A 144179-nucleotide genomic window follows, 5' to 3' on the forward strand; every position below is an offset into this window, starting at 1 on the left:
TATTTTAACCCATCAAGGTTGTAATACAAAATATGCAGATTTCCTGTATAGAAACAATGAGTAGAGACTTAGGCTTAAATTCTAGGTCACGAAGAAACAGATCAACAACAGAATTTCTTAGCCTTTGTTAAGCTTTTATTGTGTAAAAAGAGCACTTCTTAAGGAAAGAGAAAGTATCTTATTTGAACTGACTCTTCTTTCGTTCCCCTCCAGTGGAAAGAATGAGCTCGTTACTCATTGTGTATGTCCTGACACAATACTCTGCTCTTGAAAGACATAAGATCATTCACTCTGGTCAAGTGGCAAGTCAAGCAAGACAAAAAATAAAAGCACGAATTTCTTTTTCCTCTAACTCTTAATTGTCTTTAGAGAAAGGGTGGGTGATGCCAAACTTTTATATAAAACCAGAATAAAATGTGATTTTTATGTCTGTTTGAAATCCTGTCTTGTTCGTATGTTCTTTACTGGTTTTATGGGGATATCTTATTTCCTAGTTAGATTGCGAACTCCTTTTGGGCAGGGACTTTATCTCATAATTTTCAGGTATTCTCTCACAGCCTACACAATGAGTATTTGTTTATAGGCTGCTTTGCAAGGCTTTGGAAAGATGAGCTAAAAGTATCTAAAATTGTGTGACACAATTTATTCATAATAAAACAGTACCTTGAAGGAGACATTATAAACCCCATTAAATAATTCTGCAAGACAGGATTTATTTCAAAAATAATTAAATAAAGGCATGTTTAAAAGTTTTCATAGAGTGTAGTGAGTCTCACCTGAAAATAGGCCATTATACATTCTGCACATATCGTGTATCTATATATGTGTATGTGTGCATTCCCCACCATGGTGGAAAATCAATTTTAGTATCAGACATGACAAATAATCAAGAATAGAAACACAGCATTTTATAATAGTTTGATTCCTAGGTAAGAATATATTATTAAAACTTTTTATGGGGCCGGCCCTGTGGCCGAGTGGTTAAGTTTGTGCGCTCTGCTTCGGTGGCCCAGGGTTTCGCCAGTTCGGATCCTGGGCATGGACATGGCACCACTCATCAGACCATGCTGAGGAGGCATCCCACATGCCACAACTAGAAGGACACACAACTAAAAATATGCAACTATGTACTGGGGGGCTTTGGGGAGAAAAAGGGAAAAAGTAAAATCTTTAAAAAAAACTTTTTATTTTTCCTGCAAAAATAACTAAAATGGAAAATTGGCTATCAGTTATCTGTTCTTCCATAAAAGCCTGTCTTTAGCCATATCTCTAAAACTAAACAGGAACTTCAAGTTTTGTTAGCCTTCTCTTTCCAACTACAACCCTTTATATTCAGAGAACCCAAGAGCATCTATGTTTCTGAAATACACACCCACACACCCACACTTGCTTCTAGATAACCAGTGATTAAAAGATGTTTTAATATGTAGGGTTTTTCCTTAAGAAGTGTTTCCTTTAGATGCTTATATAAATTAATCATTATCTAAAGTTTTCATAATGATTTGCCTTAATGTCATTATCTTTTATGGACATTTAATAATGGATGAAGGTGTAGAATGCTCTGTTAAATACACAATAATTTAAAAAAACATTTTAATACATTTTTTGTGCTATTTTCAATGTGTCTACATCAGTCTTCATAATGAGTTATGAGTTAATTATGCATAAAATAGGTTGACTAGATTTTAACATCAAAATTCTAAAATAAAAAAATAGATTGTGATTCTTAAAATTACTACAGTTTAATATCATGAGTATTTCCAAACATATGGTTTTGTGGTCAGAATTTTTCTCTTTCTCTCTCTTTTTTTGTTTTTTGAGAAAGATTGAGCCCTGTAACATCTGCTGAAAATCCTCCCCCCCCCCTTTTTTTTTTGCTGAGGAAGATTGGCCCTGAGCTAACATCCTTGCCCACCTTCTTCTACTTTATATGTGGGATGCTTGCCACAGCACAGCCTGACAAGCGGTGTGTAGGTCCTCACCCAGGATCTGAACTGGCAAACCCCAGGCCACCAAAGCAGAGCGTGTGAACTTAACCGCTGTGCCACCAGGCCAGCCCCCAGAATTTTTTTTGAAAATGGGAATTTACGCAGCACACGGAAAAAAAAAAGTAGTAATAAAGCCAGTGATTTGCATAATCTAGTTTTGCCTGAACAGTCCATTCTTTGTCAATTAAACAGATTCATTTTTTTCTGTTATCTTAGAACTAATAATTATAATGATGTTAATATTTACTAGCCACTTATGTGCCAGGTGCTATGCTAGTTCATTGAATCCTTAAAAACACACTATGCAGTAGGTATTGATATAGCCATTTTACGGATGAAGAAACTGAGACTCAGGAAGGTTAAATAACTTGCCCAATGTCACGCAGCTAGTGAATGGCACAGCTGAAATTCGAATCTAGCTGCTCTAGCTTCATAGCCTATGCCCTTAGCTCTTACTCGTTACTCCAGAAAATACTTATTGAGCATATTCTGTGTGTCAGGCACCCTGCTAGATGCTAAGAATAAAGTAGTCAACTAGAAAATTCCTGATCTCAATGGAGCTTATCAGGAGAGACAAGCAACAAAAAATTGAAGACAAACCACTAAAATAATTACAGATTTGAGCGAAGTGCTACAGCACAAGTGTATACCCCCTGGGAACAGGGCATTGCTGAGTCAGAGGATTCTCCCTGACATCACGGGGTCATCTAGTTTATGCAGTAGCATCTCTTTGATGTTCTGCTATCGTGCACTGTCTCAGTTCTCAAGGAAGTTGAAGTAAGAGAACACAGAAAAGTCTTCGATTTGTCTTACTGACAAATCTACCAGCCATTAAGGAAACTAGAGGGAGATTTGCCTGGAGGGGTGATCCAGGTGCCATATCAGAAGCTTGCTGCAGCCTCAGGGGTCAAGCTACCCCTCAAAGTGGCCAGACTGGGTCTCAGACCCACTGGGTGGACAGGGTCAGACGTTTTTAGTTTGTACACTAGGACAGGTGGCTGTCAGTTGATGGAGACAACTTGATTACTATCTCATTTATGGCTTGTTTTATGATTTAATGTGGGCCTCATTTTGGAATAAGTTCCAATTGTATCTTGTGGCAAGAGTCTCACCTCTAAGAACATTGTCAATCAGACTCATGGCTCCATTTTAACTTGACTCTTTCCTCCCTTGAAGTACACACCTCACGATGTCAATGACACACAGGATTGCTTTTAATCATTTGACTTGAGCAGACGCCTTATACATATTACTGGATATTGTTCTGTACATAACGTCCTTTAGTAGCCTTAAAAATACCCATTACCAGCCAAGAAACCAAATCCTAAAGGTCTCCACATGTGCTCTAGACGTTAGTGCCTTTGTAACATTTCCGAAAACAAGTCAAAACAGTTGTACATAATTTTTCTTCTCTCAATTTTGCCCCACTTGGAAGATGTGTTAGTTTGCTAGGGCTGCCGTACCAAGTATCACAGACTGGGTGTCTTCAACAACGGTTTATTTTCTCACAGTCCTGGAGGCTAGAAGTCCAAGATCAAGGTGTGAGCAGGGTTGGTTTCTTCTGAGGTCTCTTTCCTTTGCTTGTAGATGGCTGTCATCTCCCTGTGTCTTCACATGGTCTTCCCTCTACGTGTGTGTGTGTATGTGTGTGTGTGTGTGTATGTCCTAATCTTCTCTTCTTATAAGCATACCAGTCATATTGGATTAGGGTCCACCCTAATAACCTCATTTTAACTTAATTACCTCTTTAAACACCCTATCTCCAAATATAGTCACATTTCAAGGCACTGGGATGTGGGACTTCAACATACAAATTTTGGAGGGGGCATAATACAGCCCATAATAGGAGAGTTTACAAGATATGTGAGCATTCCCTGTCCAGGCTATCACTGAGTTACAGAGTATAAGGGTTTATGGTAACTCCTCAACTCCTAATAGCTCCTAAGGTTGGCCTGAGGGCAACATTGGGATCTTCTCCTTACCCCTTTACAGAGGGCAGCTCCCTTTAGCACAGCGTTTGCTAGAGAGGCGTGTACACTACCAGACAGGAAGCTAGACAGTATAAATAACATTGAATCACATAGTGAAAGTGATTCAATTCCCTTGCAGTTCTTCTGAGGAAGTCCTTGGGCCGTCTGGGTCTGCCGGTAATATTTTTAACACTTGCTAATTCCTCCCTACCCACTCCCCCCCTTTTTTTCCTAAACAAACAGAAATCAGACCTCAGGCTCAAGCGTCTTTGGCAGGCAACAGCATCTAGCCCTAACTAAATACTATTTTTGTTGTGTGATTGTTTTCATTGAATTCATGAGGTCACTTACCATTTCCATTTGTGGTAAGTGATTCTGTTTTCCAATTAAAATCATGATATGTTTTTTACTTAACATAAAATATTTAAGTAAAAAAAATGTAAGTCATTTGAAAGAAAAATATTAATGACAGCACAGGTGGTGGGCAGATGTGGAAAAATCATGAAGGTGATCTACCAGGGATCTGAAGTCTTAGAAATGCTACTCTAACATGTAAGATAAGCAGAAATATTGGTCTTGCTGACTCGCGTTGTCCACTAAAGGACACTTCTTAGAACAATCGTCCTCTTAGCTCTACCCTGAGCCACCCCACTCAGTATTGTGGTCAATGCTTGCTTCTGGGGGCCTGGTCCACTCCCCAGAGTGACGTGCCTTCTCCACCGGAGCCTATGAGAAGACAGGGTGGGGCAGAGCTGTCTTCCCCTTTTGTTCTCCTGAAATTGCCACATCAAGTATCTAAACAAATCTCTACCTACAGGTCAGGGGGTCACTCTCCGGATCCTTTCCTTTTTACTTCAGTTCCAGCCTTGACATTAGTGAGGCCCTTATCTTAAACAGAAGTTTAGTACAGACATATGTAGACAAAGTAACATTTCTAACTTGAACCTGAAAACTCCCAGGAAATCCCAGCACATATCTGATTCCTAACTCTTTCCCCTTGCTTGCTCTTGCTCTTTGTCACGCTTTTGTTTCACAGCTTTTTGTTTCACGCTTGGAGTTTCATTTTTTACTTCCCTACTGGATTTCCGATTTAACGCTAACTTTAGGACTCAGATAGCTCAAATATGAGGCTAGGCTTAAGTTTGTGTTGGACATTCTGGCTTTGTAAAATGTTTTATCTGCAAGAGCAAAATATCTCTCCAGTCAAGATTGGTTAAATAATCTATTCTATAACTATATCATGGTTTTAGAAGAATTATTAATACATGGGGGAAATGCTCATGGTACGTTAAACAAAGAAAGCAGATTACAAAACTGCGTTTCTTGTAAAGTACTACTTTTTAAAAGCATTATATATACATGGTATAATTGATTCATATATAATTGGAAGACCATGCCATAATATTATCAATGGTTCTTTAGCTGGAAGGATTATGAGATTTTTAATTTTATTTTTATACTTTTCTACGTGTTCTTAATTTTCTATGTTTAATTTTTATTTTGTTTAAAATTTTAAAATAAATTATTAAATTTAAAATAGAGCTCATGTTAAAAAAAAAAAGTTATCCTATTCAAGTGCTTCCCAGATAAAGTCTCTACCATCAAAAATGATGACCATTGCTGGCCAGGGCTCTTTGAGAAATTTCTTTTGTCTTCTACTGAGAAAGAGAGAATAATGCTACCAATAATCCTGAACCATTCTGTACCGAAAGACATGGTCTTAGGTGAGATACAGGGTCAACAAAACAAAAGAAGTTTGGTTGGTTTCCTTACCACTAGGTTAGTGAAATATTTTTTTTCCCTGAAGAGATTAAAAACAATAATAGCGTTTATCACAGGATTTGTGAAACCAAAACAGCAAGTGAAAAGAAGCTGACTCCAGGATGAAATATCAAGAACCTGATACATTATTTTATTCCTTTACAACCATTTATTTTGGCTCCTCACATTATAAAGCTTTTTCTATGGCAAGGGTTCTCAATCTTTTTAACCCTGTCATCCATGAGATCCAACATGGCCCCCAAGAGTACCTAATTTTCAATAGGACAAGGAAGTGAGCCTCATACAGATGCAAATCAGAAGGAGGAGGGGATAAAAAAAACAGATGCAAGGTAATCTACATGATTATTTTTTAGGAGAAATGTAACTGCATTGAAAGTATATGTTTTTGAAGATTATTTAGGTGCCAAAATAATTGTGGAAAACCTGTGTTACATTTTGGTAGAAAATCTTCTGCCCTTCATACATGTTTATTTTGAGGTTTCCACTTTCTCTCCATTAAACTCAGTAGTATTTATTTTGCAGACTACAATTCATAGGCACTTTCCCATCCATCCTCCATTATTTACTTATATTTAATTTTCTAGATTCATACATTCTTATACATTATAATAGCATGTGGCCACAGAGGAAATAAAATATTCAGGCCAGCTGAATATTGATCACTTAGATTTAAATTGATTTCTATTTTGCTGACACACAAAAGTAGGAAAAAGAATATCTCCACAAAGGAGAAAGCTCTTAAACTGAGGGAAAATGTATTAAATTAACTCTATCCTTTTTTTGTGTGTGGAGGTTCATGTTTGAGATTTTAGAATGGAAAGCAATATTTGATAAGGTCCAAACAACTAATATGAGCCAATTTGTAGATTCTATTTCCAAAAATCTAAAACATTTTAATCCAACAAGACTTTGCTTTGGGGGCAGGACTCATAAATAAAATCTATCAATGAGTGAAATTTTGACCAAAGTAAATAGTATATCTGGATATGCTGTTATCTTTGACAATAGCCGCTGCTGATTCGAGGGGAGTGAGAGAAAAAAAAGTATGGAATAATTTTGTCTCGTTACCAGGTATCAGATTAAAGTATGTTATTTGATTTAAATGGATTTGAAGTTAATGAATTCAAGGAACTGCTATGAAGTTCCACCTTTTCATAGCAAAATGATAACATTAGGCACCCATACTCATGAGAACCAGGCTGGGTAGGGAGAAAGCTAATTGATTTAAGCAGAAACATGTTAGAAGAAAGGACAAGAAGAAAAGAAACCTGACCACGTGGGTAACATGACTCTCCCTAAGCTCTACTCTTAGAAGCGGTAAATTAACTGGTCGGATGAGAAGATAATTAGGTCCTTTGCAATGTATTTGTTATACCATTTAATACTTTTTAAATGGAAGCAAACTCAAGTCCTGGAATGTCTGATCAGTTTTCCTAAAACTTAAAAGCTTACTTTAATTAAAAAAAATCACCAGTGAACTTGACGGAAGACAGATATATGATAAATCTATTCAATTCCTCTGATTAAGTTTAGTTGTAAATTTTTCAAGATAGACAGTGTTGCGAATTTGGATATTTGAAATTTGAAGAAACTCTTGGGAATCTTACAGTATCTTATGGTTTTATTTTAGTCCTGTTAAGAAATAGGAGAAAGTCCTTGAAAACTTGTGGTTTCTACATCTAAAAAATTGAAGCATAAATGTTTGACAAAAGTCAAGCTTTGTCAAAGAAAGCTGCTAGACGAATTTAACAAAATAATATTCTAGCATTTTATTTTGAAGAAATGGATATGCCAAGAAAATTTTTAGTATTTTCATAAATTTACTTTATAATAGACGATATTGGTCAAATACATCACATTAGGATAAGTTTAGAGTCCATCTACTTGCTAAAATTCATTGTAGTTTTATCCATTCATTCAACAAATATTTATAGAATATTGTGTGCCAAACACTACTCTAGACCCCAGGGATAGAGAGTTGAACAAACAAGGTCCCTGTCTCACGGAACGTAATTAAGAGATTGTACTCCACTGGCAGTTATGCTGTTGACATAATGACTTAATTTAAACAAAGATTTGGGATGCACTGTATCAAAACAGTGTTAAAATTCCCAGCAAGAAAATAATAATAAACGAGTAATAAAACGTCTTTTTAACTTCACCCTGATGAATAGACATCACTTGAGTGTGTTCATATTCCTTGATAGAGATAACAGAAACCAGTTTGTTAATAAAAAATGCCTGGATGGTGGACAAAACTACAATATCCCATATCTTGGTACAACGCAAATTTAATTTTAATAAGAATTATTAGAACTGGCTGACAAATACATACTTTTAAAAACCTATTTAGAAAATACCTCTCATTGTATTTATGAGTATTGCTTTAAATTCTGCAGAAGTCTAGATTTTTAAATTTTTTTTCTTTCTTATTTTAAATACCCTTCTCCCTCCTTAATGGAGTGACCCTCTTTGCTTGACAGGCTTCTTGTGGCACTAACGAAAAATAGAAGCTTATTATTATATTTGTCTTCTTTTCCTTTTTTACCTTCAATTTTCCTCTTTCTCCTCTTAACACTTGTAGAATAATCCCATTTTTCAAGGTTAACCCACTCACTCTCCTCCCTGACATCCCAGCAAAATCATTTGTTTACAGTCATCTTAACCTTCAAGCCTTTCCTCCAAAGCATCACTGTAAATCTTTCCTTTTTCCTCTAGTCCAATAAATCATTTCTTCTCATATTGTTAAAAAGTTTCTGAAATCAAATAGATTACAAAGTCTTTCTTAATGTATCAAAGAATGGCTGGTACAGTCTGAACAAGACAATCTCACAGCTACATTTCTTGATGTGCACCAAATTATGTATTCACCTTTGTCCTCTACACATGTGAGCACTATATCTCTATCACTCAATATCACTGGTACAGACATATTTCTAAAATTGCTGTAAATTTAGCTTTTTTTTTTTTTAACAAGAACTTATGGAGCCGCTACTACAAATTTACTCAAGACACACTTCTAGGAACTAGGAATATGGTGATGAACAAAATAATATGCTCACTAACTTACTGAAATTTAGGTTTACTGATTTTTCGAAGATTATATATTACTGGTTAATGTTAGGCTAAGCCAGTCAATGCTGACATTGCAGATTCTTAGCCAAAAACTTTTTATTTTGTATCCAACTCTTATCTGGGACATTAATCATTTTTGTGATAAAAATCACTTTGTAACAATTTATAGGGTACACTAATATCCTGTTATTACACTCAACAATCCTAAGAATACTTTTCAGTTAAACATCCAATCATTTGTTCTTTTATTTGTGTGAGGAAGATTGGCCCTGAACTAACATCTGTTGCCAATCTTCCTTTTTTTATTTCCCCTCCCCAAAGCCCCAGTACATAGTTGGATAGCCTAGTTGTGGGTCACTGTAGTTCTTCTATGTGGGATGCCACCAAAGCATGGCTTGATGAGTAGTGTGTAGGTCCATGCCCAGGATCTGAACCCTGGGTTACTGAAGTGGAGCCTGCAAACTTCACCACTAGGCCACAGAGCTGGCCCCCATACAACCATTTAAATCTGGAGTAACCAGAATATCCAAGTCAACATTGCTAAGACCTTCATACACTATATCAAAATAGCAATGATTTCAATATGTAATTAGGATAATAACTTTAATTTTCTCCAACCCCGTGGAACGTTATGCAGAAATACACTTTACTTCCCCTTAGACATTATATTTCCCCTTTTCACTATTACAAACAGCTTTTAAAAGGAAGCTGGCTCAAGAATGTAAGTGAGGAGCTTATCAGAGTCCATCAGGTGACTCCTTAATTGGAGAGGAGGGTTGACATGGATGGGGTTTGGGTAGGGTAAAGGCTGAAGATGTAGTCCAAAACAAATTTCTTTGAAGTGGTGTGTTTTATCCTTAAAAATCAGGCAAAATGTCTATTTTATTCATTTGGTTTCCTGATTGTTTTAAGTTCTTACCGTTGACTAACATCGTTGCTCCAGAATATGATACAGGAGTTTCTACTCCAGTTTCCTGGCACAGTTTCCTGGTTTCAGGTCATACGCTTGAGAGGCGCTGGGGTAGCTTAACACAAGCACTCAGAAGACCTGAGCTCTCAGTGTTATCAAATTGTCCAAGGTATCCAACTTCAGATTTTCTCACCTGTTAAAACGTAGTAAAACCCCGCTTTACTCTCCAGAGTGTTAATGGAAAGATCAGGAGAGTTGATAGGACACTGCTGTTATTATTATTAAATAACTGGTTTGTTCAACATTCTGATCTCGAGTCAGAGTATAAATATGAAATGGTTCCATTTTTCTCCAGTTACTGATTTTAGCTGTGCTCCATTGAGTCTCCTGCTCCCATCCCTTAATGACAGCTTGGTCAGATCCCATAGCTTCCTGATCACTTTCAGCTACTAAAATATCAATCCAGCCCAATTTAATCAACTTTAAAATTCCACCTCATATCTGTTTGAAATCTTATCTCCTTCCATGCTCCCTGTTCCAGCAGAATTTTCACCTAAGGAATTTAGAGTGGGAAAGGAATGGGGTCAGCTTTTTCACTCCCTCTCCTCTCTTTCTTTTGGGACCTTTTCTCCTCAAAGAATTGGGATCAAAGATGGAGAAAGACTGAAAATATCCCTGACTTAGCAGATGAAGGTGTGGTCCTCTCTTGTCTGTTGCTCTTTCTCTGTTTGATATCCATCAGTCTCTGATGCCCTCTGAGTGGCTCCAACCTAAATGCTGAGTCTCTCCTGGGACACATGTGTGAATTATTTCTAGGGGCAATGTTGGTGGGAGCAGCATGGGGGTGCTTCCCAATGCAATATAGTCTTTTCTGGAGACAGGCCTAACTCAGCCACTTTTGACTCCTCCTGTTCAATTGCTTCTGAAACCTGATTAGTTCCCATCTCAGATACTTCACCCCAAAGCATCTCATTGCTGCACTCTCCTGACCTGGTGGCCTGTCCTCTTGGAGACCAAATGGCCCAATTGAAGTGACCTGCCACCAAATTCTTTTCATCCATGGGAATCTTACACATTTTTGCCACAACAAAATGTGGATGCAGGCTGCTAATCAATCTCTCTCTCTCTCTCTCACACACACACACACACATACAAGTCTCTTTTTCTCTCTTCTTCCTCCTCAGTTATCCACAGTGAGCTGCTGATCAGCAAGTCCATTCATCTCTGAGAGAGTTTCCTTTGGATCCACTCCCTTTTACTGGGCTTGGAGTGAGGATGGGAAGCACTTCCACGCTCCATAATGGGAAGGACCTTAGGTTTATCACTCACCACTCCTTGGCCCATCATCTTTGAATATAGCGTTGGGTGGGTGCTGGATTAAGATTGTGGGTAGCAAAGACACTATGGTCACCTCTTACAAAGCCCTCGAGAGGTGTTTGGACCTTAGTTGTTTTGCGTGCTCTTCAGAACGAGAGACATGACCCCTCTCTGTCATCCTTTGGATCATGAGTGACAACTCCAAGGCAACAGATAAAGTCCCTATTCAACCTCCTGTTGCCTGTTACACGTGGTAGAACCTGCTTGGAAATGTACACATTTACGCAAATAAAAAGTACTATGTTGGCAACACAAACACGTGCAATAATTCAGGAAGGACAGTTTTGTGATTTATGCAGCTGTCAAGGGATAATGGCTTTGTGATACCACTTGTGAAATTGTGCAGCTAAGCTTGCTAGCTCCTGGCTGGGGGAGCTGCTTGTGCTGTTGCTTAGGAAGGTGGGTAAGAAGTTGAGCCAGGCTTCTATCTTCTCTGAATCTGGGCCATTTGTTTAGAGTTTTTCTCTTCATTCCGGGGCGGGAAGAGGGGATGGCAGTAATTATTGCCTGTTGGTGTAATTTTTTGTTGCCGTTGTTCATTACGACACAGAGAGGGAGGGAATAGTTTTATACCCTTCAGGTGTACTTGTAATAGCAGCATTCACTAGAACCCTTGTGCCACAGATGTCTTTTTTTTTTTTAAAGATTTTATTTTTCCTTTTTCTGTCCAAAGCCCCCCGGTACACAGTTGTGTATTTTAAGTTGTGACTCCTTCTAGTTGTGCTATGTGGGATGCCACCTCAGTGACTCGCCTTGATGAGTGGTGCAATGTCCACGCCCGGGGTCTGAACCGGTGAAACCCTGGGCCGCCAAAGCGGAGCGTGTGAACCTAACCACTCACCCACGGGGCTGGCCCCTGCCAGAGATCTCTTGTAGTACAGAAGACTCTATGTTATCATTTAGTGGGGTCATGGGCCAAAACCCTCAAAACTTCCCTAGGCCAAAACCCTCAACCAGAAGCCCGGGGAATTTCCCCACTAGACAGCTGAGTAGGCTGGCATCAGCTCTTCCCCCACTATTGTCTTCAATGTTTCAAAAGGAAGCTTTTTAGAGGAAGAAAAATCAACACACGTCAGACATTGCATAATAGGTGAATCAAGGTCCCGCAACGTCATGTAGTGTTTCTTAACGTCACAGTGGTACGGTGGTAGGTCTTTCAGCATCTACCGTCTGTTCTATCCTCTACCCCTAAAATGAAGCCCTCTCGAAAGTCTGCTGCCTCTAGTACACAGGCACTCTATTGATGGCATAGTCTTTCCAAAGGAACACTGAGCAGCATTTTCTGCAGCCCTTTCCCACAGTTCCAGAAGCGTCTTCAGCTCTGTCTGTTCTCTATGGAGCAGGGGGCACTCTCCCACCCTCTACTCTATACATTGCCTCAGAGAGAGCCACCCACCGTGACACACACCATGACAGGGTGGCTCAAAGCTCATCCAGCCTAGAGTAACCCAGTGAAGCTTACGCCACAAAGGAAGGAGTGCAAGAAATGTTGCTCTTCTTTAGACTCTTAAATTCAGCCCCAAACTCCTTCTGCTGGGCGGAAGTTCAATCTCAGTCATCACTGGGGCTCCCTCCTCCACACACAAAGTGTTGTGCAGAGGGTGCTGGGGTTCTTACACCGAGTAAATATTTGGGGAGGCCTTGAAAATTTTTGCCCCTGCTGGTCACTGAGATGCTGTCCTACATCCAAGCCTTCACGGTCTCTTGAAGTCTAGTAAGTTTACTGATTTTGTGTCAAATTAGGGGCATAAGAACCTGTGTCAAGGATGACAAATTGGAGCCTAAAGTCTCACTTCCCTAGGGACTCCACAGGGCGAGTCCCTTTCTGTCCCCTCCTGAAGGTTCTGCCAGGGAGTGGAATGTGGGTCCCCACCACACTCTCCTTCATCCCTCTCCTTTCCCGTTTTAGGCAATCTCTTCTGCCTTCCTTCCTGCTCACTTTCCCTGCCCTTCTGGGATACTCATTATAATCACCTTAATGAATTTAGGCCAAAGGTAACTAACCCACAGCTGGCAGAAGTTTGGGTTTGGCTCCTGCAGTGTTTCTTTTCTTTTTTGTTTTTTAAACTGAAACTAGTTACAGCATTTAAAAATTGTATGAGTTCATGTAAAAATCTATAATTCTAGCTTTTTATGGAAATTTGGAAAATCTGGCTTTTACTGCATGGCAATAACCAACTGGGGCAGAGAAGGGCTGTCCCTTTCCACAGCCATGGAGCTCGGCTTCCGCTCAGGCCCAGCCCGGCCCACTTCACAGTGGCTCCTGGCTGACCTGGAGGAGTGTTTGACTTTGGGAGGCTCTGCTGTAGTCTTCCACAAAAGCCAGGGAGAGGGGCTGTTTGCGGGGATATCACCCCTAAAACACAAATTTAGGCCAAGGCAACGGGGTATAGAGCAGCTGGTTATTTTCGCAGAAGCAGAAAAGGAACAAATCACAAAATAATACCAGAATCTTTCCACAATAAAAATAAAAATAGCTACCACATTCAGAGATTTCATCCCAGCCTAGGCCCTTAAAAGATGCAACGCCATTTAATCCTCACAAAAACCACGTGAGATAAGGACTATTTACCCTGTTTTACCAAGAGGAAAACTGAGGTTCAGAGAAAAGGGACTTAGCTAAGTGACTAAGCTAAAAACACTGTGGAACTTGGAATGCAGGTATATTCTCACTACTGGGCGACATTGTCTCTCCTACCGTAGACATTAGTGGCCTTTATTCAAAGCATTAAAGACACCCAAATTAATTGTCAAGTTTAATGAAATCAGATCCTGGATTGGAAGTCACCTGATCTTGGCACTAAGTAGGTAATAGTTACTACGTCCACTCCCACCCCTCCTTCCAGAATGAGACTATTTTCTAAGCACCTCTTGAAGATCATGCTTTTTACAAATAGCAGTTATTCAATACCCATAATTTATTAGCCCTGGGAGCTTGCCTTAAATTTTACTGAGTGTGCATGTGTGAGTATGCGTGTGTGGTGGGGAGGGGACAGAAAAAGGGAAGGGGCTGAGGAAGTGGGATGCAACTCATGATCCCTCCTGTGGTGGGCCACAGATGTTGTTGAAAAGATCAAAAGTACAGAGGCGTACCACAAGTAAAGCGTTTTTCCCAAATATAAAATAGCTACAGAAAAAGAAAGGCTTAAAATGAGTCAAAGCACTGTGTTTTGTTCTTTTGTGTGTGTGTGTGTGTGTAAATTCATAGAAATAGAAAGCTACCTAATACAATAAGCTCTTAGGCTGACAAACTAATGAATTCAGAATCAAGTATATAATCAAACTCGTCAGTTTGAATTTGCATGTTTATAGTGTAATGAATCTTACATTGTCTAATAGACAAAAATTTTATATTTTATTAGCATTTACTTACGTATTTTGAAACAGTAATTGGTACTTTATAAACTTATAACAAAATTTTCTCTAATGAATTTAAGCTAAAATATGATGATTTATGCCAGAACTGAAGTTACTACTGTTTAGTATTGCATATGAAAGGAAATTAGATTATAGAATAACAGATAAGAAGGCTATAAATGCTGATAGAATTATAATTCCATTTCTAGATGGGAGAGATGGGAAATTTCATGTCATTAATTTTGTACAGTCTGAAAAATAACCATGCCCACTAAGCTGATGACTTTTCAGTAGCTGTGATGAGGTGGTTTTAGAAGTAATAGCGTTGTTTGGGCAGGGGAAATTCCAAGAAAAGGGAACTACGTGAAAATTTTACTACGTGAAAAAGTTTCTTAGTTAATTTTAATGATTTGTCAGATTTTTTTCTGACTTGAGATTATTCTCTGGCATTCAGTGGTGGTTTACAATCTAGATTTTCAGCCCTGCTTGGATATCCTAAAGCAAAACAGCAAGGTGTATTGATGGCAATTCCTGGGTCTTTTACAGTTACTACTTAAGGTCTGAGATTGTTCTCGTAAAAAGATAACAACTAAATAGCATTTACTACATTTAAGTCCTGAACTAAGGAATCATGTATACTAACATTGTATAGGAGAAACTGTAGCTCAAGGAGATAAAATGACTTGGGTAAGGTTACCCAGCATGTAAATGGCAGAGGTAGGTCTCAGACTCTGATCTCCTGGGGTCTTCTTTCCATTGGAGATTGGAGACACTCGGTCTCATTACTCTGACCTCCCTTTGTCCAGACTTTAAGGTTAAATAGCGTTTTACACCACTGATAACCCTGTATTTTGCTTGTTGTTGATTTGTTTGCTAATGTTCTTTGAGTACTGTCAATGTGGATGTATGTACATTAAATACAACATTAGTATTCCATCAACAAAATGTAGACTGTGGTAAACTCTACAGGATACACGACCAGTTTCTTCAAAGAAGAATTTCAAGAAAAAAAAAATAGAGAGTGAGTCCTTATAGGTTAAAAGAGACAGGAGACAGTCCAACCAAACACATTGTGTTTCGGAACTTGTTTGGATCCTGATTTGAACAAACCAACTGAAAAAATTATTAGACAATCAGGGAAATTTGAACAATGTATGTTTAATGGTATTAAGGAATTGTTATTGTTTTTCAGGTAAAATAATGTAATTATGGTGAAGTATCTAATATTTTAAGATATTTTAAAAAAATCTTTGTCTTTTAGAGGTATATATTGAAAGAGATGAATTGACATGATGCTAGGGATTTCCTTCAAATTAATGCAATAGATGAAGAATGATGTAGGGTCGGTGAGCCGAGGAGTCGAAAGAAAGATTTCTTGGACTCTCAAGATCTGGCAGTAGTGCTCTTTTATTTAGAGAATAGTGTGGACTAGGATGGGCACAGGACCCATGGGCAGTCAGGCTGCTGCGTGGGGACAGGGCCCACGGGTAGGAGGAGGTGCTGCTGCTGCCACTTCTGCTGCCATGGGGGCAGGACCCATGGGCAGTCAGAGCTGCTGCTGGCATGGGGAGCTGTTGCTGCCACAGGCGTGGGGACAGGACCCATGGGCAGGCAGAGGTGGTGCTTGGGGACAGGACCCATGGGCAGGCAGAGGTGGTGCTTGGGGACAGGACCCACAGGCAGTCAGAGCTGCTTCTGCTGCAAACACGGGTGGAGAGCAAGGCTAAATTTAAGGCTTAGGTATGTGAGCCATCTCTTTACAAGACAAAGGAAAGAATATGAAAAAAAGTTAAAATGGTATCAGTGCAGGTAGGGTCTGGCTATTGGGTGATCCCATGACTTTTAGATAAGAATCAAACTGGATTAAGTAAAGGTCAGAAGCCATCACCCTAAACCAGTTACATGAGATTGCCAGACAGTAACCAACTTAAATTCTTGCCTACCCCATTAAGAGTTTCTAGGGACAAGGTCATCTCCCTTCTTTCACAAATGCAAATGTCTCTCAAAGGGCAAGCAAATTCCAGTCCTCGGAGCCTGCTTCTCATCTGCAGTTTTTAAAATTAACGAGCCTAAAATCCTCATCAAAGAAGATTGGTTTTTAGTTGGTAATTGTTGATTATCTGGTTACCTGCGGGTTCATCATATTATTCTATCTATTTTTGAATCTGTTTACCATGTTCTACAAAAGATTGCATTGTTCGACGATGAACCCAAAGTAGATAATTACTTCGATTTGTATTGCATAATGTCTTATTTCAGGGAGGTCTCTGAAGGGACCTGAAACGGTCTTAGAAGGAACCTAGTCCAGTCTCCACATACTACTCCTTTTCTTTTGGGTACAAAGCAGGGGTGGGGCTAGGGGTGAGGGGTGGGGATTGTTCTTTCCTCCTCCCCCCCACCTACCCTGCTCAAGGTCCAGTTTCAAACTAGATAGCCTCCAAAAGATTCTTTGTCTTTCCTAAAATAAAGCCTGAAGTTTGGGGGGTAGGAGTGTAAAGGGAAAAATGTCAGTTGACGGCACTGAAATGCCCTGTTAAACTTTTGGTCTTGATTGTGCTAATTACTTTGTTATCAGGGTGTAGAAGAACCTATACCTTTAATTACCCTGTCCGCTTGACAGTGTTTCTACTTTAGTGAAATTTCTAAAGTGCAGGAAATTCTCAGAGACCTTACGTCACCGCCAACAGTTACAGTAATTACCGTATTGACCCTACTTGTTTTCAAAGCGTGGAAACTTGAGGTGCCGCGTGAGGGCAATTTAGGGAGTTCAGACTTAAGTCATTATTTTTATGTGATTTAATTTTTAAGCAGTGTGGACACCGGGACCAGAACGGAGCTAGTTTTTCTCTTTTTTAAATCTCTAGCGACAGGCTACTTCCAGGTTGCCTCTGGGGCACAAAGCAGAGACAGCACCCACACTCCTTAAAAGGGAACTTCAGGAAGCGTTTACTGCAGTAGTGCGCTTGCGCAGTTGCTCCCCAACAAATCGCCCGCCTTCCCCAGTCCGGCTAGCAGGGGGCGCTGTGAGGTAATGGACTAGTCTTCTCCCTACGGCTCTGGAACGTAGCGTAAAAGGGCAGCAGGCGAAGCGGGCTGAGCGGCGTTCTATCCTCGACTGCTCTGATCTCTATCACCCTTTGTCCTCCAGCCTCCCCGGGGCACTGGGCCTGCGGGCCTGGTTGCTAGGCAGAAGCGGGGCGCGGCGGCGGCCGCGGCGGCTGCCTGGGCGTTTGAAAAGCGGCTCCACAGGCGGCAAAAGGTCCTGAGGCGGCGGGCTCGCCTCTACCTCCGGCCGGGCCGAGTGGCCGAGCGGCTTTTGCCTTGAGTCGGGGCTGGTTAAGGGTGGGGGCTGGCGGCCCGGGGCCGGGGACTTGCAGGCTGCGGCGGCGGGCCCGGGCCTCAGAGCCGGGGCCGGGCAGTGGGAGCCCCCGGGAGCCGCGGGCTACCGCAACTCGCCCGGTTCGCTCTTCCCCCCAGCAGACCCCGCCTGCGGGCCGCCGGCCGCGACCATGGTCTCCAAGTCCGACCAGCTCCTCATTGTCGTGTCCATCCTAGAAGGTGAGCGGCCCGGGACTTGCTTTTGCAGCTGCTGCTTCCGGAGTTTTAACAGAGGAGTGTCGGACCGGGGCTTTGTTAACCTTAAGAACCCTGTCATCCTGCTTTTGCAGTCCCCAAAGACTTGTTCAGAGTTGAATGTAGTGAGATCTGTTAGGCAATTGATTTAAAAATCTCTCGGGGGAGTGTGAGAGCTATTAGGGATAGGTGGTATTTAGCGTGATAGCCGTAGCCCCAGAGAATATAGGAAAAAACGATTTCCATCAGAAGCAGCACGTCGATGACTTTTATATACGAGCTGGAAGTGTGCCTGGAAAGCACGTTCTGTTCAGTGGCCTCCGGGTAATACCATTTGTAAGAACTTCGCTTTGACTCCAATAAGTGTTTCCTGCAATTTCAGAAGTAGCGCGGAGGCCTTTCCCTTTACAAGTCCTGAGGGGGAATTTAGAAGACTGGGTGTCAAGAGGGTCTATTATACATGCCTTGAAGTTTGGTTGGTTGAATGAGTGACATCTCTTTGTTGGAGACTCATCGAGTGTCAGACACTGAGATGGGAATGTAAGAATAAAACAGCCCTGGTTCTAAAAGCTAACACATAATTCATCAGGGTGTGGAAGAGGGAATGTCCACCTCTGTCTGGGGGAGCTGGGGAAGGTTTCCCAGAGGAGGTGACATTTATTTAGGTCCTAAAAGATGATTAGGAATTTGTCAGGTCAAAAAAGGAAGGAAGGCATTCTAGGCAAAGGGAGGCACAAAAAGCACTTAAGGTGTGGAAAAGCAAGGTGTGTTCTGCGATTGCTTCAGTTCAGTGCGGTGGGAGAGCAGACTGCAGGAAAGTGGAGGGCACAGGAGGGGAGAGGTGAAGTGAGGGTAGATTGGGATTTACATGAAGCAGGAGGCATCTGAGTGGGCCAGAGGGATGAGTGGCTTTCCCCCCAGCCCCCATGGGAGGTATTTTGTGGAGCTTGGCACTGTTTGGGGGGTGGGAGGGAAGAGGACGTAAACCTGGTTTTTGAGTTTTGGAACAAAAGACTGACGAGAAGCCATAAAGTGTTGGGGCAGTTTTAACTGTTAGGTTACTGATTGTTTAAAGGCTTATGACTGAAATCCTCTTATAGTTTGGTTAATAATAGCTTTTGGACTTGGAGCTGTACCCCATGCTATGACGAAACAGAATTGTGAGGCAGGCACTTTCTCTTTGTAGCGTTCTGTCTCCTTGGAAAGATCAAAATAATGTGCAGGACACAATATGTTGGGATGTAATGTGATATTAAAAAATGATGTGATACGGGCTGTAAACCTAGGTATTGGGGTGGTGGGTGGGGAGATGGCTGAAGTGCCTTGAGTGGTAAGTAAGCGTTCGTTAGGTGAGGATAGAAGAAAGTCATCCCAGGCAGTTAGACAACACAGGCCAGTGTGGGAGTGAGCATGGTGGGTGGAACAGGGAAGAGGTCAGCAAGATGACCAGGGTCGAGGAAGGTGAATATTTTGGAATACTGTAGTAGGAAATAAGCTTGTATAGCTAGAACGCGTAGGCCTCGGAGGTTCTTGAAAGCCAAAGAGTTTAGATTTAATGTTCTAAAAAGTAAGGGGGCAGCGTACAGTGTTCTGAAGTAGGAGAGTGTCTTTTGCAAGTTTAGTTTAGGAGCAGCATGCAGGGAGGAGAAGCTGGAGTCAGGGATGTCAGTTAGGTGTTGCCACAAACATATCTAAAACTAGCGTGTGTCCTCCCTCCAGACTGTCCCTCCTCTTGTGTTTGCATTTCCATCCGCTGTAACCAGGCTGGTGCCTCAAGCCAAGAACCTGGGCCTCATCTGCTTCCTGGGTTCCCTCTCCATCCCCAGCTTCCAAATGGTTACCCAGTGTTGTCGATTTTATGTTTAAAACAATAGTAGGTGCTTCATGTAAACTTTTAAATGAATGAGTTTCCATTATGAGTGCCCTGCTTTGGGGCCCTCATTATCCACCTAATCTATTGTAATAATCATTTCAGGAGTCTGTTTTATAAATGTTTTCTTCTTTTCCAGAAAACATCTACTGTTTACATTATTGTCTGGGGATAATCTTTCTGAAATGCAAATCTAATTTTCTTAAAATCCTTTGGTGCCCTAAAGGATAATGTCTCTGTGCTTTGAATAGCATATATGGCCCTTTATGGTAGACCTCTTGCCTACCAGCCTCGTCTCCCCTCCTGCCATAGGTTCATGTGGTCCCAATCCTTCAGCTGTATTGAGCTGCTTGCAGTTTCTTGACTACATTTCTGGAAATGCTCTTTATTCAAAAGAAAATGATTAGGTTTTTACCATGAGCAAAATTCCAGCTATGTATTGGATTCGAAGGATGAAGAAGACAGGGTTCTGTTCTCAGGATATTCATTGTCTTAGGGACGAGCCGGGCACCTGTTTGTTCCACTACACATCCTCTGTTCTCAGGCTTATTGGAGGTTATAGTTATGATCATCTGACTGAAAATATAGGTTTTTTTGAAATATATGAAATTCATTTGGGGAACCTAGTGATCTTTTAGAGCAGCTGAAAATGAGGTCCAGAGAGAGGCGTCTGTGAGTGCTAATTGGGAGAGCCGTGCCATACCTGGTAAGACTCCTAAATAGGGGCTTTCAAGTAGAGCCTCAGGCTGAAACTCACAGGTTTGCAATCAAGGCCTTTCTGACCAGCTTCCTTCCTAACCCAGTAGCTTGTACCAGAGTGAGTAGCAGCAGGGATGTGTTTACTTAACAGTGGTTAAAACTCCCCTGAGCGAGATCCCCCTCACCAGACCTGTAAACAGGTTGACTGTCAGATTCTTAGTGCTTCTTCCTTAGTTCTTAAGCTTCCTGTTTTCAGTGTTTTAAGTTTGTTTCTTTCCACTAGACCCCCAGTGCCTCAAGGGCAAGTACTCTGTTTTCTTCTTTTTGTGTCCTGTAATCTGACATAATACTTGACTCTGAATATGCCTTCAGTAAACAGTGAACAGTCAGGCAGTACAAATGAAAAGTGATGTGTAGATAGAATATTTTAATATTTCTTGATAATATGCAACAATGTCCTTATGAATAGGATGAATGAATACATGAGTCTATTTCTCTTCTGTAATTTGCAAAGTATTCTTAACTGTGTTAACAGGAAAAGGAAGATGCAGGTAAATTTGTTCTTGCTAGCTTGATTATTTCCCAACTCTCCAAATGACTTAACTGTTCTATATTAAGTACTGGTATAATAATATCTAAAATTAGTGTAATCACATTTTAACTGTTTAATTCTAAATGTTATCGAGATCATTGCTGCTTGAAGTGTGAACCAAGGACAACAGCATTGACATTACCCCTGATCTTGATAGAAATGCAGACTCTCAGGCCCACCTTAGACCTGCTGAAGCAGAATCTACATTTTAAGAGTCCTCAGGTGATTGATGTAGACATTCATGTTTGAGAAGCACTAATTATAAATTATAGCTTTAAATTTGATCCATGTTTCTTATGAGTGTGTATATGAGTATGTGTTAGTGAAGTACTTTATGGAATATATGATAAGTCAACCACTCATAACATAATATCAATTTTTAAATCACATGCTAAATGATCATATTTGATATTTGTACACTTCTGATTAACCTGTATAGTTGTTTTTTTCCTTTTCCAGGTCGCCATTTCCCCAAACGTCCAAAGCATATGCTTGTAGTAGAAGCAAAGTTTGATGGAGAACAGTTGGCTACAGATCCTGTGGACCATACTGACCAGCCAGAATTTGCTACTGAGTTAGCCTGGGAAATTGACAGGAAGGCACTTCATCAGCATAGGTGATTGTTATTTTCAATATGTTCTGCTCTTTTTGGGCTATTATAAGTAAATACATTTGTATCTCTCATTAGATTATAATAATAATATTTGTTGAGTGGTTTTTTAATGTGCCAGGAAATTTTCAAAGTACTTTGCAACAATAATTCATTTAAACATCAGAACAACATTACGAAGGAGGTATTATTATTTCCCCACATTACAAATGAGAAAACTGAGGCCTATGAGGTTAAGTAACGTGCCCTAAGTCAGTCAGCTGGATAGTGGTAGGGCCCAGCCAGTCCAGCTCCAGAGCCTAAGCTTTTAACCACTGCATCTAGCTTTGTTTTTTGCTGATGTCTGAGAGAATAGATATTCTAGAAATGCTATAATGATGCCTACTTAATATTAAACATGTGTTGCAATTCATTGTAATTTCTTTTAATTCATTTATTGTATATTTTACCTGGCTTGCCAAGGATATGTAGAGATATACGTAGTAATTATATGAGAGACTCTTTCTAATTAATTTTACATTTGATTTTAGATATTTAAACATTTTATTAGTATATAAAACAGACAAAGTTATAGCCTCTTATTTATTTCATGAACTCTGATGATCAGAAGCAGGCAAGAAAACTGATACTTTTATTTAAAAAAAGGATTGAAAATCTATTTCCTTCTGGGAAACACATAGTCACTTCAATACTTGCTCTTTTTTAGTACTAAATCAAATAAAAATAAAAAGTTAAACAGAGCAAAGAGAAATTTATTTTCTTCTATTGCTAGATCAGTCCATGGATTTATTTGAGAGGGTATTAAATTCTTAGAGAACATCAAAATTTTTGTTTCCTCTCAATGGCTTCTGGAATATCTGCTTAGATAGGTGCTGATATGAGATATTAGTGCCTGCATTGGTGGTTGTGTTTACAGTTGTGTTAGTGCCAAGTGGTACCACTCTGAATGTTGTAGGCTAAGAAAATAATGCAGATAAATCGAATGTATAAATGATGATTCTGTGCCAGGGCAGGTTTCATAGTCATTCCATTAGATAGAAGTGGTGGCAAAATTGAATCAACTTACTGTTATGAGCCAGTCTAGTGGTTCCAGACTCAAGAGAACCCATGATAATGCAGTCAAGGTCATGCTTACAGAATATTGTCATGTATTACATTAAATTATTGTTAATTTAATTTTAATAGTTTATGGTATTTAATTCCTAAGTTTATTTCATTTTTTTAGTAACAAAGGTGTGAGCATATATGTGTATTTGTAGTTTTATGAGTGTGACACAGTATTAGAAAAACAATTTAAAGTCAACCTTGAATATTCGTGGTAATTTTTGACTTTAAAAGAGTTCTGTACATTACAGAAGCTTGAGAAACATTCACCTAGATTATAGCTTCTTAGATGAGAGAGACTAAGATTTTTGACTTGTTTTACTTAGTTGGTATGTAGATAAGTAGATGTAATTAATAGTTGATGCCAGTTGAAGAGTTTTTCAGGAAAAATAGACTAGTATAGGTTATCCTACAAAATTATCATTGTGTTGGTAGTAGTAGGCAGCTTTTTCAAGGCTAATAGAAAGTCAGTTCAATAGTAAGCAAAAGCTATTTTATTTATCACATAAATTGTTATGTTACAGGCTACAGCGTACTCCTATCAAACTCCAGTGTTTTGCCTTGGATCCTTTATCTTCAGCTAAGGAAACTATAGGTTACATTGTTCTAGACTTAAGAACTGCTCAAGAAACAAAGCAGGTACTGCCCTTTTGATGTTTTGTTACTGATTATGTTAGACAGTTGATTGTTTTCAAAAGGTATCAGATTGATGGAAAGGACATCGGATACTGGACCTGACAGATCATGGGTTTGAGCCAATATGACAGTTCTTATGTTTTAGTTTATGAATTTGATTTAGAAAGTCCTGCCTTTTTGGTCATTCCTTTGACCTAGAACTATCTTTCTCAAGGAAACTTCTCTCTGAGCTCAAATCCATGTTCAGGTTGCTGTTACTGCAAGCTTAACATGTGCAACTGCTTTCATAGGTAATCCTCTTCAGGCGTTCCTTGCTTCAGTGAATGGTCACCACTCTTCTTCCAGTTATGTAAACTAGAAATACAGAAGTCTGCCTCGACACCTCTCTTTTCAAGCCTCTATAACCACTCTTTCCAGTTGAATTTCCCCTCCTGAACCATCTACTGTTCTGCACTTTTGCTGCTGCCATCCCAGCCTAAGCTGCCATCATTTTTTACCGTGGCTATCAGAAGACATTCTAATTGATTTCCCTACTACCCGCTCTTTGCATTCCTTGTGTACTAGTCAGAGTAAGTGAACTTATTGAAACACACTTATGTGAACAGTACCCCATACAAACAAAGGAAAAAAAAAAGAATTCAAGGTTTTGATTCCTGTGTTAGTGCCTTTTGTTATTGAAAATGTTTCTTCTTATGTCTTTTTAAGTATCTTCTGATTTTTTGTATATTATTGACTTTAGAAATGTTTACTTTCAGTTTTTCTTAATGACTTTGCTTTGTCTCAACTTTCTTAAGAAAATAAAGTAAAAACATTCTTGTATTAAAGTTCTCTATTCTTGATTTGAATCTTAAATTAGAATTCTATGAAGAGAATGTATCTGTTACTAATGTTTTTGCTGCTGATAGCAGTGATATTTGCAAATGAGCCAGTCAGCCTGGCCCAAATTTGGAGTCATTCAAAAGAAACTGAAATTTTAGTTGCTTTGCAAGAGGACTCGTTTCTCCTCTGTCCTTGGGTACTCATCACCTCTCTGCCCCTACGTCCTGAAAAACCTTTTCTTCTTTGGTCTTAGACCCTCAACCAAGAGCCATGACTGCCCCTGACGTTTCTCTTAGCGGCCTCTCTGCTGCAACTTGCATGAGTCTGTAAGACACTTCTGGAGTCACAGAGAAGGCAGATCCTCTTAGGAGGGGGATAACTGAGAGGAGATCACACCTCTAAAGGCTCTCGGCCTTCCTTTTCCCTTGTCTCGTCCTTCAGGACAGTTCGTCATCATATTTGTGAGCAAAGTTAAGGAGAAATCTTTCCAAATTACATTAGTTTTAAGAAAACTAAATGTTGTCTTGCTTATTCCCTTCTGTTTGCCATCAGAAATATTTGAAGTTGGCCAGTAGAATATTTGAAGTTGGCAATAAATTGATTTTCTGTAAATAAACATTAGAGAAAAACCTAGCTTTATTTTTCTGAGTTACATAACAGAAAAATATATATTCAGAAAAATATATCATCTGTTACATATGAAAAATATATCATAAATTGTGCAGGTAGCTAAAAATCTTTTTTTCAGGCTTATACTTAAAATTAGAAGATATTTCTCATAAGAAATGCAGCAACAAACTATATTATGAATTTTTGCCTTTTAAAAAAACTTGGTTTGGATTTTTCTTTTAAACCTATGGCCTAGTTAAGCCTATTTTACTTATCAAACATAACTTGAATATAAAACAGCAGGTTTTTGGTTTGGGTCAGTATAGGTACCAGTTCCCTGCCTTTGTATAGCAGTGGTCAGAGTAAGAAGGCTGTTTCCAGGTGTTGAAATGGTGCCTCTGCAGTAATGATACATGTGGTCCTGGGCCAGGAGATTTTGCAAACTGCTTTGGGTACTAGAATTTCTGAGGTTACTTTGGGGGGGATATTCAGGTAATTTAGGATACTTCATTCTGTGAGAAAGCCTTTATATTTCAATATCAGTCAAATCTTGGTTCATAACCCAAAACTCTACCATTAGGCCTTTACTTTAATATTTTTATTAACACTAAACTTTTCTTTTCCTTATTTCACATAAACAGAACAAAACAAATGTGGCAGGCAGAAAAGGTATAACAGAAAAAGTGAAAAATTAGGGGTTAAGGCAGTGGAAAATTGTTAGTCTTTTATTGCTTAAGGGATGAAGTGAGATTAGGGACATAAGAATAAAGATGGAGAGAAATATATTGTGTTTTCTTCTCTTTAATATAGTACCTGTTGAAACATAGCAATAGAAGCAAGGAAGACAGTCTGAACTTCTGCTGAATTTTCTCAAGAGGAAATTCACTTAGCTTCTTAAGCAGGATTAATTTCTTTTGAGGGAAACGTGAAAAAAAATATTTTAAAAGAGAAGAAAGTACTCAGAAACTACAGGAAATATATTTAGAACCTTATAGAACATTCCCCACTGTGTATTTCTTATTAACTGTTAAGGTGTTTTGTTTTTTTTGTTTTGCTGTTATTCTCTAGGCACCAAAATGGTACCAGTTGCTGAGTAATAAATACTCCAAGTTCAAGTCTGAGATACAGATAAGCATTGCTTTGGAAACAGATACAAAAGCACCAGTGGATAGTTTTAAAGCAAAGGGAGCCCCTCCTCGAGATGGAAAAGGTTTGTGTGTCATCTCTGAGAATATTCTCTGAGAAGCCATATCTGGACTAGAGCTTTAGGAAGCTGGTGGGTTTATAAGGAGGTATATGCCGGGGTATAAACTGATCTTACTCCAGTGCATCTGGCAAATATGACATTGTTGCACACGCAACATTTGTTGCTCTTAGCTCTTGTTTACAAAACTAAGAAATAGGGAAAGATTTTATTTTCTTTATTTGATATATAACAGAACAAAGTAGAAATTTGTATTGTTTTTCAAATTTGCTGCTTAGGAAAATTTTCTTCTAGGGTGAGTGCAGGAAAACCAAAAATGATTATGATGTTCTCTCTTAACTGTAGTTTAACAAAACCTTCATATTTTTCTTTTTTTTTTAATTAATAAACTTTATTTTTTTGAACAGTTTTAGGTTCACAGCAAAATTGAGTGCAAAGTGCAGTGTTCCCACATACGCTTTTCCACCACACACACAACCTCTCCCACTGTCAACATCCCTCACCAGAGTGGAACGTTTGTTAAAATTGATGAACCTACATTGACACATCATTAGCACCCAAAGTCCGTAGTTTATATTAGGGTTCATTCTTGGTGTTGTACATTCTGTAGGTTTTAACTAATTTGTAATGACATATATCCATGATTGTATATCTACAGAATAATTTCACTGCTATAAAAGTCCTCTGCGCTCTGTTTGTTCATCCCTCCCTCCCCCTAACCATTGGCAACCACTGATCTTTTTACTGTCTCCATGGTTTTGTCTTTTCCAGGATGTCACGTTGTTGGAATCACACAGTATATAGCTTTTTCAGATTGGCTTCTTTCACTTAGTAATATCCACTTAAGGTTCTTCCATGTCTTTTCATGGCTACATAGCTCATTTCTTTTTAGCAGTGAATAATATTCCATTGTCTGGATGTACCACAGTTTATTTATCTATTCACCAAGGACATGCCAAGTTTTGGCAATTAGGAATAAAGCTGTTATAAACATCCCTGTGCATTTTTTTGTGTGGACATATTTTCGGTGTGTTTGGGTAAATACCAAGGAGCATGATTACTGGATCATATAGTAAGAATGTGTTTAGTTTTATTAGAAACTGCCAAACTGACTTCCAAAGTGGGTGTACCGTTTTGCATTCCCACCAGCAATAAATGAGAGTTCCTGTGGCTTTACTTCCTTGCTGGCATTTGATGTTGTCAGTGTTTGGGATTTTGGCCATTCTGAGAGATGTATAGTGGTATCTCGTTGTTTTAATTTGCAATTCCCTAATGATATATGATGTTAACATCTTTTCATATATGTTTACTTACTACCTGTATATCTTCTCTGGTGAGCTGTCTGTTCAGATCTTTTGCCCATTTTTTAATTGGTCAATTGTCTTGTTATTGTTCCATTTTAAAAGACTTGTTCATATATTTTGGATAACAGTCCTTTATCAGATGTGCCTTTTACAAATATTTTTTCTCAGTTTGTGACTTGTCTTCTCATTCTCTTGATGTTGTCTTTAGTAGAGAGGAACTTTTTAAAATTTTAATGAAGTCCAGCTCATCAATTCTTTTATGGATCATGCCTTTGGTATTGTATCTAACAAGTCGTCACCATACCCAGGGTCATCTGGGTTTCTCCTGTGTTATCTTCTAGCAGTTTTATAGGTTTGTGTTTTCCACTTAGGTCTATGATCCATTTTGAGTTACTTTTTGTGAAGGCTGTAAGGTCTGTGTCTATATTCTTGGTTTTTTTTTTTTTGGTGAGGAAGATTGGCCCTGGGCTAAGATCTGTCGCCAATCTTCCTCTTTTTGCTTGAGAGAGATTGTCACTGAGCTAACATCTGTGCCAGTCTTCCTCTATTTTGTATGTGGGAGGCCTCCACAGCACGGCTTGATGAGCAGTGTGTAGGTCTGCGCCCAGGAACCAAACCCGCAGACCTCAGGCCACTGAAGCAGAGCATGCGAACTTAACCACTATGCCACTGGGCCAGCCTCTAGATTCATTTTTTTTTTTTAACATGTGGATGTCCATTTGTTCCACCACCATTTGTTGAGAAGACTACCTTTGCTCCATTGTATTGTCTTTTCTCCTTTGTCAAAGAATGGTTGACTGTATATATGTGGGTCTATTTCTGGGCTCTCTATTCTGTTCCATTGATCTATGTGTCTCTTTTTTCACCAGTACTACACTGTCTTGATTACTGTATCTTTATAGTAAATCTTGAAGTTGAATAGTAACAGTCCTCCAACCTTGTTCTTCTTCTTCAATGTAGAGTTGGCTATCCTGGGTCTTTTGCTTCTCTGTGTAATCTTTAGAATCATTCTGTTGGTATCCACAGACTAGCTTGCTGGGCTTTTGATTGCATTGAATCTATAGATCAAGTTAGGAAGAACTGACATCTTGACATACTGAGTTGTCTAAGCCATGAGCAGGGAATATCTCTCCATTTATTTAGTTCTTCTTTGATTTTGTTCATCAGAGTTTTGTGGTTTTCCTCAAATAGATCTTATACATATTTTGTTAGATTTATTCCTAAGAATTTAACTGTTTTGGGTACTGATGTAAATGGTATTTTTTTTTTAAATTTCAAATTCTACTTGTTCATTACTGGTATTTAGGAAAGTGATTGGCTATTGTATATTAACCTTGTATCCTGCTACCTTGCAATAATCACATTATTAGTTTCAGGAGTTTTTTGGTTGAATTTTTCCATAGATGGATAGTCTACCATAGTTATGTCATCTGCAAACAGACAATTTTACATCTTCCTTCCCAAACTGCATGCCTTTCTTTCCTTTACTTTGTGTTACTGTGTAGCTAGGACTTCTAGTATGATATTGAAAAGCACTGGTGAAAGGAGACATCCTTGCCTTGTTCCTGATCTTAGTGAGAAAGCTGCTCACCATTAAGTGTGATGTTAGCTGTAAGTTTTTTGTAGATGTTTTTTATCAAGTTGAGGGAGTTGCTCTATTTCTTGTTTGCTGAGTTTTCGATCGTGAATGGGGGTTGGATTTTGTCAATGTTTTTTCGGCATCTATTGATATGATCATGTGATTTTTCTTCTTTAGCCTGTTGATGTGGTGGATTACATTAATGGATTTTCGAATGTTTAACCAGCCTTGCTCACCTGGGATAAATCTCATTTCATCATGCTGTATGGTTCTTTTTATACATTATTGGATTTGATTGGCTAGTGTTTTGTTGAGGATTTTTGTGTCTATGTTCATGAGAGATACTGATCTGTTGTTTTCCTCTCTTGTAGTGTTTTTGTCTGGTTTTCATATTAGGGTAATGCTGGCCTCATAGAACGAGTTAGGACGTTATTACCTCTGCTTCTATTCTGAAGAAGATTGTAGAGAATTGGTATAATTTCTTCCTTGAGTGTTTGGTAGAATTTACCAGTTAACCCAACTGGGTCGAGTATTTTCTGTTTTGTAAAGTTATTATTGATTCAATTTCATTAAATGATACAGGCCTATTCAGATGGTTTCTTCTTGTATGAGTTTTATGTGTCTTTCAAAGGAATTGGTCCGTTTCATCTAGGTTATCAAATTTGTGGGCATACAATTGTTCATAATATTCCTTTATTTTCCTTTTAATGTCCATGGGATCTGGAGCAATGTTCCCTCTTTCATTTCTGATAGTAGTAATTTGTGTCCTCTCTCTTTTTCTCTTAGTTAGGCTGGCTGGATGCTTGTTGATTTTATTCCTCTTTCCAGAGAGCCAGCTCTTGATTTCTTTGATTTTCTCCATTGATTTTCTGTTTTCAGTTTCACTGATCTCTGCTGTAGTTTTTATTTCTCTTCTCTGCTTGCTTTGAATTTAATTTGCCCCTATTTTTCTATTTTCCTGAAATGGAAGCTTAGATTATTGATTTCTTTTTTGCCTTTTAGTGTGCCTTGTAATTTTTTGTTGAAAGGTAGACATGATATACTGGATAAAAGGAAAATAGGCCTTTAGTAATATAGTGGTAAGGTGTGGGCGGAGGGGAAGCGTTTTTTAGTCCTATGATTAGGTCTCAGTCTTTCAGTGAGCTTGTGCCCCTGAACTGTTTGGATTGGTCTGATATTAGATTGATTATATTATATTTGATTAGGTTATACGTCTTTGGCAGGAATGTCACACAAGTGATGCTCTGTTCTTCTCATTGCATCTTACCAGGTGGTGTACAATTTTGATTTTTCTCATTACTGATGATGTTCACTTTGATTACTTGATTAAGGTGGTGTGTGTGTGTGTTCTCAGCTATAAACTTACTCTTGTTTTCCTTTATAATTAATAAATTTATTGTGAGGCAGAATTAGAAAAATGTGAAAACATTGATTCCTCGTTAAACCTTCAATTTATTCATTTATTTATATTATATAGGTATGGACCTATAGTTTTCTCTTTTTATTTAGTGGGTTACAACCTTGAGCTATCATTATTTGTCTCAGAGTTGGGCATTGGGAGCCTCTTCAAGCTTCTTTTGTTTCCTTTTGACTGTCTCTATAATTCTTTGAGCTTTTTCTTGTTTCCTTCTACAAAAAGATGGTTCAGGCTCATCTTATACTTTCCCTGTCTCGGCCCTGGATTCAGCCATTTCTTTAAGGAGCCCTGCTTCCTTTTAGTGAAAAATGATGTTTAGAAGTCAAGATCCAAGTGCTAGGTATGTCCATTGCTGTTCCTGCTTCCAGGCCCTTTCAGTGGAAAAAGTTAGGGAATTTGTGCATGTATGTATACATACACACAGATATGTGTACATTTACATGGATATATACACACACACACAGGTATATATACCTATACACCTTTATATTTCTGTTTGTCACTACATACATTGAACAGCATGCCTTCACATTGACACCTTCAATCCTTCCAATCCTACACCACAAGATTTATCCTAGTGTTCCTCCTTTCCATACTTGTGGCTACCTGACAGTGAGACAGCTGTCATAGTTATTATTTTGACTTCTAAGCTCTATTGACCTTACTATTTAATGGCTGCCTTATTAAAGTATTTGTCAGATACTGTGCTAAGTGCTTTACTTTCATTATTTAATTTGATCTTCTCATTAACACTATAAAAGCTTTGCAGAAGAAAAAATGGAGACTAAAGGAGACCATATAGTTTGGTCATACAACTAGTAAAAGGCAGAACGGGGATTGGAACCTTGGTCAGTGTGACTCTAGTGTCTGTACTTATAACTATTATAATATTTTAGTCAGTGCTGCAGTAAACATATTTCTTCAGGATTAACTGCAGGAAGGATTGCTTGTTTATAGAATATGCATATATAAAATTTTGATAAGCCCTGATTTATTACCCTCCAGAAAGTCTATACCTACCAACATGGAGAGTGCCCACTTTCCTGCGTTCTCCCTAATACTGAATGTGGTCTATTATTTTAGTTGTGTGTAGTTTTGATTTTTTCCTTAATTTGAAAAACCCTTGTCTCTCTACAGTTTCTTCATTCCAAAACCTATTTGATTATATCAGTTCCCTTCCCAAATTATTTCGTGATTTTCTCTTATTGTTAGAAAACTATCCGAATATTTTCAACATGGTGTTCAAGAAGGCCCTTTATGATATGCCCTCTGCCTCGCCTCGTTCTATCAGTCCTTGCTCTGTGATCCAGCACACCACACCTATTTCAGTTCCCTAACCACATGCTTTTTCTTTCTTCTGAGTCTTTGTACATATTTTTCCTTCTGCCTAGAACACTCTTTTTCACTCAGTCTTTTTCTCTTTTTAGCTGAATTTTGCTTGTTTTTCAGTTTCTAGTTTAGATTCACTTCTTTCAGGAAACCTGATGCCTTCTCTATGTGGTTTATTAAATTGAAGTTGTAAAAATGTTATCTTATTTCAAAACATGGCTTTTATGTGCAGAAAGAAAATGGTGATTATATAAAGTTTCTTTGGAGAATGTGTGAGATATTAACTGTATCCATGAAAACTGCCAAGCAAATTAAAAAGTATAACCAGCTTTCAAAATCTTATAACGGTTTATGGCAAACTGCAATGTAGTTTAATTGTATTTTTCTCTGTAAAGTACCTGCCAGCCTCTCTGGACTTGATCCCAAGGACGTTGTGGCAGTGCTGAATGAGGAGGAAGGCTACCATCAGATCGGACCAGCAGAGTATTGTACTGACTACTTCATTATGTCAGTGACCATAGCATTCGCCACCCAGCTGGAGCAGGTGAGACTTTCCCTCAGGTTAGTGATTCATGAAGAACCTGCAAACATTTTATTTTTTAAGTCTGCCTTTTAGGTATTAAAATAAGATTTGCAAGTGGACTTTTTTTACTTTTTAAAAATAATTTAGAAGAATGTTTTCTTTCATGTCAGAAAGCAGTTTTGCTTTAGGAAAATAATAAATTGGAATGATCTTGGTAGTAAGAGAGTAAATCTCTCAGGATTTAGAAGAAAGACCATCATTAATTGTACTAGGTGGCTTTGTAAGGACTGATATGAAGGGATTTTTTTCAAAGCATTGAGTAATTTACTTTTAGGAGAAATATGCAGTGTTGGGAACACTTTGTTTCAGTCATACCTTAATAGCTGTCAGATCTAGGATTAGATTTTACCTTATTTACAAACTGACAGCTTAGCCTGTTACTGTTTCTTGCATGCAGCCAGAAGACGGAAGATTCTTGGGTCAGGGACAAAGGACTGTGTAACTCTCAGCACAGCAAGAAACATGAATATCAGTATATTTCCTTCAGTTTCCCTTATCCCAAGTCCCATGGGGGTGACACAGAGGGGCCCGGGTGGTTGCCCGACACATGTTGGGTTTGTGTCAAGCTGAGGAACACACAACTTGGGGAATACACCACTTATATTGTAATAAGTCTTGATCTTTGTCTGGAAAGACATGTTACCTTATCTCTTAGGCTTACCAGGTGCATTAACAAGCCTGGAAATGGCCTGGGTGAGAGTGGTTAGGGCCTCACAGTCTTGGCACACTCAGCAAGAATGTGAGGGATGCTCAGGGCCCATGGCAGATTGCCTTTTCCCAAGAATGGCTCAACACAAAATTAGCTGTTATTTCATTGTCCTTTTCAGGATCAAGTCCAGTTTTCTCGATATTATGTTGGTCTATAGCAACTAAAATTAATTAATATTTTCAAAAATAGGGAATATGACTTGTGACTCTAAAATTTTTATCAGACTATCCACTTTCTTAGGGGTACAAAATTCCCACATAGTCTACATTCACAAGTGAAATATGAGTTAGTGCCCACATATTTGTTTGACTGCTAAGACTTAAGTAAAGATTTTTCTCAGGAAATATGTTTCACTTTGTTACACTAAATTCATGCCCACTATAAAAATCACTTTTTATGTATGTATTCTTTGAGGTTTACTCTTTCTCTCTTAATTTGGTACTGTCATTTCCTCGTTGACACTTTATATATGTGCTTTTGTCTTTTTCCATCAATTTCCTTACTTCTGTCCATAAAGCTCTGCTAGTGGATTGCTTTACTTAATACACCACTCTAGTTGGGGGGAAAGGCAGATGTCCACTGTCTTTTCATTAACCACATCAGAACACACATTAGATAATGAGTCTACTGTATTTTTACTGTTATTAAATATCTGCAAAGCATTTTAAATTGCCACTCTATTTTTAGTATTTTTCAACTCCGTAAGGAGGCATAATTGTTAATATTTATAAATCACTTACTGTATTACGTTCTGTGAAACAGGCATTATACTAACTACTTTGCATATGTTGCATTTAATCTTACACAACTTCAGGGGATTGTTATTTGCATTTTTGAGATGAGGAAACTGAGTCTTAGGAAGGTTTTACAGCTAGTAAATAGCCTACGTATTTCTGGCCATATGCCACTTTCCACATTCTGTTGTCTCCATATTATGCTCTCTTGCCTTTTATGGGGTTTTGGAGTAAGGTGGATTTCAGCTGGATTCTCATTCTCACTACTTACTGGCTCCTTTAGCTTAGGCAACTTACTAAACCTTTCTGAGACTGGAATTTTCTCAGTTGTGTAGTGGTGATACTACCAGTTTTGCAAATGTGCATGGGGAATGAAATAATACTAAGAAAGGGCCTAGCATGTAGTTTATATGTGCAAAGCTATATTTGTATGTATGGTAAAAGCTTGTTGTGGGATATTGACTTATTGAATTCACAACTAAAACTAATACAGTTCTTGGTAATACTAGCTGACTTACTGGGACAAATCACTCAGTTTAATTTATGTGTGACTTATCTCAGATTTATGTCTGGCAAGCTATTTGCTATCTCCATTAAAAATAAAGTCAAATAAGTTCCTCAAAACATTAAACAGAATTACCATAGGACCCAACAATTTCACTCCTAGGTATATATCAAAAGAATTGAAAACAAGTGTTCACATAAAAACTTGTATGCAAATGTTCACAGCAGCACTGTTCACAATATACAAAAGGTAGAAACAACCCCCAAATGTCCATTGATGGATGAATGGATAAACAAAATTTATATAGATGCAATGGAATATTATTTAACTGTGAAAGCAATGAAGTACTGATAAGGCTACAACGGGGATGAATGTTGAAAATATGCTGAGTGAAAGAAGCCAGACACAAAAGGCCACATATTGTGTGATTCCATTTATAGAAAATATCCAGAGTAGACAAATTTGTAGAGACAAAAAGCAGATTTATGGTGTCCAGGGGCTGGAGAAAGCAAGGAATGGAGAGTGACTGCTTCACAGTTATGGTGCTGGTGTTTGGGGTGATGAAAAAGTTCTGGAACTAGATAGTGGTGAAGGTTGCACAACATTGTGAATGTACTTAATGTTACTGAATTGTAGACTTTTTAATGATTAAAATGATAATTTTTCTGTTATGTGTATTTTGTAATAATTTAAAAAAATACACAAAATTAGGCGCAATAGTTTATTCATCTCTTGATATTACTTAATATTTCTTGTTTGCTTTTTTCATTCTTTACAGACAAGCCAAGGATTTTAAAAATTAGCCATTTAGTTTTTTCGTTTCAAGCTAGTTAAAGGCAATGTCAGAAAGCATCTAGCAATAAATAAACTAACACATACGTTTTCAGATGCAAATCAGTGACTTAGAATATGATGCTATAAACTTATAATAGAATGGAGGAATGAGTTTGGAGTACAAAGACTGAATGGTGATAATCTTGCTTCCTTTTCTTAAATATTGGAAGTTAAGGGTAAAAAAACACATAGTTTTTAAAGCCAAGGATAATAAAGAATTTTTAAAAGAATCTCTTTCTCTTAGTGGGAATTACTTAGAATAAATGTATTATGAAATATATAATTTAATTCTTTTTTTCTTAAATTTTTTATTGTTTTCTGATTATGGAAGAAGTTAAAAGAAAATGAAAGTCTCTTCTAATAAAACTCAGAAATAATCACTGTTAAGGGTAGTATATTTTTTCCTGATTTTCCCATTCACATAACAACAGCCGACTATGTACTAGGCAGTTGTAGAATTGGACATGTATTATCTCTTTTAATCCTTCCAACAACCCTAAAAGAAATGGAGGTACAGAGTTATTAAGTAATTTGTCCAAGGTTTCACAGCAAGCCATTGATGGAACCAGGGTTAGTGGTTGGAGCTTACTCCAGAATTTGTGCTCTTAACAACTGTAAGTGTATACATGCTCCCTCCCAATATATATAAGTTTACATGATTAAAATCTTCTCAATTAAACAAATACATTTTAAAGTATAGGATTAAAGTAATAACTTACTTTATATATAACACTATGCTTTGTATGAAATAACAGATAACTATTATTTACTCTGTGCTGTTTTACTTAAACTTTACATAAAATAATAACTATTGAAATTTACTATGTGCTCAGTACTGGGCTATTTTGATCTAAGTGGTTAGTCCTTTTATTTTCATACACTATAAAAACTTTTTTTTACCTAACAATATGTCTTAAATAACTTTCATGTCAGTATATCATTATTTAGCCTCCATACTGTATGATAACTATAATATACTTAAGCCATTTCCTATTGATAAACACGCCAGTTGTTTATAATTTATTGTTATTTTTAACAACATGGTAGCAAACATTAAGGATCTATTAGAAGATGTTTTATTTTATATTTTTTGGGACAAGAATCCTATGTCTTCATCATACGTGGCCATGAAACTACCAACTTTGAGAAGTAACACTCCTAGTACAGAAGGTATCCTTTTGCAACTGTTAATTTATAGGTCTCCAAATTTTGACAGAGAAGCTAAAAAGCTTTTTTATCAAAAGGCCTGGACTAAGATATTATATTAAATAGCCTGGATTAAGATTTTTTGAAAACCTTCTCTCATTTATGAAGAGGATGGCAAAGTAAGGATAAGATGAAATAAGGTATGTGGAAATAAGGAAAGCTCAGTTTAAAATATTTGACCACTTTTTTCTAAAAGAACTTTCACGTATTCATTCATGGACCAGTTGAATGAAATGTAAACTCTAAAATAACAAATCTGTAAAAATATTTTAGTCTCTCTGTACTTTTCTAAGATAAACCTTTAAAAATTAATCAAACTAGTAATTTGGCAGAGATTTAGAAATTTCGAATGATTAATTTTAAGACTTGAAATGAAAAATTATCAACATTTTAGCAAATGTTTCTGGAGTTCGTCAGACATTTATAAGCATGTTTAGTAGTTTACAAAGTAGTAACTCTTGGGCCGACCCCGTGGCCGAGTGGTTAAGTTCATGCGCTCTGCTTTGGCAGCCCAGGGTTTCGCCATTTCGGATCCTGGGTGCAGACCTAGCATTGCTTGTCAGGCCATGCTGAGGCAGCACCTCACATAGTAGAACTGGAAGGACCTGCAAGTAGATTATACAGCTATGTACGGGGGGTTTTGGGGAGAAGAAGAAAAAGAAAGATTGGCAACATGTTAGCTCAGGGCCTATCTTAAAAAAAAAAAGATTTATGTAAACAAAACAAAGTAATACTCGTTTCTTTTTCCTTAAATGTTCAGTTAATTCCATGTACCATGAAACTTCCAGAAAGACAGCCTGAGTTTTTCTTTTACTATTCTTTACTGGGAAATGACGTTACAAATGAACCCTTCAATGATTTGATCAACCCGAACTTTGAGCCGGAGAGAGCATCTGTTCGAATCCGTAGCAGTATAGAAATTCTTCGTGTTTACTTGGCTCTTCAGTCTAAACTACAAGTAAGTACTGCAGAAAGTTGTTTTTTATTAGAGATGATTTTTTTAAGCATTAGAGAGTACCTAAACTCTATCTTATTTTGGTAGTAGAAGTCGTCTTTCTGCTACATCTTTTAATTTTTAGGAATTATCCTTACGTGTAAAGTAATGTAACAGCTACTTCAGAATTTTAGGAGATGCACGTCCATACCTTGTTAGTGTGGAAAGAGGTATATCAGTTATCAGTCCTTTATAAGAAACAATTGTACCTGGAGCCTAAAGCTGTGGGCGCAGGGAAGGTTTTGTTGTGGTTAGTGGAGTGAGTAGCTGTAGGTGTACTCTAGATTGCAGAATTTATACACCTTATTGCTACTAAAAGCAAAGAGAGAACACAGCTATCTAAAACCTGCCCTTGAATTGAGTATTTTTTGTAAACTAATTTTAAATTGGATTCTATTTAACAGTGAACCTTACCTAGCAAATATTGCTATTCTGTTTTTTATTACTATTGCTTTTAATCAGACTGAAATGGTATAGGGCTAGGTAGTCATTTGTTTAAAGTGATCACTCATTAGACTTTGCTTGCATTTTGGGTGGGAGGTGAGAAGAGACATTAAGAAATTTTAGTAGAGCTAAATTTTAGAGGTGGTTCTGAATCCAAGATATTTGGAAAGCTGAAGACTATAGAAAATGATGGGATGTGAGGAAAAAAGCACTTTGAATTTTGTTCTCTATTTATCATATCAGTCCTTACCAAAGGTACTGGCTTATTTATTAGTTTGATTCTCATGGACATTTAAGTCATAAAAACCTTTTCTTTCCAGTGCATTAAAAATATCACACCTAATAACATTAAGACTAAGTTATAGGTCATTGATGATATTAGAACTAAAAATATTTTCATAATGTGATTGCTTATTGTTCATATGAATATTGAGTTTGCCAAGGCTTGAATATAGTAAAGGAAAATAATAGTTATATAACAAATAGCTGGACCAGCCTGTTTTTTGTTTTTTTATTTTGTAATTGCAAAAGGTGGTAATATTGACGTTCTGAGTAGGTATCAGTGATTAACAGTATATACCACCCCAGAAGTATTCTCTTTAACCTTTTATTGTTAAGCACCCTGTTTTATGTGTAAAGTCTGAAAATTAAGAAAAGAGAGAAAGAAAGACTTAAGGTGTTTTATGGGTGAATAAAACAAAAATATTTGAGGTTCTTTAATTTCTAAATAGGGCTGGATCCACTAACTTATTTTTTAGAAATGTGTTTAATGTTGAAATGGAAATGGAAAAAAATGTTTGAGGTGTTTGTTTTCTCTTTAAATTCATATTCACGATACAATTTGCATATGTGATGTAGCATAGTAAAATATTGAAGTAACCATGGCTCACCAAAGAGACGGAATAGAGAAAAGGGTGGTAACATATGAGTATCAGTACCAAAAGGAAAAATGAAACAGAATAGCTTTCTTATTGAGTTCTTGGTAAACTTCGTGCTTCATCAACAGTTTTAACATCCTGTGGGAGACTCTATTACTTAGTCACTGCAGGTCAGTCAGGTAGCTTGCATTAAACTTTCCTTCTAGGGATCATTTTATAACTTTTTGTTTACTGTGTTTAGGAGAAAGGAGAAAATGTCAAGTGCTGTCACGATTCTCCCTTTCACCTTAGATCCATCTCTGCTGTGGAGACCAGTCACTTGGAAGTACAGAAATACCCTTAACGGGATTGCTGAAAAAAGGTGGCGCAGAAATCAACCAGCGCCCGGTCACAGTCGAGGGTGCTTTTACCCTCGACCCTCCAAACCGAGCCAAACAAAAGCTTGCTCCTATTCCTGTGGAGCTGGCCCCAACTGTGGGAGTGTCTGTGGCTCTGCAGAGAGAAGGCATAGACGCCCAGGCAAGTAGTGACCCTCCCTCCCCTCCTCCAGTTTCTCTGATGTCACTCATGGTTACTCACAAAAGTTGAGCTTCAAAAAAATTACCTAGCATTAGACAGCATGTATTACTCTTAATTAGTGGCCCTTACTACATGATACCTCCTCTCCGAAAAGACCTTTCTGAAGAGCGCTGTGACTTCCTCTTCTGTAGTTTATGAGTGACTGTATCCAGAGCCTTTTGGTGTAGTCTTCTAATGTAGTGGAAACCATTCTCTTCACCCCACCCTCAACTCATAGTCATTCACTATGGCAGAAAAGCAGCACTGGTAAAAGAGAACATTTTTAGACCTAGTTTGTGGGCATCTGCATTAATGGCATCTTTTTTGGTCGACTCAACTTAGCTGAGATAAGGTTCTTGGTTCATTAGTGCTTTATAGTCCTCATACTCTCTTTAGGCAACAGAGATGGGCATTTATTTCAAAGTATATGTTTTTTGACACAATTAACTTGTGTCCTGTTCTTTTAAAGAACTGATCTTTGTGTAGGTTATGAATTAAAGATAGAAAAACTGAAGTGAGAGTTTAAAAAATATGTATGCATATATTTTTAGAAGGTAGTAGAGCAAAAGAGAGAAACAAAATCACTTTTATTGAATATCCCTTCTTACCCATTAGGATGCGTTTTGGTACTTAGCTCTGGATATCCTATTTTCTTTCTGTTCATCTTCCTTTTTCTGGTCCTAGATGCTATAAGAAAATTTGCAAATTATGAAGAAAATAGACTAGGAATATCCAAACTGGGAAAGGAAGCTTATATTTTTTAAAAACGTCAAGTTTTTTGCTTAATTATGAAGGAAAGTTCTTTGCAAATTATACTTTACTTAAAAATTGTTTTTAGTCTTTAATTGAATTAAAGACCCAGAATGAACATGAGCCACAGCATTCAAAGAAGAAAGATTTAACCCCCATAAAGGAGAAGACACTTGCTGGGCCAAAATCACCAAGCGTGTCTCCCGTTCCACCTCACAACCAGTCACCTCCTACAAAAGATGATGCAACAGAAAGTGAAGTGGAAAGCTTACAGTATGATAAGGACATGAAACCAAATCCGAAGGGTAAGATGGTCTTTCTACAGATCTTTTAGGTATAGATTTTGCAGCCATCTAATAAATGACTATGAGAGTTTTCATGCATTCCAAGTAAAAATTGCGAGTTTTTTAAGAACCAGTGTGTGGTGATGTAAAAAAATTTAAAGTAATTGTAATCTACTTAACTTCTTTATCGAATTTGCTAAAAGGTAAGAAAATTCTTTTACTTTTGCACTACAAATTGTAGCCTCTTCAAAAGAAATTAAAGGGTATAGTTCTTTCAAATGGATTTTCAAGTACTAAACTCTCGAATATCTTGACTACATTAGAATTTTAGAGGAAAGAGCTACTAACTGCCTCTAATAATAAACTCATAATCATTTTTGATCCTAAAATTGAGAGAGTCTGAGAATGCATGTTTATCTGGCTTTATAAAATCTTTCCATTATAACTAGTTATACTTAGTAGTGTAAGTAATTGGAGTGGTGGTGGCTTTCGGAGTTAGATGTTTGGGTGTGAGTTGTAGCTCTGTCACTGAGTAGCTGGATGACTTGGGCCACTCACTAAAACATCTCTGGTCTATAACAGGATTTTTTAGACTGTCATATATGCCTAAAATAACCAAAGCTACTTTTAAAAAAGTGATGTAATTATGTCTGCACTGAGTCTGAAATGAGAACCCTTTGATTGTTACATTCAGCTGCCTCTTGGACGTAAGTTAGTGCCCGCCAGGCTGCTGTCAGGCACAGCTGCAGTGGTACCATGTGCTTTTGTGTTTTGCAATATATGTTGAGAGTAAGCTCTTTTTTTACACAATTCTGTAATGGGAATTAAAGCCTATATCATTTTGGGCTAGTCACATTAAGATGTTTGCCTCAGTCCATATGTTTATAAAACCAAATAGTCAAATTCCTTGCTTGAAGATAAATGAGATGGTATCTTTAAATTATCTCAATAACTTAAGAGAAACTGTCAGCAAATGGAATTAAAAAAAAAAATTTTATGTTTATTTTAGCCGTCAGTTCTTCTGTACCTGCTTCACTGGCCCAGCCAGTGACTACAACAAATGTTTCAGAAACAGCTTCAGGACAGAAGATTGCTGTGCCAGCAACATCGCATCATTTTTGCTTTTCAATAGACTTAAGGAGTGTCCATGACTTGGAAGTTGGTTTTCCAATCAACTGTATATTAAGGTGTGATTTGATTTTGTTTCAGAGTATTATTTTCTGAGGAGAAATGCCTTTCTTCTGTTGGGGGAGTTGCAGAGAGAGAAATGTCATGAAAAATGTTAGAACATTTAAATCAGTGGACTTAAAGGGGCTAAGGCTATGTCCTAATGAATTTGAGCTTAAAGTAGAGTGGTGTTGGTGGTATGAAAAGTAACAGTCCTACCTATTAAGGTAGAATAATTATAAATATTTATAATAATTTATTAATGCTCTTATTTAAAATGCAGTGACTTTTGCACTTAAAATGTGTTGTTTCTGGAAAAGTGCCGCAGGTCAAAATAATGGAAGTGTAGTATCTTATTTTTCTATGTAAGACTTTATTAAAATGGGAGGTTATATTCCTAACACCTATATCTTATAGCTGTGAATCTAAAACCACACTTAATGAACTGTAACTGTAATGTGTCAGTGCTTTTCAATATAAAGAATGATATATATCTGTTAAATGGCTTTACACAATAGTTTTTAATAATACTACATTTTCATAGACTTGTGCTTGAGGTAAAAATTAAATGTAATACAATAATGTGTTTTAGTTTGGAGTATTTAGTTTCTGATAAATTTCTTTGGAGCAAGCATGAGCATTTGTAATAAAGTTGCTGGTCTTGATGTGATTAAAGTGAGAAAATCTTTCTGTCCGCTTAGATTGCCATTTCCAGGAACGTCAGCAACCGCACATTGCTTCCTGCTGTTATTTGAGACATACCTACCTTTCATATACAGAAATCAATTCATACTTGCATCTAATTTTTCAATTCTTTGATTCCTTATCAAGTTGTCTCCAAAATCCTCTGAGCTCTGGTGTGAATAATGGAGAAAATCAAAGGGACACAACACTGAGTGTGATCGTGAATTCATAGAATACTCCATTGCAGCTTAAGTTCTGCATTTTGCCTCATGTTAGAGGTTGAGAATTATTACTAAAGTGTTTTTTTATTTGAAAATAAAAGGTCAAAAAAAGGTTTTCTCTGGCAGACATAGCTTTCCTCAAAGGGTTTGTATAACATCTCTTAAAATTGTTTTTAGATATAGAATTATTACCTATTCTCTGCTTCAGGTTTTTGTCTTTTTCTTCCTCTACCTACTCCTTTAGCTGAGATCTCTCAGCTGCGATCTCTCTGTAGCTGCTACTGCAGAATCTGATCTTCGGATACCTAGAGAGGATGTTGGCCAGAAGCATAGAAACAAGGGACGATCTAAAATTAGTTGCTGTGAGGGGGAAGCCTTGTACAAGCCCACTTAGAAAGCACTAATGCTAGTTCTTGCATTCCCTTCCTGCCGTAAGGGCCATTTGTTTAAGTGCCTACAGTATGCCAGCAGTGTGCCTGCTATTAGGGGTACGTGGGCTTTATAAACAAAGAGTTCAAACTAGTGAAGAAGACAGATTCAGAAATAAGTCAGTATATGAGGGAGGCTAGTAATTCAGTTGGCAAAGAAAAGGGAACAATATTCTAAACTGAGAAAATAGTTATGATCCACTTAACACTCTACATAGAACTCACTTGATGATAAGGACTACTGATTTTGTCTTTGATTCATTTTAAGTCATTATTAAAAATGCAAGCTATTTTTTTATTTGATAAACTTTATGTTATCACGCTTTGCATTGGTAGGAAATTGTAGTTTGCGACTATGTAATGGAATTTGTGAGGTAACACTGGTATTGGAAAACGTTTGTATTTGGTTTGTTTTTTAATCACTCCATCCTATAGTGGGGCGGTAGGGGGTTGAATTTCTAGGGCATGAACTCTCTGAGATGACCTGATTTCAATGGATGTGTAATTAAATAGGAATTGAGTGAATGCACAGGATTCTTCTTGTAGGGAAAGCAATTTTTATTAGTAGAGTTTAAATTCTAATTTTTGTAGTGAATAACAAGATATAAAATAAAATTTAAGTGAGCATTATAAAAATCGTTATATTTGACTTTAAATACAAAATAAGTCCAGCAGTAGTCAGGCATTCTTCCTTTTTAATCTGGTGTGGTTTCTGTGATGAAAGGAAGAAATACAGTAATATTATGTCACTCTGATTCATCTGTAGTATATTTGAGATGCCTTTGTCCTTGATTCTCTGTTCAAAGACATGGATACCATACATGCATCCTTTTGGAGTTGACTAAGGGCTTTTTAGCTCATAAAAGATCAGGACGTTATTGTATAAAGGAAAACAGGTTTAGAAATTAAATTCAGCAAGCATTTCTTGAGTGTTTACTATATAGAGGAAATTGCTTGTTTATTCCTGGGAGTGCAAAGATGAAAAAGACAGGACTTGTGCCCTTGTGGAACTCTTAAACAGATGGCAGCTTGGTCTTTGTTTAGTGGAGTCATTTTCGTTCTTAAATCTTGTCTGATTCGGAGTCTATCAGAATGACCATCTCTTCCTTATTTGGTTTCATGGCTTCAAAATACCAGAATTCTCCTCCTTCCCCAGAGTCATTGAAAGTTTACCTATGAAGCAACTTCGAGAACAAGTACTATGCAAAGAATGCATTTTCTGTATAATTTCTGTAATTTTTATATCAACATTGAAAATATTTGTGTAATTTTTAAAGTTAATGATAAGAATAAAACCATAGTGTATTTGTATCCTTTATTTATTTAAAAATTCGATTTGCTCATGATATTCATATTATACTTTTTTTAATAGACTATAAATCTTATCTGTAAATCATAAGATTTTGTTTTTCTTAAATTTTAGGTACTCATATCCATTCTTTGGAAGTGCAGCTCCTATTATGACTAATCCTCCCGTAGAAGTTCGGAAAAACATGGAAGTTTTTCTTCCCCAATCTTACTGTGCATTTGATTTTGCAACTATGCCTCATCAGCTGCAAGATACCTTCTTAAGGTAATGTATACACAACTCTTGAGAATTTGTGTCTTGTAAACAAGGAATTCCTATAGGTTTAAATTCACAGCAGTTTATACATTTGAGAGTCTAGAAACAAATATACTAATAATGTCTGTGGCATTTGTGCGTCCACCACAAAGTTTTTTGTGGTTATAAAGGCTCTTTTCAGATTTTCATATCTTACTTGCTTGAGTTTGGTTATTAGAACTTTGTTAAAACAATCTATGAGTAATGAAGAAGCTTTGAAAAGTAGTCTTGCCTTTTCCTAATACAATATGTGAGGATAAATGCTAAATATTTAGTTTTTGTTATTGATTCTTTGAATGACTGCAGTGTATTATTTTCTTTTTCTATTTTTTCATCTGTATAAAATGGACATTGTTAATCCAGCTATCTGAAATGAATTTGTGAATAAAAAATGAAATTTGTGAAAATCTTTTTGCTTTCTCAGAGTATCACAGTTCAAATTTGTATATTATTTTAAAAGGAAGAATGAAGAGTAACTACAAATTGACCATCTGTGGGAATAATAGTGTTTAAAGTGTTTTCTTTATTGCATGGAAAGAGGTGTAGAAAATGTAATAGTATTTCCTATTTGTTACCTGTGGAATTGAGCCTTCACATTCCAGGTAACAAAAACATTGTTCACTACAGAAGGGAATTCAAAGATTATACTCTAGAAAAGACTTAGATCAGAACTGATAGATATGAATACATATTTTTCTCTTCCATAGGATTCCATTGCTGGTTGAATTATGGCACAAGGATAAAATGAGTAAAGATTTACTTCTGGGAATTGCCAGAATCCAGCTTTCTAACATCTTGTCTTCAGAAAAAACTCGCTTTTTAGGTTCTAATGGTGAACAGTGTTGGCGTCAGACTTACAGTGAAAGTGTGCCTGTTATCGCAGCACAAGGGTAATGCATTTCTCATAATGGGTCTGAGCTTTGCTTTTTGTTCTGATTAGCTAGCTACAACCTTATCCTTTCGTATCATCTCTTTCTGATCTTTCTTTGACCTGTAGGGGCTATATCGTAGTTTGTTCTTTAGCTTTTTGATAACCACTATACTCGTAAAGTGAGGAATGTATGCCACTATAATACTGTAATACTCACAGACTGTTGAGTAAATATTTCCCTCCCCTCTCTTTAGCCTGACAATTTTAAATTCAGGATCTCTTTTTTTATTTAGTAACTTAATGTCAAATTTATAATGTATTTTTACATTATTTTGCATTGGGAATGACCGTATCTGTTTTTCTACTTAAAAAATATCTCAACTTTTGCCTCAGATCTAAACTCTGAGAATGTTACAAATGTTTGGCACTTTAAAAAATGACTTTTTTTGCCCTAAAATTGAGTTCACGTATTTTAGACAAAATAATGTATTTATTGAATGATCTTTTTAACTTTAACAATAGAAATTTAAATTCAATTTGACTATATATCACATGCCTTTATTTTTAAAATGTAGTAAGAATGTAGAAGGAAATCAGGCTTGGTAAAATGCTGAGATCTAAAAGTATTGTTGAAATTTCTTACCTTACTCTTTCCCATCCGTGGCCACTTCCAGAGAGTCAAGGGTTTAGTAACAACTTTCTCACTTAGAAGAGTTGGGACGAGGTGTTTTAGAGAATCAGATATTCTAGTTAACTGAAAAAAATTTTTTCGCAGCTCCTGTTATTGAAAATCTCTCTTAAAAATTAGCATTTGTTTCTGTCATCATAAGTAGAACATAATGAAAATAATCATTGCTAGTTGAAGTTATTTTAATGCTTTTTGTATGTTACAAATACTAACTTTTATTGCCCTGCTCTGTAGACAGAGAAGTTTTAGGAGATTTACCTAAGTGAAAACTTTGGAAATAGTAGTGTTTCACTTTACTATATTAATTTCTTCTAAAATCTGTGAGATTAGAAGAAGAAAATGTAGAACTTGGTGAATTGAGTTCTAATTGTGTGGAACCCATTCATTAAAGTTTTGTTTGACCAAGAGTTTATGGAATATATTTGATTTAGACAAAGCCATGGTTTTTTTGTTGCTAAGATTTTATTTTTCTCTAACATTTTGTTATTATTTATTTAATGATAAATGCTACATGCAGTTCTATGATACAGAGAAGTACTCATTATGATAAAAATAACAATTATTCTACTTTAGAAATTACCCTTAGGCAATGCTCATATCCAGTAAAAGATTTATGTAAGAGTGTGTTCATCCCAGAAAAAGTAGAAAAAGTATTTAGAATAACCTATCTACATTCAAGAATAGGGAGGTTAAATTTTTTATTTTACCACATAAATTCTTTAGTATGTTTTACAGGCATTAAAAATTACATTTTGAATTAATGTTTATGACGTGAGAAAATGCTCCTGATGTACATAGGAAAAAAAGGACAAAACTGTGTAATCGTAACATGCATGAGTGCCTGTCTATCAACATATACATAAAACAGAGATGAAGGAAATAATCTAAACTTTAGTAGTAATTTCCTGTGGGCTGTGAGATTTAAAATTTCTCCTTTATACTTTTCAATTTTTATAAATGATCTACAGCTGTTGGTATTTTATATTAAATGTAGGTGTGTACTTAATAGAGTGTTTGTGATGAAATAAAATCATGTGTTGGAAGGTATTGAAGCCTATAGAGGCTGCTGCAGTTTCACCAGCAAGTGTCAGGTGCAAGGAATGTTGCCTACTCAATGCTATAGCGTTGGGGAAATAAAAGGAAAAATAATATAAAAGTGTTGTCATGAATTTTAAGATATTTATGATTTCATTTATAGGTCAAATAACAGGATAATAGATCTTTCTTACACAGTGACTCTGGAAGACTATGGACTAGTTAAAATGCGTGAGATTTTTGTCTCTGACTCATCTCAGGTAAATATCATTGAATATTATTAAACAGTTCTTATTAAAATGGATCTGTTGTGTGCATGTGTATGTTTGTTTCAATATGCTTTTTTGAATTCATATCTCAGGGTGTATCTGCTATAGAACAGAAGCTGTCTTCTCTTCCTCCAGCACCTTGTCCTTCAGAAATCCAGACAGAGCCTCGTGAAACCTTAGAATACAAAGCAGCACTTGAGCTAGAAATGTGGAAAGAGATGCAAGAAGACATTTTTGAAAATCAGGTTACTTTTAAAATGTTACTTAAAATCTCTGTTTTTGTCTACTTAGTATATTTTTCCTTCTCCGTAGTAGGCTTTTCTATGTTCCATGAGTACCCCATCTAGTCCTTTTGAATATCAAGAATGCCTTACGCTTAAAGAAAAACTGAGAATAAAAAAATACTCAATGTGATAGATTTGCAGGAACCACTCAGAAGGATTCCCCTAAACTTTGTCCATGATTCTTGGGCAAAATTAGGAATGAAGGTTAGAGTTCAGAGGTTAAGAACTTGAAGATTTCTTTTAATTTCAGGTCCTCATTTAGCATTCCCTCTGGAATCTGGAATCATCAGTCTCTAAACCAGAGAGTTAGAAAACAGAAGTTACCATCAGCTTTATATTCTCCTGAATTATACTTATATGGGTATTTCTTGCTTCAGGCAACCTCTGTTTTTTTTCAAGAATGAAATAGAATGCCTGAAAGAAACATATCAGTGATCAGTATTAATTTTTTAGCTGAAAACAACTGATTTGTTTATTTAAAATATTTAGGATTTTTTCATGACTTTTGCAGCTAAAGCAGAAAGAACTGGCTCATATGCAAGCTCTTGCAGAAGAATGGAAAAAAAGGGATCGAGAGAGAGAATCACTAGTAAAGAAAAAGGTAATTACTTGCATAGAATTTGAAGGAAGAAAGGAAGAATATTAGTGATAGTTTCTTTTATATGCATTAAAGAAAGTCTCTTGAAGGAATAACTCATTATAGTGGTTGTCTGTTGGCCTGGATAAAGTGAAGGGATGGGTCAGGGGTAGAAGAAGGGATTTTCATTGTAAGGTGTTTTGTGCTTTTTGGATTTGGAACCCTGCAAATGTGTTACCTGTTCAAAAATTGTATAACTATGAAAAATGAATACTCTAGAGAAAAAGAAAATAGCACATTTAAGTATATATAAAAATGACAATCTGTAAGTTAATAAAAAGCATCAAAAACTTTTAAGCTGTTTTTAAGAAATGAATCATAAAATAAATCACATCTTTAAAAATGATAGCATGAGACCATCTGATCTTAATCTTATTCTGGAAAGCCAAAATCTAATATCTATCTAGTTACACTCAAGTTATTGAATAAAATAGCTGTGACAATTAGGCTTATTTCAAATATTCCAAATGTAAGTCTTTAAAATACTCTGGTATTAGTGGTTAATGAAGTGTCTGTAAAAGGGAAAAGATAACCCATGGCAGGGTGGTTTGCTCCACTGGGCCAAGAGATAGAAGTAGGGTATGGACTAGAAAACTCTTTAAAGTTATTTTCAGGTCTCTGACTTTAGACCATTTACATTTAATGTAATTATTGATGTGCTTGGGTTTAAATCCGTTATCTTGCTCTTGGTTTTCTATTTATCCCATGTATTCTTTGTTCCTTTTTTCTCTCTTTTTCTTCTTTCTTTTGGATTCATTGACTTTATGATTCCATTTTGTTTCTACTATTGCCTTATTAGCTATGCCTCTGTTTGATTGTTTAACTGTTTGCTCTAGGGTTTACAATATACATCCTCAACTTATACAGTATACCTTCAAATGATCTTATTCTATTTCATGTATAGTATAAGAACTTTACAACAGTGTACATCCATTTCTTCCCTTCCATCCCTTGTGGTGTTATTGTCATATATTTTGCTTCCTACATATGTTACAAACCCCATAACATTGTTATTTTTGCTTTAAACATTTACTTTTAAAAGAAATTAAACTTTGAGGCAATAATGTTTTTTATATTAACTATATATATACATTTCTTGTAGTATGGGCCTGCTGTAAATGCTGTCAGCTTTTGTTTGAGAAAGTCTTTATCTTGCCTTCATTATTTAAAAAGATATTTTTACCAGGTATAGAATTCTTGATTGACTGTTTTTTCTTTCAAATCCATTTGTATTTTGACTTGTATTCCTGATGGAAAATCTGCTGTCATTGGTGTCTTTGGTCCTCTATGTGTAATAATGTGTCTTTTTTTTTCCCTCTCACTGCTTTTAAGATTTTTTTATCACTGGTTTTCAGCTGTATCATGGACCTTGTTCTGTGTGTGTGTGTGTGTGTGTGTGTGTGTGTGTGTGTGTGTGTGTGTTTGTCATACTTGGATTCTTTGAGCTTCTTTGATTGTAGTTTTTTTGTTTGTTTTTCTTTTAGTCTTCATCAAGCTTGGAACATTTTGGGCTTTTGTTTCTCAAACATTTTTCCTCTCTTTTCTCATTCTTAGATTCCAATTTATATGTATGTTAGACTGTTTGATATTGTCCCATAGGTAACTGTATTATTTGTCTTTTTTTTTCCTCTCAATGCTTCATTTTGGATATTTTCTATTGCTGTGACTTCAGCTTCACTGATCTTTCCTTCTGAAGGGTCTAATTAGCCATTAATCCCACCCAGCATAATATTTCATACACTGTATTTTTCATCCCTGGAAGGTTCATTTGGGTTTTTTTTTAAAAAAACATATTCTACTTTTCATCATGTTTGTGTTTTCCATTATGTTCTTGAATATCTTGAATATATTTATGCTAGTTCCAACATGAATATTATTTTGAGGTCAGTTTTTGTTGTTTTTTTTTCTCCTGGTTATAGGTTACATCATTCTACTGCTTTGCATGCCTGATTTTTTTATTAGATGCCAGAAATTGTGAATTTTACCTTCTTGATTGCTAGATTTTGTTATATTTCTTTAAAGAGTGTTGGATTTTGTTCTGGTATATAGTTAAGTTACTTGGGATGAGTTTGATCCTTTTAAGCTATGTTAGACTGAGTCTAGAGCATCCTTTAGTGTTGGGCTATTTAGCAATATTCTCCTGACGACTCTACCTGCTTCCTAGTTCATCAGAAGATCCCTCCACTCTGGCTGGTAGGAATCTGTACTATTCTCAGACCTGTCTGAGTTCTGGGAGTTGTTCAGCCTTTTTCTTTCCATTCGTAATTTCTCCAGCCTCATAGAGTTTCACCTCAGGCATACATAGATCAGTATTCAGCCACAGATTTGAGGATACTATTATGCAGATCTCCACTGCTCACTCTCTATGCATCTCCCTCCTCTCCTCACAAATTTTATTTGCCTCAGCCTCTCCAGTCTGTTTCTTCAACTCAGCAAGATCGCTAGGCTCTGTTTTGGTTCCCCTTCCCTGAGCTACAGTCTGGAAACTGCACCCAGGCAGTAAGCTAAAGTTGTTGTAGGACTTGGCTCATTTGTTTTTTCTGTCAGGGATCACAGTTCTGTGCTGTTGTTGTCCAGTGTCTGAAAACAGTTGTTTCATTTATGTTATTCACTATGTGTTTATAGAGGAGAGCAGTTAGTCTTGTTATAGGTGGAAGCAGAAGTCCCCTGGGCCTTTGACTTTAAAATAGCTGTTTCAACTTTGTCCAACTTAATTCTCAAGCATTAAAAACTTGAAAGACCAGTGTGCTTTAAAAAAGCTAAAAGAAGAAAAATATAACATGACTACTCCAAAGCCTCTATTCTTAAGTGTTCAAATAACCAAAATTATAATAACTAGAAGCCTTCACATGTATTTAAACGTTATACTAGCTTTACTTAAAAGTGACTAATATAAAAGTTATATTTACAGTTCTCAAGTATCATATATTAATTGAATCTGAGTGAGCTAGAAAATATTTTAATCTTTTATTTAGCTTTTAAAATAAGATTAGTTTATCCTTGAACCATTTTTTCATGCCATTGAAGAGTTTTTGTTGAGGTTTGCAAAATTCAAATCATGAAAAGTTAATAAAATTACTAGAATTGTGACAAATACAACTTATGCCATAATTGAACTTTTTATTGCCCCAAAAAAAGAAAAAAATCAGTTTAAGTGTAATGAGTTGAAAAACAAACCTCATCAAATAAATTTTTGTTGGTTGTCATTTTGGTAGTAATCATCTCTCCAGTTGAAAATTTTTAGTTGGTTTCCATGTTTACAACTTCTTCCACCATTTCAGCTCAAATTGACAAGATCCTGAGTAGTTGAAAATAACTCCAGTCAGAAAATGGAATATGATGCTTATCTACTTGGCTGAACTGTTTATTTGAATTAGTCATGTCAAAAAGGTAGATTTGAGTTTGCCATTTTCTTTCAACCTAAGTACATTTTGAGAGTAACAACTCGTTTATCTTAATGTATCCTATCTTGAAAGAATATTGTGAACTAAGATGTGCTAATGTGTGATGGGGTTTTAAAAATTTTATAAGCCACTGTAAAATTGAGTCATTGGGAAGAAAAAAAGCAGTTTTTCCTCAATATGATGAAATTTTTTAGAGCTGAGTGCTGTGAGAATCTCACAGTGTTTTTTATGTGTATAATGTATGAGGCTTTTCTGCTAATTTATTCTTGTTTTATTCATCTAAAGCTTTTTTAAAATAATGTGTGATTTCTTCAATACTTTGAAAGTTACCTGAAGGAGTCTGTGTAATACTGGTGGAACATTATGCAATCATTTTATTTTTATTTCTGCTATTCTGCACAAAATAATGAACTAATCGTAAATTAAAGCTTATCTACTTATTATGAGGAGCTTTGTCCTACCTTCAAAAAAGATATTAACTAGTTAATAGCCTATCACTTCAAGGTGAAATGGTGAACTAGTCTATAGAGTAGATAAATTATGTCAAGTTAGAACTGAAATGAATTTCGTAATAGTAAATGAATACTTCATGCATATGATCTGCACTGAAAGTTATATATGTATCTCATTGTGACTGATTTGGTTTTTTAATCTATCAGGCTTATTGGGTCCCCTTTTGAGACCATTTTGGAGGGATTATTCTGTGTCCTGAAAAAGAGCAGATTGTTTTTGTGTAAATTTTTCTGTTTGATAAAATCATGCATCCTCTTGAGTTATACATAAATTTTTTCCCAAATAAATGAAGCCTTGGTTAACTTTGAAGTGGATATTATTATAACATTCATTTGGGGCCTCTGGGGTGGAGTGTAATATTTACAACTATACCAAACCTTTATTTCCAGAAACCAGTGTATTGGTAATTTTTTTCTCCTTTTACGGTTTGCTTTTTATAATGACCTGGTTGTATGGATGATCCTGCTAAACCCAATGATTGTTAACTAATGAATTTATCTTAAACTCATTTATGATTACAACATTCTGATCCTGTTCTGCCTTCTGAATAGCTGAGATAAAGTTTATTCTATCTTCCTTATGACTTCCCTTCAGAAAGCTGAACATAGCTGTCATGTACCCACAAAGAATGAAGACATCAGTTCTATATAAGGGAGCATGAAGAAGTGTTTCATAGATAAGACCATGCTTTCACTTTGGTAAAGATTAGAAGGTATTGCCAGGTGGACCCAAAGTTTGAAATAGGCTAGACATGAAGAAAATTGTATGTAGCTTGGTGTGAGAAGAGGGGAGGAGAGGGTGTGCCTCACGAAATAAGATAGGAGAGGTCAACAGAATGTGACTGCTTTTGTATTCCATTTTGAGGAGTTTAGACTTGATCCTGTAGACTTTCTCAGCTAGGGTTTCCTGAGAGAATTAAGCCTTACTGCCCAAAGGCATCCGTTGTTGGTAGTAGATGAACTCCCTTCTATGCATCAACAGTAGTAGAGTTATGTACCATTTTAGGAGAAGATAGAGAAAATAATCACTCATATTATTTTACATTTTCTGTGGTTCAGATGATAAACCCTGCTTGGAGAACGATAGAAACTTGAGAAACTATTTTTTTAATGAAGATTTTTATATAAGGGAATAAGGAAATCAGATTTTCATTTTAGAATAATTATTCTGATGGCAGTATAGTGGGTGGAGTAGAGGAATGTGAAACTAAAGTCAGGGAGACCAGGAAAGCAATAATATGTATAAAGAAAACGATGGCTGAAAACTAACAGTAGTGATAAGATCATGGAGAAAAGGGGAGTGGGTGCTAAAGAAATGATCTTAAGGAGGTTTAAGATCTCAAGCCTTAATGGACCTTCAGTGCTACCCTATGACCCTACTGCTTTCCCTAATCAATTAATCCTCATACTCTCCAGAATAATTCATTCACACTGTTTTTCTCTTATCAAATGATTCTCCCTCATCCTCACTCAATTTGCTTTCTCCCTTTCTAAAACATTTCCTCTGCTTGACTTTCTTTACTATACTATCCTGGTCTTCTACTATCTTTGCTGGTCTCTCCTTCCCAGTTTTCATACTAGATTCTTCTCTTTATCCCAACCTCTACTGGCTTTATTGGCTTTCCCCAAGGGCCAGAATTTGAATATCTTTTCACATTTGCTCTTTGGGTGATCTCATCTGTTCTCTTGCCTTTATATACAAGTGATATATAGATTGTAAACACACACACACACACACATATATATAAAATATCTGTCTACTTCCTCTTCCCTGGACTCTTCACTTGGCTGTTCACCTGCCTATACTACACTGCCAATTGGCTGTCTAATATGCTTCTCAAATGTAATTTGTATAAAAAGAAACTGTCTCCATCCTACATACATTTGCTCCTATTGATTCCCCATCTTAATAAATAGCAATACCTTTTACTTGGTTGTTCAGGCTGTAAGCTAAGTCGTCCTTTACTGTTTCATTCCACATTCTAGTTCATTAGTAAATCCTCTGGGCTCCACATTCAGAATGTATCCTGGAAACTAACCACTTTCAACCACTTCCATTGCTACTTCACCAGTTTAAGCAATCATGATCTCTCTCCTAGATTACTGCTGTTACTTCTTAACTTGGTATCCCTTCCTTCATTCCTGGCCCCTGTAGCTTATTATATCCATATCAGCCAAGAGTGAGGCTTTTAAAATATAAGTCAGATTATGTACTCCTCTGCTCAAAACCCATCATACTGCTCATCATATTTAGAATAAAACTTGAAGTTCTTACTGGACCTACAAGGCCTTAAAATGATCTGTCCCCTACCTTCCTCTATGACCTCATTTTCTGTCAGACTTCTGTTTACACAGCCTGTTCCAAACCACACTGGCCTCCTTGTAGTTCCTCAAACGTACTAGGCTACTTCCCTCCTCAGGATATATAGAAGGCTCTTCTTTCAGAGATAGTTTCTGATCTCTGATCTCTGCTCAGAATAATCTGAGTGAGGCCTTCTCTGATCACTGTATCCAAAGTAGTGCCCTCTTCCCCCACCCCCAGGCACTAACTGTCCCCTCATTCTGCTTTATTTTCTTCATAGCATTTACCTGTTATTGCATTAAATACCCAATTCTTTGTTTATAGTCTATCGTCCCTCAGAATATAGGTTCCACAGGACTTTGTTTTGCCCAGGGTCAGCTAAGTATACAATAAATATTTGTGAAAACCAGAAGGATTGTTACTTCAGGTTTTTATACATTTTTGAGTTCGAGATATGTGGGGAATATTGGCATATTCAGCAGGTATTTGGGTTTATAGGTCTGAAACTCTGGAGGGAGGTTTGACCTTGCAATATAAATTTGGGAGTTCTTAGTATATGTGATAGTAGGTAGATGAGATCACCCAAGGAGCTCATATAGTATGACAAGAAAAGACATCCTTAGACAGAGCTCTCGGAACACAGGTGTTTGGGTTGGCAGAGGAGGAAGAACACACAGTTTGAATATCCCTCACCATCCTGTTTGCCTGTCTCTTTCTGTAAGACTTTTTTATGTGTAGCCCTCAGAATTTGACACATTTATATTAGTGATTTGGTAAAGGAAGGAAGGCATGCTTAACATATCTTTAGATGAACCAAAACTAGATGGTAGCATTAACAATTTATAAATAATTTTGATCGGTTGCTATGCTGGGCTTAAATCATGAAAGTGAAGTTTAACAAGGTCAAATGTCAAATTCTGTTGTCAGGTTAAAACAGTCACTTGGGCAATGGGTATGGTTATCCCAGGTTTAAAAATAAAAACCTTAGAGATTTTCTTTGACATAACAGTGTGACTAGGATTCTGAAGTAGCAAATGTAATTTTAGACTAATTTAAAAGATATGTGGTGCCCTAGTCTTTGGCAGTACATATTCTTTGGTCCCTGTACTGATGAAGTCACATCTGGGTACCATATTTTTGGAAGAAGTTAGTCTAGAATCTAGACTCTAGATTAAATCTGAGATAAGATATAGAAATCTTAATGTGTGAATAATAGTTGAAACTTACATTTATCTTGGAGAAGAAAAAAGACTAGAAGAAGATATAATGGCTATCACCAGACTCAAATATGTGAAGATACATTTTTTTTTCTTTGTCCAAGGAGTAGCAATAGTATTAAAGGGTGGGCTACTAAGGAGCATCAAACCAGGGCTTTCTCAGCAGTAGGGAAGAGACAGTCAGGATGGGGCCTGGGACCTGGAGGCTAGTTGGTGAAGAGGACGGAAAAATTGGTTCAGAAAGTCCTGGTAAGAGTGATCAGTCTAAACTGAAAGATAGAAGACTATGGAAGTCCTACATCCTGTACAGGCTGAGCAGGTAGACCTCTTATCCTGAATGAGACATCCTTACAGACAGATCAGAGCAGGACTGCTGATAGAAATTGGGGTACTGGGCTAAGGGCCCAAGCAGGGACTCTGGCTTCGGAAGCAATGAAGGACTCAGTTATTGGAACTGTAATAAAGGGTCAGATCTGAGCCAATATGAGGACTGACTTGAAACTGACTAGCTGATCTAGCAACAAGATTAGTTCCAGGGAAAGAGCATAAGTGACGAAAAGGGATTGAGAGGAGTACTGGAGTATTGAGCAAAGCAGATTTTAAGGAGCTAGGTTTTGACTCAACACAAGATTTTCCTAGTAATCTAACCACCCAGTGGGACAATGGGCTTCCTCAGGAGACTGAATATTACTAGAGATAGCCAAGCAGAAGCTGGACAGTCTTTCTTCCTGAGAATACAGTAGAAAGAACTTCTGCTTTGAATTGGTGGGTGTAATTCTTATTTGCAGATCCTCTGTTTCAGTGAAATTATAATATATGCATTTTTGAATTTGTGTGTTGTGAATTTGAGGCAAAGATAAGGTAACTTTTCTTTTGTTATTTTTTAGGTAGCTGAATATACTATTCTAGAAGGAAAACTTCAAAAAACCCTAATTGACTTAGAGAAGCGAGAGCAGCAGCTTGTCATTGCAGAATCAGAGGTACTGTATTCATCTATCATGTATCTTCATTTCACAGAATCCATATCTTAAGTTCATACCATTCATTTCTTTTTCCTTTGTTCTTATATTAAATATATTTCATGGAAATTCTTTCAGACATTATGGAGAAAACTGCTGTTCAGCTGAAAAAAGTGTATTTTCTATGTTAGAATGTGAGAAAGAGGTAGGATAGTGTTTGTTATTTGAAATGGCTATTATGCAACCAGCTTTGGCTGACTTCTGTGATAGTGGAGATTATTGCTTAACTTTCCCATTATGTGAAAGGAATGGATAGTTGCACTACTTAGAGAAAAGAGAAAAAGTAGCACAGGCTCAGGGGCCTAGAATCCTGATTTTGTTTTCAGTAAGAAGGACATATTCCTTTTTCTTGCCCATTAAAGATTAGATTCCAAAAACAGATGAAAACTTATGTTAGTAATATGCCTAGTTAGCATTTTTTGTTAAGTCTTTTGAAATTTTACCCTGAATACTTTTTAAAATTACTATAAAGTTCATTTCAAAATAGGATTTCTTCCACATTAAATTTGTATGTCCCTTCCATTTCAAAATAATCAGAATTTCTGCCACATTAAATTTATATATCCCTTCCCTACTCAAATGCGTTTCTAAAAAAATTTTCTCAGCGTATCACCCTACCCTTTTCTTTATGCATTTTCTGGCATTTCTAAATTGATTTAGATGTTTAAACTTAAATATAATGGATATTTGTTCCTAATAGTAAGACTCTGTCATCTTCTATGTGATTAGGCAGAACATAAGAAGTTTCTAAAATTTGCTTATGTAATAAAATTGGTTTTATTCAAACCGGAATTTTAAGTGATTAGGGCCTTTTCAAATGAATTTATAGAAGTTGTATATGGATTTTTGTATATTCTTTGTATTTGGAATTAAATGATGATGGATTAAAATTTATAATTCAGTGTACTTAAATGTTTAGTAACTGAAAGAGATATGGAAACTTGTAAATATTCTGAACATTTGACTGTGTATGAGAATAATAGAATACTGAACAGTATAATACAAATAGTAATAGGCCAACCTCTTAAAAATGCACTTGTTTTAAGCTTCAAAGAGAAAGAAAGGAGCTAAAATCAGAACGTGAGCGGAACCTGCAAGAACTTCAGGACTCTATTCGCAGGGCCAAAGAAGATTGTGTTCACCAAGTAGACCTAGAAAGGTTAAAGATCAAGCAGCTAGAAGAGGAAAAACACCGACTTCACCAGCAGGTTAGAAAAAATACCTGTCATCTCTTTACACTTCTGGAAATAATAGTGATAGTTCACTAAAAAGTTCTAAAAATTCTCAGTAATTTGGACTATTAATCATATTTATTGCACTGAGATTCAAATATACTTTAAGTTGGATCTTGTCCTAATCAAAGCTAACACTATATTGGAATAATTTTCCTTCCCTTATAATTATTTACGTGAGATTGTACTGTATTTCAGATAACTCTCAACTTAAAATCCTTTTCTGATAAATCTTTTAGTAAACATAGATATATTTCTTGTATCACTGGACTAAATTCCTTTAAGAACCAAATTTCATGAGAGAATTGTCTATGCTTCCCTCCATTTCCTCACCTTACACTCACCTCACAACCATTCCCACTCTGCTTTTGTCCCCATTACTCCCGCTTGCCCCAGTTGTTGGAGAAGCTGCCAATGGCTAAGTCACCGAGTTCACTGGGTGTTTTTCATTTCTCATCTTACTCAAACTTATTGTACTTGTTTTTCTATATTCTCTTCTCTCAACTTCTGTAACACCACTCTCCTTGTTTTCCTCTGCTTTTCTGGCCGTCCCTGAGGCTCTTTTGCAGGCTTATTTTCCTTTAGCCATTAAATGTTAGACTTCCTCCAAGCTCCAGACTTACTCTGTACTAAACAGTCTCATTCATGCCCATGACTTCACATTTATATCCCAGACCTTTCCTTTGCACTCTAGACCCCTGTATCTAATTACCTTTTTGACGCCTCTACTTGGATGTCTTAAAGGCATTTACAACCCAACATGATCCTCCTATTCATACCTGACCTTCCTGTAAGTGTTTTTTATTTCAGTAATGGACCCCTCTAATCTGTTTGTCCTGCTGCAGCCAGAGTGATGTTTTTGAAATTTGGGAATCATGACTCCCTCCTCTAAAACCTTTCAATGTCGCCTTAGTGCTCATAGGCTAAAGATCGAATCATTACCTTGCCCTACAAGCCTCTGCATAGTTTGGACCCAGCCTACCTCTCACACCTCATCTCCCAGTCTTTCACCTCTGCTGTATACTCTCCACCCATGCTGGTTTTCCTTCAGATCTGCAAGCATACCGTGCTTGCTTCACCCATAGGATCTTTGTGTGTGCTACTTTTTCTGGGCCTAGTGAACTATACTTATCCTTGAGTTTTCGGCTGAAGCATCACTTACCCCAAGAAATATTCCCTGACTCCTCCCCAAGTCTAGGTCAAGTTTTTTTTTATATGTTTTCATGGGATAGTATTCTCCTATTCTTTTTCTTTATGATATGTCATAGCAGTTTGTTTTTATTTCTTTGAGTGATAATTTGATCAGTGTCAGATTGTTAGCTCCATAAAACTGTTTTCATTTATATCTGTGTGCCTGGACCCTAGCCAGTCTTCAACATATAATAGGGTTTTAATAAATATTTGTTGAAAAAAAGAAGGATCAAGCTATTAAAAATTAAGCCTATCTTTCTTGAAAAATTTCAGTGTAGGTTAGATATGTATGGTGAATGCCTCCAAAGTCTTCAGTAAATTCTAGCATGAAGAATAGTTTCCACAGCAGTTCAGGGTCAGTTAAGGCACATTATTTAGGTGGTTGGCAGTATGAATTTGATTGTTATTATAGAGGTCTCATTTAAAATATGGAAAATAAAGTTGTAGAAGTGGCAGTTGTGATGGGAATCACCAGTAATGGCTTTTCTTCTTCCACTTAGAAAGATTCAGCCGTCTAGAACAAAGACTTCCAACATCACCAGGGCAGCTCTTAGAAAAATCCCCTCTCTCTGTCCCCAGCCTCAGCTTACGTCTTTGTGGGAAGAACCTTTGTAGGAAGAACTGGTATTTTGGAAAAATTACCCAGGGCATTGCTAAAACATAATCTAAGACCTGGAACAAAAACTGTGGTGGTGTGGGGACAGTGGAAGTTTCTGGGATACCCAAATTGCTAAGCCTGTGACTATAAACATTTCACATTTTCTGTGTAAGAAAACTTTTAAGGTCCTTCCTCTGAACCAGGCTACAGGTACTGTACACACGTGTCTAAGTAGACAGGTAGAAGGGACAGATAGACATACCATCAGGGAAAACTGATAAAGAGAAAGTATCTATATTCAAATATGTTAAAGCAGTTACCAGAACTCAAAAAATAAGCATAGCTGATGGCCACTTAGCAAAAGAGAAAGAGCCCAGTATGCCTAATAACTTTACAGCCTGATTGTAACTATAATACTTGTTCATAATAATTTCCCTGAATGGTGGAAAAAATACCAAATGTTAAGTTTATCAGCTTTTGTTTAAAACGGAAAAGAGAGAGAGATTGTTTAGACAGGTTTCTACTCAACTTTAAAAATAAAAGTTTGGATGTTCAAAGAGGTAGTTTAGTTGTATAGAATGTTTTTATGCTTGAGATATGGAATACCTCATTGCCTAAAGATGTTAGATAAATCCTGATTAGAATTATTTGTATTTATTGGCATAAAACAAGAATTTATTATTATTGATAATTTAAGTTCCATTTTTGCCACAAATTTTCTCAGTATTTCAAATTTAGTTAAGTCTTATGTCTTAGTAAAGAGGTAATTGGTTTATCTAAGTGATGCATAGTCATATTGGTATGTTTTTGGAGAGCATCTTTAACAGTACTTGTTTGCATTTGATAAAAAAAAATTCCAGATTTGAAAAGAACATCTTTATATTTTCCCCTTTTTTTTGGTACTTTGAAACTATTTTAATGGAAATTATAGAGTGTGTAGTCATAGCAGTCTGTCTCTATTTTTTTGTTTTTAATTTGAGCAAGTGTTGCCTGCTTTCATTAGAGCGTTATTCTAGGGGATGAAAAGATCTGAATTCTCTTCGTGCCTCTGCTGCTGACTAACTCACTAGCTATTTGGCAGTGCCTCAGTTATTTACCTCTTTGACCCTCAATTTTCTTACCTATAAATATGAAGAGATTGGGCCAAATCATCTTTAAATTGTCTTAAGTTGTAATAGTATTTGAATTATGAAACTCATACAGTATCAAATTATAAGAATAAATACTGCATTAAAATGAAAAGTTTTTATTGCTAATAATCTGATATATCTATAATGCTCTATCCTTTCTTGTATATGACATCTTAAGAAAAGTATAAAGTATTATATTGCGAGGTGACTTTTTCATTTACCATCTAAAATTTAACAGAAATGTTCTCATGATACTGATTTTATAAGAAATTTCATACTCTTAAATTAAAATTTTTTGTGTATTATCAGTTCATTTGCTAAACTTTTAGGATTTCCTCATTTACTTTATGTATTTTCTAATTTTTCTGCTATGAGCATGCTTTAGAATAAGAAAAAATTGACTCTTGAATTCTGTAATATTAAATTTTGCATACTATTGTTTTAAAATGGCTATAATTTTTTTTTAACACAGCTTAATGATGCTGAAAATAAGTATAAAATTTTAGAAAAAGAGTTCCAGCAGTTCAAGGATCAGCAAAGCAACAAACCAGAAATCCGTCTACAATCTGAAATAAATCTTCTCACCTTGGAAAAGGTAAGACCCGTGTCAGTTGACCCATGTCAATTTGTGGCAACTTAACTAGTCTTTTTTTTTTTTTTTTTTGTGATTTTTCTCATTTTTATTTGTTGAAAAAAACACCAGATAAGAATGATTAGCAAAGGAAGAAATGAACAATTAATGTTATTTTTCTTTAACATAGTGACTCAAATGAAACATAAGAAGAAGCAAATTTTAAAGTTTTTTTTATTTGAGCACAAATTTGGGTAATGTCCACAAATAATGTGCTTTCTTTTTCTGCTTTAAATTCTTGTTGCCCCATGCCTCCTGGAATTTAAGGCTGAAGTATTTCAGCTGATTAGGTAACTGCTTAAGAGAATCCTTAAAATTTCAAACCAGCCTCAGACCGCTTTGGAATGCCTGCTCATGGTATGCCAGCTAAGAGAAAGAGGCTCTTGCCAAAACCAGCACCAATTTAATGACCTGGAACTGACATTGACAGTGATTGTTCCATCATTTCTCTTGCCGCAGGTCAGAAGACAATGTCAATTTTTTTTTTTTTTTTAATTAATGTTATGATAGATTACAACCTTGTGAGATTTCAGTTGTACATTTTTGTTAGTCATGTTGTGGGTACACCACTTCCCCCTCTGTGCCCTCCCCCCACCCCCCCTTTTCCCTGGTAACCACCGATCAGATCTCCTTATCAATATACTAACTTCCACCTATGAGTGGAGTCATATAGAGTTCGTCTTTCTCTGACTGGCTTATTTCACTTAACATAATACCCTCGAGGTCCATCCACGTTGTTGTGAATGGGCCAATTTTGTCTTTTTTTATGGCTGAGTAGTATTCCATTGTGTATATATACCACATCTTCTTTATCCAATCATCAGTTTCTGGGCATGTAGGCTGGTTCCACATCTTGGCTATTGTAAATAATGCTGTGATGAACATAGGGGTGCAACGGACTCTTGAGATTTCTGATATCAGGTTCTTAGGATAGATACCCAGTAATGGGATGGCTGGGTCATAGGGTATTTCTATTTTTAACTTTTTGAGAAATCTCCATACTGTTTTCCGTAGTGGCTGTACCAGTTTGCATTCCCACCAACAGTGTATGAGGGTTCCTTTTTCTCCACATCCTCTCCAACATTTGTCACTCTTGGTTTTGGATGTTTTTGCCAATCTAATGGGTGTAAGGTGATATCTTAGTGTAGTTTTGATTTGCATTTCCCTGATAATTAGTGATGATGAACATCTTTTCATGTGTCTATTGGCCATATTCATATCTTCTTTTGAGAAATGTCTGTTCATGTCCTCTGCCCATTTTTTGATTGGGTTGTTTGTTTTTTTGTTGCTAATCAGTGTGAGTTCTTTGTATATTATGGAGATTAACCCTGTGTCAGATAAGTGGCTTGTAAATATTTTTTCCCAATTAGTGAGCTGTTTTTTTGTTTCAATCCTGTTTTCCCTTGCCTTGAAGAAGCTCTTTAGTCTGATGAGGTCCCATTTGTTTATTCTTTCTATTGTTTCCCTCAACTGAGGAGTTACAGTGTCCGAAAAGATTCTTTTGAAACTGATGTCAAAGAGTGTACTGCCTATATTCTCTTCCAAAAGACTTATTGTCTCAGGCCTAATCTTTAGGTCTTTGATCCATTTTGAGTTTATTTTGGTGTGTGGTGAAAAAGAATGGTCAATTTTCAATCTTTTGCATGTGGCTGTCCAGTTTTCCCAGCACCATTTGTTGAAGAGACTTTCTTTTCTCCATTGTAGGCCCTCTGCTCCTTTGTCGAAGATTAGCTGTCCATAGATGTGTGGTTTTATCTCTGGGCTTTCAATTCTGTTCCATTGATCTGTGGACCTGTTTTTTGTACCAGTACCATGCTGTTTTGATCACTGTAGCTTTGTAGTATGTTTTGAAATCGGGGATTGTGATTCCGCCGGCTTTGTTTTTGCTCAGGATTGCTTTAGCAATTCACGGTCTTTTGTTGCCCCATATGAATTTTAGGATTGTTTGTTCAATTTCTGTGAAGAATGTTCTTGGGATTCTGATTGGGATAGCATTGAATCTGTATATTGCTTTAGGTAGTATGGACATTTTAACTATGTTTATTCTTCCAATCCATGTGCAAGGAATGTCTTTCCATCTCTTTATGTCATCATCAATTTCTTTCAAGAAAGTCTTGTAGTTTTCATTGTATAGATCCTTCACTTCCTTGGTTAAGTTTATCCCAGGGTATTTTATTCTTTTTGTTGCGATTGTGAATGGGATTGAGTTCTTGAGTTCTTTTTCTGTTAGTTCATTGTTAGTGTATAGAAATGCTACTGATTTATGCACGTTAATTTTATACCCTGCTACTTTGCTGTAGTTGTTGATTATTTCTAATAGTTTTTCTATGGATTCTTTGGGGTTTTCTATATATAGGATCATGTCGTCTGCAAACAGCGAGAGTTTTACTTCTTCGTTACCTATTTGGATTCCTTTTATTTCTTTTTCCTGCCGAATTGCTCTGGCCAGCACCTCCAGTACTATGTTGAATAGGAGTGGCGAAAGTGGGCACCCTTGTCTTGTTCCTGTCCTCAGAGGGATGGCTTTCAGTTTTTCCCCATTGAGTATGATGTTGGCTGTGGGTCTATCATATATGGCCTTTATTATGTTGAGGTACTTTCCTTCTATACCCATTTTACTGAGGGTTTTTATCATAAATGGGTGTTGGATCTTGTCAAATGCTTTCTCTGCATCTATTGAGATGATCATGTGGTTTTTGTTTTTCATTTTGTTGATGTAGTGTATCACGTTGATTGACTTGCGGATGTTGAACCATCCCTGTGTCCCTGGTATAAATCCCACTTGATCATGGTGTATAATCTTTTTGATGTATTGCTGTATTCGGTTTGCCAAAATTTTGTTGAGGATTTTTGCATCTATGTTCATCAGTGATATCGGCCTGTAGTTCTCCTTCTTTGTGTTGTCCTTGTCAGGTTTGGGGATCAGAGTGATGTTGGCTTCATAGAATGTGTTAGGGAGTTCTCCATCTTTGTCAATTTTCTGGAACAGTTTGAGGACAATAGGTATTAAGTCTTCTTTGAATGTTTGGTAGAATTCTCCAGAGAAGCCGTCTGGTCCTGGACTCTTATTTTTGGGGAGGTTTTTGGTTACCGTTTCTATTTCCTTACTTGTGATTGGCCTATTCAGATTCTCCATTTCTTCCTGATTCAGTTTGGGGAGATTGTAGGAGTCTAGGAATTTGTCCATTTCTTCCAGGTTGTTCAATTTGTTGGCATATAGTTTTTCATAGTATTCTCTTATGATCTCTTGTATTTCATTGGTATCTGTTGTGATTTCTCCTCTGTCATTCCTAATTTTATTAATTTGCGATTTCTCTCTTCTTTTCTTGGTGAGTCTGGCTAGGGGTTTGTCAATTTTGTTAATTCTTTCGAAGAACCAACTCTTTGTTTCATTGATCGTTTCTATTGTCTTTTTTGTTTCAATATCGTTTATTTCTGCTCTTATTTTTATTATTTCCCTCCTTCTACTGACTCTGGGCTTTGTTTGTTCTTCTTTTTCTAGTTCTGTTAGGTGTCGTTTGAGGTTGCTTATGTGAGCTTTTTCTTGTTTAGTGAGGTAAGCCTGTATTGCGATGAATTTCCCTCTTAGGACTGCTTTTGCTGCATCCCAAATGATTTGGTATGTCGTGTTCTCATTTTCATTAGTCTCCAGATAAAATTTGATTTCTTCTTTAATTTCTTCAATGATCCATTGTTTGTTGAGAAGTGTGTTGTTTAGTCTCCACATTTTTGCACCTTTCTCTGCCTTTTTCTTGTAGTTGATTTCTAGTTTAATAGCATTATGATCAGAAAAGATGCTTGATATTATTTCAACTCTCTTGTATTTATTGATGTTTGCTTTGGTTCCCAAAATATGGTCAATCCTTGAGAATGTTCCATGTGCACTTGAGAAGAATGTGTAACCTGCTGTTTTTGGATGAAGTGTTCTATATATATCTATTAAGTCTGGTCTAATTTTTCGTTTAATTCTATTATTTCCTTGTTGATTTTCTGTCTGGATGTTCTGTCCATTGGTGTTAATGGTGTGTTGAGGTCCCCTACTATTATTGTATTGTTGTTGATGTCTTCTTTTAGTTCTATTAAGAGTTGCTTTACAAATTTTGGTGCTCCTGTGTTGGGTGCGTATATATTTATAAGTATTATGTCTTTTTGGTGGAGAGTCCCTTTTATCATTATATACTGTCCCTCTTTATCTTTCTTTATCTGTTTTGCTTTGAAATCTACCTTGTCTGATATTAGTATAGTGACACCTGCTTTCTTTTGTTCATTATTAGCTTGGAGTATTGTTCTCCATCCCTTCACTCTGAGTCTGTGTTTGTCTTTGGGGCTGAGGTGTGTTTCCTGGAGGCAGCATATTGTTGGATCTTGTTCTTTGATCCATCCTGCCACTCTGTGTCTTTTGATTGGTTAACTAGTCTTTTTTTTAAGGATTTACCATGAGTGTTTTTTTTTTCTGCTTTATCTCCCCCAAATCTTCCCAGTACATAGTTGTATATTCTAGTTGTGAGTGCCTCTAGTTGTGGCATGTGGGATGCCGCCTCACTGTGGCCCGACGAGCGGTGCCATGTCCGCGGCCAAGATCCAAACCAGCGAAACCTTGGACCTCCACAGCGAAGCACGCGCACTTAACTACTTGGCCACGGGGCCAGCCCCATGAACTTAGCTAGTCTTAATGATCAATTTATAAAATCAATAAATGATACTTGCATATACAATATAATAATATTTCACTGTACTATTCTGATACCAAGTAAGAACACATCAGAGAATTCAAGGCACATGACATTGTCAGTACTTGAATTTCTTGGCTTTTATCAGTAATAGCTTATACTAATTAGGGTCCTTGTTTGCAAACAACAGAACTGATTAACTGGGAATAAAGGGGCTCACAAAACTGTCAGGAAGGCTGAAGAACCAGTTTCAAAATATGGGCAGGAACCGGGGAAGCAAGACATGGCCTATCCTGTCACAAAACAGTCAGTGTGCTACTGTTGGTGCCATCACTGCCATGCCAGTGGATTCAGTGTCCCCTGATTCTAGTGTCATACTGTTGAACTCTCAGTTTTGCAATAGCTATTGTGCATATTCTCTTTGCATTTTACTTACTCTTTAGATTCAGCATCCCAGATAGGAGCATTTTAATCATAGGCCTGTACCCTACTCTTAGCTTGGAAGAAGAGATCTCCATCCTATTTTAATTATGATTGGAAGCCAGGTCCTGCTTCTCGTTTATGTTGGCAGTTCCCACAAACAGAATGTTCAGGTTCTAGGCATTAAAAAATGTGTAATGTCCAACAGACAAAGTTTGACAATATGTGCTCTTGCATTTTGTAGTTTGTTAATGTTTAGGCATTATTAAAAAGATATAGCATACACTGCAAAATAACATAGATAATAAACAGGAAAATAACCTTGAGAAGTTTAAGGATTTAATTGTTGTGTCAGCCCTTGCCTGTCTTTTCCCACTTAGCTTTGTATGAAGGCTTCCTTGCCCTTTCTCTTCTGTAGATTCAGCCACTAGGGGGCACTAACAGAAGTGAGGTGGGTGAGAGTTGGGAAGATGCCAGGGTAGTTCTTTCTTCTCTCTCTCTCTCTGTCTCTTTCTCTCTCTGCTTCCCTTATGTTCTCTGGTAGTACAAAATACCATCTTTTTATGTTTCTGTCTCCCACCAGACAGCCCCTGTCTCTAGCTTCCTTTGGGCAATCCTCACTGTGGTTCTAGCTTACTGGATAACCCCAGTTTCTGGGTTCCTGGTAGCAGGAACTGCTACTTCCTGGTATTTCCTTTTGTAATCCCTCCTACCCAGGAGAGGTAGGGATTCCTGCTGCTGCTAATCACTGGGTTGCCTCACCATATCTTCTTTGGCATTTCTGCTCTTCCATTATTTATATAACCAGTTGCTTGTATTAAAATACCTCTGTTGGAAAGACCTAGAGTGATTTCTGTTCTCCTGTCATGATGCTGATTGATACAGTTGGTTTTTCATTATCCAGCAAAGATATGTACTGTTTATAACACTGTGCTAAATGCTATTATGAATGATTCAAAAATGTTCAGGATAGAGTCAAGTAAATAACAAGTTACAAAAGGAGACAAGGAACTTAAATAATTATAGTGAAAGGCAAATGATAGCAGGTCTAATCTAACTTTCTCTTACTAAACACTGTGAATGCAAAAGGAAAGGAAAGTCACTTTTACTGAAATCAACACATTAAGTATAATGAAGAAGTGAGATTGGATATGAAACCTAAAGGATAGATGAAATTTTAACTAGGTAAATATGTGACTGAGGTTATTCCAAGAAGAAGTATTGGACAGAAGTACAGAGGTTAAAAAGTCTATTGTATATTTGGATAACATCTTGACTAGAACCTAGAGTTTAATCAGTGTAGTAGTTTCAAAATAAAAATGGGCCTGATAAGAGAATGCTGGAAATAAAGGTAATTTTTGGCCATATGAGGGAAGACCTTACATGCTAAGTTACAGAATTCGTATTTCATCCAGTAAGAAAAGTCAGATTACTCTCAAGTTTATAAGATTATTAGATCTATTACTTTTGAGATGCTAGCAGAATAATCTAAGTGGAGAAGTTCACTATGTGGTAAAAAATGAGAAAACGTAGTAGGAAGAGAGAAAAGGGCTATACTTACAAATTTAGGAGTCATTTGAATAAAGTAACAGCCTTAGAAGTAGATGAAATTGCTTAAGGAGTATTTAGGAAGGACAACTGAAAATAACAACTTAATGGGAAAGTTCACCTTCAGGGACAAAAAGCAAGAGTCAAGGAAGGAGGCTAAAAAGTTTTAGAGAAGTAATAGAAACAGTCTAGTGTGGTGCCCAAGGGAAAAGGAGGAGTTTCAAGAATGAGAAACTAGGGGGCCGGCCCCGGGGCCAAGTGGTTAAGTTCGCGTGCTCCGCTTCGGTGGCCCAGGGTTTCACCGGTTTGGATCCTAGGTTCGGATATGGCACTGCTCATCAAGCCATGCTGAGGCGGTGTCCTACATAGCACAACCATAGGGACCTACAGCTAGAATATACAACTATGTACTGGGAGACTTTGAGGGGGAGATGAAGGGAAAAAACAAAAAGATTGGCCACAGATGTTAGCTCAGGTGCCAATCTTTAAAAGAAAAAAAATACCAAGGAGAAACTAGAGCTTTAAGAGAGGAGGGGATGATTGAAGCCTAGAAGAGTTAGTCTTTGAAAGAAGGAACACTGTTTAAGAGGCAAAACGGGTGAATATATAAAACATTTGGAGGCAAGAATAAGAGTGTGGTAAAAAAGTCTTTTGAGTTGAGGAGGATATTAATTAACTGGTTTCTTCTAGTGTTTCTGAACTCTTTAAATGTTTCTGTTGCCTGTCAGTTGCCTTGATATCTTTGGTTCCTCTTCTTACCACCACATCTATTTATTTGCAAAATCGTGTTGATTCTGCTTCGTACATATGTGGACAATCTCTTCATTTCGCCATTTTTGGCCTTCTCCGCATTTCTCTGCCAGCAAACTTTAATCTAGTTGGACATTTCCCACCGCTTTTTTTTTTTTTTTTTACAAAACCAGGTATTAAAGTATTTCTGTGTTTATAAATATGAATTCTGTGGTACCTACCAGAGATAGTTGAAGCACTCAGACAGTGTCTAACTCATTGATTCTCACAGCTCCCTTCAGTAGGAGTCAAAGAGTATTTCCCTTTTACCTTGAGGGAATTCAGAGAAAAAATATCTCAAAATTGGAACAGAAGCATTATCTTATTCATCTTTTTCTGAATAGAGACTAGATAATATCCACCATAGAAATAAAGTGACTTTTAAAATTCCTTCTTTTAACTACACTTCTACCAAAGGATAAAAATCACTAAACATATTTAAAAAGTATAAATAGTACCAGGAGCTTGTCGAGAGAGAGAGAAAAAAACCACACAACTGAAGTACCTCTGTGTCTGACCGAATGAATTCATTCAGCATGTTTAAGTGCCTAGGAAACAAGGCTTCTCAGCTCTTCTGAAAATTCTTTGTAAATTTTTTTGGAGCCAGAAGAGGGCAGAAGCTTATTTCTTAAGTTGTAACAAAGACATAAAAGCACAAAAGGAAGATGTAAGTGAAAAAGTATCTGATTTAGTCTGTAATTTCCGGTTTGTCTGATTGAGAGCTTTTTTTTTTCTTTTCTAATTACCCATTCTCTTCAGTATAACACAGATACTCCCATTTATACTGAAATGGTCCAGAAATAAGTTAACATTAAGATACAGGGAAAGATGAGAAGCAAGAAAAGAGAGTAAAAGCAAAAGTACATTATCCTTTTGAGACCTCACTTTTAAAGAGTTCTTAATATAATTGGAGAGATGACTCAGAGAGCTTGAAATGACTGTGCATAATCAAATACCAGGAAATATGATAGAAACTTTTTGTAACTCAGAAAAGAGAAATCATTGTTCAGAGTATAGTAGTTTTAAGACAGCTCCATGTAGAGGTGAAATTTGAGCTGAGCCTAAAGTTTCAAGTAAGAAGAGAAGAAATTGAAACATGACAGGCTTAGGAAGTAGTTTGGGCAATGAGGAGGGTGTTGGGTACACCATCCTGGTGGTTGGAGTAGAGGGTTTCCTGTTGAGGAATACCAAGAAAGTAGGTTGAGTAAGTCGGATGGAAGTTCTATTTGGAGTGCTTTGACACCTAGGCAGAGGAGTTTAGGCTCAGTACTGTAGGCAAGAAGTACCTATTGTAGATTTTTTTAGTAGAGAGTGAATTGATCTAATAGTGGTTTGTAGAATTTGTAGATAGAATAGGTTTGAGGCCCAGGAGACAAGAGAAGATGAGGAGAGCCTGAGCTAAGAAAATGGCAGTAGACGTGTAAAGGAATAAAACTAGAAAGTATTTCAACAGAGAAATCAATAGTTCCTTGCGAAGATTAGCACTGGGGAATAGGGGATTAGAGATGAAGACAATGCCAAACCTCTAGTAGAGAATTAGAGTTGTAGGTGTATCGAGGGGAGAAACAGGGAAATTGAGAACCAGTGAACGCTAGTCTGTGCTTTCAGTCTTCACTAGCCTCTAAATCGACTCTATGTCCTGAGCCGAGTTTTTGTTTCATCTATAAATTGGCTTATGATATAAGTGCCAAGGCTTCCCCATGTCTCAAATCTGTTTACAATAAGTGCTCATAACTCAGAGTCTTTGAGTGCCCTGAAATTACATCAAAACTTTGGTTGTGTGCATTTTTCTGGGAATTGGGTTCATATATTTCTTTAGACTCACTATAGGAAGTGATATAGAAACATCTATATCCTTAAAAAAATAAGAAAATTAGGACTCATTGATTTGGTAATAGGAATCAATTAGAAAAATGAGGTTTGTCTCTCAGATTTGATAGCTACAGTTTTTTATTTATTAAGAATAAAGAAACTATATGTATTGCCTATATGTATGTTTTAAATTAGTGTGAATAACTGTACAGTTGTGAATTATTTTGATAATCATGGCAAAACTGATGTAACTGCCAGATAGCTTTTTCTGATGGAGTGAGTTCTTTGGGTATAAGCAACCTCTCTAGGTTTGTCCCTGTCCTAACCCTCATCCTTGGGCTCGTCCAGAATAATAGACTTTCTTCAAGACCCATGGACATGATCACTTTTGTAACTGAATACTACTCTTTTACCTCACAGCTAGAAAAAGATTTTTCCTATTCCTCTGACATATGTCCTATTGTTAAATTACCAAGTAATGTGTATAAATCCTTGGGGTATAAGTGGAAGAGATCATCTTTGATAATCTCAGAGTATTATTCAATTTAAGACGTATGAGTCTAGTTGTGAAATGTCAACACATTTAAATCCAAGCACTAGGGATTTGTAAAGCAGAAAAGACCTTGACTCCATGAAGTCATATATTACTGCAGAGAATGTTCTGGTCTTCTGTGAAAGGAATTTGGCAATCTGCTTTTCTTTTCATTTATTTTCATATGAGTTTTCTGAAGTTTGAATTTTTGGATAATGTCTTTGTTTTTATTTTCCTGCAAAACATTGGGAGTTGTGTGTATGGGAAAAAGTAGACTTGATATAAAAAAATTAGACCAGTTTAGAATAACAGTATTTTACTATAATTCAGGCACATTATTACATTATCACTTAAATAGTAAAACTTTCTGTTGGCTACATGAATTTGTTTGGTACTTAGTTTGAAACGTTGAAAGAGTACATTCCAAAACATAGCCAAGTTGGCCTCAGTTCATGCAAACAGATTGCCTGCTGCAAGTATAAATAACCGTATTTTTTTAATTGAATCACTTTCATGTTTTTCTTCATATATTTGAGGAAAAATAGAAAATAAAAGTTAGATGAGTGTTATTAGGAGCATTATTTTTCTTATTCTTGGGTTTATTTTAACATTCTTAAAATATTTTTTACTTTGTACTCTTTCCTAGTAAACTGCTTTCTGATAAAACATTTCACTCTTTTCAACATTCTATGATTTTTGCCAAAATAGAGTTTTGAAAGTATCTCTACTAGTTCTCTTCTTTTTAAGACAAAATTCCACATAATGATAGGCCTCCAAAAGGAATAATTTTGTTTCCAAGATTTAGAGTGCCAGCTAAATTGGAATGCTAACAGTTAGAACTGCTTTTTGTAAAAAAATGAATGTATTTTTCATTCTATGATCTTTATGTAATATACATGTTTTAAATACATTTATAGTAACTGTCTGGAGGTTAAGACTAATTCAGTTTCTTTTAGCATAGGCTGTTAGGCAGTAAAAATACGACTATATTTTAAACAAGAAAATGTTCATGTGCCATAATATTTATAGTAAATTATATAACAGTTTTAAATGATGTCGTATGTTACACTATATAAACTCTTTTCTTAAGCCAGACTCTTTGTATATATTATCTTTCAGTGATTGTACACAGTGGTATAGTGTTTCACTTGATATGATTTTAATCACTGTTAGGTTGAACTTGAAAGAAAGTTGGAGTCTGCAACTAAGTCTAAACTGCATTACAAGCAGCAGTGGGGACGAGCTTTGAAGGAACTTGCCAGACTTAAACAGGTATGTAGTTTATAGCTGATGATGGATTATTCTTTTTATGTCTTTTTTCCCTTGATTCTTTACAAGTTTGCATATTTGGCAATAACCGTTATGTTCAGATGTCTGCATTTGAATCTCCAGTGCAATTTTTGAGATTAGAGCATCTCTTTTTTTAATATGTTATATATAAGATTCTTCTTTTTCTTAATTAAAAACTAAAACTTTTAGGTCCTTTTTTGTTAATTGCCAACAATTCTCTTCCTCAGAAGAAATTGGGAATAATTTCTTTTACTTTTCCTTATAAAACTACCGTTCTTTTCCTCCTTTTAGTATTAATTTCTTTCCATTGGGAGTGACTTTTGGGGGAGAACTTTAAGGATAACTTAAAAAATTTAACATGCCCTCGAATGTAAGAACACATTTGAAATGTTATTCCCAGGAAGACCCAGTAATTTATTCAGTTAAGAAAAGAAATCACAGGAAATTTTTGCATAACTTTCTAGGTGTTTAAAAGTGATAGTCATTTTCCAGCTTCTTCTTATGTTACTTTTTTTTTCTTTGTGATACTAAACAAATGATGTTAGCTTCATGAGAAATCTATCTTAAGATCAAATAAAATATGAGCAAGATTTTTATTTTGACTCTAATATACTTGACCTAAAAGTTTTAAGGATCAGTAATGGTTACTTTATTCTAAGTTTTGCTTTCTTTAATGTGTCAGTTTTATTCTGAATGAAATTTGATACATAGGGTCTTTCAGATTTGTGTTTTTCTTAATATGTCTCCATAACCATCAAATGTTATTAAATATCTTCGTGGTATTGTACTAAATGCGTACCACCTTCATAGAGGAGTTGGTACTAGACTGCATGAGAATAGATGAGGCAAACAGTGCTAACATAGCTTGTAGATGAGTTGAGATGATAAAAATAAGTATAAAATAATATTACACAAAGTAAATATTTTATATATGCTCACAGGACTAAGTATAGATGAGTGAATAATCATATATAGTGCTCGGGACCTCCTGTATTCAAGAGATTTATAGATATAAATAAAACATAGGTCTTTCCCTCAGAGAGCTTGCGATTTAGTAATAGGGAAGAAAAACTATAAACATAACATTTACTTCCTAATAGTAAGAGTGCTGAAGAGAACCATACAGAGTACTCAGGAGGGGAAAGGACATTTATGTAATAGGACTTCAGAAAGGTGTCATAGAAGAGGAGGTATTTGAGATGGACCTCTGAGGAATTGGTTGTGATTTAGGAAAGTAGGGCACAGAGGATGTTGTAAATATAATGAATATAGAATGATTATAGCAAAGAGGCATGAAGTCAGAAAGTGTTGACTTTAGTTGAAGAACAGAGGAGGGCTCATTTTAGAGGTAATTTCAAGTGATAAGGACCGGAACTTAAGTGGTAGCCGTGAACACATGACAAGAAGATTCTTTTAAAAGACGTAGTTTTGGTAGATTCTATATTTGGTAGATTCTAGCACAATTTACCTGATTGGAAGACAGAGTAGAAAGTCAAAGATGATGCCAAGAGCTTAAGTCTTAGTGTCTGGAAAGCGAGTTTTCCAGTATCAGAAATTTGGTTATTAAGACGAGAAGCTCATTGGTGTGCAGGAAGGGCATAAGACTTGCAAATTGGGGTATTTTAATTTTACAGAAAGAAATTCAGCAAGCGGTTAGAAATATGGATCTGGTGTTGGGAGAATGATTGGGCTTAGAAACAGATGAAGGAATCCTTTTCAGAGGTGATAATTGAAGCTGTGACAGATAGAATTTAGAATTTTTGTGTTTAAGGAGAACGGAAAACTGATAATGGAAACAGCTACTAGAAAGAAAGGAAGATTATTATAATGATAGTGATAGAGCAGTTAGCATGAATCAAAGGCTTACTATATACCAGGTGTTGTGCTTCATATCTTTTCTTTTAAGATTAAGATCGGGGGCGGCCCCATTGTGGTTAGGTTTGCGCCCTCTGCTTCGGCGGCCCAGGGTTTCACTGTTTCGGATCCTGGGCGCGGACATGGCACCGCTCGACAAGCCATGCTGAGGTGACGTCCCACATGTCACAACTAGAAGGACCCACAACTAGAATATACAACTGTGTACCGGGGGGCTTTGGGGAGAAAAAGGGGGGAAAAATAAATAAATAAAAGATTAAATATGACGTATCTTTCCATTTAGTCCTAACCAAGATCGCTATATAGCAGGTAATATCATTCTCATTTTATAGATAAAGAAACTGAGACTTAGACAAGTGAAGTAAGTTGCTCATGATCACACAGGTACTCATTGATAGAACCAGGATTGAAACCATTTGACCAGAGTCTAGGCCCAGGCTCTTTCCCCTTTATAATGTTATGGTTTCATTACATGGAAGCCAGATAATGAACGAATTTCAAGGAGAAGAAAGCAAGCCATGGAAGACTTTAGGGATTTCTGACAGTATTGAGGCAGAGGAAGTCATGATTTGACATATCCTAGCACGGAAAATAGCATCATTGACTGTTAGATAGACTAGCTCTGATAATGAGGGTTAAAGTGACTTGATAGAGAAGAGGCTAATATAAAGTCATGATGCCAAGATATTTAGGTTACATACAGTACAATAGGGAGGAGTCCCTGTGTAATTAGAAGCGAGGAAATAATGTGATAAAAGTAGCTGTTAAAAATAACAGGATACAAATTCTATCAAAGGCAGCATATGTAGTAGTTTAGAACATGGCCTTGGAGTCAAAAGAGCTGGGTTGTATCCTGGCTCTGCCTCTTAACTATCTCTGCGACTTGGGTAATTTAATTTTTCTGATTAGTCTTCTCATTTGTATAGTGAAATTTTTCCTCACAGGTGGTTCGAAGAATTAAATGAGCTGTCTGTAAAGCATTTAGTACAGTGTTTGGTACACAGTATGTGCTCAATAAATGGTAACTGTTGTTAAAAGGAGATGAGCCATAAAGCTGTTGTATAGTGTTCTTGGTTTCAGTCAACAGAGACCTAATTAGATGGTAGCTTTGGATGTCAGTGAACAGAACAAATATTGGAGGGATCTGTGACTGGCTCGCTGTTCAGAGAACTGATAGGCACCAACAATAATTTAAAATTTTTAAGTCTAGAGAACAGGAGGATGTTGTTATATAGTAACAGCAATAGGGAAGTCAGGTAGGATATAGTTTGAGTAACAACAGTCCTTTGGATGGTAGTTTTAATAGATGTTCTGTAGAAAACGATGGAAGGAAAAAAACAGACGTAAGGGCTACATGTGCAGATACGCAAGAGTATCAGTAGGTGAACTTCCTAAAGTTTGGGTATAAAGTGATGAAGAGCAGTGAGTCTGAGGAAACATCTATGGCTATTTCCTTTCTTCCTTCTTTCATGTGTCAGCAAGTGCTGACTGAGACCTTGCTCTGCACCTTGCACGGTGGTAGGTGCTCTAGATACAGCAGTGCTCTTCCATGGAACTTAAAGTTTAGCTGGGAGGACTGCTGAACAGGAATAGAGCAGGGTGGTGAGCAATGCAAATGAAGTCGACAAAAATAATAGAAAGTAAGTACTAGAAAAACAAGAGGACAGCGGGGTTATTTTGTCACCCAAAGCTAAGGGAGTAATATTTCGAAGACAGTGTTTCAAATATCACTGTTAGATTTGAAATCATTTCACATTTTAAAATAGATAGTAGATGGGGAAGAAGTGGAAGATAGTACCTGCCATTGAAGAAGTTGCAGAGTGAAGGATAAGAGACTAGTGCAATGGTAATTCATTATAAGGCATTACCAAAATCAGTAAGGAAAAGATGGGAAAGTGTTAGCTGTTGACTAGGGTATTTCCTTTGAAGAAATAAGTAATTATTAATTATTAAAATATAATTTAATTATAATTGTGTTCTTATTAAGAAATATCCCTGCAAGAACTTTTTACTTTGAGTAAATTATGTTCACATGTGTATATTGACAGAGGACATTGTTTTCACTGAAGTGCCTTGTAAAATACAAGAAAGTAAACAAATGATGTTCTGAAGAGAATCCTCTAAGTTCATGGCTCTCTGTTAGTGTTAACACTGAAATATTGAGGTAGTCTCCTTTAAAAGGAGATTCAGTGTAAAAAGCTCCCACCAAGGCCCCCTCCATCATAATACATGCATCCTCATACACTTTTGCTATCTTCTGAATCTTTCCATTTAACCCACTATTTTCTGTTTACTCTTTCTTCCTGTGTATTTTCTACCCTTTTGCCCCCAAGCCATTGGCAAAGTAATTTTAGCTTTTCCTAATAACAGAGAGGGTATCACAAAAGTTCAGATGCCTCCTTTCTCTTGAGTTACTATAAGTGTATTAAGAAGAAGAGAAAACAGTGTTAAATTACTGGCTCAACTCTAAACTTGTACTTCTTGAAAGACAATAGTCTCATTCTTTGAGTGCAGTGATCTTCATTGCAGAGCAGTTCTACTCCTTATTCCACAAACTTTCTGCTTTAGAAACAACACTGTAAACAGGTTTCAAGGTCACTAGGAATCAGTGATGTTCTGCAGACCACATTTGAGATTCAACTCTTTAAGGAGAAATGTAATAGACCTTGAGATTACCATAGTGAATTGCACTCTGCCACTAACTATTTTCAGAAGATTAAAATTAACAACTTCATCAAATAGGCACAATTCATATGTGTGAAAGTTACTTCAATTTTTTTCTAAAACTTTTTATTAAAAACACGTTTATTGTGTTTGAATATGAAATTGGAATCCTCTATCTGCTTTTGTTCAGAGGATTGTTTGTGCAACTTTTTGTTTAAATTGGATTAGTACCATGTTAATTTTACATTGCCTCTGGTGAATAGCCACGGGGCTATAATCTCTGCCAGTAATTTGTCACAGCAAAATCCTCTGGAGGGCCATACAAAACATTTGTGTAGTACAGATTAGACGTGGAAAGCTGTATCTTAGATTGTTAATAAATGTTAATGACAAAACCCAGCTGGTAAAGTTTGGAAATAAGATCTAATGCTTGGTGCCTATTGCCAAAAGAATGTTTAAACAGAGATTTCCATTACTCAAAGGTGACCTAGTATAGTCAATTTGTGAATTAGAAAATCGTAATCTTCTAATTACTTAGAAAAAAATCTTTTCTTCTGATTCACAACCATAAAAGTCTGTGTTTCCAAGTTGTACACTTTTTTGTTCTTTGTTAAGTGGGTAGGCGACAGCTGTAAAATATAAATAAGTATAAAATGTGTCCTATGTTAGAAAACAAGGAAATGATACCCATACATTCTGGATTTGCTGTCTGTGGGACAATGTGTAACACTGACTTTAAAAAGCTCTAGTTGTCAGACATTTTAGGGATAATTTAGTTTACTTTTTTCCCATCTCCATGAAGATATACTATAGAAATATTTTTAAACTGAAACAAATACTTGAATCAAATTGTTCTACAAATACCCGGGTCAAGATTGTCACTTAATACCTTGCGTTCTAAGTAACATATTTACTTAAAAACATTTCTTGACGCTGTAGAATATAGTTATGTAGGAAGAATAAAAGCCACTACTTTTTAAAAATAATGTATCATTGTTAAGAGAGATGAATTTGTTGTTGTAGAAAATTTAACAATTTTATGTCAGATGTATTAAAACTAGGTATGTTTGTTCCCAGAACAGGAAACAGAACTAAGATTTTGGGTAGGATCTGGGTCCCTTACCATATTTGTGCACAGTAGATCTGTTTAAAACTAAGCTGATATATTTAGTTAAAACAACACAGACTTCATTGGCTGACATCAGTACTATCTTGTCCAGCCTCCTGCTTATCCACTCAGAGTAATTAATTTGATTAATTTATAAGTAATTTAGCCAAGGATGGGATGTAAATCTTTGTTTAAGAAAACAGTTGGAGGTCCAAGTCTTGGTTAAAAACTGTGTCTTGAAACCATCCAGGCCCTCCTACTGACTTGTCAGCTCTGGGTTATTTTCAGAAAACTTTACTTGAGTTCCTTAGTTTAGTTGTAAGTTTTTCCCACAGACTTACATGGTATGTGTGAGTGGGAGAGTAAGTAGTGGCCACTTTTTAGCCGCTGTTTAGTCTGGTGTATGTATGTTTACATCTCCTCTCGGGATTTATAGGCAGCCAAGGCAAAATAAAGATTATACTCACTTGATTGAGGAGCCTTTAACCTAGAGCACCTGGCAGCAGAGAGGATTTCTTTCACTAACCTCTAATTTTTGTGTATGCATATGTGATTGTTATTAATGCTGTATACTTGATTAAAAATTCAAGGCATTTACAGGCTTTTCTTAGATGTTTTAGAATTAAAATGTTTCAAGTTTTATAAAGTTACAGTGTTGCAAAGTTACTTAAAATTAATCAACTTTTTATTATTTTTTCTGCTTGCAATTATATTTGCTCAGTGTAAAAAAAAATGCAACTTTTGCAGCACCATATAACATAGAAAATAAAAATCATCAGTAACCTTATCCCCTCCCCAGCCAGAGATAACAGTTTGATGTATTTTTGTCCAAATTTCTTTTCCTTTCTTTCTTTTTTTAATAATTACCTTTTAAATGTATACATCATACATTCCAAAGAGAAAAAAAATACTTTTATATACCCCCAACCCCTGCCTTCTAGTTGAAGAAACAGAGCATTATCAATGATTTGGAAGCCCTTGTGCCTTTTGTTAACTGCACCCTCTCCAGAGGTAACTACTCTGCTGAATTTGGTATTTATTATTCCTTTACTTTTCTTTATGATTTTATTATGTTTAAAATATTGGTAAATAACACTGCTCACTTTTGAATCATTCTTCTGTGAACACCCTTTGTGCTTAAAAATTGTTTGAGATTGAGCTATATTGATGCAAGTAGCCGTAGTTCATTTTTATTGCTTTATAAAACTTAAACATATGAATATACCAGAATTTATTTATCCAAGCTTCTTTCAGTGGACATATTTTTTCCAAGTTTTCTTACAATAAGACAACACTGAAAATTTTTGTATGTGTAAGAGACGTGTGAGAGTTTCTCTAGTGTTTACATCTAAAAGTGGAATTTTTAGTAATAGCATTCACTCATTTCTTATGCTTCACTAAATATTGCCAAATTACTTTCTAAAGTGGTTATACAAATCTGTAGTTCCCAAGAGTGGTGTATAGTTGTTATTCTTCATACCATGTCCAACACTTGGCTGTTATCAGATGTATTAATTTTTTCCAATTTGGTGAGTCTGAAATAGTGTCACTTTGTGGCTTAAAATTTAATTTCCCTGATTAGTGACTTTGAGTATCTTTACATATGTTTATTAGCCCCCTGCATTTCTTCACTGTGGAATGCCTTTTTATATATTTTGCTCAACGGAAGTAAATCCAGGTTTTCGAGTTGCTAGACACAAAGTTTGAAATTACTATCACTGTGTTCTAGAAAATAGGTGATAGGATAGAGAAGTGTATTGGAGAAGTGGAACCTTTTAAATCATAAATTCTGGAACTGCAAAGTATTGCAAGTAAAATAAGAATTCAGTAGATGAGTTAACAGCAGATTAGACATAGCAGAAGCAAGGATGTATGAACTGAAGCTAAGTCAATAAAAAATATCCAAACTGAAACAGAGGGGAAAAAAGATGGAAAATACAGCAAAGAACATAAGCGACATCTGGGATAGAGTATGTGAGATGACTTACCTTCTGTGTAACCACAGACCCCGTCTTAGTCCGTTTGGGCTGCGATAACAAAATACCACAGACTCAGTGGCTTATAAACAAAAAATTTGTTTCTCACAGTTCTGGAGCCTGGAAGTCCAAGATAAGCGTGCAATGCATAGACAGGTTCTGTGTCTGGTGAAAGCCTGCTTCCCAGTTCATAAATGGCAGTCTTCACATGGCAGAAAGGGGTTAGAGAACTTTGTCAGCCCTCTTTTGTAAGGTCACTAATCTCATTCATGAGGGCTCCACCCTCATGATGTAATCACCTCCGAAAGTCCCCATTCCCTAGCGCCATCACATTGGGGATTAGCTTTCAACATATGAATTTTGGGGAGACACAAAGAGCATTCAGCCTATAACTTAGAAGCATCATAGTAAAATTGCCAAAAACCAAAGAAAATCTTAAAAGCTATTGGGGGTAAAGGGAGACATTGCTTTCATAGGAGCAACAATAAGACTGACAGGTGACTTTTCAACCAAAGTGAAGGAATTCATAAGACAATGGAATAACATCCTTAAAGTACTGAAAGAAAATAATTGCCACCTTAACTCTACTCAGTGAAAATGTCCTTCATGAATGAAAGTGACTTAAAACTTCTCAGTCTAACAAAAATTGGGAGAATTTGTCATGGCAAACCTGAAGTAAAAGAAATACTAAAAGATGTTCTTCAGGCAGAAGGAAAATGATCCCAAATGAAAGCAGGAAAATAAAGAGCAATGGAAATAAATATCTGATTAAAGTATAAATGGATGTTGATTGTAGAAAAACAACAATCAGTATTTGTTGGGTTAAAATATACATAGAATTAAAATTTGTGACAAAAATATTATAAAAGATAAAAAGTGGTAAATAGAGTTAAAAAGTTTAAAGTAGTTCCAAAATCTGTGGAATTATAAAAGTTCTACTTATTATTTCCAAAAGGAGAGTGAAAATGAATAACAATTGGGGAGGGGGAGAATTGAATGATGTAAAATATTAGACCTAAAAAAAACACAAGCAGAGAGAAGACAGAACAGAAAATATGGAACAAGTAGAAAATAGTAATATGTAAAGATTTAAACCCGTATATATCACAAATTGCTTTAAATATAAATGGACTAAATACTTCCATTAAAGACAAGTATTAAATTAAACCAGAATTTAAAAAAAAAAAATGTTTGCTACTGATAAGGGGTACACCTTCAATATAATAATTTAAAAACAGAAAAAAATATACTACATTAATTCTAACCAAAAGAAAGCTGGTCTAGCAATACTCATACCAGGCAATGTAGACTTTAGAGTAAGAGGCACTACTTTAGATAAACAGAGTTTTCTCATAAAAAGGTCAATTCACCTGAAAGATGATAAGAACTTTAAATCTGGGTATACCTGGTAACAGCCACAAATTTATATACAGCAAAAAATCAATAGAACTGAAAGGAGAAATAGACAAATTGATAATAATGGTAGATTTTACCATAATTCTCCAGAACTGATAGAGCAAGCAACAGAAAATCAGTAAAGGTTTAGAAGATGTAAACAACGCAACCATTGGTATATATAGAACACTTCATCAAACAAGTCTAGGATGCGAATTATTTTCTAGTGTACATGGAACATTTAGCCAAATTGCTCATATCCAGGATCATATAATTCTCAACAAATTTCAGAAGATTGTAATTCAGAATATGTTCTCTGACCACAGCGAGATTAAACTGGAAATTAATAAAAAGATAAATATCTCCAAAGATTGAAAATTAAGTAGTATACCTCTAATGACCCATGGCTAAACTAGAGAATACGTGAAATTAGAAAATGTTTTTAACTGAAAAATAATGAAAATATAATGTATTAAGACATGAGATTTAATGAAAGCTGTGCTTAGGGCAAATTTATAACCTCAAGTGCACTTAAAAATAAGAAAAGCGTAAAATCTGTTCTCTAAATATCCCTTCTAAACAGTTAGTAAAAGAACAAGAAATTGAAGTTAGAAGGAAGGAAATAATCAAGATAAGTAACAACTAATGAAATAGAGGGAAAGTGTACAACAAAATCAACAAAGGCAAAAGTTCTTTGAAAGGAACCTCCCCCTTGGCAAAGAATGTTCAAAGACAAAAAGAGTAGGCACGAATTCCCAATACTGGGAGTTAAAAAAAAAAAAAAAGGTCTCCAGATCCCATGGACATTTAAAGAAATATTTTTTGAAAAATTTTATGTGAATTTGAGAAACAAAACCTACAAAACTGACACAAGAAGAAAAGAAAAGGTAAGCAATTGTATAGCTATTGGATAAATTGAATCTGTAATGAAAAATCTTCACGCAAAGAAGGCTCCAGACCTAGATGGCTTCACATTTGAATTTTAGTAAACATTTAGAAAGAAATAATACTAATAATACAGAAACTGTTTCAGAAACTAGGAAGAAAGAACACTTCTCACTTTTTTTTCAGTGAGATCAACATAACCTTGATCTTAAAGTCTGACAAGGACATTATAAGAACAAAGTTAATTTGGCCAATCAATCTCATGAACATAGACATTAAGCTTATAAGCATCACAAATAAGTTTATTAAACAATGGCAAAGTTGGCTATTTCCCACCTTAAAAAAATAAAGGAGAGGGGCCGGCCCTGTGGCTGAGTGGTTAAGTTCGAGTGCTCTGCTTCAGCAGCCCAGGGTTTTGCAAGTTCGGATCCCAGGCATGGACCTGGCACCCCTCATCAGGCCATGCTGAGGTGATGTCCCACATCCCACAACCAGAGGCACTCACAACTAGAATATACAACTATGGACTTGGGGGCTTTGGGGAGAAAAAAGAAGAAAAAAAAAGAAGAAAATTAGCAACTCTTGTTAACTCAAGTGCCAGCGTTTAAAATAAGAAAAAAAAATAACAGTTTAAAAAAATAAAAAAGGAGAAAAAAATCGTGATTATATCAAAAATGCAGGAAAAAGTCAATACTCGTTCATAATAACGATTCTTAGCGAACTAAGAATGTAAGGAAAATTTTTTAATCTAATAAAGGATATTTACATAAAACCTACAAAAAAGTCTTTCTTAAAATAATGAAAGTTTTTCCCTGAGATCAGGAATGAGAGAAAGATGCCTTCTATCACCATTTCTTATCAACATTGTCCTAGAGGTTCTAACCAGTGTAATAGGCCAAGAGACAGAAAGGGTATATCAGCTGCAAAGGAAAACATGAAACTGCCATTATTTGCAGATGACATTGACCTACTAGAATTAATAAGTGAGTTTACCAGGTTTGCTGGAAACAAAGTCAGTATATAAATATCAGTTTCAGTTCTCTATCCTAGAAATAATTAGAAAATGAAAAATTTAAAACTGCCGTTTACAATAGCATCTAAAAACATTGAATACCTAGGAGCACATTCAAAGAAAGATGTTAGTATTTAGAGAAGTATAAAATATTAAAATTAAAGAAGACCTAAAATTAAAGAAGACCTAAAGATAAACCATGTCCACTGATTAAAGAGCCAATATTGTAAAGATAGGGGTTTTGATTGATCTGTAGATTCAACATAATCATCATCAAATCCCAATCCCAGCAGGCCTTTTTTTTTTAGCCCTAGAAATGGAGATTTATGTGAAAATGCAGGAGTCAAGACTAGCTTAAGAGAATTTTGAAGAACAGCCAAAGTGGAAGACTTATACTATCAGATATCAAGAAATATTATCAAAGAGTTACAGTAATTAAGACAGTATAGTTTAATGCAAGGATAGAGAACTAGATCAGAGTAGGGAATCGAGAAACGAACCCATACATATATGAACAGAGGTGATGTATGTTACCAAGCAGTGGGGGAAAATGATGTTTTCCAGGAAATGTTGCTGGGACAGTGGGAGCTCTATATGGGGAGAAGAAGAAACTTGATCTTACACCATCCAAAAAACCAACTGCATGCGAATTATTGATCTAAATGATGCTCCAAGAGGGTAACGTAAAAGAGACTCTTCAAGACTGAGGCAGGCAAAAATCTTCTTAAACTGAACGTAGAGAGCACTAGCCAAAAAGGTATAGAGAGATAAATTTGGGCTATATTAAAATTAAGTCAAAAACACCATTAAAGCAGTGAAAAGGGAAGACATAAGACTAGTGGAAGATATTTGCAATTTAAATAACTGAAAAAGGACTTATCCACTATGTATAAAGAGCAAACATATCAATAAGGCAAGAGAGATAGCCAAGTAAGACAAAGTGCCAAACGGTCGTACAAGAACTTTACAAAAGAAGATATCCAAATGCCATTAAAAATATTAAAACATGTTCAACTTCAGTCTTTGAAAAAAATGCAAAATAAGATCAGAATGAGATATCACTACATAATCTATCAGAATAGTTTAAATGAAAAAAAAATGGCATTACCAAATGTTGACAAGAATATAGAACAATGGGGGGCTGGCCCGGTGGCAGTTAAGTTTGTGTGCTCCACTTTCACAGGCCGGGGTTTGCCAGTTCAGATTCTGGGTGCAGACCTATGCACCACTTATCAAGCCATACTGAGGCAAGCATCCCACATATAAAATAGAGGAAGATAGGGCACAGATGTTAGCTCAGGGCCAATCTTCCTCAGGAACACCGGAATGTGCACATAAAAGTAAAAATTAGTACTACTTTGAAGACTGCTTGACAATATTTACTAATACTGAAACTCTTATATCTTATGACCCAGCAGTTTGAACCCTAGGAATATAACCAAGAGAAATGCATACAAATATGTGCCAAAAGGCATGTACAATAATGTTCACATCAGCTTTATAATACAAAGCTGAAAACTAACCCAAATGTTCCTCAGCAGTGGAATGACTAAGTTGTATACTCATCTTATGGAATGTTATATAGTAATGTGCATCAAGTACACACAATAAAAATGAATCTGAAAAACAATGTTGAGTGAAAGAAGCCAACATAAAGTAATATATACTGTACAATTCCATTTATATAAAATTTAAAGCAGTCAACCTATTTGTGGTGTTAGAAATTAGTGTAGTAGTTATCTTTGGGAAAGGATGAGTGGGTAGTGACTGGGAAGAAACACAGAGGGACTTCTTGAGTTCTGATAATCTTCTGTTTCTTGATCTGGATAGTGGTTGTGTGAATGGTTCACTTTGTGAAATTTTGTCAAAATGTACACTTATGATTTGGCAGTTTTCTGTTATTATTCAATAAAGGTTTATTTTTTTAAAAAGCAGATAACACATAGCCTATTGATCCAGCTCTCCCATTTTTGGATTCTGTCCTGTAGGAAGAAAAGCACCTCTCCCTAAAGAAATATGTAAAAAGATTTGTGAACTAACTATGTTAGATGGTAGGGTGTTTTATCGCAGCATTGTGTGTAGTACCAAAAGTGTACATTATTGAGAGTGTTGTTGAATAAATCACGGAGTATCCATTCTGTGTAATGTTACACATTTATTTTAAAGAAATTTTATATGTACATAAATTTTTGTATGAGCCTGGAGAAAAGAGTGGAAAGGCATATTATTACCTGAGCTGGGAGTAGAATTAGTAGCCAGTGCAGCCAGTTACTGAGTTTTTCTTGATACACCTTTGTTAACCATTTCTTAGATGCTGCTCTTTCTGCTGGTCCTTGTGGCAACTCATTGTGTTGACAGTAGACTCTTTCTTGCCTTCAACTTCTGTTATATTATGATATTCAGCTAACTGCAGCCACTGATTGGACCATAAATGATTATGGCTTATAGCAAGAAGAGAAGTAATGGAAAGAGTTTTAAAGAGAACCTGGGCGTTTCTGGATAATATGTGACTCATAGAATTGGCAGTACATGGCTTTATCATGGGTACTGTCAAAAAGGATTATAATCACAAGCCAAAGTCATATGAAATATATTTATTCCTAATATTAGTGATCTGGCTTATTTCTTTCTTTCAAGCGAGAGCAAGAAAGTCAAATGGCTCGTCTCAAAAAACAGCAAGAAGAATTGGAACAGATGAGACTACGTTACCTGGCTGCTGAGGAAAAAGATACAGTAAAAACAGAGCGACAAGAATTGTTGGATATAAGAAATGAATTGAACAGGTATAATAACCAGAAAATTACATTTCTTTTTTCATACAAAAACAAAAGTTCTAACAGGACAACCTTTTAGTTGGTCATTGGTCTGGGAAAAGGACAATGTCAGGTCTTTCAAGAATAAACTAGATCATATATAAAGTGTAGCTGACTTATAAAGTAGAAAGTCTATGCCAAAGGCTATTACAGTCAGATTTTTTGCTTTGAATGCAGCTGTAGCAAATCTATGTAGCTTTTTTGCTTCCGTTGATAGCATACTTGAAATTTTATTTTTGTGTGACTATTTCAGGATTATTGCTACTATTTCAAGGTAATTGGTTATACTGAATATTTAATTACATAAAATATAAGAAATTTCAAGTTTAGTTGTATTTTAATTTACTGAGCCCTTACTATGTCAGGAGCTATTTTAAATGCCTCACATGCCTATCTCATTTTTTTTTTAAATCTTCAAGCAACTTTTTAAGGAAGATATTATCCCCATTTTAGAAATGAAGAAACCAAGAATTAAAGAAAATTTAAGTACCTGTTTCAAGGTCACACAGCTAGTAAATCATGGAGCCAGAGTTCAAATCTGATTCCAGAGCCCATATTTTTAACTACTGTGCTACACTGGACGTCTCTGTAGTGTCACATTCATCTTAGTTACAATTTCAACAGTATTTCATGTTAGAAAATTCATCATGAGGAAGCAGCATAAGAACAAAGTATAGTCCTTTTGGCGGGGAGTTTGAAGGAAGACGTTTTAACTTAGTTTATCAAGGAACTAGTACTTTTGTTTTAACAAAGCATACTGTCTTAGCTTGGGCTGCCATAACTAAATACCATAGATTGGGTGGCTTAAGCAACAGAAGTGTATTTTCTCACAGTTATGGAGGCTGGAAATTCTAGATCAGTGTGCCAGTGTGGTTGGTTTCTGGTGAGGACTCTCTTGGCTTGTAGACAGCTTGTTTCCCACTGTGTCTTCACGTGGCAGGCAGAGAGCAAGCTCTCTGAGAGCCCTTCTAATAAGGGCACCAATCTCATCATGAGGTCCCCACCCTTAAGATCTCATGGAAACCCAGTCACCTCCCAAAAGCCCTGTCTCCAAATACCATCACAATGGGGGTTAGGGCTGCAGCATATGAATTTGGGGGGGGACACAATTTAGTCCATAGCACATACATTTGACAGTATATCCCATGACATCTCCATGTATGAGCTGGGAATATTCAGTTACTATATTAGGTGGGTTCAGAGCTGAATTAAATCACTGCATTTAGAATATTAATGGATAAATATCAGTTAGAAAAGGTCAAGGTCTATAGTTCTATGCTACAGAGCTCAATTCATGCTATTCTCTTTTTATTCAGCAAATATTTATTTGATGTCTATGTTGTAGACTTGGAAGATATTACAAATTAATTAATTATAATATGATCCTTGCCTTCCCAAATTTTGCTGTCAATATGTAGCACTTTTTTGGTTTCGGTGTAGCAAATATATATTTAGCCTCTACTGTTTGCTAAGCACTGTTTTGGTGGCTTAAATAAAGATAACCATTTGCCTATCAAATTTGTAGATCATACAAAATTGAATCTTATCATTAATATCTTAATAAATTAGGAATCAGATGGAACTGAAACCAACAAGATTAAATATATTCGAGACAAAGCTGAGTCCTCTGTATAAATTATAAGAAAAATCTGTGAAGTGATGGGCAAGACATAATAAAATAGTTCATGTGAGGAAACCTAGGAGGATTTAAGTGGCCAGTAATAACAGTGTGCCTTGGCTGCCAAAGAGCCAGTGCAGTTAGGGATCGTCATAGAAGTAGTGGTCAGTACTCAGCACTGGTAAAATCACTTCTGGGGTGTTCTTACCAATGTGCAAAACACTTGAAGGGAAATCAGCTACCCTAGAGAGTTTCCAATGGAATGTGACCAAAAGTGGTTTGGAGAGTGAGGGATATTGAACTCGAAGAGAACCTGCAGGCAAACTATTAGATAGCTATCTTCAAATATCCGGAGGGCTGCCATATTAAACAGAAGCATGTAGGTTATCCTCTTGAACAGAATCAGAAATTTACTGGAAAGTATAAGGATGCATACTGAGTTCAATATAAGAAGGAACTTTCTAACAAAGCAGTTCTACAAAGCAGTAGGTTCCTGGTGACAGGAAGTGTGTTAGTGGAGTCCAGATATAGTGGTTGTCAGGGAAGTAAAGTTTCCTTTGATAACTTTTTAGGCTTCGTCAGCTACAAGATTCTAAAATCCTCTTGTGGTTATAGTTGATGATTTGCATTTTAGTAAAGATTTGGTAGGAATCATCTATCAGTTGTGTAAAAATTCTGTTTGTCTTTCATGTATAAATAGAAGAATAAGGAAAATGGTTGAACTCTCTGGTACATACTTTGGTGTTGTGTGTCATTAATTTACCTAGAGAACCTCTTCCTCCAAGAGAGCTATAAGAATTAGGGTAGGGGAAACAACTGTTTGGAAGTCTTTCTTTACCCATCCACATGAATTGATCAAATTGGTACCAGTATCCCATTAACCACTTGATTTCCACTCCGGTCTCAAAGCACAGTGCCCTCACTATTTAGGCTTGTTTTGTTAGAACAGATGGAGATATTTGGTGTCCTTTTTGGACTGTATACTTTAGTTTCCTGTTCTTTTGTGGGGAATCTTAGGAGTCAATTTGAGTTTCAGAGGGTTGTCTGTACAAACAAAACTGTATCCTACGAACAGTCCTGCTCCTTTATGGGGTCCTCCTTGTCTGTCAGAGCAGGGCTATCTCCTTACTGGCTTTTCTTCCCTCTCCCTCACTCCATATGTAAATTCAGAAGTGGATTTGATTCTCATTGGCTTCCTTACTCTAAAGACCATCTAGAAGCAGGGGCTTAGACTCAACTGCCTTATCTTATTTATAAAGACCAAATTTAGGAGTAGTTGCAAATTTAAGCATTTTTGTACCCAGTTACATAGAGGAGTATAAAGTTCTCTCTTAGTTTAAATTGTAAATTAAATTACAGGCATGTGCCACATAATGAAGGACCACATATATGATGATGGTCACAGAAGATTAGTACCATACAGCCTGAATGTGTAGTAGGCTATAGCATTTAGGTTGGTGTAAGTACTGTAGGGGAGCGAGAAATTTTCCTCTACCTTCTGGATTCTTCCGGCTGGTCTGAGAATTAAATTGACATGAGACAGATTAACAGGAGAAAAACAAACAAAAGTTCAATAACGTCTATACATGGGAAAAACCCAGGAAAATTGAGTAACTTGACACAGTGGCCCAGGCCTTTACCTTAAACACCATCCTCAGGTAAAGACAAAAGAAGATGTTGGGGTGGGGAGAATCAGGGACTCTGAGGGAAAGTTAGGCAATTCACAGGTAGTGAAAAGGAGCAAAAGTTTAAAAAACAAGTATTTGGCCACACGGAAACAGAAGAACACAGAAAGGAGCCTAACAAGAAGGCTTTTCTAGGTTCCTCCCCGTCTACCACCTAGTTCATGTTATGCTAAGTTGGTAGCTTGCTTCCTGAGACAGGTGTTTTAGTCTGATTTCTTTTAGGCAGTTAAGGGGGAGATGACAAGAAAAACTGAGTCTTTTATTTTTTAAAAATAATCAGCCTAAAGTAATCCTCATGTTAAAGAGACAGCATTTTGGGGTGTCAAGTTTTGTTCCCCTTCAGTACACTCTATGATGTTTGCACAACGACAAAATAACCTAATGACACATTTCTCAGAACATATCCCCATCATTATGTGACGCATGACTGTAAATTAAAACATCCTTCTTGTTCAGTCTTAGCGCTGCTATCACTTAGTAAGTATACTCTCCATTTTCAAGGCAGTGAGATTAATGATATTCTATTGCAAACGCCCAAATCCCAGGCTAGCACCTGCTCTCCTTTCTTCATCTCCTAGATGAGATCGGCACCAACATTACTTGAAGATATCCATACAGTCTTAAAATGTACGTGCCCTTCTAACCAGGCATTCACGTGTATAGAATTTCACCTTCTGTGATTAGTTAGTCATATAAACTCCATAATAGTAGGGACTTTTCTCCCTGATTTCACTGCAGTATCCCCACAGCCCAGCACTGTGTGGTACAACTAAATATTTGTTGAATGAACTTAGAAAGAATTTTTATGTTCAAAACAACAATAATAACAAAAATTTAATAACAGCCTAAAGATCAACAATAAAGGACGATCAAATAATGACACAGCCAAATAGTGGGAGGCTATGAAGCTATTTATTTAATGATGTAGGAAAACTTTCATGATATGAATGTGAAAAAAATAGTACATTGCATATGGTATCATTAATTTTTTAGAAAAATAGGTACTTAAAATATATATGCATACTTTCCATTGAAAAGAAATACAGAAAAGTGTTACTCTGATTTATTGTCTCTGAATAAGTTTACAATACTTTTGTTTTTTTACACATTTCCAAAATTTCTAGTTTTCATGTATTTTATAATTAGAAAAACAAATATTATTTTTAAAACTGTCTTTTGTAAGTTTGCTAACTCTGACTAGCCAAGTGGAGGACTGGTTTTTGTTCCTTCCTGAAAATATTACTAAAACATATTTCACCATTAAATCATTTTGTTTTTAAATGGTGGTGTTAGGAAAACCAAAACAGTATTTGTTGCCTGCTAGAGTGGTTTTGTTCTTGATTTCTCAGGTTAAGGCAACAAGAACAAAAACAGTACCAGGATTCCAGAGAGATTGCAAGTGGAAAAATGGACAGCCTACATGGCAATGCGCTGGAAGAAGGTTTGGATGACTATTTGACTCGACTAATAGAAGAAAGGGACACTTTGATGAGGACGGGTGTGTATAATCACGAGGATCGAATAATAAGTGAACTCGACCGACAGATCAGAGAGGTTTTGGCAAAGAACAGTGCCAGCAATTAATAACATTTGGAAAATCTTTACAGAGACTCCAGGTCTAAATTTTAATTTCGTTGTAAAACCCTCAAAAGAAGGGAAAATGGATGTTTTAAAATGCAGTTTTCAATTTTTTATGAGCAGAATTTTGTATGTTATTGTATAGTATTTATTTGATTTTACTTACTTTATGCTACCTCTTCCATGCTGGTTTTATTTGTAATTGCATTTTATATACTCATTTTAAATGACTTTTCAGTGGTTCTCATAATTTCAGGGCTACCTTTCAAAACAGCTTTTCCCTCAGTTTGTTCTAGGAGCAGTGACTACAGTAATTTCCAGTTGTAGAACCTTTCATGTTGAGCCAAAAGAGTATATGTTGCACTTTAAAAATGCTGTGCCCTCTTCATTTGAATATACATATCTTAAAATTTGAGACCTATTGTAAATGTAACCAGTTTTATTTATCTTATCTTAGATGACCTGTCTTTAACTTGTAATACTTGCAAGTGGCAAGTTTGAAAACAGAAAGCGGGATCAATGCAGAGAAGCCATATGATACATTGAATGACAAACTAGTCATTTATTTAAAGTTAATACAAGATTAAACTTTTTTCAAGAGCTATTGAAGTTTTGAATTTTTAGTATACCCTTAACTTTTAAGAATATGAAGTAATAACTTAATAAGGTCATCTTTGTCAGCCTCTTGCTCAAAATTACATTGTTTTCTTTTGCTCAAAATAGAGATTTCTTTTCATTTTCCAGTAATGGTAATACTAGTTGTTAACTCGAACTCTCTGTAATATAACATGGAAACAGACACACAAAGTCTTCAGCTGGAAAAGCTGGTTTTTACTCCTCTAATTTTAATATGAGATTAAGTCCTTGGATTTATGTAGTGCCATGTCTGTATAAACTTTGAAGAATTCCTTTACATCGTATTCTTCAGAGCCAACGTTTGCCCTTCCATCGCCTTTTACTGCACCCTGAAAAGGTTTATTAGCAAATTCACAGATTAGGTGAGTCTTAAAATATATGTAGTTTAAAACTTCTGATTCCCAAATATAATAAATTTAGGTATCTACTTTAGGAAGTGTGTACTATTTACTGATAACTTCCATAAAAGCAGAATAGGCTATTGGTAACATTAATTTTCTGTTGTTTTCCAAAGAGGTCTATTTCTTTGTTTGGGAAATTAAAGTCCCTTCACACATTATATGATTTTCTTTCCTTATTAACAAAGTATTAATCTTCTAAAGACAACCAAGCAATAAATAACAAATTACTGAATGAGAGAATAATGAATATGTGAATCATAGCAGGAATTTGAAATATTAATTATGGTTAGACATTTTCTCGCATTGATTTTCGTGCCACATGAATGAAACAGAAGTATTCTTTTCGTTTCAGAAGGTCTGGGGTAAACGATGGTGACTGTGCCTTCAATTGCATTGTGTGCTGCGTGTGACTGCTTTTAAACACTAGAGGGGGCCTTAGATTTAAAGAAACAAAAAGGACTTTTCTAAAATGGATGTGTGGTTTATTTCGCCTTCTGTAAAGCAATCTTTTGGCTATGGGATTTAACAAATAAAATCATAATTGTTTGTATCTTTGACTTCCTAAGCAGTCTGTTACTTTTGTTTCTAAATTGAGTGGGCAAGTAAGTGCTTGGCACTTCCTGTTTCAAGTCACTTTGTATTTTTGGTTTTTAAGTGCTTACATTGCATATACTTTTATATGTCTTAAGATTTGGAGAGTCTGAAATTTTAACACCTTTTCGTAGTCCTTCAGCAACAGCTGTTTAATTTGCGAGTGGCATTTAACATACTTAGACTGATTACTAAATTATTGTCAGTGCCGAGGAGTCAAGTGTGACCACAGTAGAGGAATGAATGAGCAAGTGAGTGGGTGGGTGGGTGAGTGAATGTTTCCTCATTACTACATATAATATTTTAATATTAATGTGAAATAAAATTTACCTTTAAAATGTTTGTGATTCCTTTTCATGGAGAAAGTCTGGTCTCCACATCTAAGGCTGGCACATCCTGCATGGGAGGGGTGCGTCATGTCTGCCAGGTATACATCATACCATATCTGTATAAACTTGAAGAGTTCCTTTTCAGGGGTATCCCAGTGATTTCTTTCTAGACCTGGATTCCTGCTGCTTCCAGCACATGTGTGAATTTGAGTATGATTTAAGGACATATCGGGGCCACTGCACAACTTCAGAGTAGAACAGTAGAGTATAACGAGATGACTCTCTCATCCACTTACTGCTCTGTCTGGATACTGCCCAGCCTGAATCTGAGTTCTCAGATTGCCCCAGTACATGTTGCTTGTCCTCAGCCACCTCAGAATGGACTGACCTGATTTTTGCAGTCTGGAGAAGGGCCCTCTGGTAGCTATGTATGGACTAAAAATTTGGCCTCTCATTACCATTGTGTCCAGCTTGACTGGACACCTAACTTGATTTTTTGTTTGATTGATGTAATTCACATAGCATAAAATTCACCATTTTAAAGTATACGATTCAGTGGGTTTTAGTATATTCATATGGTTGTGCAACCATCACTATTATCTAATTCTGGAACATTTTCATCATCCCCTAAAGAAACCCCATACTTATCAGCAATCACTGTCTTTTCTCTCCTCCCCTCAGCTCCTGGCAACCACTAATCTACTTTCTGTCTCTGTGGATTTGCCTATTCTGGACATTTCATGTAAATGGAATCCCAAGTTTGATATTTAAAATTGGAAATATTAGAGGGGGCTGGCCCGGTAGTGCAACGGTTAAGTTTGCATGTTCCGCTTCAGCAGCCAGTTTGGATCTCAGGTGTGGACCTAGCACTGCTTGTCAAGCCACGCTGTGGTAGGCGTCCCACATATAAAAAGTAGAGAAAGATGGACATGGATATTAGCTCACGGCCAATTTTCCTCAGCAAAAAGAGGACGACTGGCAGCAGATGTTAGCTCAGAGCTAATCTTCCTCAAAAAAAGAAAAAAGTTGGAAATATTGGAAAACCTATTTTTCTATAACGAGTTTCTGTGGTATACAACGTTTTATCAGATGTTGAATTAAATGATACAGCGATTCAGAAGGTCAACATAAGGATATAACATCCATCAGCCAGTTAAGAATATAGCTCAACTGTTTTATTGTCCATTACCTGTTAAAGCAGTGACCAAAAATAATAGTGAAAGGTAGATAACATTCTGCTGTAACATCTCTGAGCAGTCCTCTGGTGCTGGACATGTATTATTGATACAACACGTGTGTCCTGCCATTGGTTGTCTTATCAAAATTGCACGCTTTTCCACGTTGTATAGAGTTTGGGGATAACGAGAGGTATAGTTACCCAGAACATGGGTCTTTGAGGACAGAGGTCAGGTCTATTTTACTTTCTGCTATATTCCAAGACTAAAATAGTGCCTGCCACAAGAAGGCACTCAATATTTGCTGCCTTCGAAATGAAGAAAAGATTGTGTATGGTCTGCCAGTCAAAATAGACATAAAAAATTACTGATGACTGAGCTGCTGGGGAAGTAGGCTCTCCTGGCCTCACTGCCCGGGACCTTTTGAAGTTGAGAGGTTGTGTTTGTTGTATTGTTTTGCTTTTAAAAAGTTTGTTTCAAATGCATGTAAGACAGAAAGTAGAATAGAGGTTACCAGCGGCAGGGGGAGTGGGAGTGGGGAGTTAACGGTTGAATGGGGAGTTACAAACGGAGTTTCTGTTTGCGATGATGAAAGAGTTCTGGATTATGGACAGTGGAAATGGTTGCACAGCATTGTGAATATGTTTAATGCCACTGAATTGTACACTTAAAAATGGTCAAAATTTTATGTCATCTATATTTTACCACAATTAAAAAAAAAATATTTGCTTCAAACTCTGCCTCATGTCTTCCTACCCAGTGTTTTCATGCTGAAAGTTTTCTGCACATGAGCTACCTATCAAGCCATTCTTGAAGACACTATCTTCTCATTCCTTGATTGTAGGAATGGATTAGATATGTCATTATATGTTTGTAGCACCTTTGTTAATAAAATTTGAAATTAGTGAAAATTAACGGCTGCTTTTTTCATCCTGACTTCTAAAGGTAAACTGGAGGATTCTTGAAACTTGGAATTGTAATAACTTCATGTTTTATAAAATTAAGGTCTTCTTATCCCTTAGGAAAAGAATAATGACAACAAAATCAAAACATAAAAACACTGGTTGTTTAATTTAGGAGGTAGTCCAGACTGTGAACACAAATTAGATAATTTTTCACAACAGATTACGTCTCCTAAATTAGGCTTAGTATCTTTTTGTTGGTGGTAGCCTTATTGTTAGTTGGTGGTCTTATTAACTGATAGAGTGATTTGTGTGGGAGTGCTGGATAAAGTCTGGTTGAATAATTTTTAATATGTTATGACCTGAAAATATAAATGCATCTCTCTTTGTTTTTTGGCAACTGTAGCATAGGTCTTGGAGCCCAGACTTTTCAACATGCACTTTTTCTGCCACCTGCGCTGGAGCACAATCATTCTGCTTCTTCCTATCTGATGGGCCCTCTGCTTCCATGACTCGGGAGACAAAGATGTAACTCATCTATCTTAGTGTAAATGGGGAAATACAGGCAGAATTGTTTAAGCACCTAAATTTTTCACCGAAACCAAAAAAACTAGAGTGCTCAATGATTTTGTTATATAACCTCTATTTGGCATCAAATTAGAAGACACTATTGTTAGGAATGTAACTGTAGAAAGGCTGCTATATGCTTAAATCTCATTTTATTTGCTTCTCTGGGGGTTGTCTTTGTGTTTTCATTAGAAATGTTTTTACAGATGTAGGCTCTTCACATGTAAAGTTGCTGAAGTGGAGACTCAGAAGTTTAGCTTTCAAATTGAAGGGGGCTGGAAATCTGTTTAGAAAGATTAATTTATAGGTAAATAATTTACTGACTCTGCTACGTTAATGTACAATAATCCCTGGAGGCTTCTAAAGATGTAGTCATTATATTCTTAAGGTTTCTAAGAATGTTAAACCCGTCACTCGTAATAGGAGAGAACTAAAATAGGGTCCATTTATAATTTCTTCTTGGAAACATTTCATCCACAAATTCATAGACAAATATTTTTTCTCTTCCAAATAACTTATCTAATAATTGGGCAGCACAGCCCTTTTCTTGATTAACATGTTCACTAGTCAAAAGCATGCAGATACATTGGATGAGTGCTGAATTTCCCTCACTATTTTAGATTAAAACTTGGCAAGAGCAAAGAAAATATTACTGCAAAATCCCACTTTGACATTATTGTACATTTTAGTGAATGCCAACTCAGTGGTGAGAGAGTTTATGCCTAGTAGGTTTGAAATATATTACTCAGTTCTTTCGCAGACTCTCATATTGGTGAATAGATTGAATAGGAAGAAAAACATTAAAGAACTGGTTTCATTTCTACAACTTCTTTCTATAATGTGAAAAATTGAGAAAGATTTGCATCTTGAAATTTTCATGTTTTCTTGAGAGAAATTCTGAATTTCAAACTACGCTATTATTGCATTACTTGACTTCAGATTGTGTGCAAAATGTGATGCCCTGAAGGTGGTATGTCAAATCAAGAATTTGAGGCATTAATAGTCGGCACATAGCTTTAGTCAACCTGTTTAGATTGGATGAGATAGTATAGCAGACTGGGGTCCTCACCTGATTGTTGCCTCGAGGAAGGAAATTTTAATTCCTCAGTTAGCTTCATTGTTGGCAGATGAGATCAATGGTCTTGTCTTGGTTTCTGATGGAAGTTTATTTAGGTAACTAATTGAAATTTGTGAAATTTGCAAAAAGAAAATAGAGGTACCAACTAGGAAATAGTGTTATAAAAAGCCCTCAGGAGTACTTTAGCCCACCGACTTTTTTCACCAGTAAAAGTTGTATTTGCCAGCCCATATTTGACCTACCATCTCTTTCCCTGTTATCAATCCACACTTCTTTCTCTCTTACCTCCCTGTGAATGTGTAAGTGTTTACCAGGAACAAGTGACTCCCCAAATTTATCTTTCAAAGATTCTTTAGAAAACCCTCAAAAAAGATGAAAAAAAGGAAGGAAGGAAGAGAGGGAGGGGAGGTAGGGAAAGGAAGGAAAGAAAGGAAGAAAAAGAAAAAGTGAGGAGGAGGAGAAAGAGTGGAAAGGAGCTCACACCCCAATTTTCCTTTAGTCTACCTTTTCTTTTCCTTTCCAAGGTCTGTAAAGTTGTCAGGTGGTTTCGCTGGTTCTGCTATTATCACCTCTTGTATTATCATTTGAACCTCAGTGCCATTGTCCAATCTATCTGAACATATCTATGAATCCAGCAGTATACATACACAGGAGGAGAAATTGTCAACCTAATATGTTCTGGCATGAATCCAACTTGAAAATTTGCTGCATATGTACAGGAGTCATTTTAATGCTACCTTCAGTGTGTGTACATATTGAGCAATTCCAAGTGGCATACCCTCTACCAAATAAAAAAGAATAATCTGTCCATTCCACCGAGATCAAATAAAGTAAGGAATTCATTTCATTATATATATATAAACTTTATGGAAGTACTTTGTTTAGTGTAAAATTCTATATAGTTGTAACTAAAGTATTAACATTGTTCTTCCTATTATGATATCTTGGAGAGAGATTATATCCTTCCTGGTTATTAGTGAATTGTGTAGGTGACAGTGGGCTTCTAATCCCTTCATATAATCAACAGCAAAGAATGAACAAAATAGCATTTCTGCATTTTCCTTCTCTTCATCCTTTATCTACTCATTATTCTACCTTTCCTATGATAGCTTCAGTTGCTATAATGCAGAGTAAATAAAAAAGTTTCCAATCCCAGCATTATTAATGAAAGTTCTAATAATGCATTTTAATTATTTTATGTCAAAATAGACTTTTTCTCAGGTTTAGTAAGAGTATTTGGATAGTAAATTTGATACTGAAAGTGGTATCAAACCAGAGGAACAATCTATGTCATAAACTACATGAGATTAGCCATGAGTCACACTGAAGCTTCAGAGGTAAGCATATGAGGACAATGAAAAAAAAAAAAATCTGTTTATAAGCCTGTGCTCCAGAAACTTCGCTAGCAAAAGGGCGTGGTAGACAAACTCAGTCTAAGATGGATTTAAAATCCATAGGGTTCAAAGCGTTCTATAGAATGTCACAATAGCCAGTTTTGAGTACAAGTGATAGTAGTGGTCAAGTGAGAAAAAGCATTTATCAAAATCCAACATCTATTCCTGATAAACACTCCTAGCAAACTAAGAATAGAAAGGAACTTCCTCAACCTGGTGAAGGACATCTACAAAAACCCTGCAGCTAACATACTTATTGGTAAAACAGTGGGTGCTTTCCCTAGAGATCAAGAACAAAATAATATCTGCTCTCACTATCTCTATTCAATATTGTGTGGGAGGTCGATAGCCATTGAAATAAGACAGAAAAAAACAAGATAGTGGAGTAAGAGATACAAGCCTTTGTCCCCCAACGAAAAACAAGTAGATAGCTATCCATGAATGAAAATAGCCCTGGGAGTACTCAAGAGTACAATTAAGAACCTACAGCAACACGGGGGAGCAAAAAATGGAGAGTAACCACAAAGAAAGGATCTTCAGAGAGACTGGCATAGCTGAGGCATCTAGGGACAGCTAGGAAGGAAAAAGGGCAGAGGCTATCAGTATCAGCCATGCAGTGAATGCCACCCTGGCAGTCTTTGTCACTGAGGACCTCAACAACCCCCATGACAGCCACAGACTACACCATAGTGCTTGTTGGTATGGATCCCAGTGGTCTGCTCCACAGAGAACACCAGCAGCTTTCTCCACAGAGACAGCCCAGACTGGGACATGTGTGGGCTTTGGGGAGAGAGGTGGCAGCCCTGGCCTCAGCATGATGTAACAACACCTCTTTCTGGCAGGAGGGAGGTTGTAGCATCTCCTCTCCAAAGGGTCCAGGGCACTGATGGATGTTATCTCATCCATCTCATCTCATCTCTACAAATGCACCTTCTCTCCAGTCCTAAGCTCCATGGTTGCTTGGCATGTACCTGCATCTTAGACAACAGAGCAACCACTGCTGCAAGCTAGCCAATGCCCCAAACACCAGAGCCACTGTTGCTCTGTAAACACATGCTCCAGAGCTGGACTCCATGGCTGCTCCATGGGCACCTGTGCATCAGACACTATTGCCACTGCTGCCATGAGGGCACCTTCAAGCCAGACCTGGAACCAAGAGGGATTACCTCAGCCATGACATCCCCAGTGGGAAAAAAAAGATCAGGAGGTCCCCAGCAGCCTTTACCACCAAAGACCCCAGCAGACCTCACCATAGTTTCAGACAACCACAGCTTTGGCCATTGGAAACCCCAGCAAATCTTTGCTGGCACTCACCTCAGCTGACAGAGCTGCATGGAGACCACATCACTGGGATTTCTCTGTAGCCAGGACCACCACATGTTACTCAGCCATAGCTCTTGCACCCACCCACAGGTGAAGGTCTTTCCTCACCAAAACCAGTCCATTAAGTCCAGAAGAGATGACTACTCCATCAAATGCACAGACATCAACACAAGGCTACAAGAAACATGAAAAGTCAAGAAAAGATGATACCACCAAAGAAACACCATAATTTTCCAGTAACTGAGCCCCTAAAAATAAAGAACTATGAATTGACAGAGAATTCAAAATAATTCTTTTAAGGAAGCCCAGAAAGCTACAAGAGAACACAGGGAGACAACTCAAAATCAGGAAAACAATACATGAACAAAATAATTTCAACAGAAAGATAGAAATTCTAAAAAAGAACCAAACAGATATTCTGGAGCTGATGATTATACTGACTGAAATGAAGAATGCAATACAGAGCACCAACAACAGACTTTATATACAGAAGAGGGAATCTGTGAATTCGAAGACAGATCATTTGAAATTATCTGGTCAGAGGAGAAAACAGAAAAAAAGTGAAGAAAGCCTATGTGAATTATGGGACACCATAAAGTGAAACAATATTCTCATTATGATAGTCCTGGAGGAGAAAGGAGAAAGGGGCAGAAACTTATTTAAAGAAATAGTCAATGAAAACTTCCCAAATCTGGGAGAAGAAATGGACATTCAAATACATGAAGCTCATAGTTCTCCACAAAGATTCAACCCAAAGAGGACATCACCAAAATACATTATGGTTGAACTATCAAAAATCAAAGACAGAGAATTTTGAAAGAAACAAGAGAAAAAAATTAATCTCATATGATGGAACTTCTATAAGGCTATGAGCATGTTTCTTAGCAGAAACCCTACAGGCCAAGATGAAGTAGGATGATATATTCAAAGGGCTAAAAGAAAAAAAAAAAACTGTGAACCAAGAATACTTTATCTGGCAAAGTTATCCTTCAGAAGTGAAGGGGAGATAAAGAATTTCCCAGCCAGACAAAAGCTGAAGGAATTCATTACCACTAAACCTGCCCTACAATAAATGCTAAAGGGAGTTCCTCAAGTTGAAATGAGGGGACACTAATTAGTAACATGAAAGCATAGTAAAGTATAAAAGTCATTAGTAAAGATAACTATATAATCAAATTCAGAATCTAATATTGTGACAGTGGTCACAATCACTTAACTCTAGTATAAATGTTAAAAGACAAATATTAAAAATAATTGGGGCTGGCCCAGTGGTGCAGCAGTTAAGTGCACACATTCTGCTTCGGCAACCCGGGGTTCACCAATTCAGATCCCGGGTGCAGACATGGCACTGCTTGGCAAGCCATGCTGTGGCAGGCATCCCACACATAAAGTAGAGGAAGATGGGCACGGATGTTAGCTCAGGGCCAGTCTTCCTCACCAAAAAGAGGAGGATTGGCAGCAGTTAGCTCAGGGCTAATCTTCCTCAAAAAAAATAAATTATAGCTACAATAATTGGTTAATGCTTATGCTTACACAATATAAAAATATATAAATTATGACATCAAAAACACAAAATTGGGGGGCGAGTAAAAGGGTTGCATTTTTGTCTGTGATCAAAATTAAGTTGTCATCAGCTTAAAATAGACTGATATAACTATAAGATGTTTTATGTAAGCCTGGTAGTAACCACTAAGCAAAAACTTACAGTATGTACACAAAAGATTAAAAAAAAGGAAATCAAAGCATACCAGAACAGAAAATTATCAAATCACAAAGGAAGACAATAAGAGGGGGAGAAAGTAATATGGGAACTACAAAACAGCCAGAAGGCAATTAAGAAGATGGCAATAGTAAGTCCTTACCTATCAATAATTACTTCAAATGTAAATGGACTTCTGTACTCCTCTATTGAATAGATTACTCAGACAGAAAATCAATAAAGAAACATTGGACTTGAACTACACCTTAGACTAAATGGGTCTAACAGACACATACAAAACATTCCATCCAAAACAAGTCTTAATAAATTTAAGAAAACTGAAATCATATTGAATATCTTTTCCAACCACAATGGTATGAAACTAAAAGTCAATAGCTGGAGGAAAGATGGAAAATTCACAAATATGTAGAAATTAACACACTCCTAAACAACCAGTGAGTCAAAGAAGAAATAAAAAGGGAAATAAAATCATGAGACAAATGAAAACAGAAACACAAAATACCAAAATTTATGGGATGCAGCAAAAGCAGTTCTAAGAGGGAAATTTATAGCAATAAATACCTATATTAAGAAAAAAGGAAGATTTAAAATAACCTAATTTTATACCTCAAGGAAGTAGAAAAAGAAGAACAAATAACCCAAAGTAGCAGAAGGAGGGAAATAAAGATCAGAGTAGAAAAATAAAATAAAATAAAATTATGAAGGGAGTGACGTCAGCATCATGATGGAGTGAGTTTCCCCATAAACTCTCCCCTCTAAGATACAACAAAAAGGACATTCATATTCCAACAGAGGACAGCCACACAACACAAAAGAAGTTTGAGGGACCCATGTAGCCATATGTTGGAAGGTGAAGGTGCGGGAGCACCCCCTCTCCCCACCCCAAGGGAGTGGAATGAGGTAAGAGAAATGTTCTTTTCTCCATGAAGGGCAGCAATCCAGGGACTGTGCATGGCTGTGAAAGGAAAGAGGGAAGGGAGTGGCCCTCCATGGGAACACCATTGCTCTCTAAGGTCCCTCACAGTTCAGAGGAAACCCCACACAGAGGTGAATAGCTATTGCACTGGTGTCTTCATCAAGCTAACACTCCAGGACAGCAGATAGCAAGAACAGAGTGAGAAGCCCCCAGGATCACATAGGAGAAAAAAACACCCCTTCCTGCAGCCCAGCACCCCAGTTCAGCAGCTGGGAGCTGTGCCGCAGATGGCAGTGGGCTTAGAATATACAGCTCTTGACCCCCACCAGGTGGCAGCAGGTCAAAGTGGTGATTAAATACTACCACAATGCAGAAGCACAAATCCACATTACACAGCAGTATGAAAAAATATATTAAATCTCAAGACCAGAAGGAAAATGACAAGTACCCAGAAATCAATCCTGAAGGCACACAAATCTATGATTTAAGTGACAGAGAATGCAAAATGGTTATCATGAAAAAACTCAACGAGTTATAAGAAAATGCAGATAGTTCAATGAATTTAGGGGCTACTTCACAAAAGAGCCTGAAACTATAAAGAAGAGTCAAGATGAAAAACACAATGCCTGAGATAAAGAAGAATATGGATTCCCTGAACAATAGAGCTGATTGCTATAGAGGAATGAATCAGCAATATCGAGGGCAAAAATATAGAAATTCTTCAGATGGAGGACCAAAACTAAAAAGAAATGAAGAACTTCTCCAAGAAATATCTGACTCAATTAGGAAATGCAACATAAGGATTATAGGTATTCCAGACGGAGAAGAGAAGGAGAATGGAACAGAACGCTTGTTCATAGAAATGATAGTGGAACTTCTAAAACCTGGGAAAGCAGCTGGAAATGCAAGTGAAAGAAGTCAACAGATCTCCTAACTATGTCAATGTAAAAAGACACTGCAAGGCATATAGTAGTAAAGCTGGGAAAAGTCAATGACAAAGAGAAAATACTAAGGGCAGCAAGGCAGAGGAAAATAACTTGCAAAGGAACCCCTATCAGGCTTTCAGCAGATTTCTCAACAGAAACCTTACAGGCTAGGAGAGAGTGGAATGATATATTAAAATCTTTGAAAGACAAATACTTTCAGCCAAGAATACTCTATCCAGCAAAAATATATGGAGAAATAAAAACTTTCCCAGGTAAACAAAAGCTAAGGGAGTTCATCGCCACAAGACCCCTCTACAAGAAATCCTCAAGAAAGCCCTCATACCTGAAAAAAAAAAGAAGAAAGGAGTTACACTGCCCTGAGTAGGGAGATAAATAGGCAGACGAAATAAGAAAATTGTAGCTATCCATCAGAACAAGTTAGCAAACACTCTAGCATAACATTAGAGATAAAGGGAGGAAAACACCAAAAATAAATTTAATCTTGTCATTTTACACACAAACTGACAACACAAGATGGAATAAGATGTGACAAAAAGAATTTAGGAGGGGAGGAGGAAAGGGATTGAGTCTGCTTAGTCTAAGGAAATAAGAAGTTATCAGAAAATGGACGATCTCATCTATGAGATTTTTCACACAAACCTGATGGTAACCGCTAAACAAATAATTATAACAGAGACTCAAATAATAAATAAAGAGAAAACTAAGAAAATCAGCATAGAAAACTACCTAACTGAATTGGTAGTCCAAAATACACAAGATGAGAAACAAAGGAAATACAGGAGGACCAGAAAACGAGCAATAAAATGGCAGCATTAAGCCCTCATATATCAATAATCACTCTAAATGTAAATAGATTAATTCTCCAATCAAAAGACAGAGTGATGAGATGGATTAAAAAGCAAGACCCAACAATATGCAGCCTCCAGGAAACACATCTTAGCTCCAATGAATGACACACACAGGCTCAGAGTGAAAGGATGGAAGATGATACTCCAAGCTAATGGCAAACAAAAGAAAGCTGGTGTTGCCACACTTATATTGGACAAAGTAGATTTCAATATAAAACAGGTAAAGAGAGACAAAAAGGGGTAGTATATAATGATAAAAGGGACACTCCACCAGGAAGACATAACACTTGTAAATATCTATGCACCCAACACAGGAGCACCAAAGTACATACAGCAACTATTAACAAATCTAAAAGGAGATATTAACAATAACACAAAATAGTAGGAGACCTCAACACTCCACTCATATCAATGGATAGATCATCCAGACAGAAAGCCAACAAGGAAACAGTGGAACTAAATGAAAAGCTAGACCAGATGGACTCAATAGATATATATAGAACACTCCATCCCCAAACAGCAGAATACACATTCTTCTCAAGTGTGCATGGAACATTCTCAAGGATAGACCTAATGCTGGAAAACAAGGCAAGCCTCAATAAATTTAAGAAGATTGAAATAATAACAAGCATCTTTTCCAGCCATAATTCTATGAAACTAGAAATTAACAACAATAAAAAAGCTGAGAAAGGGACAAAGATGTGGAAACTAAACAACATGCTACTGAATAACCAATGGATCATTGAAGAAATTAAAGGAAATAATAAAAAAAAATCTGGTGACAAACAAAAATGAAAATACCATACCAACTCATATGGGATGTAGGAAAAGCAGTCCTAAGAGAGAAGTTCATCACATTACAGGCTCACCTTAACAAACAAGAAAAATCCCAAATAAGCAATCTCAAACTACACTTAACAGAATTAGAAAAAGAACAAACAAAGCCCAAAATTAGCAGAAGGAGGGAAATAATAAAAATCAGAGCAGATATAAATGAATTTGAAACCAAAAAGACAGTAGAAAGGATCAATGAAACAAAGAGCTGGTTCTTTGAGGAGATAGGTGAAATTGAAAAACCCTTGGCCAAACTCACAAAACAAAAAAGAGAGAATGCTCAAATAAATAAAATTAGAAATGAAAGAGGAGACATTACAACAGATACTACAGAAATACAAAATATTGTAAGAGAATACTATGAAAAATTATATGCCAACAAATTGGACAATTTAGAAGAAATGGATAAATTTTTAGACTCTTACAACCTCCAAAGCTGAGTCAAGAAGAAATAGATAATCTGAATAGACCAAGCAAAGAGATTGAAATGGTAATCAAAACCTCCCCAAAAATAAAAGTCCAGGACCAGACAGCTTCCCTGGTGAATTCCACCAAAAGTTCTAAGAGGATTTAAGACCTATCCTTCTCAAACTATTCCAAAAATCTACAGAAGACAGAACACTTCCTAAGACATTCTATGAGGTCAACATCACCCTGATACCAAAGTCTGACAAAGACAACACAAAAAAAGAAAACTACAGGTCACTATCACTGATGAACATAGGTGTAAAAATCCCCAACAAAATATTGGCAACCTGAAGACAACAATACATCAAAAAGGTCATACACCATGGTCAAGTGGGATTTATACCAGTGACACAAGAATGGTTCAACATTCACAAATCAATAAATGTGAAACACCACATTAACAAAATGAGGGATAAAAACCACATGATCATCTCAATAGACACAGAGAAAGCATTTGACAAGATCCAACAGCCATTTATGATAGAAACTCTTAACAAAACGGGGATGGAAGGAAAGTACCTCAACATAATAAAGACCATATATGACAAACCCATAGCCAACATCATACTCAGTGGGGAAAAACTGAATGCCATACCTTTGAGAACAGGAACAAGACAAGGGTGCCCACTCTCACTACTCTTATTCAACATTGTACTGGAGGTTTTGGCCAGAGCAATTAGGCAAAAAGGAAAAAAGAAGGAATCCAAATAGACAACGAAGAAGTGAAACATTCACTGTTTTCAGACAGCATGATTTTATATGGAGAAAAGCCTAAAGAATCTATTGGAAAACTATTAGAAATAATAACTACAGTAAAGTTGCAGGGTGCAACATCCACTTACAAAAATCAGCTTCATTCCTATACTCTAATAACAAACTAACAGAGAACTCAAAAATACAATCCCACTTACAATCACAACAAAAAGAATAAAATATCTAGGAATAAATTTAACCAAGGAGGTGAAAGACCTATACAATGAAAACCATAAGACATTAATGAAAGAAATCAATGATGACATAAAGAAATGGAATGATATTTCGTGCACGTTATTGGAAGAATAAACGTAGTTAAAATGTCCGTACTACCAAAAGCAATCTACAGATTCAATGCAATCCCCATCAGAAACCCAAGGATATTCTTCATGAAAATAGAACAAAGAATTTTATGATTCATATTGGGCAACAAAAATTCATATGGAGCAACAAAAGACTCAGAAAACCTAAAGCAATACTGAGAAAAAAAGAACAAAGCTGGAGGCATCACAATTCCTGACTTCAAAATGTACTGCAAGCTATAGTACTCAAAACAGCATGGTAGTGGTACAAAAACAGACACACAGATCAATGGAACAGAATTGAAAGCCTAGAAATAAAACCACACGTCTATGGAGAGCTAATCTTCGACAAGGGAGCTAAGAACATACAGTGGAGAAAGGACAGTCTCTTCAATAAATGGTGCCGGGAAAACTGGACAGCCACATGCAAAAGAGTGAAAGTAGACCGTTATCTTTTGCCATATACAAAAATACACTCAAATGGATCAAAGACTTGAAGATAAGACCTGAACCCACGTATGTATGGACAGCTGATGTTTGACAAAGATGCAAAGGCAATTCAGTGAAGAAGGGATTGTCTTTTTGACAAATGGATCTGGAAAAAATGAGTGTCCATAAGTAAAAAACTGAACTTCATTCCACACTTCATATAAAAAAGTTAACTCAAAATGGTCCATAGATCTAAATGTAAAATCTAAAACTATAAAACATCTAGAATAAAACATGGAAGAAAACCTTTAGTGATTTGGGGTTACACAAAGATTTCTTACATATAACATCAAAAGCACCATCCATAAACAAATAAATTGATAAGTAGAACTTCATCAAAATTAAAAACTCTGCTCTTCAAAATGAAAACAACAAGACACAACTTGTGAGAAAATATTTGCAAATCATACATCTGATATGTGATTTGTATCCAGAATATATAAATGATTCTTGCAAGTTGATATTAAGAAAGCAAACCATTCAGTTTTTAGAAAGCTAAAACATTTGAACAAATACTTCGCTAAAAATGATGTATGGATATCCAATAAGTGCATGAAAAGATGCTCAACATCATTAGTGATTAGGAAAATGCAAATTAAAACCACAATGAGATACTACTACACAACAATTAGAATGGCTAAAATTAAATGGACTAAATAGACTGACCATCTTCTCCTAGTTTACCCAAGAAATAAAACATGTCCATATAATGACATGTACATGAATGTGCATAGAAGCTTTATTTGTAGCCAGACTGGAAATAGTCCAAATATTCATCAATAAGAGAATGAATAAACTATGGCATATGCATACAATGGAATATTACTCTATAATAAAAAGGAATGAGTCATTGATGTATGCAACAAGGATAAATCTCAAAATAATTACACAGGGTATATCCACAGAGGGAAAGGAGTCCACCAAAAAAAAAAGCATATATATATATATAAAGTGAAAATTATAGTTAGAGGAAGCAGGTCAGTGTTTCATTAGCAGTGGGGTGCAAACTAAGGGCAGCATGGAAGAATTACAAAGTGGTATAAGGAAACTTTTAGGCGTAATGAATATGTTCATTATCTTGATTGAGATGATGGTTTCACAGGTTTATACATATGTCAAAATTTTAAAATTGTATACCTTAAATATGTGCCATTTATTGTATGTCAATTATGCCTTAACAAATCTGTTAATTTTTTTTAATTACCGAAACTAAAATAACAGCTGCTAAGGCACTCTTGATTGTCTTTTGAATTCTATTCCATTTTTAATAGACTTTTTAGTATAGGGATAACGTATCTGTTTGGCCATATTAGGGCATATACTTCTTCATGTAAGTGGATTTTCCAGATAACTGAGGCTTAGCATTTCCCACACTGGCAATTGCTTATTTTAACCATTTTAAAGATGTCTTTATTTAATGCATCAGAGCATTCTTTGCTTTTTGAAACAGAACCCAGAAACCAAGTAATCTTTTCTGTATGACAGAGACTACCATTAGGACAGCTGCAGCAGAGGTGGAAAAGTACTATATTTGAAGTCATTTGATATTACGAACAGGTTTATATTTACTTCCCTTCACAAGGGATTTCAGACAGTTTGCATAATTATATTAAATTCAAAAGCAAAAGAACAGGCGATTAAAGGAATCAAGATGAGAAAAAATACAGACTGTCAAATACTAAAGCCAGGAAAAATATTAGTGAGAAGGACATTGTCATAATCAAGGATCTTATTGTAAATGACAGAAAATTCAGCTTGAAATTGCTTCAGCACTAAAGAGGAAATAATGGTCACATAAAAATTATGACAGTAATGAAGAATGATGGGAATGGCCTTGAGATTAACACCATTAGGATCCTCTCTGTATGTTCTCGTCTTTGCTTCTCTGTGCTTGCAGGCTCCTTCCTTCATTACTCTAAGGGGTAGAGAAAAATAAGTAAGGTAATAGAAGACCAAACTGTTACTAATAAGATAGACATCATTTGTACATAAGCATTTTATGCACAGAAAACAGAAAATAAACCTTTAAAAGTTCACTTGAAATATGCAGAAAAATTGAGCATATGTTATGCCAGAGAAAATATTATATCCTAAAAATATAGAAAGTGTGTTCTTTGAAGAACCTAGAAGTTAATAAGAAAACCAAATTATAAAAAGACCCTTCAACTTAGAAATTATTTAAGCATTCTCTTAACACTTGCATCAGAGAGAAAAGAAAATCAATACAAATTACAAGACCTCGAGAAAATAAGAATGATGAACACATTTATCAAAATTTATGTTATAGTGACATAAGCAAGACAGTAGACCAGGAAACTCTAGGTCCTTGTTCCCTGACAGAAATATCAAGTAAATAACAAAAAACTTACTAAAGGAACTTTTTGGGAGTGCTAGAAACCAGATAAGGATATGCAGCAACCAAGTGAAAACTCAATAAAGAAAAAGTTGCACTTAAAATGATAGGGGATTTTGTGGCAGTTTTGCTCACATTTATCCCACTCCCTCCTCAGTGTGGGGTGGTGCAGTCAGGAGGAAGACACCCAATTCCTGGCTCCTCCATCAGAACTGATGGAAAAGAGTAGAACTTGCTTGTAATATTTTGGCTTGTTTCAAAAACCCTGAGGGACTGGTTTCTGTCTCTCCTGACTCTCATCTCACAAGAAATGGTGACATAGTTTGGATATCAGGTTGGAGGTTGCTAAAAGCAGTGGTGGGTCACATGGCATAGGAAAACTGCAAGGGACTGCAGACCTGTGGGTGCCTGGCGGCAAGATACTGTGGGCAGAGGAATACAGTAAAACGTCTAAGTCCCCAAGAAGAAGCAGCAGTGAAACTCAGGGAAATGAACACATTTAAAAGTAGCTGTGTATACAGAGGATTGGGGAAAAGCACATGCAGTCTCAGGGAAGATGTACGCCCAGAAAAACCTTGAGAAGACCTTAAATATTCAGGCGAGGTGAATTAGTGATGTTTTCCCCCTGCACAGAGCCAATCTGCAAAGACTGGAAAATGTGGTTAATTCTCTGAGTGCCCAGTTTTCAACAAAAGATCAGAAGTCATATGAGGAAACAAGGAAACCTGACCCATTCAGAAGAACAAAATAAATCTCCAGAAACCAACCCTAAAGAAACATAAGCCTCAGATTTACCAAAGATTTTAAAACAATTATATTAAATATGCTTAAAAAGCTAAAGGAGAACATGAACAAGTAATTGAAGTTATTTAAGAAAACTATAATGAACATAATGAGAATATCAACAAAGAGAGAAATTATAAAAAAAAAAAGAGTGGTGCCAGCCCGGTGGCACAGTGGTTAAGTTTGCATGTTCAGCTTTGGTGGCCTGGGGTTCACTGGTTCTAATCCCAGGTGCAGACATACGCACCACATATCAAGCCATCCTGTGGCAAGTGTCCCACATATAAAGTAGAGGAAGATGGGCGTGGATGTTAGCTCAGGGCCGGCCTGTCTTCCTCAGCAAAAAGAGGAGGATTGGTGGCAGATGTTAGCTGAAGGCTAATCCTCCAAAAAAAAAAAGAACAAACAGAAAATGCCAGAGCTGAAAATATAATACTTGAATTGAAAAATACACTAGAAATGTTCAACCACCAACTTTAATAGGCAAAAGAAAGAATTAGCAAACTCAAAGACAAGTCATTTTAAATTATTGAGCCTGAGGGAGAAAAAGAATAGCAAAAAGTTAGCAGAGCCTAAGGATACCATCAAACAGATTAATCTTGGTAGTCCCAGAAGAAGAAGCGAGAGAAAGGGAGAGAGAATTTATTTGAACAAGTAATAGCTGAAAACTTACAGATTTGGGGAAACATATAGTGATACAAATAAAAAGAAGGCAAAATACCTCAAAGTAGAAAAAACCTATTATGATCAAACTATTGTTTGATCATAAAGTCAAAGGCAAAGAAATAATCTTGAAAGCAGCAAGAGAAAAGTGACTCATTACAAAGAAGGGATTCTCCCTAAGATTATTAGCAGATTTCACAACAGAAGCCTTATAGGCTAGAAGGCAGTGGGATTATAAATGTAGTGATGAAAGAAAAAAAAGTCAAGCAAGAATTCTATATGCTGCAAAACTATCCTCCAATAATGAAGAAGAAACTATGCCATTCTCAAATAAACAAAAGCTGATGGAGTCTAATACCACCAGACCTGCCCTATAGGAAATGCTAAAGGGAATTCTTCAAGTTGAAATGAAAAGATATCAGACAGTAACTTGAAGCCATATGAAAATATAAAATTCTCCAGTAAAGGTAAACACAGATGAATATAAAAACCAGTATTTTTGTAATTTTGGTATGTAACTACACTTTTTATTCTTTCATAGGATTTAAAAGACAAAAGCACAAAAATCACATGTCTATATTAATGGGTAATAATTAATAAAGTTGTAATTTGTGACATCAATAACATAAAGCAGGGTGGGGGGCACTGTAAAGTGTAGAGTTCTCCCCCCCCCCCCCAGCTTTATTGAGGTATCAATGACAAATAAAGAAATAGAGTTTTGTATGCAAAGTTAACCTGTTATCATTTAAAATATGTTATTGTAACTTTAGGATGTTATATGTAATCCCCACTATAACCACAAAGAAGTATCTATAGAATATACACAAAAAGAAATGAGAAGAGAATCAAAATGTATCACTACAAAAAATCAACTAAATACAAAGGAAGACAGTGTGGAAGGAAATGAAGGACAAAAAACTTTAAGACATGCAGAAAACAAATAACAAAATGATAATAAGTCTTTCCCTATCGATAATTACTTTAAATGTAAATAAATTAAACTCCCTAATCCAAAGGCATTGTTTGGCAGAATGAATTTAAAAAAAAGACCAACTATGTGCTCTCTACAGGAGATTCACTTTAGATCTAAGGACACACATAGATTGAAAGTGAAAGAATATAAAAAAATACTCCATGCCTATAGTAACCAAAAGAGAGTAGGAATGACTATATTAATATCAGACAAAATACACTTTTAGTCAAAACTATTGTAAGAGACAAATAAATTATTTAATGATGAAAGAGTCAATTCACCAAAAAGATAAAACAATTGTAAATATTTTTGCACTGGAACTCAGAGCTCCTAAATATATGAAGCAAACTTATGACAGAACTGAATAGATAGATAGAGAACGACACAATAATAGGAGATATCCAGTTTCAATAATGGATAGAACAATGGGACAGAAGATCGATAAAGAAATAGACAACTTGAACAACACTGTAGACCAGCTGGACCTAACAGACATATATAAAATACTCCACCCAACAACAGCAGAATATTCTCCAGGATAGACTAAATATTAGGCCACAAGTCAAGAAGATTGAGATTATACAAAGTATCTTTTCTAATCACAATGAAATGAAACTAGAAATCAATAACAGAAGAAAACTGGAAAATTCATAAATATGCAGAAATTAAACAACACACTCTTCAACAACCAATGGGTCAAAGAAGAAAGCACAAGAAAAATTAGGAAATATCTTAAGACAAGTGAAAATGAAAACACAGCATACCAAAAGGTATGGGATGCAGTGAAAGCAGTGCTAAGAGGAAAATTTATAGCTGTAAACACATTAAAAATGAAAAAAGATCTCAAATCAACAATATAACTCTACACCTTAAGGAACTAGAAAAAGAAGAGCAAGCTAAATCCAAAGCTAGCAGAAGGAAGGAAATAACAAAGATTAGAGAAGAGATAAACAAAATAAAGAAAACAATAGAGAAAAATCAACAAAATCAGGAGTTGATTCTTTGAAAAGATCAATAAAACTGATGAAACTTTAGCTAGATTGACTATGAAAAAAGAAAGAGAAGACAAATAACTAAAGTCAGAAATGAAAGGCGTGACATTACAATTAATTTTAGAGGAATAGAAAGGACTATAAGGAGTACATAAATAATTGTATGCAAACAAATTAGATAACCTAGATGAAATAGACAAATTCCTAGAAACACACAACCTATCAAGACTGAATCATGAACAAATAGAAAATATGAATAGACCTTTAATTATCAAGGAGGTTGAATCAGTAATCAAAACCTTCTCAATAAAGAAAAGCCCAGGATGAGATGGGTTCACTGGTGAATTCTACCAAATATTTAAAAAAGAATGAAGACCAATTGTTTGCAAACTCTTCCAAAAACTTGGAAAGGTTGGAAAACTAGCATCGTTCTATGAGGCAACATTAGCCTGATAACAAAACCAGACAAAGACGCTACAAGAAAACTATAAAATAACATCTCTGATGAACATTGATGCAAAAATCTTCAATAAAACACTAGCAAACAGAATTCAATGCCATATGAAAAGGATTATAAACCATGATCAAATGGGATTTATTCCCGGAATGCAATGATGGGTCAACATACAAAAATCAATCAATGTTAGTACACCACTTTAGAAGAATGAAAGGGAAAACCCACATGATCATCTCAATTGATGTCGAAAAAGCATTTGACTAAATACAATACTCTTAATGACAAAAACACTCAACAAACTACGTACGGAAGGAAACTACTTCAACATAAAAAAGCTCACATATGAAAAGCTCAGAGCTAACATCATACTCAATGGTGAAGATTGAAAGCTTTTCCTTTAAATTTGGGAACACGACAAGGATGCCCGCTTTCACCACTTCTGTTCAACAAAGTACTGGAAGTCATAGTGAGAGCAATTAGGCAATGAAAAGAAATAAAAGGCCTTCAATTGGAAAAGAAGAAGTAAAATTATCTCCATTCACAGATTACACTATCTTCTATGTAGAAAACTCTAAAAATTCCACAAAACACTGTTGTAACTAATAAATGAATTCAGCAAAGTTGTAGGATACAAAATATACAGGCAAAATCAGCTGTGTTTCTATAAAGTAAAAATAAATGATCCAAAAAGGAAATTAAGAAAACAGTTTCGTTTACAATAACGTAAAAAAAATGCTTAGGAATAAACTTAACCAATGAGGGTAAAGATTTGTACACTGAAAACTACAAAATGCGGCTGAAAGAAATTAAAGATGACACCAATAAGTGGAAAGACATCTGGTGTTCATGGATTATATGACTTAATACTACTAAGATACCGATACTACTAAAAGCACTCTGCAGATTCAACATAAGCCCAAGGACATTTTTTTCTAGAAATAGAAAAACGCATCCTAAAATTCATGTGGAATCTCAAGAGACCCTAAATAGCCAAAACAATCTTGAAAAAGAACAAAGTTGGAGATCTCATACTTCCTGATTTCAAAACTTACTACAAAATTACAGTTGTCAAAACAGTGTGGTACTGACATAAAGACAGACATAAACCAATGGAATAGAATAGAGAGCCTAGAAATAAACCTTCACATATATGGTCCAATGATTTTCAACAAGAGTACCAAGATCATCAATGGAGAAAGAACAATCTTTTCAAAAATAGAGTTAGGAAAACTGGATATTCACATGCAAAAGAATGAAGATAGAACTATACCTCAACTATATAAAAAATTAACTCAGAATTTATCAGAGACCTAAATTTAAGAGCTAAAACTCTTAGAAGAAAATGTAGGGAAAATCTCAACATTGGATTTTGCAATGATTTTTTGGACATGATACCGAAAACAAAAGCAACAAAAGAAAAAATAGGTAAATTGGAGTACATTAGAATTAAAAGATTCTGTGCAAAGGACACGACAGAGTGAAAAGGCAACCCATGGAATGGGAGAAAATATTTGCAAATCATACATCTGATAAGTGTTAATATCCAGATATATAAAGAACTCCCACAACTCAACAACAACAAAAACAACCAACCTGATTTAAAAATAGCAAAGGACTTGAATAGACATTTCTCTAAAGAAGATATATAAAAGGCCAGTAAGCACATGAAAAGACCCTCAACATCTCTAATCATTACAGAAATTCAATTCAAAACCACAATGAAATATCACCTTACACCCATTAGGATGGCCACTACAGAAAACAAAAACAAACAAAAAATCTAGAAAATAATGGGCGTTGGCAGGAATGTGGAGAAATAAGAACACTTGTGCTCTGTTATGGGAATATAAAATGATAGAGCCACTACGGAAAACAGTATGATGTTTCCTCAAAAATGAAAAATAGAATTACCATATTGTATTAGTTAGGGTTCTCTAAAGAAACAGAAACAATAGAATTCTTCAGAGAAACAGAACAATGGGAGATTTACTATGAGGAATTGGCTCACATGGTTATGGAGGCTAAGAGGTCCCACTATCTGCTGTCTGCAAGCTGGAGACCCATGAAAACCGGTGGTATAATTCAGTCCAAGTCTGAAGGCCTGAACTAGGGGAACAAATGATGTAAATACCACCCCAAGGGCAGGAGAAGAGAGATGAGCTGTCCCAGCTCAAAGAGGGAGACAGGAAAAAAGGGAGCAAACTCCTCTTTTTCTTTGCCTTTTGTTGAACTCAATGGATCGGATGATATCCACCCTCACTGGGAGAGCAGTCTACTTCTGAGTCCACCAATTTAAATACTAACCTTATCTGGGAAAAGAAATTCTCACATACATCACCACATGGGTGAAGCTTGAGGACAATATGTTAAGTGAAATAAGCCAGTTACAAAAGGACAAACACTTTATGATTCCACTTATGTGAGGTAGCTAGAGGAGTCAAATTCAGAGACAGAAAGTGGTACGCTGGTTGCCAGGGGCAGGGAGGAGGGGAAATGAAAAGTTATTATTTAACAAGTAGAGAGTGTCAGTTTTCCAAGATGAAGAGCGTTCTTAAGACGGATAGTGATGATGGTTGCACAACAATGTGAATGTACTTCATGTCACTTGACTGTACACTTAAACATGGTTAAGATGGTAAATTTCATGTTGTGTGTATTTTACCACAAAAAAATTTTTAATGCAGCATTTCAGACCCCAACTGGACTTTCTGAATCTGAGTTTACATTTGAACAAGATCACCAGATGTTTTGTACACATATTAAAATTAAAATTAAAATTTGGACTAGAAAAGCGTCCTACCCTTCAAAAAGTGTTTGGCAGTTTATAACTAAGTTAAACATATACTATCCTACAACTCAGCAGTTTCACTTGTAGGCGTCTACACAGGAAAATTGACTGCAGATGTCCACTAAAAGACTTGTGCAAGTTGTTCATGGCTGCTTTATTCACAATAGCCAAAAGTTAGAAATAAGACAAACCATCAACAGGAGAATGGACAAATTGTGAATGTTCACACAACAGAACACCACTCAACAATACTAAAAAGAAAAACAATGAACTTCCAATATATGTAACAATGTGGATGAAGTTCAAAAACATTATGTGAGTGAAAGAAGCCAAACATAAAACTGTGATTCCATTTATATGAAATACAAAAATAGACAAAATTAATCTCTAATGATAGACGTCAGATGATACAAGGTAGAATCTATGATGATATGTTTCATTTCGTTTTGGGGAAGTGTGCCTCACAAGGACACAAGGGAACTTTCTGGAAGTGATCAAAATAGTCTATGTCTGGATCTGAGTGGTGGTCACTTGAATGAATATATATGTACAAATGTATTTATATAAATTACATACTGTATTGTGTATTCCACTGCAGAGTGGAATTCTTAATATTCTTAGTATTACCCTTAATATTTGTGGATCTTACTGTATGTAAATTATATCTTAGTAAAGTGTCATAAAAATATGAGGTAATATTTAAATAGGACAAAATTAGAATTTTAAACAGAATTTTTAATAACCTGCAATGAGTGGAAAGTTCTGAGATCTATCCATGATGTAGTTAAGTATAGGAAAGATTTCACAGAGTAAAAGAAGAGAGTGAAGAAAAGTGAAATGGATTCATGCTTATATCTTATTGAGTAGAGACTGTTCAATAAACCAGTTCCAATTCCATTATGGAACATGCAGTTACACATAAAATGTTACTACTTGTTAAATCTAGATGGTGTCTTTTTTTAAGAATAAATTTCTGTAATGATACATTTATTAACATCATATAAGACATCATTTGTATCTTCTCAAGAGATACATTAAACAGAAAAGTTGGGACTTATTAAAAGTGCATGACTTATTCACTAAAAGATGGACTAGATGAAAGAACACCTATAATATTTCATATTCAATGTGTATAATAAAGTATCAGATGGCCTAGATCATTACAGTAACAAGAATTTAAAATACAGCATATAAGTTGCTTAAAAGGTCAGAGATGGTCAAGTAATAGCAGTAATAACAACAACAACAAGTCATAATACTTTGAGGTTTGGATCAAATAAACTTCCAAAGAGAAACCCTCTAAACTTGCCCTGTGGAGATCAGGGGAAGATGGCAGAGTTAGAAGATATGGTTTCAAATCCCAGCACTACCACTTAACCTCTTAGCACCTCTGCTTTCCAAGCTGTCCAAATGGTAGTGACCCAGACCACGCCTCCTTCAAAGGGTTATGCTGTTGGGTGAATGTGCTTTATAAAATACAAATCATTATCAAATGTAGTTGTTACTAGTCAGGCGTGACTCAAACTAGCTCAAGTTTTCCAAGCATGTCCTGGAGAAGGGAAATTGGACACACCATATGATGTATTCAATTACGCCTTTCCCTCCTATTCTTATTTTAACTAATGCATTGACTAAATTTTACTAAGAAAAAGTTGAGGAGTCCTCTCTACACAATCAACTAGCTGTATGACTATGGAAGTTTTCTTCTGCTCCATTAAGCCTCTGTTTCCTCATCAGTAAAGGAGGGATCATAACGGTACCTCCCTTCTAGAGCACTGTGAGAATTAAATGAAACACCGCAAGTGAAGTGCTTGGTACAATGCCTTACATGTGGTAAGTGCCCACTAAATGGTGGCTCTTGTTATCACCACATTCCTTGTATTCTCCCAGCAATGAGAGTGCTCCCTGATACATTATGTAAGTCCCAATGGGTACACCAACATTCTACAGTTTGTGAATCCGGTTTGTACAACTGCTAAGAAGCTATGAAAAGAGGTTTTAAAGTTCAGGGTTATATTTAAAGAGTTTTTCTGGAACTATGCATTTAGATCTTTTCCTAACATGTTTCATTAAAATTTTAAAATATGTACTTATTTCTTCTTGAAACAATTCTTTTTCTTTTTCAATCCATCAGTTTCCTATGCCCAAGTATACCAATACTTGGAATGTCAATAGAAGCACCAGCTTTGCTTTTACATATGGTTTGAAGGAGTATTCAGATCAGTTCTGACTGACAGAATAACAAAATAAAGAAAAGAACGGCTTATTGAAGGTTAACCAAGCCATAACTATTCCAAAAGAAATAAAGTCGGTTCACTAACTCTTATCATAGGCCAAAATAAATCCCACCGGGGAAAAGAGTTTTAAAAGACCCACAAAACTCAGGGTGCTAAAGTTCCTTTAAACCATAAAGCCAAAGGAAGACTCCCTTAAGAAAAGGATTGATAGATGTAACGTCTTTAAGTTAAAAAACAACATAAATAAAACTAAAAGGAAAGCAACAAACTAGGGAAAATATTTGCAACACATATGGCAGATTTATGTCTTTATTATAGAAGGAAATAGTAAGAGTTGTGTGCAAGGATGTACATGAAAGGATTTTATAATAGTGATAAATTAGACAACTCAGTTTATAAAATGAGGATAGTTTACGGAATGGCCAAAAAATGAACAGTAAACACTTATCACAAAATTGTTGTAAAAGAATATTTTAAAAACAGTATATTTAAAATATACTTATAAAATAGTTAAAGGTAAATACCTAGAAAATGTTCACTTCTAATTAAATGAAAATTATAATAGTATGTTTAATATGATACAAACTTTAAGTAAGTATATATTTTGACAAAATATGATTAACTCTGAAAGATGTGACCATGGGTATTTTAAGTTTTCTTTTGCTTTTCTGTGTTCTCCAGAATTTCAACAATGAGTATATAGATTTTAACAAAATCTCAGGAAATGCTATTTTTAAAAGCACATCCTAAACAGATTAAAAGTAATTGATGTCTGGGAAAACTATTGCAATGTGTTTAACAGAAAGTTAACATTCTTTTCTTCTTACTGTCTTGTCTTTTCTGAGCTAACTCTTGCCTTTTTCCTGTTAATTGCAATACTTCAACAGAGATGCCACAAATGTTGCATTTAAGAATGTATGCTACAGAAAAAGTAAATGGAATTGATATAAATGTCCAACCATAAGATTAGATAAAATTATGCTCATTCATATGATAATGTGCATTCATAATATGACCTGCACCTATTAAATAAGCATGTTTAAAGGAACAATGTTATGATCAAAACAAATTGCATAGTAGTCTGTTTGAGATGATCCCAATTATATCTTTGTTCAAATATCACCTTCTCAATAAGGCCTCCTCTGACCACTCCATTTAAAATTGTAATCCCAACCCATCTACATGCTGCTTATTGATGCTTGCTTCAGATGTAAAGACACACACAGATTGAAAGTGAAGAGATGGAAAAAGATATTCTATGCAAACAGAAACCAAAAGAAAGCTAGGGTAGCTATACTCATACAAAACGGACTTTAAAAGACAGACTGTAATAAGAGGCAAAGAAGGGCATTACATAATGATAAAGAGGTCAATCCAACAAGAGGATAAAACATTTTAAACATTTATGCACTCAACACAAGAGTAGCTAAATATATAAAGCAAATATTAACCGATCTAAAGGAAGAAATATACAGCAATACAATAACAGTAGGGCACTTTAATACCCCACTTATATCAATGGAGAGATCATCTAGACAGAAAAATCAATAAAGAAACATTGGCCTTAAACAACACATTAGACCAATTGGACTTAACAGATATATACAGAACATTTCAGCCAAAAGCAATAGAACACACATTCTTCTCCAGTGCACATGGAACATTCTCCAGGATAGATCATATGTTAGGCAACAAACAAGTCTTAATAAACTTAAAAAGATTGAAATCAGATCAAGCATCTTTTCTGACGACAGTGGTATGAAACTAGAAATCAATTACAAGAAGAAAATTGGAAATTCACAAATATGTGGAGATTAAACAACATGCTACTGAAACCTATGAGTCAAAGAAGAAATCAAAAAATAACTTGAGACAAAGAAAATGAAAATACAAAAGACGAAAACTTATAGGAATGAATAAAAGCAGTTCTAAGAGGGAAGGTTATAGGGATAAATGCCTACATCAAGAAACAAGAAAAATCTCAAACAATTTTACACCTTGAGAAACTAAAAAAGAAGAACAAAGGAAGCCCAAAGTTAGTAGAAGAAAAGAACTGACAAAGATCAGAGTGGAAATAAATGAAATTGAGACTAAAAAGACAACAGAAAAGATCAATGAAATTAAGAGCTAGTTCTTTGAAAAGATAAACAAAATTGACAAACCTTTAGCTAGACTCACCAAGAAAATGAGGGAAGACTCAAATAAATAAAATCAGAAATGAAAAAGGAGACATTACAATTGATACCACAGAAATATAAAGGATCATAAGAGACTACTATGAACAAGTACACACCAACAAATTTGCTGACCTGGAAGAAATGGATAAATTCCTGGAAACATATACCTAACAAGACCAAATCAAAGAAAATCTGAACAAACCAATTACTAGTAAGGAAATTGAATCAGTAAACAAAAACCTCCCAATAAACAAAAGTCCAAGACTAGACAGCTTCACTGATGAATTCCACCAAACATTCAAAGAATTAATACCAATCCTTCTCAAAGTCTTCCAAAAAATAGGAGAGGTGGGAACACTTCCAAAATCATTTACAAAGCCAGCATTACTCTGATATCAAAACCAGACAAGATGCCACAGGAAAAGAAAATTACAAGCCAATATCCCTGATGAACATAGATACAAAAATCCTCAAGAAAATATTAGCAAACCAAATTCAACAATACATTAAAAGAATCATACACCATGATCAAGTGGGATTTATTCCAGGGATGCAGGGATGATTTAAAATCTACAAATCAATCAATGTGATACTTCACATTAACAAAATGAAGGACAAAAATCATATGATCATCTCAATAAATGCAGAAAAAGCATTTGACAAAATTCAACATCCTTTCATGATAAAAATTCTCAACAAAGTAGAAATAGAGGGAATGTACCTCAACATAATAAAGGCCATGTATGACAAACCTGTGGCTAACATCATGCTTAACGGTGAAATGATGAAAGCTTTTCCTCTAAGATTAGGAACAAGACCAGGATGCCCACTCTTACCACTTTTGTCGACATGATATTGGAAGTCCTAACCAGGGCAACTAGGCAAGGGAAAAAAAGATTAAAGGAATCCAAATCAGAATGGAGAAAGTAGAACTGTCACTATTTGCAGCCGACATGATATTATATATAGAAAACCCTAAAAATTCCACCAAAAAACTGTTAGAACTAATCAACACATTCAGTAAAGTTGCAGGACAAAATAAATATACAAAAATCTGTTTCATTTATATACACTAATAACAAACTATCAGAAAGAGAAGTTAAGAAAAACAATCCTATTTATGACTGCATCAAAAAGAATAAAATACCTAGGAATAAAATTAACCAAGGAGGTGAAAGACTTGTACACTGAAAACTCTAAACATTAGTGAAAGAAGTGGAAGAAGACACAAATAAGTGGAAAGATTTTCCATGCTTGTGGATTGGAAGAATTGTTAAAATATCCATACTACCCAAAGAAATCTACAGGTTCAATGCAATCCCTACCAAAATTCCAATGGCATTTCTCATAGAAACAGTACAAACAATCCTAAAATTTGCATGGAGCCACAAAGGAACCCAAATAAGAAAAGTCATCTCGAGAAAGAAGAACAAAGCTGGAGGGATGATGCTCCCTGACTTCAAACTAAATTACAAAGCTCTGGTAATCAAAACAGAATGGTATTGGCATAAAAACAGACACATAGATCAACAGAACAGAATAGAGAGCCCATAAGTAAACCCACACATATAGGGTCAAGCAGCTTATGACAAAGAAGTCAACAACATACAATGGGGAAAAGAAAGTCTCTTCAATAAATGGTGTTGGGGAAACAGGACAGCCACATGCAAAAGAAGAAAACTGGACAACTTTCTTATAACATACAGAAAAAATAACTCAAAATAGATTAAAGACTTAAGGTAAGACCTGAAACCATAAAACTTCTACAGGAAAACTTAAGGGGTAAGCTCCTTGAGGTCAGTCTTGGCAATGATCTTTTGGATTTGATACCAAAAGCAAAGGAAACAAATATAAAAATAAACAAGTGGGACTACATAAACTAAAAAACTTCTGCACGGCAAAGGAAATTATCAACAAAATGAAAAGACAACCTATGGAATGGGAGAAAATATTTTGAAATCATGTATCTGATAAGGGGTTTAATATCCAAAATATATAAAGAACTCATATAACTTAATAGCAAAAAACACAAACAATCTGATTAAAAACCGGGCAGAGGATCTGAATAGACATTTTCCCAAAGAAGACATACAGATGAGCAACAGGTACCTAAAAAGACACTCAATATCACCAATCATGAGGAAAATGCAAATCAAAACCACAATGAGATATCACCTCACATCCGTTAGAATGACTATTATCAAAAGGACAAGAAATAACAAGTGTTGGTGAGGATGTGGAATAAGGGACCCCTTGTGTACTGTTGGTGGGGACATGAATTGGTGCAGCCACTATGGGAAACAGTATGAGGTTCCTCAAAAATTACAAATAGTATCATATGATCCAGCAATTCCACTTCTGAGTATTTATCTGAAGAAAACAAAAACATTAACTCAAAAAGATATATGCACCCTATGTTGGTTGCAGCGTTATCTGCAATAGACAACACATGGAAACAATCTAAGTTTCCACCAACGAATGAATGGATAAAGAAATTGTGGTGTGTATATATGTGTGTGTGTCTGTGTGTGTGTCTGTGTGAATCACACAATGGAATATTATTCAGCCATAAGAAAGAATGGAATCTTGCCATTTGCAATAACATGGATGGTCCTCGAGGGCATTATGCTAAGTGAAATAAATCAGACAGAGAAAGATAAATATCATATGATCTCACTTATATGGGGTGTCCCCAAAAAAATACCTCATAGGCAGAGAGAACAAATTGGTGGTTGCTAGAGACAGGGGTAGGGGGTGGGCAAAATGGGTGAAAGGAGTCAAAAGATACAAATTTCCAGATATAAAATACATTTCAGAGGGATGTAACGCACAGCATAGTGACTATAGATAATAACACTGCATTGCATATTTGAAAATCACTAAGAGAGTAAATCTTAAAAGTTCTCATCGCAAGAAACAAAATTTTGTAACTCTGTATAGTGGTGGAAATTAACCAGCCTTATTTTGATGATCATTTCTCAATGTATACAAATATCAAATCATGACATTGTACATCTGAAACTAATATGTTATATGTCACTTATACCTCAATAAAAAATAAAAATATAATAACATAAATAAAACCATTTCTCTACTCTATTGAAAAAAAAAATCCATCCCCTCCACTCTGTCTCAGCATCTCTGACCAACCTCCTCACCGAAACTGCACTATTTTTTCCATACACTTAACACCTTCTACCACACTATATAATTTGCCTTTTATTATGATGCTTGTTTACTACCTGTTTCTCCATAGAATGTTGGTAGACACCTAATGAGAATTTGTTGAATGAATGATTGTATATGGGTAGATATATTTAAAAAGTAGAAATACACCAAAATACTAACTGCAGCTCCTTTTAGATGGCGTGATTGTGAGTGGTAATTATTATTTTCTTCTTTTTACACTTCCCTAGATTGTACAGATTTTCTGCAATGAACATAGACAACTTCTATAATAAAGAAAATACATAGTGTATATATGCATATGTTTAAAGAATGTTAAACTAGATCCTATGTAGATCTTTACCCTTGAATCATTCCAGATATTCTGTTTTCAACGACTTTCTGGGGAAATGATTTTACAATCTTTCCCATGAACCTGTGTCAGGGTTTAACATCCCTGAGAGTCAAGACATATGTCTTTCTGTCTTAGTTCTACTTGTCACTGTGAAGGTGAAATGGTGCCTGTGGGTATACTGTCAGGTAGTAAGGTGTGTGTTGAAGACAAGAAAAAGGAGTCGGAAAGACACGTTTTTTACAGTGGTGGAGTAAAGACAATGAAAAGAGAGGTTCAGTAGGAGAGAGAGGAGAGGAGAAAAGGCAAGACAATTACCAGTCGCAACCATGTATTGAGCCTCTTCTGGGTGCTACAGTTTGCATTAGGATGATTGTAACAGAGTAACTCCCTCAAGGCGTTGTAACATGGTAGAGGAGCTGTCCGGCTAACGTTCATACCTAGTCTCCTCCCATAACCTCAGCTCAGTTTTGACCACAGGCGCCCTGCTTATTAGTAGCTGCATTAAATGAGCAGCTGCTGGGGATGCACGTTGGACAGCTAAATGTAATAACACTGCTTGGATATTATCAAATGTTTGACAAACTAGAAAATTATTTTAGAGAATGATAAAATTATCTTTCTAAGGACTATCCCCTGGATGCATTATCTGCAGCTTTATTTTATTAGATGGTGTCTTTTTGTCTCATTTTAATCTTTGACTAACTTTTCCTTGGCACAATTATGACACATGCTTGGAAGATGTGAAAATGACTCTAAGGCTGGATTAGGTGAAAGATAAACAGGCAAATCTGGAAGGGGAAAGAGCATCACATTAGGATCCCACAGCCAAGCAGAAATGATTTATGGTTTTGTTGTTTGGGGCATTTGATCCAAGAGTGCCTCTCTCTCTCCCCCCAACCCTCCCCGCCTCCAGAAAATGGAGAATTGTTTGCAAGGCTGGTGTAAATCCTTTCTGCTTTCTGGGAGATGATACAGACTGAGCTGCTCATTGTTTGTTGCAGAATGGTTTTGATAAGCAACCTTTGATAGGTTTCTTCAAAAGAACCCAAATTTCTTGGACTTTCCCTCCTGAGTATTTCCTAGTTCTTCACACCCTCCTGAAGCTGCTGGCCCTGTCCTGTCGTCACTGTTACAGGTGATCTTTGAAGTCTGTCAGTTCTCATAGTAACTATGTCTTGGTTCCGATTTTGAATTATACTTCATTTTTAGACCCAGATAAAATAATTTCCTGAGGTATCAGTGTCACCAGCATTACCGTTGATCCGTCTGCGTCTTTGAGTCATGTGTGCCCTGTCCTTTCAGCCAGACTTCACGTGCAGAAGTGTGATTTGGTGGAATGGCTGCGGGAATTGGAGTCAGGAGACCTGGGTTCTGGTCCCAGACTTACTGCTTCCTGTCTGTGGCCTGGGTTAAATTGTTTAAGTCTTTAAACCTACTCTGAGTGGTTGTGAGCATTCTTCGCAAGAGCAAATATGAAAATACTTTGCAAAATGGAATCAGAAATCTAAAGACTCTCCTCCTGTTCCATCCCTTTGTTTTGGTAGTGAGTTTCTGGAATCTCCCCTTTCTCCTTTCCATCAAAAGGTGTTTCCTTCACTTAAAATACTCCTCTAGCCTCTAGCTAACACCTACTCTGCCTTCAGATGCCTTCCTAACCACCTCTACCACAGGAAGCCTCCCCTGACCTCTTACCTGGGTAATTTCCTCTCACGACACGCTTAATAGTGCCGTGAACCTCTTCTCAGCTCTCAGAAAAGTTAGAGTTTTCCACTGATCCATAAGATTATTTGATTACTGAAAGTCAGTGTAGCTCAGGAGGCAGAGAGCCTGGATTCCGAACCGGCCGATGCTTGCTAGCTGTGTAACATCGGGCACTGTAAGGAGTCCTTCCCCGTCCTAAGATTCTGCACCTATCACATAAAGATATTCGCAGTGCCTACCACACATGACTGTGCTGAGAATAAATGAGCCAGTACATACAAACCAATGCAAACTGTGCCGGGCACGTGGTCAGCACTCTGACTGTTGCCTGCTATTACGGAGAGTGGTGTTCCTCTGTGTGCAGCCACCATGAGCACAGAAGCTCCATAAGCACCATCACTATCTTTGAAGTGCAAGCGCAGGGCCTGGCTTAGAACAAGTGTTTCATAAAGATTTGTTGAATGTAACAATGAATTTTTGAATTAATTCTAAATTCTAAACCTGTCCTCATCTTAAAATGCCGGGATCGCGATTTCTACTCCAATGTCCATGTTATATTAAGTCATACAAATGCTAAGAAGCAGAGGGCTTAAAACCAAAACTTTAGGAAAATAACTTCCCCTAAATTGCAGCTAAATCACTGGTAACTGTTTATATACACCATGAATTTACATTGAGTTGGGTACTGCCTAGTTAGGTATTTGTGGAATCTAAAATAATCATCAATAAACATTTACCTTAATACAAAGAGCTCCACTTGTCATTTTGGACAACACAATAGTGAATAAGTCTCTCTCTGTTGGACATACTGGTTGGGGAGTTATAACATAGTATCAAACCAAAGCTCCTTGCGATAAGTACTGAAAAGGGAGCAGACCAGTTCCATCTGCTGGTGGCTGACGGTGGAGAACTTCCAGTCACAGATTAAGGAAAATGGAGAAATTCAAATTTGTTTGTATTTGGGTCTCCCCTCCTCCACCAAGTCCACCATTTTGTTAATATGTAAAATGACTCTGAGTTTACTTTTCTTACCCTGTTCTGGATCGTATTTGCTATTTTTTCCCCTAATGGTTTGTCCTAAAGTTTTATAGATACAGACAAGTTAATTTGAATCATTTCCACAGTATCAATTTTCTTAGTCTTAAAAAACAAAATATCCTAATGATTGTAAACGTAAAAAAGCTCACGTTGAAAAAGTAAAGTTGTGTTTTAATTAGTTCGTACAAAATACATCCTTTCTTGTTTTAAAGTAATTGGGTCTCTGTTTCAGTGAAGTAAAAAAAAGAAATGCATATTCTGGAAAAGCCAAATGATGGAGACAATAAAACGATCAGTATTTGCCAGAGGCAGGGCTGGGAGGAGATGAAGAGGCAGCACGCAGGATTCTCAGGGCAGTGAAAATACTTGGCGTGATATTAGAATGATGGATGTACGTCATTATACCCTTGTCCCAACCCACAGAATGTACAGCACCGAGAGTGAGCCCTCAGGTAAACTACGGACTTTGGGCAATTATGATGTGTCAATGTAAGTTCATCCCTAGTAAAAAAAAAGAAAAGAAAAAAAAGTACCACTCTGGTGAGTGATGCTGATAATGGGGGAGGCTATGCATGTGGGGGGCAGGGGGTAAGTGAGAAACCTTCCCATCCCTCCTCACTCTCACTTTTGTTGTAAGCCTAAAACTGCTCTAAAAAAATAGAGTCTTAAAAATAAAAATGCATGTTTCAAATTTGTGGTTTAAATGTAGGTCACTTCATCCGGCCAGTTAAGTCTCCTAGGTGAGGAGCTATCTTAAAAGTGCTGATTAGATGATATTATATCCAATAAAGACCTTTCTTTGGCTGAGCAGGTGGTTTCAGAGGATGAAAATTAACCCGATGTAGTAGTCACTGTGTTGCCTAACCAATTACCTTTCAATCTTCTGTTTTCCTTGTTAGAGCTCATCTCCCTAGAGAGGCCCCAAACACCAAAAAATTAGATCCTCATCCTTCCTATAGCTAGAGCATGGGTATAAGACCCAAAGGCATCTGACAAGAAGTGTGCTGAGGGGTTTCTGGGAAAGGTTTTTCTCACTAATTACAAATAATAATAGTAATAATTAACACATACTTTTTTCTGTCTTGATGTTGTTGCAGGTGAATGTGATGCCTGGAGCCATAGCAGCCTTCTTGGGATTTGAGGATAAAAGCCAATGTACTGAACATATTATAGCAGAGAGATGAAACGAGTCTGGGCTTCTGATGACATCTTTCTGTGCTCACCTTCTGGGTGTACAGGAAAATAAAAGTGCTTGCTGCTAATGATGGTTAGCTGACTAATCAGTTGCAAGGAGTCAAAACTATGTAATATATTAGTGTCCCTTGGCCATCACACTGCAAGACCAAAGAGCATCAACTAAACAACTAACTTATTTTCAAAGTGGGCCCATGTGAATCAGTGACATGTTTGGAACAGGGCAGTGGACTGGCCTGTGGGAGTTAAGAATTCCCCCTAACTCCATCAGTAGGGTTTCACCATGTGGGTTCCACATTTCAGTTCTGGCATCAACTAGTTAAGTGATTGGTACCAGACAAGTCATATGGCCCTCTTTCATGTGCAATTTCCTTACCTGTAAAATGAAGGATTTGTCTTAGAAAGTGCTTAGGTCCCTTTCGTCACTAATGTGCTCTGATTCTGTGTTTTTAATAGTGTCAGGGCTGGGTTCCTCCCCAGAGTAGACTGTGAATCAGAGATAAGCGTGGAGGAGGTTCATTAGGAACTGCTCTTGGGATCATCATCTGTGGAGGGGGTGGGACAGATGCAGGACTGGCCAGAGGGAGAAAAAGTTCTGCGATGCAATTCTGATGGAAGCTGAAGCTGGGATGTTGGAGTGAGGAGGCCGGACCTTATCACCCAAGATCGATGAGTCACTGCAGGAGGCGGCCCCGGGAAGAATGTGTAACCTTGGATGAAGTGTCTTTCTCTCCAGCAAACACAACCCATGAGAGGGGCTGGAGGCTGAGAGCTTTCTGAGGGGAGCACTCCCAGCAGCTGGAGAACATGCTTTCATTCCTGAATGGGATCTGAGTAGTGCATCACAGCATCCACCATGGATAGGAACCAAAGTTTACTGGTGTTAACAACATGAAGGTTGGTATCTTTCTCTCCATTTTAATCACTGAATTAAAAAATAATTCAGTATGGAAATTTTCAAACCTTCATAAATGTGGAGAGACTTGTATAATGAACTCCCACCTATCCATCCCCCAGCTTCAATGATGATCCACATTCCGCCATTCTTATTTCATGTATTCCCTACTCCTACATTTTTTTCACCTCTGCTGGAGTATGTTAAAGCAAACTCAAAATATTAGAATAATCACTTATGCTTGATTAAACTCAACATAATATAGGGTGTCCATATGTGTCTCTAATCTTAGAGGTTTTCATTTATTAGAAGATTATTTTAAATCACAATGTCAATAACATATAGCCTTCTCCCCTCACTCTATGAACTTCTCATGGAGCCCTGAAGAGATGCTTTCAGGCCCAGGAGTTTTCACTCGCCCCCATGTTCACCCTGTCCCTGTAGTGGGAAACCAGAAAGCGTGGAACTGGGTTTTAGACTGGGAGCAGTGGGTCCCATTACCAGCCATGCCGATTAGGGGTCCCTAGTGAGTACTGCGTTTTGCCATCAGCATTCAGATGAACAATGGCAAGCTGTGAAGCATTACTTAGTAAATAATGATTTTGTGGTTCCCAAGGTCAGTAGATCCAGGCTTAAAAATAGTGTTTGTTTTAGCTATGCCCTCACTTTTCAAAAATTCTTCCACATAATGGCCCTGTTCAATCATTCTCATTTCCAAACAACCATGTCTACTGACACTTCTAATAAAATGGAGGGTCTCAGTCTTATTGCCATATAAGGGATCCCAGGCCAAAAGGAATCACTAACAAAATGAAAGGTTTGATTCCTCTTAAAAGTCAACCAGAAGGTGTAGAAAGAGAGACAGTGGGGGAGCGTTCAGACTGAATGCATCTTCTGAGCTACATGTTATCTCAGGAATTCACGTGAGGCATCTGCTACTTTGTTTTCCAGACCACGTATCTTTAACCCAGTGTTGTTTTCTCCCTTGTGGGAAGTCTGACAGCAAAGCCAGGCAAACGTTTGTGAATTCTTAAGTGACTGTTGAGAAGTATGAAGGCCTGAGACACTCTGGTTTTAACCACTCACCCACACGGCATCTTTATCCAGGAGCACAGAATTGGTCCCTATTTATGAGTGCACCCTGCTCTGTGGGCAGAGCCAGAGCATGCGCACTAGGGCAGGACACATGAGGACTAGACACTGCAGTGACTGTCCTAGAAAAACTATGGTTCAACTGTGAGGACAGGCCAGGCAAGCACAGCAATCTAATAAGAACAGTTACTTGGAAGCACAAAAATAAACTGACTGTATCATACGTGTAAATACAAACTCTGGAAGCTTATTTATGACTAAATTGTACTTAGGAACCTCGTAAAAATACTATACCTCCATATATCACCCTAGGGCATCTAAGAAATTTAGTTTCTTTTCACGCTGCTTGGAAAGTTGCTCAAATAATAAATTTAAAGTTTAAAATTCAAAAGATGTAAAATATACTTGGGGAGTGAAATATCAACCTTATATGGTGCTTCCAGGATGCTTATGAAAGATTTTTATTTGGAAGCATACAGTTCAAGGTCACAAGGTGGAATATAGTTTTAATAACTCTTCTAAGATTCCATATCATTGAGACTGGGTAAAGATTGGTGAAATTATTTCACTTCTATGAAATAAGGACTTGGAACATTAGATGAAAAACTTTTAAGAATAATATTAGCAAACTAAACCCATCAATGTAAAATAAGTTATATATCACAATCAAGTTGAATTCTTTTCTAGATTGCAAGGTTAATTTAACATTAGAAAATCAATTATAGAAATTCATCACAGTAATAGAGAAAAACCATGTGATTATCTCAATAATGAAAACGTGTTCGACAAAACTGAATATACATTCATAATAAAAGCCTCTTCACAAAGAAGGAATACAACTATACTTACTGAACACTGCTAAAGGGTATCTACAGTAAGCATCACATTTAATGGTGAAATGTTGAGAGCATTCCCTTTAAAGTCAGTAATAAGACAGGTCTGTGTGCTATTATTAATTCTATTTAACATTTCTCCAGTGAAGTTAAGAAAAGTAAATAAAAAGCATAAGGATTGGAAAGTAACAAAACTATCTATATTCCCAGAAAAACCGTTATGTAGAAGAAAATAATCTACAGATAAAGAATTACAAGTTGCTGGATACAAAATCAATGTACAAAAATCAACTGCATTTCTATACTCCATCATTGAATAGTTAAATATAGTTTATAAAAAGATGCCATCAAAAGTAAAAAGATTCTATAAATAAATTTAAGAAAAGATGTGCAAAATTTCTACAAAGAAAACTGTAAAGCTTCTTTGAAATACGTTAGAGAAAGCTTAAATCATATACCATGTTCATGGATTGAAAAGTTCAACATCAAGGTGTCAGTGTTTACCAAATTGATATTTAGATTCAACATGATTCCAATAAAAATCCAAAAAAAATCCCCATAATTTTTTTTCTATGAAACTAACAAGCTGATTCTAATATTTATGTGGAAAATCAAGAGATCAAGGGAGAAGTTTAATTGAATAGATATTACCATTTATAATGAAACTGTAATAATTGATTCAGTACGGTATCAATTTAGGGATAGACAGATTGATCAAAGGAACAGAATAGAGAGACAAAAAAAAAACACACACACACACACGCACACACACATTTAGTTTATGACAGTAACCATTGCATTTCAGGGACTTTTCAATAAATGATCTTGGAATTATTGGATATTCACATGGAAAAAAAGAAATTGAGTCTGTACCTTACACCACACACACATAAAGATCAATTCCAGGTGGATGAAAGACTTAAATGAGCAAAGTAAAATTATAAAACTCTTAGAAGACAACACGGGAGACTATCTTTTTAACCTGGGATTAGGGGAAGGTTTCTTAAATAAGACACAAAAACTCCACAAACTATATCGACAAGGATTGATAAATTAAGCCAGAGTAATACTAAGAACCTCAGTTCATCAAAATTTATCATTAATACAGTGAAAGAACATGCTACAAATCAAGAGAAGATATTTGCAAAATATATAACTAACAAGCGGAAATGGGCAATAGAGAACAGGCCCTTCACAGAAGAAGAGATCCAGATGGTTGATGAAAAGATGTGCAACATCGTTAGTTATTGGAGAAGTGTAAGTAAAGATCACAACAAGCATCTATTTTGTTACCACTAAATTGGCAAAAAAATAAAAATAAAAATCTGACACTATTAAATATCGGTGAAGGTTTGCACAATTTCTGTACATATCTTGCTAGAAAGAGAGTAAATCCATAGGGAAAACAATTTGGCATTATCAGTAAATAAAGATGCACACACTCATGACCCAGTAATTCCACTCCCAGCTATATACCCTAGGACTAGAAAAGTTCTAGAGTGATCAGGAGACCAGGAAAAGTGTATAAAAACATTCACAACAGCACTATTTGTAAAATAAGATATTGGAAATAGCCCAAATGTCCACCAACAATAGAATGGATGAATACGGCAATGAACATGAGTGACTTATATGAGTGACAAAAGTATGCTACGTACAGGGAAATGAATGACTCTTAGGAACTTAATGTTACTTGAAAACAAGCCGCAAAGAATATGTATAATATGATTCTATGTATATAAAGTTCGAAAACATGCAGAAATCTAAAAAAAATATTTTCACAAACGGAAACACATGGTAAAATTACACATTAAAGTGGTAAGAGACTGCTAACTGAAAATTCAGGACGGGAGGGGATGGGGACCAGGGAGGAGTTCAAAGATCTGAAGAGGAAACTGTTACATTCCTAACTTACACGAAGTATTCGTTGTGTTACTATTCTTGATAGCTTACACACACTTTAAATATTCTTTTATATCAACTTAATAGTTGTTTAAGTTTTTAAAATACTGACCTGTGGCAATTTTTATATTGATTAAATCTAATTTGCAGTTTTTAAGAGAATACTTTCCTATAGCGATCATTTCCTGACATTAATATTGGAATAGAAGTGAAAAATAAATCCTCATTATCTCAATAAACATGACAGAAAATCTTCAAAGAGGAACTTCAGGCAGAGGAAGAGAGAGAGAATAAAACAACCACTCCCCTACACCAAGCCAAAAGTCTCCGCTGGAAAACTAGCAAGCGAGACACACATCCCCCCAGCCGCCGGGCCAGCGCCTTTCGTTCTGCGATAAGGCTGTAAATTCTCTTCCCGGGCCTGGAGTTTAGTGTAAACACTCCAAGAGCCTGAGGGACCACAGAGTGAGAGAGAAATGGCTTGGCTCTGGCTGCTGCTTCTCTGGGGGGAATGCTCACTATCAACTGTTGAATCACAAAACCCAAACTCTCCGCATCCATCAAGGGCGGGGCGGCCCTGCGGTGGGGAGAGTATCTGGTGCAGGAGGAGGGCGAGGAGGGGGTGTGGGGGAGGGCTCGACTCTGACACCAAGCTGGGTCCCAGACAGTCTCGCCGGTGCGCCCGGGTCCTGGGATCCCGGGCAGGGCCGCAGCTCGGATCCAGCTGCAGCGGCCCCACAGTCCTACCCGCCAGGCCCACCGCGGCCCCTCCTTCGTCTGGCAGGCTACACGGCATTTCAGGAGCTGAGACTGCCACGCACACCTTCCTGCTCCCACATCTAACTGGCCTCAGTGAATGAGAACATAGATAGTATTCCAGAACCGTTCTAGAACTGCCACGTGGGCAGTGAAAAAGAAAGACATACTGGGCACAAAGTTGATGGATACTCATTTCCATGTTCATGTGGGAGATTAAAGCACGTCTTGCAATTAATTTCGGCGTCTTTCTGTCCATTATCAAGAATGAAACACACCACCGGGTGCAGCAAGGAAAACTCTGTGAGGTTCGGGAACGGCAGGCCTCCCGCAGCTCGGCCGGCAGAGCCAGCCAGAAACTTCTTCTCAGATAGCAGTTGGCAATAACATCTCAGCCTGTCAGCTACAGCACTTAAAGCTGATGGACATATATTATTTTTGTTTGGCAAAAAAAATCCATTCTACCATTATTGGCTCTTGGAGTATTAGCTCAACTATTTTCTTTTGTATTAAAATAAAAGATGATTTAGAAGGGTTTCCCATGGCTTCTCAGTAACTTACGCCAGTATATATTTTTAAAATAAACTTTATTGAGGTACAATTTATATACAATAAAAGGCATTCACTTTAAGTGTACGTTTTTATGAGTTTAATTTGTGTAACTACTACAATTAATGTCTAGAATATTTCCAACACCCCTAAAAGTTCCCCTGCGCCCCTGGCCTCATGCAATTTCTGATTTGTTTTCTGTCACTATGGATCAGTTTTGCCATTTTATCGAATTTGCCAAATTTATAGAATTTTAAATAAAATGGAATCAGTCAATATACTTTTAATTCAAGGTTTCCCCCATTCTGATAAACTTCTATTTTCTGAGAAGTTTCTCTTGATTCTCATTGCTCAAAATGGCAAGACTTTATTTTGTTTTGTCCAACCACCCCTGCTTCCCCAACTGGTTTTTCCAATTTTTGTACATGTGCCCTCAAAGGGAGCACTTCTGTTCTGCTTTTAAACTTAAAAAGCCAGAAAAGTTAAAGACTTCTAAATTGAAATGAAAATACGTATGACTCAAGTGATACTTAAAAAACCACTCCATGATATCTGTTCCATATGAGTTAACTGGAAAAGTGGCCCAATCCCATGGTCACGGCTGACTGTTGTTGGCTTCTGTGGGAGTGTGACAAGATCCATTTGCATATTCACAAATAGAATAAAAAAGAAAATTCCAACAGACCAGTCAATTATGAAATAGTAAAAAATTAAAAGGTGCCAGTTAGAATTACCTATGAAAATGTCCTTTCTTCCAGTCCCCAGTTGGGGCCACAGAAGAAGGTGGCTTCTCTCTCCACATTTCTAAAACGCCTTCTGGGAGGCAGGAGAGTTTTGGGTAATTTAATTGTATTCCACTGATTGCCAACAGTGCCCAGTCCAGGTAGAGCAGAAGTCTTTCCACAGTGGGCAACGCTGAGGTTCCCTCTTCACAGTAATGTCTTCCTAGGCACAAAGTTTCTTAGGAACTCAGGAACGGACTTCTCTCTCAGCACAATTTTCACCTTTTTCCTATATGTTCCAGGCCATTAGCTTTGGGGACTTTGAGAGGCTGCAAGTCACATGATCATAGAACTTCATCCACCATGGCAGAAAAGGAGAATACAAGCTGTTTTCCTTCCTTCTATTTTTGTTACCCACCATATCTGTTTCAATGGCAATTAAACTCTGGTGCCCTCGCTTATCTCTGTTGGCTAATGTATTTAATTCCACCACTCCCAAAGGAATAATCCCAAATCTCAAGCCTGTGCTGTATTAAAGAGCCGGGACTGCTTAATCAGAGCAAACAGAGGATTTGGTTTGTATAAACAGCAAAAGCTTATGTCTTTTATGTCCAGAGAGCAGGACTAAAGGAAGAAAATGATGATAAATCATTTCAAGAAAGAGCATAACGTAAATGTTGTATGTTTATTTAAAACTTCATACAATCATTTGTCTAGAGCTACAGCCCAGCTTCGGAAAGTGACTTGCCATAATGAGGTTCGGAGGCAAGCAGCATTCAAGAGCCAAAAGACATATTACCTCCTCCCCAAACTGGCTTATGGGGAAAGGATAAGCTCTTAAATAGAACCAAAGCATCCAAGAGGATAATGCAACAGTAACACACAGCTTTGAGATATACATACATACATATATATATATTTTTTAACAGTTCTTTGTTGAGGTATCAGGTTACACAAAAATCTAAGATGGTTTTAAAGAGAGGAAAAGAATGTGACTTCTTTCTGTTGGAGTTGAAGTGAAAAACCCAAGTTGAAATCATCCTTAAGTTTGCTTCCAACAAAGAGAAATGAGAATAAGTATTCGTGCGGGTTGGGTGGGGATTGGTTGTAGGGGGCGGGGCACTTCCGCTCTGCTGTTACGTAGGTATGAAGTAAGAGGATGTGTCCACGGATTTAGAGCTAGGGCAGGCTCTGACTTCAGGCTGCCTGGGTTTAAATTCTGACTCTGTGACTTCTCAGCTGAATCCCGGCAAGATCTCTCTTTCCCTCAGTCTCCTCATCTGTGAAGCGGGATGATGATAAAGGCCCCAGCCTCCGAGAATTGTTGCAAAGATTAAACACATATGGAGGGCTTAAATAGTGCCTGGTGCCTAATGAACGAGTTGGCTTTTTGGAGCGAGAGACCTCCCCCATGTCTCCAAACACAGCATGAAGAAAACCTTGGCTGTGGTTTCACTAGAAGGTGGTGATGTGTAGGGATTGACGAGAAGAGAGTTGCCCTGTTCTGTGACACTGAAGACCAGGTTTCCTGGAGAGAGGGAACGAAATTATTCTCAACTTGTTTCTAATGTGAAGGGTAAATACACTTCTATTCCCACATTGCCTCAAAACCATCATATATGAAGCCAGAGAAAACCCCTATTTCACAAGTTTGCACTGTCTTTTAAGGTGTGCATTCTTTCCTCTTTTATTTAGGACAACACGGAACCAGCTTGGCCATTGTGAGCTTTAATGCTGTGGGTTGTCATGATGGTGGCACACATTCCACCACACATAAAGCCTGATTTCTTTAGCAGACAGAACACTGCCAACGCTGATGAGCTCAAAGTCTGACCTGCAGCGGTATCTTAAAAGCTGCATTAATCAGCTCACAATATCCTGCTGATGGTTGATGTGGTGGATTTTCTTCTTTTCCTCAATGATTTATTTGATTGTGAAGGGTGGTAGGGGGAACCTTGATGAACTGTCAACCCTACAATAACTCAGTAGAGAAGGCAGTGTGTTGGGGGGAATTAGTTTAATTACGTAGATGCCTATGCAGAGCCAGGCTCTCTGTGCTCACATGTTTCAAAGGGATACAAAGACATTCTAAGGAATTGTCCATAGGAAGAGAACATAGTTTATCAGTAGTTATGAGAACTGATTCTTGGGAAGGAAATAGATCTGAAGAATCTATCATGCAACCTTAAAAAAATCTTAAAATTCTGCACTTTGTAAGAATATTAATAAAAATGTCAATGTAACCCAAAGGGAAGGTGTTGTTTCATAATCTCACTGCCATCAAATTGGCTCTTCCACATCAGACAGGTGAGGCTATTAGTATGCTATGCTATATACTTGTAGTTAATGGACCTTTTCTCTTAATTTTCCCAGGTAAAGTCATAGCGCATATGTGTATGATGTACCTTTCTTATCCAGATAAATAACAACTCATTTTTTAAAAAAATCAATTACATTATTCAGTTGAGATCAGTGTGTCATTAATGATAAATATGCTCATCTAACCCAGCACTTTCAAATTTTGTTTTTGAGACACTGAAGCAGTAAGATAATGTGCCTGGTATCTTGGTTTTTCCACTTCCCTTTAGTTTCCTTGAATTTAAAGGCGAAGTTTTCTTATAAAAACCCAATCAATATTTATATTTGTGTTAAAAGCACTGATGAGGCAAGGCTGTGAAGCCTCTGCTTTGCTGAGGCTTATAATCCAAGGCAGAGATAAGATATAAACATAGGAAACATTTTACAAAAGATGATATAAATAACTTTTCAACTAAACTTTTGAAGAGATTTTACTGTCTATAGATAAATAATTCTTCATAAAATTCACTGTGGACAATATTTGCTGGAGAAATTCACTTCCTGGGGAGAAGGTTGGTGGGAGAGAGAAGGTAGGACTTTGCGTGAAGGATGGAAAGGCAGGAGGAGGGGAGGTAAGAGCCTGAGGCATGCTTTAAGAACTGTGTGTTCATCCAGCAAATATTTATTGAGGTTCGACTACATGCCAGGCACTGTGCTCATTTACGAGGTGTTAGCGTCTAGACTGAATGAATGGGTCCGGTCCTCGTCCTCTTAGTGCTGTTAAAAACAAGACAACAGGCCCAAAATGGAGTCACTTACGCTAAGCCCTACGTCACCAAACCGAGACTTAATGACAGTTTCGGGTCTCCCAGAAATGGACTCTTAAACCAGTTAATCAGGAATGGCCTATCAGCACGAGTCAGGGAATCTGCCTGATAGAACCCTACCTTCCCCAAAGGAATGCAATAATCGACCCTCCTTCTTGCCCAGTATAACTTTGTTGTCCCTGCTCTCTTCTGCCCATAAAAGTCTTTCATTTTGTATGTCTCCTCGGAGAGCCTTTCTATCTGCTAGATTGAATGATGCCTGATTCAAATCAATTTTCGCTCAAATAAACTCTTAAAATTTTTAATACGCCCCAGTTTATCTTTTAACAGTTTCTTTTAACAAAGAAGCACTTTTTTTTTTTAAGATTTTATTTTTTCCCCTTTTTCTCCCCAAAGCCCCCTGGTACATAGTTGTATATTCTTTGTTGTGGGTCCTTTTAGTTGTGGCATGTGGGACGCTGCCTCAGCGTGGTCTGATGAGCAGTGCCATGTCCGCGCCCAGGATTCGAACCAATGAAACACTGGGCCGCCTGCAGCGGAGCGCGTGAACTTAACCACTTGGCCACGGGGCCAGCCCCCAAAGACGCACTTTTAAATAGAATTAAGTATTTTTATTTTTGTTACCGGATGCATTTAAACGCTTACTTGAGATGTGCCAAGTAAGGGGCGCCTGCTGATTCGTTTTCGCTTCTCCCTCCTTCTTGATCCCTGTTCTCCCTCAGGAATGCAGGTCCTCATGTGTTCTCTACTTTTTTCCCTGTTAAAAGATTGTTTTATGAACAACTGGATACATTCACATAAAAGATTGAGAAGACTCAAGGGTTGTCTCCCTCAGGAGATGTGTTTTAACAGGAGAGAGAGTCATAGCTAATGCTGTAATTCCAGGGACCAACAATATTGCCCAGGAGTCAATTTGGTGTGAGGAGGTGGGGTGTAGGGTACAGAGAGCCTTCCCCTCCTCTCACCCCGGCAATCACATCCCCGGGCAAATATACCTACAAGTACTGGTTTATCAAAGATCTAACATTTCTCTAAAATTGCTTGAGCTTTTTCAAGGTGTCAGCTTGTCCATCTCAAAGCGTTTCTCAGCAGTCATTTAAGTGAATACAAAAATAAGAATGAAAGTCTTCAGGCAGCTTTACTCTGCTCCTATACCTTGTAGATCTTGTCACTGATTTCTCTTCTTACTCTTTGCTTCTTTGAGCATTTTAATATATTATCCTTTTATTTTATTTGGGGGCAATTTTTAAATTAAAAAATATCAGCAAAAGATAATTTTAAATATTTTCCAAAAGTAAGGGCAGTGTTACACTTATCTTTGCTGCAGATTCGGAGGAGGAGGGCTGGGAAGGTGAAATCTGAATGTGCGTTAGAGCGTGGTGAAGAATGTGGGGCCTGTGGTTAAATCCCCCACTATTGTATTTAAGTTTCACCACTTAATAAACTGTATGGCTTTGGACAAGTTCTTTAACCTTTCTCAGTGGCAGCTTTCTCATTCATAAAATGTGGATAATGATAACGTGTGTCTTACTGGATTGGAATAAGAATTTGATGAATGAATGCACATAAAATGTGTAGCACAGACGAAGGGGTTTCTAATTGTTAACTGCTAGTCGTTCTTTTATCTAGTAAGTGTTTATTGCCTACTATGTGCCAGGCATTGTTTTAGGTGTTGAGCTAGAATAGTGAGAAGTCCCTGCTCTCATGGAGACTGTGTTCTAGTTGGAGTTCTCAAGCAGTAAGCACATAAATATATAACATGTCAAGGGGTGAGAAGTGCTAGGAAGAAAACCAAAGCTGGGGAAGGAGAGAGAGATGCTGGTTGGGAAGAGGAGTTATTGCCAATAAGAGGTCAGGGTAGGTCTCTGATATGTAAGCAGAGACCTGCCTGAGGGAAGGTGGTGAGCCATGTGGGAATCTGGAAGAAAACTGAAAGAGAGAGGCTGAGGTCAGTCATGTCCCAGGATATGAGTGTAGGAGCCCCAGAACTTGCACCCTCTTTGCCACTTCCACTTTTGAGTTGTCCTGTGTCTTTTGACATGGCTAATTCTCTTCACTGCTCGCTAATGTTCTCAGTTATAAAATGCATACATTTTTATGTGCTTCCTTGGAACTATTGGGAGGGCTGAAAAAGTAGAATCTGGGATGACCTTGCAAAAACGAGCCCCAAAGCCACACAGGAGAGCAGTAGCATGTTGCTAGGAGGAGGAAGCCGCCTTGGGAGCCGAGAGGCTCTGCCACAGTTGCTGGCTCCAACCAGCGAAGTGGCTATTCTGCTTCACGTGCCTTGCTGACCTCGGGACCCGCCTTTGATGACAGTAATCTTCCCTAGTCCCTGAACGGGGAAACACTGTTATTTTGAATCCCAGTCAGCCTGGATAAAAGCAGGTATTCTGAGTTCCAAGGTGCCTCTGAACAGACCTGGACGTGTTCTTCAAACATGGGCAAACTATTGCTGGAAAGGGTTAATTGTTTGCTATAGGTAAATCATGTCAAAACATGGTAAAGTGGTAAAAGCTCTGATATCCGATTCATCTATTTGATCATAAATATGTCAAAGCTAGTGTCAGCATCTAGCATTATGCCAAGTGGAAGCATGTTTAAGCAAGAGGATGGTGTTTCTGCTGGCCAGAGCATTATTCAATCTGCCCTTCATTTATTGCACTTCTATGCACTGCAGTGCCTGTAGTAGAACCTGGGGCCTCAGAGGGACTTTAAGAGGAGGGACCCTACAATCACACAGCGTGTTCAGCGGAAAGCATTCACTGCTTTAGGACACATGGAGGTGGGGGGCGGGGCAGGGATCCCTGAGAATCAGGAAAGAGGTATGTAATTATTTTATACACAGTGGTCCTGCCCCCAAATAACTATTGCCTAATCAATACCCTGCAATTTGTCCAGATTAATAGTTCCTCCTCTTGGGAAGAGAAGAAGCAGGAAATGGGCAGAGAAGAAAAGAGTAAAAGGTGTCCCAGAATAGAGGAAGAGGGCTGAGCCTGGTGGTTAAAGGCTGCCAAAAGAATCCAAAAGAATGAATCCAAAAGAATGAATGAGGAATTTGATCAGCTAGTAGGGAAAAGAATTGCAAGAAGGGGGCTGGCCCCGTGGCCGAGTGGTTAGGTTCGCGCGCTCCGCTGCAGGCGGCCCAGTGTTTCGTTAGTTCGAATCCTGGGCGCGGACATGGCACTGCTCATCAGACCACGCTGAGGCAGCGTCCCACATGCCACAACTAGAAGAACCCACAACGAAGAATACACAACTATGTACCGGGGGGGCTTTGGGGAGAAAAAGGAAAAAATAAAAAAAATCTTTAAAAAAAAAAAGAATTGCAAGAAGATTCCCAGGTCCCACCAACATGTTCCCATCCTTGGGCGGGATACAGGATGGGCTTAGCCGTTAGAATGAAGGGCCAAACAAGGTGGAGGTCACCTCTTCCAGGGTAGGCCTGGACGGTGGTACCTGAAATCATGGAGATTCCAGAAGCCTAGAGGCAGAAATCATTTCCTTCAGTAACCACACACCTTTGTCACCTTGATGGTTGATGTTTGAGACTCTGATCAGCTAAATCTATGATAACTATTTTGAAATCTACCTGTGTTTTGTTTTTTCTGCTCTACTTGATTTGTACTTGCTGATAATTCTTTTTGTAGAAATTACCTCCATCCTTAGGCTTCCCCACAGCTTGAGGGTTAACAAAAGCAGTCAGTTACTGTTTTCAAATTTGTAAAAACAGTTTTTCTGGACCATTTTATCAAGCTTCATAGCTGGGACTTGGAGTTTTCTTGAATGGTTTTTACACTTTGTTTGAAAATGTCTTTCCACACACAGTGTAATGGAAAAAAAATCCACACAAATAAGAAGTCCTGTGGCAGGTGTTTTAACAGCCCTAGAATTACAAAGCCAAGAGCTCATTCTCATATCTTTAAAAATGCCCAGGCCCTGACGGCCCCTATTATTGTTTTCTCAGTTCTATTAATAGACTTCCTTAGCTGGTGCCCTGCAATGTATAGTACATGGCATGTTTGATGGAAACACTAACACAGACTCTATTTTGGAAGTTTCTTTTTCTTTCTTCCAGACTTGACATTACATGTTTGATCAGAAGCAATCATAATTTATACATTTTTTTTTTTTTTTTGTACAAGCTACTTGTTTTAGTTTCTCGAAGTAGTGAATGTCAGCACAGAGAAAGGTCTACTTGTGGGTTAAAACCCTTTGAAACACAGAACACGTTTGATACTTGAAAACTGTGCCAAAAGTCTGTTTGGTTTCCTTCTTCAAAGTGGTCAAATGCAAGCTGAAAAGTGTTTCAAATGAAAACTCCACTGTTGTCTGTCATCTCCTGGGCTTGATAAACACAGACGGGAACTGAGAACGACTGCCTCAGCTCTGAACGTCACTGACAACCGCTCAGACCATCCCAATTTCCAAGGAATTAATTAATTTAATTTATCGTTCGAAAAAGTAATTTATACATATAGCTAAAAATTCAAATAGCACAAAAGGGTCTATAACAAAAAGCAAATTTATGTTTTACACTAGCCCCTTGGTCCTCCAATTTCCTAGTTTCTTATGCCTTCTCTTTAATAGTCTTCCATGCACATAATAAACATTGTGTTATACATATGGTAGACAGCTCTACACGCAGTTTAAAGTCTTGCTTTCTTCACCACACCATGTATTTTGGGGACAGTGTCTTATTAGCATATACAGCTCTGCAGAATGTTTTTAAAGGCTGCTTAGTATTCCATAATGTGTTGAACAAGTCCCCCTTTGCTGTGCATTTCCAGTCTCCCGCTATTGTAAACAGCCCTTCATTGAAGCCCGATTTCCAGGGAGGGGCAGACCTTTGAAAGCAGGGAGCAAAGCAGTAACACAGCAGAGAGGCAGCGCTGTTTCCAGAGGCTCATGGGAAGAGGCGGCCCTGGAAAGGGGAAGGGCCGAGGCACGCTTCTGTTTGCAGGCTTCATATTTACAGCTATGCAGCTGCCACACCAGCATGGTTTTAAAATAAATGAGAAAAAGAAAATATTTTGACTCTTCGGGACCTCAAAAATGTGTGGTCGTCATTCTTGGAGTCAGGAAGTTCTATTCCAGGACAGATTTTTAGTGAAAAGGATAATCTTTGCCTCTCCTTCATTTGTTTCTCTCATTTGATTTTCCTTTTTTATTTGGTGTTTAATATGCAAAATCACTATCTCTACTAGTTACCCAAGACAATTTTTATGCGTTGTTCAGAAAATGAATTATTTCAGCATTTTTAAATGCTATTTATTTATTTATTTTTGGGGAAGTTTAGCCCTGAGCTAACATCTGCTGCCAATCCTCCTCTTTTTGCTGAGGAAGACTGGCCCTGAGCTAACATCCGTGCCCATCCTCCTCTACCTTATACGTGGGACACCTGGGACAGCATGGCTTGCCAAGCAGTGCCATGTCCGCACCTGGGATCCAAACTGGCGGACCCCAGGCCACCGAAGCAGAACATACGTACTTAACTGCTGCACTACCAGGCTGGCACCAATTTCAGCATTTTTAAATTAAAAGTTATACCCTCAGTGAAATGATCTTGCCTAAAATTTTGAACCTGAATCTAATCAAGTCTCTAAATCTAATTACCAAATTACAGAAAATACCGAGGAGAAAGGATTGAGTTAAACTACACTATGAAGAAGGAATCAGCCAAATCAGAAGGTGAGGTGTTCTACAGGCCAAATGATCCAGCTTTTTCCACAAGGTTATACTACAGAAAAGGGTAGAGACTGAGGTTTGTTCTAGAATAAAAGAGATTTACAGCTAACAACCAAATACACGAATTGGATTTGAATTCAAACTATCTGTAAACCAATCAATGAACTAACACCTTCTTTGAGGCAACTGGGAAGATTTGAACACAGTCTGTGTGATAGATAATAAGTTATCATTAGTTTCATTAGGTAAAGTAATGGCCTGGTGAATATGTTAAAAAAGAAAACAGTCCTTAAACAGAGATGCATACTGAAATATTTGTCAGTGAAATGATATGATGTCTGAGACTTGTTTTAGAATACTCTTGAAAAAACATCAGAGAAGATAAATGAAACACTATTAGCAAGCTATTGATCATTGTTAAAGCTGAGTGTTGGGTACATGGGCTTCATTATGCTATTATTATCATTTTGGGGGACTATATTAGTTTCCGAGGGCTGCCACAACAAAGTACCACAAGTGGCTTAAACATTTCAGTGGCTTAAACAATAGAGATTTAATTTCTTACGGTTCTGGAGGTGGAAGTCCAAGATCAAGGTGTCAGCAGAGCTGGTTTCTCATTGAGGCCTCTCTCGCAGCTTGTAGATGACCGTCTTCTCCTTTTAGCTTCACATGGTCTTTCTTTTGGGTGTGTCTTTTCCTTTCTTATAAGCACACCAGTCATATTGGGTTAGAGCCCATCCTAATGACCTGATCTAACTTTAATCTCCTCCTCAAAGGCCCTGTCTCCAAATACAGTCACATCAGAGGTATTGAGGGTTAGGACTTCAACATCTGAATTTGGGGAGACGGACACAATTCAGCCCATAATAGATGCCCATGAACATCTGCATAATAAAAAATTTTATAGAGCCGGCCCTGATGTCCTAGTGGTTAGAGTTCAGCACTTTCACCACTTCCGCAGTCCTGGTCTGTTTCCCGGTTGTGGAACCGTA

General features: G+C 36.7%; 1 protein-coding gene across 3 annotated transcripts; it reads left to right on the top strand.

Annotated features, from left to right (window-relative positions):
• The first annotated feature begins 17580 nt into the window (after nucleotides 1-17580).
• Nucleotides 17581-92670, top strand: CEP120 (centrosomal protein 120). 3 transcript variants are annotated; one of them, XM_046667962.1, is made up of 21 exons: nucleotides 17581-17718; nucleotides 17940-18017; nucleotides 21653-21809; nucleotides 23432-23546; nucleotides 26040-26181; nucleotides 32200-32348; nucleotides 37136-37333; nucleotides 38983-39210; nucleotides 40088-40304; nucleotides 41293-41470; nucleotides 44207-44356; nucleotides 45094-45276; nucleotides 47144-47240; nucleotides 47342-47494; nucleotides 48045-48134; nucleotides 56493-56585; nucleotides 57671-57832; nucleotides 61248-61370; nucleotides 72351-72449; nucleotides 86020-86165; nucleotides 90848-92670. In XM_046667962.1, exons 2-21 carry the CDS (start codon nucleotides 17969-17971, stop codon nucleotides 91080-91082), a joined length of 2964 nt encoding a protein of 987 aa, XP_046523918.1. In that variant the 5' UTR covers nucleotides 17581-17718; nucleotides 17940-17968; the 3' UTR covers nucleotides 91083-92670. The 3 variants fall into 3 exon arrangements, with proteins under 3 accessions (XP_046523918.1, XP_046523917.1, XP_046523919.1); XM_046667961.1 differs by having other exon boundaries at nucleotides 17614-18017; XM_046667963.1 differs by lacking the exons at nucleotides 17581-17718; nucleotides 17940-18017; nucleotides 21653-21809; nucleotides 26040-26181 and having other exon boundaries at nucleotides 23430-23546.
• The last annotated feature ends 51509 nt before the right edge of the window (nucleotides 92671-144179 follow it).

This window comes from Equus quagga, chromosome 7 (genome assembly GCF_021613505.1).
Source record: "Equus quagga isolate Etosha38 chromosome 7, UCLA_HA_Equagga_1.0, whole genome shotgun sequence".
NCBI classification, from domain to species: domain Eukaryota; kingdom Metazoa; phylum Chordata; class Mammalia; order Perissodactyla; family Equidae; genus Equus; species Equus quagga.

Excerpts from the sequence above, each read along its gene's own strand:
- CEP120 (XM_046667962.1), top strand. The coding sequence starts at position 17,969 with ATGGTCTCCAAGTCCGACCAGCTCCTCATTGTCGTGTCCATCCTAGAA. Across the intron at positions 21,810-23,431 it reads AAGGCACTTCATCAGCATAG|GCTACAGCGTACTCCTATCA; the intron begins GTGATTGTTATT and ends GTTATGTTACAG. Across the intron at positions 44,357-45,093 it reads CTGCAAGATACCTTCTTAAG|GATTCCATTGCTGGTTGAAT; the intron begins GTAATGTATACA and ends TCTCTTCCATAG.